We start from the raw sequence: 127,981 nt of genomic DNA, 5'->3' as shown, positions 1-127,981 counted from the left end.
AAATTTTAATGATGGTTACGGGAGGAATGTGTCACAACAAACAGTGCATTGCACCCTGCTATGTATGGGGCTACGTAGCCACAGTCCAGTCAGAGTGCCCATGATCACCCCCTTCCAACATCGAAAGTGCCTACAATGGGCACACGAGCGTCAGAACTGGACCTTGGAGCAGTGGAAGAAGGTCGCCTGCTCCGATGAGTCCCGTTTTCTTTTAGATCACGTGGATGGCCGTGCACGTGTGCGCCGTTTACCTGGGGAACTGATGGCACCAGGATGCACTGTGGGAAGACGACAAGCCGGTGGAGGGATTTTGATGCTCTGGGCGATGTTCTGCTGGGAAACTCTGGGTCCGGCCATTCATGTGGACGTCAGTCTGACACGTGCCACCTACCTAAACATTGTTGCAGACCAGGTACACCCCTTCATGGCAATGGTATTCCCTGATGGCAGTGGCCTACCTTTCAGCAGGATAATGTGCCCTGTCACACTGCACACATTGTACGGGAATGGTTTGAGGAACATGATGAAGTGTTCAAGGTGTTGCCCTGGCCCTGGCATCTGTAGGATGTGCTGGACTGACAAGTCCGATCCACAGCAGCTCCACCTTGCAGCTTACAGGATTTGAAGGATCTGTTGCTAATGTTTTGGTGCCAGATACCACAGGACACCTTCAGTGGGTCCAGAGTCCATGCCTCGGGGGGTCGGTGCTGTTCTGGCAGCACATGGAGGACCAACAGAATATTAGACACTTGGTCATAATGTTTTGGCTCATTGGTGTGTGTATATACATATATATCCATGTGAATAAGTGAATAAGTTTTTGAAAGTGAAGCATATTTGGTATGAATAGGATAAATTTGTGAGGTAAACTTTCAATATTTTGTCAGAGATCGGTTCTTAGCCCTAAAATAATACATTGGGTTGCGGGGGACCATGAGCAATGAAGCTCAAAAAGTCATTAAAATGGCAATAATTCAACATAATACATTGTGTCCGTTTCACATTAGTTGCAGTTTATTTTAAAACGCAGTTCGGGTTCATTAAATCGATGTTTCCTGTTTTTTTTTTTTTTTTTTTTTTGCAAGCGTGGTAGGTACCATAATTACGTTGAATGCTTGAATTTACAGACGGAGCGAAAGGCTGTGGTTTACTAGATCTCACAACACACTCTGTGGAACGAGCCGGAAAAACGATGATGCACAAGTGCGCCAGTTCCCCAAATTTTGAGCATCACACTACGCCCTCCCGGTCTTCTTATTCTGTTACTTTTATGAAACAGTCGTGTATGAATCTACCTTTTTTATTATTCTAGCTAATCTCAATGGAGCATTGAAATTACAGGGCATTATTCATAGCGTGACCTCATCTTCAAAGCAGACAGCAGCGCCCACCCCGAGCTTTCAACAGACCGCGGAGACAGTAGAGGCTGGTTGAGAAGCAGGTAAGCATTTCTGGGTAATCTGCATACAACTCGAGGGTGGGTGTCGCCAACGAACGACACGTGAGGAAGTGTGCATCTTCTAACGGAGGATACGCACAGTGAATTTCTCTGTTTAAAAACCAGATCGTTTTATGTGGCTAGGATGACACATTGACATTTCCAGCCATACGCCTCTTCCCAGTTGTGCATGAATACACAGTGGTACAATAAGAAAAAAAACGGCGGTTAGAAATAAATTGGATGTAGCCTACCCTGTCTTTTGGCAAAAGTGCATTTGGAACGGCCATCAGCGCGAGCTCGGGAACGTCCGTTTTAAACAGTTCACTTCCTTTACATTTAGCTGGCTTACTGACTTTTCACAGGGAAATCCTCACGTTAATCCCAAGTTATAACCATATACACATGTTAAAGCGCAATTGAGAGGTATGCTATCACCTTTATGACCTCTTGAATTCCACAATTTTTTTCTGTCATTCTAGACGGCAAAATTCTATGATTTCAGTTCATTGGAATTCTTTCTCACCCCTTCTTCTGGTTCGATTGTAAACTAAATACATTTTAATTTGGAGCGCCATGCTCAGATGCCTTTGTATTTCAAAGTCTTTAGCTTCAGGGTGCATATTAAGTCCCTTCCGACGGAAATTGAGGGCAGCCAACATGGCAGCATGCCCCACAGCGAGGTAATCACTATGTTTTTAACACAGCTCTGCGCTCTCTACTCTCTACTCTCTAACACGCTCTGTAGTCTCCACTACAGACACGGGGTTCCATTGTATTGTTAGGGTGTATTCTCGGACCCTCACTCCGGTATATAAATAAATTAAATAAGACAGCGCATTTCCCATCCCTCTCTGGACTCTACAACAAATGCAAACCAAACCATAGTAACAGAAAAAAGTGGACAGAAATTGTACCATCTGGAAGACTCTCTTATCCAAGGCCACAATGGCAAGGTAACATTTAAATATGTTGCATGTCATATTACCTTTATGCCTGATGCAATGGAACAAAACTACTCTTTAAAACAATTAAGTGAGTGAGTGAGTGGATGCACAGGTGAATGAACGAATAAACAAATGCCTGGCCAAATGCCTTTATTTAAATGAATGAAAAAAATGAATGGATGAAAGAAAGGATGCTTCTGTAAACAAGTGAATGAAAGAATGAATGAAGGAAGGAGGGGATAAAGGGGGAGGGGATGAATGAAGTGAGGAAGCAGGCAATGAATGAAGCGATACTGCGGGGAGGGGGGGGGGCTTGAATTCAAGCAGCCCTCCCCATCACAAAGCCTGTGTGAAAAAAGCAGTCCTTCTCTGGCTGTCTTATCTCACAGACAGTCTTATTAGCATAGAAATGACTTCAGAGGCAGAGAAGTAGGCCACTTTCACCCATGCACAGGTAACTCTTACAGCCACATTAGCATAGAGAAAGAATGGGAGAGAAAGAAACAAGAGAGACAGTGAGAGGGAATGAAGAACAAAAATACTGCCTGTTATAGTTTTGCGCTTTGTCACTCATAAAGTGTGCATACTCTTCCTGTGTTTGCATGTATTCATAAGCAAGAGCTTTGTCTGCCATTTTGGCCCCCTGGTGGTCAAGCATCGCTACTGCATGAGCTAGTTAGTCAGTGGGTCAGTGAAACAGTCATGGAGTGAGGGAAGGAAACTCTCTGTGGGTCTTGGTGACTCCCTCCTCTGGTAGCATTGGGAAACAGTGAGCAAAGTTCAATGAACTACAAGGGCTACATGATCCCAAACATGACCTATCTAAAGGTTACGCTCCACATAGTCCTCACTGTGCCACACACAGTCTTCACCAGGCCACACCAAGTCTTCATGAGGCCACATCCAAGCAAAGCATCCAGATCACAGGAGTGGGTGAAACTTTCCATGGAGTACAGGTAAATTAAAGGTTTGTGTAGGCAGACATATGAAAGTCCTGATCTGAAATCAACATCTGAGGGGTCTTGTAGTGTCGTTTTTCATCCTGTCAAGAGTAAAAAAAATTATGTGATATACCTGTATGGTGCACCATAACGCAGGGATATTTTTCTTCCTCGTTAGCATAAATTTATCACATCTCATTCACTCTGTCGCTTGTGCTCCAGGCGACTCCTTTTCTGCTACGACAGCATCGTTGCTTTTATGCCAGCTTTGACTTTAGTTGCTTTACTGTAAATGAAACGCGTTCTGTGAAGCGAATTGTCTCAATTCCTTAACAAAGAGCGCTATGTCAAGAAAAGTTAACTGATAGTGAAGGGACTTGACTGGACCAACTGGGACACTGGATTTTTGGTAAATAATTGTTGCAGGTCCGGGGAGAAAGTGAGCTACAACGAGGAGCTGCACACTGTTAAGAACTCTTAAGAGGAACAGAAGGCAACGTTTACACTTTGAAGGCTGGGTCCCTGCTGTGAGAAACTCAATAAATAGCAATTAGACCCCAAAACGGACCCGGTAATTAACATAAACAGACCAGTTTAGGAGTATCATTAGCCTCCATCCATACTGTAGCATGATAATTACTAAGAAAGGCAAAATATAAAAAAATAAATAATTAAAATATCTCGGTAATTATTTCTCAGAGCCCAGAGGGAAGGGTGCTTGTGTCAGAATCCTTTATGTGCAGTATACTGAATCTTGTTTTCCGTTTTATCCAGTTATCACTGTAAACCGAGATCTACTCCCAAGCGACCGCGTCTCCCCCGCGGCACGGATCCTCAGCGATTAAAATGCCGGAATCGTCGGGAGTTCGCTTTGTATTAGCGCCCCAGTGCGAGACATGACGCAAAACCGTACGTGGCAGTCGTGTCGTCGACTTGCCGTATATATTCTCCCAGGGTTCTCAACGCAGGGTTTCCGCCTGATTCGTGGAGAAACAAGCTACAACACGTTTGACCCCTTCTAAACAATCTCCGTAACGCTGGCTAGAGAACGTCAGCCTGTTGAAACATTCTAGGGAGATCGGGGCATCAGTGCGCTTGTAGTAGCTACCTGCCGTTGTAGTAATCATAAATACGCGTTAAAGTTATTTCAGCAAAATTGGTGGTCAATAGAATTTCGATTTAAAAACCCGCCTTGTTTGCAGTACAAATCGAGATTCCAGCGCGTAACCATACACACAGCAAGTAGAAGAGCTGTGCTTCCCTTATTATAAATGAGCCGTCTAAATATAAGCTGAATAGCAATAGCATGTTGAACTTGCTCTCTCATTTGCTCATTACAGGCAATTATGAGCCGCTCTCTGTAATTGTGGACCATCAGTACCACAGTTTGTGATAATTACAGGAGAATAATAAAGAAAACTTCCACACATACCGCACAATACTTTTTTTTCTGACAGGCAGCTTTACATCATCTCATTTCCCCGCCATTCCAACAAATCTGTCAGAACCGGGGCAGCTGGCCATACTTGCTAAAGCAGACACATCCTCTGGGTGTATTAAGTGTGGCCAAGGCCGAACAGAGATGTTTCCTGTCTGGTATGTCGTTGGAAGTATTTTCCTCAAGTGCACTGTCATTTGGAGGCAGGGACAGAACGCCACTAGAATGCTGACACAATAGTTACCGGATTCACCCTCAGCAGGGGAGACAAGACACTGAGGACACACAAAAAAGTCTAAAAAATAATACACATATCATCTGGAATTTCGCTTTGGTTACCAAACGAGTCACAACGGGTTGTGTTATTATTATTTTTTTCAGCATGAGATAAGAAACACTGTTCAAGCTGTCATTCTGGATTTGTGTAGAAGTGCGAGCGTTAAAGAAATTATACCTTCTCTGGTTTGTTCATCTGTAGAACTTTGTTCATGGAGAAAATAAGGATTCAGATGACACACTCTGTAGGCTATCTTACAACGTTGTAGCATATTTAAATAATATAATGGAACCATCCTTACGCTCAAAGACAACATGTCAAATGAGTATTATATTTTTGGGGGATGGAAAACCTGAATCACAGGAAGATATCACCATTTGACATTTTGGTCAGGCGTAACAATGGAAAACTACATATTGTGCCATATTATTATAACTCTATTAGCATATCATTATGATGCCATAATCAAGGGTATTTACACCACGAGTAATAGCAGCATCTCTCTGTTTCTGTAATGTGAGTGCATTCATTTGGTATGTTCAGTGTGTGTACATGTGACAGGCCACAGGGGTGTGAAACTGTGGATGGCTGGATCAGGGTCAGAGAGCCAGGAGGTTAAAAACATGATTGATGCTTGAGGGTGATCAATGCTCTGTCCTGTAAATGTCACGTCACAGAGATAGAAATCGATTAAGGAGCTTGGGACAGACCCCCGAGGACCTGACCCTCTACCTTCCTTGTGTTATGGATTATCTTCAGTGCTGTAAACACCACAACATTACAATCTGTTCCCATCCTCAATGACAGAATAGTGGCAAGCATCACATTAAGAGCAACTCCATATGAGTTTAATAAAGTTTATATTAAAGCCTTTATCAGTGACTGCAGTTATCCAGAAGGACCCAGTGATGTAGCACATTTTGTAAAATAAAAATTCAAGCACTTGAATGTATGTATGTTAGTGTGTATACATATCATTCTGTCAGCTATTATAAACTAAAATGGGAGAAATATTTTATAAAGTTGTACTAATATGATCATGAAGATGTTATGTATGCTTTACAAAGGCCTTTTGAAGATACACACTTAATTGAAACTGTGAACCAGAACACAAATTGTGTCTGTGAATGATTTTATAATTGATGATTAGCAATATATATGTGTATGTGGTATATACTGTGCATACTGCCTCTACTTTTAACGTCCAGACATATGAGATTTGCTCCCTCAATGTGATGTACACAGTTTTGCTAACTTTGTGAAAACGGGCAGTTGAAGGCACAAAAGCCCCCCCCCCCCCCGGCTTGAATTTGACTCCCGTGGCATTAACATATGACTCAATTTGGCAGACAGCACACTCCTGGTGAGGGGAATTAGCCAATGAGATTGCAGGGATAGGTTGTGAAGGAAAGTTGCCATTCACAAATTCTTGGTACGTCCAGCCAAGCACTTTCACCGGGTTTTATCTCCCATCCTGGGTGCATTTTTAAATGGCAATACCAGAACCCAAGGGATGCAGTGGCATTCATGAAAGAGCAGAAGGTGTGGAAAGAGAGGCAGGTGACAAAGGATTTTAAACCCAGTGCACTAACCCCTGCACAATATGGCTGACCAATCAGAGATGACCCCATGGGCAGAGGAGGTTGGTAACCATGGTAACATCAAGAAAGAGGGAACATAGCTAAACCGGCAGCAGTTTGGTAAATTCTTGTTAGGGCACTGCAGTTGTACCCTTGAGCAAGATGCTTGAAAATATTAGATAGTTGGCCTGTGTCAGTAAAATGTCGAGTTATATAAGTTGTTGATATGCAATGTGTAGGTGAATCACCTGGTGAAAGGACAGCTAGTAAGACAAACATTATTGAATGGCTGGAAGCAGGAGTACTGGTTGAAAACTAGGGAGTGAAAGTGAACCTCTCATTCACGTCTGGGTTTTTGGTCACATAAAGTGGGGATTCGACATTTGTGCTGTATTTAGAATTAAAGTAGTTGGAACAGGCCCTGCTGGGGGGTGTGGTAGTAAGCGAGAATAGGAACTGGGAAAGCTCAGTGTGAGGACATTAGTTCTCCAGCCTGAAAAAGGACATGTCTGAAATGACAGCACAACCGGTGATGACATTGTCTGGTATTTTCAGAGTATTAAATTTCATGGAAACCCTCAAAGCTAATTAGCCTACTGTTAACTGCCAGATCTATAAAAAAGGCCCTAAGCTCCTCTAAGCTCAGAGCTTATATCAGAGAAACATCAGTAAAACAAATAAGCTTTATACTTTATATATGTATAGGTAGATTGAAAAATAAAAATAGATTTTTATTCTAGCTTATCAATTTTTAATATATTAATGAGCACAGTATACATCTGCTAAGTATTGCCTCTTTCAATTATGCCATTTTGCATATCCATTTGCTGCAGAATAATTTTTACTATATATGTAATATTTTAAATAAATATATAATATATAATAAATATATAGATAAGAAATACATTGGTGTATAAGAAAGTAGCAAAAGTGATACAGGTTGTAGTAGATGTAGTAAATTATAATGTAGATTTTTTTCTTTTTTCTAACCATTTTACTCCTTTCTGTTAGTACAGAAAAATGCAGGGCTGTTCGTAGAATCTGCAGAGCTGTCCAGGGTCCTGACCACCCAGTTCTGGAATGTGCTGTCCAGGGTCCTGAAACGTCTACTAGCTGTCTGGTTTGCAGAGGTTTAATGAGTTGTGTGCTGTCAAGCCCTTTCTATTCACATCGTTACAGGAACACTGACTGGTCTCAAACTTTGATGCACACCTTTTCCATTGTAACTTCCAATTAAGCTGGTTGGCAGACAGAAATGGCACGATCTTAGTTTGGCATTGCAGAGGATGTTAGTACCGTTTCATGGATCCTCGTCTTGGGCTGACTGGGTGCAGTCCAGCCCAGCTGTGTTTGTTTCATGTGTGTGTGTCACAGTGGCGATGGCAGCAAGATTGATGGCAGGCTTGTCAATGTGAAAGGGGTTTGGTCAGGGTGGGGCCCTGGGGCGTTGCCGGGGGGTCGGGGCACGAGAATAATCAACCACAACCACAGTTCTTTTTGGGTAAATGTGTTCAAGTCATGTGTTTAAGCCTCACTATCATTCTCTAATCTCCTCTCACTGTACACACAGGCACACGAGAGTGTGTTGTTCGGGAGCAGTAAGAATAATCAAACACCTTATGGGTAGACATGTTCAAGTCTTGTGTTTACAATCACACCCCCCCCCGTACAAACACAGCTTGTGATCTGTCTGAGAGATCCCACCCCCCCTTACCCCAATCCCCCAGGTGTAACTGAAGCTGTCTGCATCCCCTCCTCCCCCTTCCCGGTTGCCAGTTCCAGCCTCCGGAGTCATAACTCTCCTGGTTTCATTACCTCTCGTCCGGGGTCTTGTGCTTGTTTCCATTAAAAGCGGAGATTGCTTTTTAAATTGTGTTGGCTCCGTGTAAGCCGGTATGAGCGAGGCACTTATCACAATTAAACAAAAGACAGAAAAGAATTTTATGAGAAGAGGGGGTTAGGTGGGGGGGTTTAATAAATCCCATAATTCCTTTTTGCACTCCCCCTCTCCCCCAACCCAATTGTTTTGAAAAATGCAGCGAATTGAATAATTCGCAGTGTCCCTTGGTTTGGTTTTTTGTGCTCCACTCTTCTGAATGGGCGCGGAGGTGGAGCTTGTCTCCTGTGCCCAGTGCTGCTCTGTTTGTGGTGTGTGTATGTGAGCAAATTGTTTTGCAGATAGCCGGGGATCTCTTTTAAAGGAAGAAGAACAGACCGTACAAGGGGAGTACATTAATTGAAGGGAGAAAAAAATGAACTCAAATCAATAGCTCCCTCCCTATTTGTTTGCTGACTGCACAAGGACACTATGGCAGGGTAATTGTTAATGACTTAAGCTGGCTTAAACACATATTAAAAGCCACCTAGGGTGTGAATGAACCCCACTGAAAATATAAAACCAGGGGAAAGTGCCTAGTTGGACGCACCAAGGATTTATAAATAACTCCTGTGAGGGCTTTGGGCTTGGGCTCTGCTTGGCATCAGTGTCTCTGCAATCACAATGACCGGCTTTGCTTTGCCACTGTAAATTGGGGGCAAGCTGGTGACCATGGTGACGCCCCGCGCTGCAGACCGCCGCTGGCGGCCGGTGACGCAGCGCAATCTCGCGCTGATCGAGGCCAACCCCCCCCCCCCCCCCCCCCCCAAAAAAAAAAACCTGAGGGCAGAAAAGGACAAATGCCTGTGATGCAAAAAGCCGCGGACTGGCACGATGAAATAAACAACGGGTCAAGTATCCCTTTCGAGGGACGAACATAATATGTTTAATTTTCAATTCATGGTCATTAACATTCTAGCTGGAAGACTTCTAGATACATCCAAATTATCTTTGAGTACATACATGTGCAAAAAGAAAGAAAAAAAACCTTACCACATGTTGGCTGATATAACATTTGTTATACAATGCTAACATTTAATTATAAGAGTTGGAACCAAACAGGCATGCATACAACAGCATAAGAACCTTAATAAAGACAGAGACCTTTTTCCCCTTTCGCATAGAGAATAAGAAAGAAATGAAATGAGACCAAAACAAACCTAATTCCGAATCCAGTCTCTAGTGAATATCTGAGATATTGTGCTCACAAGATCATCAGCACACGAAGCAAGGCTTTTGTCTAATCTGTGCCCTTACACAGTACCTGGCTGTATTAGATATAAAGCACAAATGCTAATGTGACAATTTCCTTTTAGGTTTTGTCAGTGCTTGGCATCATATGCCAAGTGTTTGCTTGTGCGATATTTTATGAGGCGCCGACCCAGCGGTGTTGCATGAGGACTGTCCAGGTTGGTGCCAACGGATGTGCATCTCTTCCCCTTAGGAGGGGACAGCAAGACTGCTGTGCTAGAGAATAGACCTTTATTCACAAGGGGACTGTGGATGATTGGGTGGGTAAAGGGGAGGGGTTTGGCACCTTATTCAAACTGCATTCAAGCATAAATGTGATTTCCAGGGCATCTAGACCACTTCTCATGCCCAGACTCAGCCTTTTGGTTCTCAGTCAAGGAAAAGAGAACAGCTAGAGTTATAGGAATTATTTAGAACCAATGTGTTCTTTTGAACTTTTTTCAGAATCAATTAGCTTCTTTAGTGTTTATTTAGAATGTGTTCTTCCTTTTTGTTTTGGAGCAAAAGTGTTCTTTAATCTTTAATTAGAATCAACGTGTGTCACCACAAATGGTACAGAGTTGTAGTAACTCTTTGTATTTCCCAAAACCCAGAAGGAAGTATGAATTATGCAGCAACCTCTCTGATACACTGACAATAACTATACCTCTAAAGATATGAATATATTTAATGTTTACATGTATACAGTATTATACATATATAGATATGTCATACACATATGAATGTGATCTTACAATTGTATGTAAAAAAAGTTCTGAATCAACATGTAAATTAAAATGATATCACATACTATGGAATTAATCAATTATGTCTAACACCAGACATTAAAACGTAAACATTGTGTTGACATGCTTTTTGGTCTTGGCACAGGCATTGGAGTGCTTGAGTGTAGTCTAGGTGCCCCTGAAACCCTGAATTGACTAAACAGACAGGAAATTATTCTTGGTGGCTTCTCATTGTGGATTTGAACTAATAGGCATGATTCCATTAAATAAACATTAGCTCAAAGCACAGCTCGCTGGAAATCCAACCAATTGTAAAAGCAAACAAACCACAAATAAATAATTGAGGGCAGAATTTTTTTTCCCAAATTGCTCACTTGGGGTCGTTCGTGCTTGTTGCATTTCTTTTTTTTTTTTTTTTGGCATTGTGGCATAATTTGCTGCACGATTAACGCCAGTGAGATGGCAGTCTAGTGAGAAGTGTTATTACAGATATTTTAGAAATATAGAAAAACATAATAGAAACCACAACAGAAAAAAATGACATATATGGAGGCTAGGATATCACTCGTCCTCTGTCCCCTCCTACCCATCGGACGCCGTCTGAGATGTTGACCGTCCCAACCTGGTCAGACCAGCTTCAACCAGGCCCAGCGAATCCTGGCAGCGATGGCTTGATATGAGGGCAGCGCTGACTGAAAGCTGAAGTGATGAATGGACCAAGCTGATCTAAGCGCACTGCATTACGCTACGGCAGAAGGAATCCCTTGAGCCCTTTGGTGAGTTCCTGCCTATCCAGGATGTTCCCCAGTGAGGTCACAGCCCCCCATCACACAGTACACATGCCCATGCACACACACATGCACACACACATGCTTGTGCACACATGTGCACACACACTCACACATGTGTGTGCACACACACACACACACACACACGTGCGTTCACACACACACGCGCACACACACACACACACACACACACACATGCACGCACACGCACACACACACAGTAGCCTTCTGCAGGGGAACACAATGGACATCCACCACCAGGCTACACCTGAATGACAAACTCTGGGTTGGTGTAGGAGAAGCCCAGGAACTCGTCCTGGTCCAGGTTCATGATGAACAGCTTGTCAGTGGGGGTCAGATCGGTGGGCATCTTGGTGAACTCCCTGTCGAAGTTGCACGTGTCCCTCCTGTTTTTCTGTTCAGTCAAGAAAGAAGAAGGAGAGAAAGGAATTCAGTTCATTCCAAAATGGCTTTGACACCTCTATGGTAGTGTCTTTTTTCGAAGAACTACCATACAGGTAACTACCCATGGACACTAATGCCACGATTCTGTGGTGGAACAAGCTCAGGAAAAGCATTTAGTTTGGCAGTTGTAATTGAGGCACCTTATTGATGTGTGGACTACACAGCCAGCCAAACCCTTTCTGGGGTTTCAATTCCTAATACTCTTACAGCTGTTCCAGAGAACAGCAGAATTGTTTAAACTTCATACGATTCATATCTGTAAATGAAAACTATAATTAGTCAGCTGAACTTGGGATAAGTGTTCAGAGAAATAAGCTAGGTTCACTTTAATGCTTGCTGTCATTTGGTCAGCTCAAGTAGAGCATGTTTAATAGTGAGCTGCAAAAAAACGGCCCCTTTGGGTTGAACCATCTCCTGGGTAACTGAGGGAGAGACACAGTGCAGCGAGTTCTCACTCTCTTCTCTCTCTCCTCTCCTGCTCTTCTCTGTCAAACCCCTTCTGTCTCATTCTGTCTCTTTCCCCCTCACTCCTTACTTTTTCTCTCTGCTCTCCTTCACTCACTCCCCCTTTTCTCCTCTCTCTCTCTCTCTCTCTCTCTTTCTGTATAACCTTTGGCTCCCCCTCTTTCTCAGCCTCTCTGTCTACCCAGTGTCTCTTTAGCTGTCTCTCTTTCTGCTTGTCTCTCCCACCTCCCTCTCCCCTCCCTCTCTAGATGTGGAGCAGGGAGAGCAGAGCCTGACTGCAAGCGACTGCCGTGCCTGATCTGAGAATCCCTCTCCTGGGATGTCACCGGCATGTGATGTCACAACGCCCTGGGGGTCCTGTTGCAAGAGATAGAGCTGACCTGTGGGAAACTTGGGGCTTTGGAGAGGGGACGACAGGCGTCATATCAACCAGGCCTGGACTGTGATAACAATTTATGCACGTTCGTGTGCATGGCGTGTTCCTGTCTCATGGAGAGCAACAGTACTAACACTTTTGGCTCATTAACTTGAAATAGAGGAGGCTAAAAACTTCTGTGTAAACTGCCAAATGATTTCTTTGTGCCAGTTCTAAATAAGGATCACCCATGTGTTACTAATTCCTCCTTATTTAGTAATATCCGATACAGAGGCATTAACCTTTGTGCATTTCACAATTAAACAATTACAGGTCTCCAGTCTGCCCCATTTAATCAGAGTTACATGATGAAAATTTGTAGCTGTTGTGACAAAAATATTTAAGAAGTACAAAACGATGTTTCTTCTACAAAATATTGTTTTAAAAAAGGAATAATCTACTCATGAACACCCCTCATTTAACATACATTACATTAGTAGTATTTAGCAGACACTCTTATGCAGAGCAACTTACACAGGTTACTGTTTTAATTTTTTTTCTTTTACAATGCTATTAATTTATACAGCTGGATATTTATTGAGGCAATTATGGGTTAAAAACCTTGCCCAAGGGTACAGCAGCAGTGCCCCAGTGGGGAAGAATTGAACCAGCAACCTTTTGGTTACAAGACCTGCTCTTTAACCACTATGCTATACTGCAGTTGCTTAACACTGTATGAAAGTGTTGAAATCACATAAAGTCATTTGAAATACGCAGTTTTTGACACAGTTGATAATTGACACACAATATATTAAAAACAGGACAATTAGCAGTCTTAAAGATTTCAGCCTCCCCTATTTTAAGTGCACAAGCCCCATTCTGCAAATGTTTCCTGGTTGTATGCACAAAGCTGTGTGGAATTCTGGGTACACTTCAATGAGGCACATTGAACCTTCTCTGAAGGACTGACTTACTAAGACAGACAAAGACGGAAAGAGCGCAGAGGCTTTTAATCTTGTAATGAAAAATGAGGCCAAACTCACGTAAAAGGAAAACTTTGTCTGAGGTCACATGGGCTTATTATTAGTATCAGAGAAAAAAAAAACAGCTAAACCTGTAGGGACCTATGAAAAAGAAACAGAAGAGGCTTTAAGCTTACCTTTAATTTACCTAATTTAAGTCAAGATGACTCATCAGCAATTGATTAGCTTTGTTGTTTAATGCTGTAGCATTACAACGGTATCTGTGTGCGCTTCAGATTACATAATTTTAATTTTAAACAAAGAGACTGGGGCACATTATGGAATTTTGGCCATAAGATACAGTACATTGGAGGTTTATTGGAATTCTGTTTTAACTTAAAACTGATCTCCATCATTTGCTACAAATAAAATGGTTTCATGTAAAGTGTACAAGGGTAACACTTGTGGATGCAATCAAGGAAATTAATTAAAAAAAAAACAATCAGTTGCTTATTAATCACTCAGAATCATTGAAGGCAAGTAAATCCTGCTCCCTGTATTTTTGACTGGCCAGCCACCTATCTCACTGAAACACACACACACACACACACACACACGCGTGCGCACACACACACACACACGCACGCACACACACACACACACACACACTGTCACAGAATTTCCTTAAAATCCAGCTCATGCATTTCTCCTCCGAAACTGCAATCCTGCATCTTTAATGAAACTCAACATATGGTTAGCTGGAGAATTTATCTCCAAATGCTTCATGCCAACCTGGGCTCTCTTCAATACAAGTCCATGCCGCCCCTTTTTTATGCACACATGCAATAGTGCAACAACAACCGCAGAGCCACCTCAAAACCCACTGCGTGCTCATCAAGGCAATGTGTCATTCTGTTTTCGTTTTGGAATGCGCACATATGCATTTCATAATGAGAAAATATAATTGTCCTTCAAAAACCATGCAAGATGTAGCTAAGGTTAATGCACCAAAGATAAAACAGCTAATGCTTGGTTACCTTTGATGCACAGCTAGATATGGTTTGAAAGCACAGGAGTTCAGTACTTTTTCTGTTGTGAACTTTAAAGAAGAAAATGTAGCTAACCCAATTTTTCAAGGGAAATTCAAGATTTAAATTGCACAATGCAAGCTTTAGTTATGAAAAATCAACATGCAATATGGGAAAAATGCATTTTTTTGACATTTTTGGCAGTCTTTCAGCAGGCCTATCATGCAAGATATGGTGATGAATTTCATTCGGAGTGCATCAGTTGCAGATATTAATTTTCAGATGGTAGGTTAATTCACGGGATGGGTGAGTGACAGTCAGTTTACCTGCAGCTGCATTAGCATTTCCGAGGTCAGGTAGAGGTTTAAAAAATACAATAAAATGCACAGACATTTATGATATCAAGATGGCTCGACATTGATCAGATATACCCATGCCTGCCCAACAGAAATATGGGGGTCCAGGGAATACAGGAAACATTTTAGAAACATTTCCAAAGGTTTTCTCTTGACATTTCCATGGCACAGAGATGATGTATTGTTTTCATTTGGGATTACCCAAAATTGTTTTATATCTGAATACAGACAGGTTTGAAGGTTTTTTCTGCCATTAACATCAAATGCCATGAAAGAAATGTCAAAGTGTATCACTGAACCGAACTACGAACTGAAAACAAAAAGTGAAAGGACATTTTGAGTAAGTATGACCAAGAATGATCACCATTTAGACCAAAACAAATGACCCAAATGCCAACGTAGAAAGAACCCAGGCCACAAACAGAAATATGAGCAACACAACAAAGGGCACTTATAGAAAAGCTTTCAGATTTAAAGATGTGACCAGACACAGAGAATAAAGTGGAGAGAAGTCTGCAGTGGACAGTATTAGAGAGAGAAAGTTGAAGACAAGTCCGAAACCATTGTACACTGCCTACCTTACGCTCCATCTCCCCTGTAGGCCGGCTCAGCCCCAGGGTAGAGTGCACACAAAGCCCACATCCAGCGCAGTGACCTGGGCATCAGGTCCACTGGAGTGCCTGGTCATTTCAAGCCTACACAGCTGCTTGGTGCAATATCAGCCATAGCAGCTGGATTTATTTAAATTCAAATGTAAATAATGTAAAAGTAATTGTTTAGTATGGTTATAGATCACATTGTTAAAAACATGTCTGTGCCTTAGAAAAGTCAGTACATTGCAAAATATTTTTGGTGAACCAGTCTGCTTCTTGTTTTATAAATTAATTTTACATATACAAATGGGCTTGGAGATGGAAGACACTTACAGTTTTTAAAACAGACAGATTATAACACCTGACTATATCACTGTTAATTTGTAGCGAGTTAGTTAAGTTTGGGCTAAATATTTTGCAAAAATATGGTAGTGTAGGGTGTACCTAGCGTGTACCTAATGTTGGATGTACTTTGAAGATTTGCTGGACGATCTGCTGCTACATTTGGCTGCTGGTGGATCATCTGGGCTGAGGAACAGACTACACATCAAGACAGCCAAGTTTTTGGCTAATTGCTAATTTAGTTTAACCATGTCATTACCTCTGGAGTATATGACATGTTAAAGAATTAGGGTACACCCCTACAGCAGTTCTGAAGCTTGGGCCATCCCCAAAGAGATCTTAAGAGCACAGAGCATGCGCTTCTCCTACGTTGAAACTGTGAGCCTTCATGCAGAGGCAGAAGACCCTTGGAATTTGTAAATTTTCCTTCGGCAGTTTTGAATATTCACATCAAAGGCACTCTCTGTATATGGCTCCACCTTTGGTTCCCTGACCATCGAATGCCATGCCATTACCCGCACTCTTACATTTATTTTACATGTTACACCTGTCTACTGCATTATTATAGAAATGTACACATTTATCACTTATTTATTGCATCATTAAATTACATTTGATGTGTTTTCCGTGTCACGAACAAATTCTCTCTGCACACACGTCTATTACTGGTACAGCACATTATTTGTGGGTTCCCCTGTTTGAAGGGGATCTCAAATGTAACCCTCACAAATGGGGATTTCCTCCAGTGTATGTGCTGACATGTCTTTCACTGGCTCAGAGAGTCTCCCCCAGTCTTTGTTGTTTTGGTTTTGCCCATGGGTCTGCCTACTAACCATGGGAGAATGGGGCCAGGCAGGTTTAAGGGGAACCATTGGCTGTTGTCCAAAAATGGACAACAGCTTGTTGTAATTGATTGCAGTTATATCTGCCCCATTTGGCATGTACTGATTATGTCTCGAAATCAAGTTCTTCGTGGGAAAAGTCAATAAGAATTTGAAAATAAGCCCCAGGAGTTTGTGATTAGTTGGTTGGACCAAACACCCAATGAAACACTGGGTCTAATTTTCCCCTAGAAACAGCCTAGGGACCTTGTTCAGTAGGAAGGAAAGTCACTAAAAATTATTAAAGTGCATCAAGTATATGGCTTTAAAACTCATTAAAATCAAGTCAACTCAAAAATCATCTAAGTTTATGGCATTCTTTTGTGAATTTCTTATGAATTGTTCCTCACAATATTATGTCAACGGTTCGGAATGTTCACTTCCTCAATTGCTTGAGAGGGAGTGAAGGGGCACATCAACCTTTGAGTCATGGACGTATGGGAAGGTCAAAAAAAGAGGAGAACTTGGAATTTTATGGAAACCACAAACGTCACGAGAGTTCGAAATAAGGAACCCCCTATAAAGCCCCTGACTGCAGTCAGAGCCGGAGGTATAAAACTGACAGTAATCTATGGCTCCTGGTTGTTTATTAGATGTGGAGCAGCGATGGGGCGGGAATCACACGCCTCACCAACATTGCTGGGGAAGAGTTCGCTTAAAGGCACGCGCTTTCTGCTGAATTGTAGGCGCTAATCTAACTCAGTGTTTAATTCTAACCGTGATTCTTTAATTTCTTCGTCTTTTGAGGCGCGGGGCTTTTCAGGAACCAGCGGATTACAGTTGAGCTGATGTCAGCTGCGCCGCAGAATAGCCGTATCAAACGGTGACCTGTTTTCGGCAGATAAGCCTGGCACAGTGCTAACCGACTCATTTTAATTTGAGGCTGTGAGATTCAGAATTAATTATCATCCACGTGCCAAACGCAGGCACCGCAGCGTTGCACATAAACCAAAGAAACAAAGTTTTACAGTAATATTTACCGAATAAAGATGGCAATACGTTCAACCACGTAGCATACACCGCATCGAAAATTAACAATCAAAATATCAACACTAATAGCTGTAATCGAGACTATAATTATAATCTTCATTGTTGTAATGGGAATTAACTCGTTGCATTTCGCTGTTCTTCATTTGCCATTGTACCTGCAGCAGAAAACAGAAGCCGAAAATCAAGTGCATCACGTACATTACAATACGATTTTCTTCTGGGAATACCGCCATGACACATAACGCAAACATATTCAGCCAAAACCATAAACATGACATATTAAGGCAAAGTCGATGACAGCCTCTCTCCTACATATCATAAGTGGTCGCTGCAGAGACCTTCAGGACGGACCCGAGAAATCGGTCGGCCTTATGTCTTGACCACTGCACAGAAGGAGCGTACATCCCATTCCCCTAAAGGAAGACTGCGTTTCACTCGCAGGCCCGCATTAGGCTAAACACACGAGCAACACTGAAAGCCGTGAATTCGAGTAGGGGATGTGACACTGCTGCACTAACGCACTGGACGCGTTTCGATTACTCCTATATTCGAATATTCTCTGATAACTTCTGAGTAATTCGCTCTGCATTCACTTATAAACCAGGTTATCTTATTTAGGGTTCCTATACTCTCCTTCATAAACGATATTGGCTTGGTTAAGTTGATTTTTCTTGGTCAGTTAAACAAAAATGCAAATACTGTTTCCAAGTAATCCTGCTGTGATTGCAGGGTCGCATATCCGAATACAGCAAAGGATTGTCTTTAGTGAGAAACGGTACCAAGAACAGAAAAAAAAATGCTTTATGTACCTGCTCTCTATCATTCAAAGGAAAGTTCGAAACTCCAGTCATGTCAAAGTTTTATTCATACAGCTTTCTTCATGAAAAATACTTTGGCACATGAAAAGTATTTTAGATATAGTGTACGAAGCCCACACAGTAGCCTGAAGCATTCACTGAAGCATTAATGGTCAAACATAACATGATAAGTCTGAAGTTAACATTTCATGCACAAAGCTTTCCCCCTTATGTCAAAGCACGACCTGGATTGCTTCACCAGTTTAGAAAACAAAAAACACTCACAAATAATGTATTAGCATCTCATTTTTTACAATACTGAGCACATTGTTTGCAGGTGTAAATTTGCTAACACATTTTGACACTTTTTTTTAAAGACATTTACAAAAATGTTAAGCCCTGTAATAAAATATGCACCAGTTTTGGCAGAAATTAGAAACAATTGCTTTTGTAATTTAGATAACACTTACAGTTACACATCGTAATAGGGTTCAATTACATAAACCTATCTGTCAGTGTTAAAGTTATCTGTCAGTGGATCCTTAAAAGAGATTTTCAGTTTGTGGGTTGTCGCTTCCTTGAAATCCTATGACAGGGGTTGTATGTATGTCATTTTTTTTTGTTCCGAGCTACCATGTTAATGGTTAATTGGTCCAACCAATTACTTATAGATTAATTGGTTTTATCGATTAGCACTGTAGATTTAGGCTATCTTTATTTTCCGAGTACACTGGGATAAAATATTCCGGGATGCTCAAGCACAGTCTTTGGCTCCGATTTACTATTCATACGACTGTGAAAAATAGGTTAAGATGAGTCAATTATTAGGCTAATTGGGCAATTAGGCAATTAAGAGCTGAAGCAGGAGCAAAAACAAACAAACAAAAAAAGCGTACACGTGGACTTCCAGGAACTGTTCGCCCCCCTTTGTCCAACACAGTAACAGAGATGTGAATTGCTAGTTCGCGGGGATTACTGACATCCGCTACTGAGCGGTTCTCAGACAGAAGCCATTCCTGCAGTTTTTAAAGACGCGCAGAGATTTCCAGTCATACCCCGAGAAATCCGTTTCTTGAAGGGTGGTGACTGCTGTTCCACTGCCTGCAAGGTAACTCAAGAAGCTACAGGTCTGAACCGTCATCTGCACCACAAAGCCATTCCCACAGATTAGCCACGGCCACGGAAAAAAAGAAAGAAAAAAAACGGAATGGCATTTTGGACGAGGAGAGCAGTCCTACATACCAACCGCGCCGCGCCGTAGTGGAGAGCAGCGCTTGTTTATTTATTTGTTTGTTTCCCATTCGTGACTGGTATTCTAAATTATGCATAACCTTTTCCCGGCGATTTTTAAGATGGATTCCTGCCCCTTGTGGTTTTTGACATGAAGGAGGGACACGCAGAACATCACGTGGGTTCAATTTGCCACAGTAAATTATTATAATTAACTGACAATATTTGCGTAACCATTCTTTAAAAAAATGCATTATGAGTAATTTTCCTCATGATTGGTGTACGCACTTTCGGTCAAACATGCTAATGCAAACTTTTTTTTTTTAAACCATACCTCTGCATTCTGATGCAGACAGCATTGTTACAGGGGAGGGCTAATCCCTTCCTATTGCAGGTGAGAGCAGCAAACTCTTCAAGCACTGATAGCTAGCTATCACTAGCACCTGGTGCCTTTCAGAGGAGGGGGAACTAAAGCATTTCCTGATTTTGCACTGCCACTGCACAGGGTGAAGACTGAAGGGACTCTCTGTCTCTCACATGCATCCCCTCTCTGCTTCTCTCTTCTTCCCCCACTCTCTTTCAGACCTTGCCTTGCTTTCCTCATTTCACACACCCAATCTCTCTCCCCTACTTGCTCTGACCCTCTCATATGGCACCCTTCTCCCTTCCCCCCGACCCCTGAGCCCTGACCCCACCGGCCACTGGACTTCACCCCGGCTCGTCTGTTTCCCACTACTACAGGAATACTGGAATTAATATGAGCCACACCCAGAAGCTGGCTGATCTGGTGCAGAATGATTTGACTGGAATGGCTTTATTCTACATGACCCACAACCAGAGCTGCAGTAACCATTGCCAACATGAATGCTGGCGCCTGCCCACATTGAGTTGGCTGGTTGGAATTCATCTGTGCTCCAGAACTGAGGGGGGGTAGGGGAACTATACTCCATATTACTTCCATCTGCCTCTGGTTGCTTGCTATGATCAGCAGTGGTACCATGTGGTCTCCTTTCCTCCCTCCCTCTTTATCTCCCTTATTTCTGAACTGATGCCAGCGGAAGCAACACAGTTATGCAGTCTGCATGACTCCACCCACAGCTCACTTGGAAGTAAGCCAGCAACCAATCAGGACTAATAATGCCGCAGGGCTGAGTGGACATGATCGAAAAACACAACAAAAACAGGGCAAAACAACCAAGTCCCTACACTAAACAAGCCAGCCTGGCTCCAGCTTTACAGTGGGGAATTGGTGTAGTGGGTTAGAATAGCTCCAGATCTACAATGGAAAAGAAATATAATGAGTCAGCCTGGTTAAAGCTCTACAGTGATCCAGTCTTGCTCCAAAACCACAGCAGAAAAAGGATATAATTGGTCAGCCTAGTTCCAGCTCTACAGTGGAAAAGGGATATGATAAGCCAGCCTCGTTCCAACTCTACAGTGGAAAAGGGGTATAACGAGCCAGTCTAAATCCAGCCATACAATGGGAAAGGGATATATCACAGGAACACAACACTATTCCCTTCACCAGGATACTGTGCTGACAGTGAAACACAAATCGGACCAGAGGATAGCCAAAAAACCATGGTCTCTTTTCATGCTTTTTAGGAAAGGGGAGCACTACATTTGACGTCTTATTTGTGCGTGTGGTCCTGCCTCTTTCAGGGGAGAGGGCAGAGCTACCGAGCCAGCATGTGTATGGTTAAACCGGGGTAGCAATACAGAGGAACACTTGGACAGAAGCACAGCTGCTGGACTGAACACAAACTGCTGGACTGGAGCCATCTTGTAAACATATCTTTTTCATGCTTGAACAGAACGAACAAAAACATGTAAACTAGTTTCTCATCACTTGTGTGTATATATATATATAATCAGCAAAAAAAGGATCAGCAATACTAAAGTTAATTAGTACAATCTAACTGTGTAACTGTGCTGGTTAGGAGAGAGAAAAAATAAGCTCATGCAAAACAACTTCAAGTTCTTTTTATCTATTTTGTTACGTATCTGGTTTGTTTCTGGAACAATCTTCTGTTAATACAACGAAGAAAAATTAAATTCAAACATATAGCAAAAGAATAGCAATCAACTGAGTCGTTAATTCAGCCATGACTCAGTCACTGGGCCACATGGTCTGGGATAGCCATGGGATTGGATGGCTGGCTTTGCTAAGATGGGAATCTGAGAAAAAAGAACGGCAATGCAATAACCATTGCATAGGCTAGAATTGTGAGCTGATGAGGCGAGGAATGTGTTTTGTACCCCCATAAAAAGATCAGGACGGTGTCAAAGAACCCCTAAGACCATTCCCCAGGAGGGTAACGTACATTCAGGAATCATAACATTACTCCTTCTGCTTCACATTTCTGATTGTAACTTTCTGCGATGGAATGCTGTTAAGTTCAAATTGGAGTCACAATATCTGGGACATTGTTGAGAGGGATTGTCACTGATACATTCAGACCTGGAGGTGAAAAAAGTTATCTTTTTTGCTTACTTTTTTTGTCTTTTTTTGGTATATACATGTCCATTTGCAGTGTGGTACATATATAAATGGGTATGATGATCATTCAAATTCTACTGAAAGCTCATGCTTGTTTTTTTGTTGTTGCTTTTGTAACGTCCTTAACTCTTGACTTCCATTGCGGGGTATTCAGGGTTAATAAAGGAAAAGCCCTCAAATTCGTCTTGGTCGAGGTTCATGATGACCTCCTGGTCGGGCGGGGTGAGCACCGGGGGGTGGCGCGTGAAAAAGCGGTCAAAGTTCTCGGCGTCCCGGCCACACTGCAGGGAGGGAGAAGAGAACAAGAGAGGGATGTGATGGGTTGAGGTGGATAAAATGGAGGGAAAAGAGAGAGAGAAAGAGAGAGATAGAGAGAGAAAGAGAAAGAAAGGAAAAAAAACACAGTCCAGGAGAAAATAAATATGAAAAGATGAATCCAGACGACGACTGCAGATGGCTTATGGGACTATATCTACAAGCCCTTGTTGTGGATACAAACAATTTTGTTTACTGACTGGTGAGCAAGGCTTCACGAACCCCAATGGGTGTGGCTATCATATGTGGATGTGTGACTCACTGGTTTGAACCAATCAGCTTTGCTGTGGAAAGCAAAGTCTTTTGATTGCTTCAGATGAGTCAGTGATTGATAGCACATTACAGCGTTCGTGATACCTCACTCTTCCATTGCTAAAATGAAGACTGAAAGCTTGAGTTTTTGGAGGTTGGCTGACGGTCATTGTAATTCCCATGTAGTTGTATTAAATTAGGACTTCTCACTCTTTCGCTTGAAAAAGGCACCTATGGCGGCTCTACAAGGAACTGAAACCCAGGGAAAGTGATTGCACAGATGTATCAAGTATTAATAAATCCACTGGGTGAAGGCCTAACGCTGTATATCCAACTGATGCTCTAGGTAGGGATCATATTCAATATTTCTGTACATCCAGAAAATGTCAAATTAAATTCAATCCCATATTAGATTTACATGTTAAATGATAATTGCAAAGTAAACCCCTGTTCATCTTTCAGAGAGCAGCCATAGGTGCCTCTGAAATCCACAATATCTGAGGCTCAAATCTGTGACCAGCAAAAAGAACCTTAAGCCCTGGTCACACAAAGAACAATTAAGACAATGACTATAATGACAAAAATATGAAAACTGCATAAACCATTTTGAATGGGGTTGATCCCACCACAGCTATAAAAATTAACTTAAAGAGAGCTATTGCTGGGATCACTTTTAGAGCTATTGTGCAGTGTTCCTGTGATAAAACATATTGAACCAATTAGTGCCATTTAAAAACAATTATGAGATAGGGCACTTGAATGAAACTGATTGACAGGTGTTTTAAAATTCTGTGTTTAAAAAACTGGTGAGACCCCTGGCATATAATACACTTATTATGGTTTAAAATTGTCATTATCATTCTTAGACTCTTTAGTTTAGATAATTACTTTGGCATGGGCATCGGATAACATGCCCCAGGCAGAATGCATCAGCAGTCCATTGGTGGAAAGCACAACAGTTTCACAGCCGCTCAGCCAATGGGAGCCAAGGCCTCCTGTTCCCCCATGTGTGCATCCTCAACTAACAAAGCCAGGTCCAAGAGAACAGCATGAGGAAGGGCATGTTTTACAGTTTTTGTCACACTTTCAAAGGCTCCTGATTGGACATCTTTTAAATGGGCCAGAGCATATGCACCATGAATCTGAGAGCTTCCAGCAAAGACCAGGACACATTCCCTCTAATTAGCATTCTGCATTATCCACTGAGAGGAAATACAATCCAATATTACTTCCTGTTTCATATAATGTATAAATGCAGCATTATGAAATCTGCTGAAAAGATCTGGTCAGTTATACACATAGGGTGGTTGTTATGAAAAGATGATGGTTTCATACAGTGAGATCATACAATGCAGGTTTACACAACCGGGACAAAGAAATGCGACCTTAGACATTAGAGGTGGCAAAACGGGCATCACGTCGTCCCTTTCCCACACGGAGGTAGGCCTGTAGTTTCAGTGCGATCTCTCCAAAAATGCAAAACATCTCTCACACAGCAGTGCTGCAAAGAGGCAGCATGCTGGCGAAACTTCTTGGATATATTTAATTGTGACGACAAGTCTAGGCTCGCTTCTTTCAGTATTTTGGAAGAATCACATGTTTTGCCCCCCCACCCCCCCAATGTCAGTGTAACAATTACAAAATTTTACTGATGTTTTCACTGTCATTTTGGGAATGTGAAATATAATATACTTTTAGTTACATGCATTTTCAAATAGGTTATTTAAGAATGCATACAAGAAGGTGACAATCATGAATATATTCAGTAACATAACCCATGTATTATGATGTATAATAATACCTCTTCTGCGCATTTTGGATGTCATATTTTATTAGGTGTTAACATGTATTGCGTGAGGAAGTGTGCTGCCCATGAAAGAAACAATGGTTTCGAGGATCATTCATCATTCATCATTAGCATTTTCCGTTGATGATCGAGGCAGCGCTAGCATGTGGGATCCTAAACGCTCGCGATTTGTGCGAAATTTGCAGCAACCGCCGCTCCATAAAGCAATACATGCAAACTGCATGTTGTCACATATACTGTCAGAGGCAGAAATCAACTGTCATAGGCGAAGAGGGTAAAACAAATTTATCAGCACAAACCCCTGGCATTTGGGGTGGTGTACGTGGCCGTGTTCCTGTTTCAGCGTTACCAGTTCAGACACGATTGGGGTCAGCCTTTCGCAGTGGTGCGGGCATGCCTTGTTTAATTTAATTGAAGCACAATGACCGGCAGCCGCAACGAACAGGGTCTCCCGGACGGGACGCTCCTGAACCCTACGAATCGGCCAGCGGTGTCTCCTGCGTTCCATCAAGGCCTGAAATTAAGGCAAGAGCTTTTCGGTGTCCTTCCAGAGCTGCCTGTCACCGGCGATTAGCGTCAGGGGCTTGGCGCGTTGCCGGGAAACAGGCCATCGCGGCTTATCGTGTGACAGCCGCCTGTCCAAGAATAAGGGCAGGCCACTTTTCCGTCCTGTGCTGACCGCCATGCTACTCCCCCTAAAACCCCCCCTTCCGCTCTTTAAACTGCCTCTTGCACTGTTTTCAGAATGTCATCATGATCACTAATTTATCCTTCAACCATCAATGACGTGAGTTCATCGGGAACAAAATAACTGATATGCTTGATGGAGAAAATAATAAAGTAGCAGAAAATAAACCTCAGAGAGTATGTAGGTGGATGCATCAAACACAGCAGTCCTTAGCAGGTTAATCTATGGCACACCCAGCCAAGTACTTTGTCCACCCCAGGGATCTGTTACACCAGATCTTCACCATCTTCAGATTCACCTATGCTTCAACACGGCCTTTGCAATGATATATAAATTGAGAGAAGAGAAGTTCAACTCTGTTGGAAAGTAACAGGTACAGACACAGGGGTAGTGATCTCTCTGATTGGCCGCTGCAGAGGGCAGGAGGGCCCCTCCAGTGCAGTGTGATTGGTTGCATTCCCCAGTGTGAGCTGGAAGGGCAGCTCTGGCCTTCTGTAGCTGCAACAGACAGCTGCCATTTCCCTACTCAACCAAATCCCTCTTCCACCCTTGGAGACATAATCAAGGTTGATTTTCTCTCTGACCCACCTCCCCCACCTCAGGGGCTCACGTTTCACTAAGACAGCCAATGAAAAGTAAGTACTGTGGAGATATCTGCAGCCTTCTTGATTTTGAAAGGTACGTTCACACTGAGGCTAGCTACTGGTCTGGAACTAATCCTGAAGTGACCGAAATCTGTCGGTCTGGTTTCCGTTGCTTTCACACTGATTTCTCACAATAGGGGGTGGCACTTCATTCAGAGATGAAAAGATGAAGTGATAGGAGCTATTGTTAGTGAGTGTGGGATTGTGCCTTTAGCTGCTTCAAACCGGCCTGCTAATTCCCAGACTGCCTCAGGAGGAGGCCTGGCTCTAGGCCACATCAGTGCGGTTTAATACCTGGGGAGCGTACTTTTCTTAGTCAAAATTTTGTGACAAACACGAAGAAATTCCACTTTAGAAGTTTAATTCAGTGGGACAATGACAAGTGATTGTTTCAGCTCTAGACCTAGACTGCTAACTTCAATTAATCTAATAACTTCCTAGAAAGTTGAAAGATGGCCCGTTTTGTTTGAACAGTACAAGAAATTTGTCACAAGCAAAAAGGCTGTTCAGCCAGATATCACTCCATTTGTAGCTAGCAAGGATAAAATTAAGCATTAAATCTTGTCAAACTCATGACACCAAACAGAAGTAAAAACATTAACTAGACACTAAAGCTACAGTAGCATACTAATGCCTAACTAGGTAAATAGATGGCATAGTTTGTGTATGGGTGACTTGTGCAAGGGCAAGTAGCTGGAAAAAAGGGTCTTAAGCACTCTCAACCAGTGGCGTCGTTAGGTCCACTCATTTGGGGCTATAGCCCCAAATATTTTAAGCCTAGCCCTGAATATTTTTGCCCTGAAAAAGGAGGTGATTGTAGCAAAACAACAGACAGACTTTGTAACAGAGTGGAACTTGCAGCGTCCGAAGGCGTGATAATATTTATTTATTATAAAAGTAAACATAACCTCCCCAACCTACCGATGCCAATCTCCTTTCAAAAAAAAAAGAGACAAGCCCCAGGCAAACTTGACTTAGCCCAGCTAGAAACGCCCCTGCTCTCAACTACGAGATAATAAGGTGTTATAAGGCATTTTTCTATTGTGTATTCTATGTTGCAAACACATTAAACTACCTAGCTTGTTAACCTCCTCTGTGGATTTCAAATGGAACTGAATTGTTGTGGAAGTTGGTGTTCAGCTAACAGTGCAGTACGTAAGCAGTGTTTGTGTAGCTATGGCCTGCTGATATGGATTGGGAGTGTATAATCTAGCTATTACAGTTCATGAGAGGTTGATCGTCAATACAGTTTTCCTTTGCGCAGATTAGAGAATTTCAATTTGTAAACGTAGCCAATTGATGATATAAGACAAAGGAGGAACCTGCACAGTACATTATGAGATATCACGTTAAGTGCATCACTTTGTTTTATTTTATTAAATACCTCACTGCTTGTTTCTTTAACCAGGGGTGAGGGCTGCCTAACCCTCCAGCACAGAGCTGTGGGGCTGCCTACTGTAATACACTTTCTGCCTTCCTTCAATAATGAGGGCCAGACTTGGCCTTTGTTTGACAGGAAAACACACAAAGAGTCCAGGGTTGTTCTTTTTTTTAATGGGCGAGCAGCCACTCAAAACGATCGGATCAATTAAACACCCCCGGAGGAGCGCAGAGGCCGAGCGGACTTTTTCCGGACGAGTCGAGGTGGTGCGGGCAGTGTAGCCTGACGCCCCTGACAGTTTGCCGCAGTTCACGGAGGACTCCTCTGCCAGTGAATGCGGCTGTAAACCGCACCACCCCCCCACCCCCCGCCCCCCACTCCTACATCTCCCACACGTACCCTCCTAACAAGGACGCTCTGCAACCGCCCACCCCCCTCCACATCCCGACGCGGCTGAACGTCAACCCAAATGCCAGTCAGTGCTGGCCGGCGAGCTGCAAAGAGGCGAGGTGAAAAGAAAAAAAAAAAGACTTGCCTCATGTTGACTCACATTATGGCTACAGTAATGCTTCTTATCTGTACAGCATTTGAGTTGAGAGTGCTTTACATGGGGAAAAAAATGAAAAGATTAAAAATAATATTACAGCAATTCAAGCTGAAACATCTACACAGGAAACTGGCAAACAAAACAAGCATAAACCACAGAGTGGGCACTTAATATCATGTAATTGTAACACTGTAACAATTGTAACAATTGTTGACATCAGAGGTCATATGTCACTTGCGAACTTAAAAGATTTTTTTCTTTCCTGCGGAAAAGATTTCATATTAAGTGCTCAAAGGCAGCAAGGGCAGATTAAGGAGAAAGGAGTTAGGTTCCAATGGAGGATCGTTATATGAACTGCCATATTAGTCCTGCAAAACAACCAACATGACCAACGTGGTTATTATATACATATATATAATATATACACACATACTTCAGTAGCTCCTCAGTTGCCTCTGTCACTGGTAGCCTCTGGCTCTAATATTTCCTGTTCCAGCTATTCCTCCTTCCTATCTCAGTGTTATTGAGTGTGAAGTGTGTTGGGGGTGGGGGAGAAAAGGAGAAACTGATGATAGGAGACAGGGGGAGAATGTCACCTCACACCCCCTGCCGAGGGCCCCGCTTCCCTGGTCACACTGGAGGGATGCTTCCTGCGAGTCTGGTCACCACGTTCGCCTCCTCCACAGTCAAGAGAGCATCCGCTACCATGATCACGGCCGCAGTGTCCCTCGCCACCCTCCATCACCTCCTGAAAAATCACCTCGTCCCACCGCACCTGGGCTCGCCAGCCACAGGTGCACACTAATCCGCGTCTCTGGACTGACACCTGAGGCGCATCTTATTGCTTCTTTCTTTAGTTCCACTAACAGCCACCAAAAAGTCATTATGTCTTATACTGCAGTTGTCACACTTTCATGTTACGCATTCTTAGTCTAATTATGCACGATGGCTCTGTGCTGCGCTTTTGGTAGCTGTGTGCTCTGAGCTGTATTGCACCTGCAGTGAAAATTCATGTGACAAGACAAACCAGCCCTCTCTGAATGAAAGCTTTCTGCTTGCTGTATTATCCCCTCTCATTACAACCTTTTGCCAGGTCCTTTTAATGCCAGTGACCATTACATTATATACATTACATTATATACATTACAATTATCAGATGCTCTTATCCAAAGAGACTTCCAGCACAGTAGAACATAAGTGTACCCATTCAGTTAAACAAGAACCAGTGCCAGATCAGGCTAACAATACTCCCAGACCAGTGAGCGTGAGCATCACACTATTCAAACCCTACCACAAGTTAACTTGTGCAACCTGACTAGGCAGCGGAAGCCAAGTACACTATGACCAAACTCTCCCCTTCCCATTGCACTCCATGGGAAGACCGACCAGCAGAGCTTTGACGATCCAGGATCCAGGCAGAACGCTTTTCATCCAGATGAATGTGAAAACGCAGGCCCTACTACCCTGGGTGAACAGAGCCGTGACAGAAGCTCGGGTGCAGTGGCATTCCGCGGCCCCCCCGCCTCCTATGTACCTACCTGTGATCATACAGGGGCGAGGTTTTTAAGCAGACGGGGTTAGGGCGGGGCCGAAGGGTTTGCACTTACTGCTTTTGGTTTGAACGGCGGCTGCACCTCCTTGTTCTCCAGCTTCTCCCAGTCCATGTAGCGGAAGAAGCCGTGCTCCTTGATGTCGCGCTCCCCCTCGGGGCCACAGCCCAGCCGTTTGGCGGGATGTTTAGTCATCAGCTGGAGCAGAGGGGCAGAGAGGTCAGAAGTCGGTGTGGGGCCAATCATTCCAGAAGCCCTTTCAAAGAGGCAGCTCATCCAAAAATCAGTCGGTAACATACACAATGCCAATTAGTCAACCGAAGAAAGGCTAGAAAGCTTGAAGCAATATTTGCACACACAGCAACAATCTAATGGGCTAATTAGCATCCCTTGTTTATGTGTTAATTGGGTTTAATTGAGAGAGCATAAGGCACTTTAAAAGTGAAGTGCATAATTGTGTCAATGAAGGCACAGTGGTGGCTAGATGCAGGGTTTTGGGAATAAAACAATTTTTTGGAGCTGAGTATGCATCCCATCTCCTTGTGCAAATGTGGTTGCATTCCTCTGGCTGGAGGAATATTTATTGATTACTATTACTTTTGTTTATGGGATTGATATGTGGGATATTTTGTGATCAAATAATTCTATTTTATATTATGAATATACATTATCAAGTATATATAATTCTTCTGGGTCTCATATATATTAATACATTGACGTGTGTCACTTTTTCATAAATGTGACTATCCTACTAATCTCCTCATCTCCAACTCCACCTATTTGATGCATAAAAAAGTCCCATGGGGCCACACGCACGTGCCCATTGGTCAAAAGTCAGTGAATCACATGCAGGTACATTCAGTTTCACACTCAATGAAATGGTGCTAAAAGGACAATTGAGACAATAAGGATTTACGGAAAAAAAGATTCAGATTAGGAGCCTTCTTTTAATTACTTCACAATAATAACCCCGCTGACAACCCCCCCCCCCCCAAGAAAAGGCATTTTTTATGGTTACAAAATGGATGAGTGCTTTATTCCACTGAGTGAATTCTTTGCATGCTCTGTGAGATTAGAGACAGGCAGAGCTGAACAATTTGCTGCTTCTTGGTGGGCGCCTCAGTGAACATTAAAATTTGATGTCAGAAGTTGTCTTTGGAGGCTTTCATGTTTTTGAGGGGCCAGACGAGATAGAGGTCTTAGACTTTAACCCTTTCATACCATTGCATTAAGCCACAGGACAACTAGAGCTATTAGTCTGCCTATTATCATTTAGCATATATACCTATTTGGATATGGAATGTATTTTGAAGGTCTCTGTTAAGAGACAAGCATTTGTCAGGAGAAGAAGTTGCAGTCCTTTTTTGTGGGTCTTTTCACTGTATTGGTTAAGTTGACAGGGCACCTGTTACTTCTCTAAAAATCATAAACCTGGATCAGGTATTCAGATAGACTCACAGATATGGCTTTAATGAAGTTATTTGATGGATGTTTACTACATCCATCTACAGAAGTTCTTTAAGAAAAGGAAACAGGGAAAGTGTTTGGGTGGAATTACCAAACATTAGTGAATTGTTTTGTATGGGCCACTGAACCAGTGTTCACTATGGCCTATTTTAACTAGGTATTGAAAATAAATTTTAATTTAGGTTTGGTTAACAATGGATGTGGCTAGATCAGAAAAAAGTAGGTGGCTACATTCATAGAAGGCTTGCACTCAAAGAAAATACCTCCTGCATCAAATAAATTGAATCTCTTTTGTCTGAGCAACAATCAATGTTTTGGTCAAAGGGAATCTAGTGAATATTCACACAAAGATGGGGTTTAAAGATTTTGCTTTTCCATTGGCAGTCTTTATATTCCCATCTCTAAAATGTTACTAGTGCCACTCTGAAACCCTACTTCCCTGAAGAAGATGGGGGAGAAAGTTTGAATTTATCGGCCCCATCCTTTGCAGGGACGTGCTGAGTCTGGATCTTTTACAAACACAGCTGCACAAATAAGTATCGACTTCGCCCAGGAAAGGAAAACTTCAGAGTGATATTGAGTTCCACGTAGGTAAGCATGCTGATCGGTCGTTGTAAGGTTAAGCTACCAATCTGTTTTTCAAAGAGTGGTCTTATGTGAAGTTTGAGACATGGTGGTAGGGGTTGGCTTGGCGCATGCCTGCTCCGAAATAGATTTGGACAACAAACACAGTTTCTTTCTCCTCCACCGTAACCATTCACAACTTCCTGGTTAGTAGCAGCCGTTGACACGATGGTTGAGCTTTGTAGATTTGATGCCTGTTGTTAAGGCGATCTCAGGGCTCCCTTTGTAATTTCACCTCCAAAGTCCTTATTGTGAAGTTTCCTCCCTGGCATCAGCTCTACACCAGCTGTCACTATGGGTACCATCCCCTGGAGCTTTACCACTCCATTGCAGATTGAAACCTGCAACCTTCCATCTGCCATGAGGAAGCTCCGCCCACTTCATCCTGCTGCTACTGATGAATACACTCATCTGTGTTCAAACACCCTTCTGTTTTATTCTGTTTTGCCTTACAGGAAAGCCTAACCTGTCTAAGTCTTCTGCATCGTTCTCCTATTCATAACCAGTAAAAAAATCAGTTTTTATTTTGAATGCCAGCATGCATAGAAACTTGCATTGATCGATCGCCCTGAGTTTCATCCTGACTAGTGCTACACCTCGATTAGGGTGTATGTGCCAGGCCGTCTGTTTCATTAGAGAGGCTGGTGCAATCAAGCGGCACGTCTTGTCTGACATCAGTGCACTCTCTGCCCATGGCTGAGAAGCAAGGGTGGGCCACACTATTCCAGAGTACATATTGATTGTTGGGATTCTCTGGCCAATTACGCTCCCATACATACGCTCACAAAGCTAAGCAGACAGATACACACACCCACATACGCAGACATGGGGATAGACGTGTATACACACACACTCACACACAGATCTTGTGTCAAGGCTCAGGCGAGGACTCAGGAGCGGACCACGTAAGTTACAGGTTCCGTGCGACTTTATAAGGAAGACGACAGCGTAGCAAAAACGAAAACAGGCAGGGTCAAAAACCAGGCAGACAGTCCGTGGGCAATTCCGGGGAAGGTGATCGTGGAGTCAGGCAGAGTCAGGAACCAGGCAAGCAGGCAATCACGCAAACAGGGCAAAAACGGCAGGCAGAAAACCAAGGTCGGGTGCAGACAGAATCGAGAACCAGAAAAACGAACAGGCAGGAAAAAACGGCGGGGACGAAACAGGAAAGATACGCTGTAACGAACTAGCAACGAGACATTAAACAAACGGGGAATATATAGGGCTGGGGTGACGAGGAGATGGGAAGCAGGTGTGCAGGCAATCAGGCGGGCGGAGACCGGGCGGGGAGCGGGGCAGGACTAAAACACAAGGAAAACAAAAGCACATGGGCAAGGAAAAACAAAAACACAACAGCTAAGGAGGCGGAGCACTGACATCCTGGGGGGCTGCAGTGTCTGCAAGGCTACTCTACCCTGGTCCTACAGGGTCACAGTGTCTGCAGGGCAACTCTACCTTGGTCCTGGAGGGCCACAGTGTCTGCAGGGCTACTCTACCCTGGTCCTGGAGGGCCACAGTGCATGCAGGGCTACTGTACCCTGATTCTGGGGGTGTTTGTAGTTTCGCTCAGTTTCCATCTGAGGCAGCAATTAATTACCTGATTCAGCTCATCATTGTCTTGATTGGTCCAGCTCTAAGCGAGTTTGTGGTTTACAGGAAAATACCCATTTTATATTCTGCAGTTCTGCCATTCTTCTAGAGCATTACAATAGAGAGCTTTCCCCACTACTTCAAAATCTACACCTTCTAAGTCTTATAAACAGCAAGCACACACTGAGCGTTCAAGGAGTGTTCTGGGAATTTAATTGGGACAAGCCATCTGAATTCTGCTACAGTTTAAACTCAGGGCGGAGCTTTTGAGTGTTTGGGAGTATCTCGCCTGCCTAAAGGAATGCTACTTCTAAACCAGAATTCGAACACTACCGAGACATGAGCAAGCCAGGAGCAAAACATGACCAAGCCAGGGGTGAAACAGAGCTTCTCTTGCCTGCTGGAATTTATACATCATCACCTTTTCATCAAGGTAGTCCGAGTTTGAAAAAAAAGCATTAGAATTCAGAGCACCAGAAAGTTGATTCATTATTTAATGCTTACATTAGCATGAATCCATTAGAACGCGGGGTCCCCATGGAAACCCAGCTACCGTTCTCGCTTCGCTCGCCTATTATGGCTCCCGAAGGTGCTGAGGACTCGCGTTTCCCCTCGGTAAGGGGGAGGTCCTTTGTCCTGGGGTCAGACAGAGCGAGCGAATCGAGGACACGGAAGGCCAAATTTAATCAAGGCTTCAGAGGCGCTAATAATCCCACACAGCTGGCGCGTGAAGGGACCCTGCCTCCGATGAAGTGTGAGTTCGCCCTTGTGAGGAAAACAGCATGTTGACTCATACGTGTGTGTGCGACACATTGAAAAACTGCACACATGAACATGTCACACTGAGTGCATTTTAAAATAAATACATTTTTACATATGTTCACATGACGATATGAGCCATACTGGTGATTTTTTTTTTGCGGTTTATAAGGAAATTTTAATTTTTTATTTAATATTTCAAACCTTGTAACTGGTTTAGTTAGTTTAGTTTGATTGTCATAGGATTCTCAGATAAAGCGATAAAGTGCCTTTTCATAATTTTTTAAAAACTCTTCTCTTTGACAAGGGGGAGTCACCTTATGTTCAGGGCCACTTTACATGCGGTATTTCTGGTTTTATAAGTTCAAAACCATGCCTCTGTTTATATCTGTCCCCCACTATAGTTTCTCAGCTACTGCACCCAACAGGACAAAAAAGAGGGAAAATGAAAGAGAAAGGACAAGATTAGTGGCGGTGATGGCATTAAACTCTGGGGGGGGGGGGACGCGCTGGGACGCCCTTCGCATTTGCAGGGTGGGGGTGCGGGGGGAGGGCAGAATTTCCCCAGAACAAGCCGTCTCATTTCAAGCCTGACTGAGGACGCCTCACCAAAGTGCCTCTTCCGCCTGGCGCTCGGGAAAGTTATTACTCTGACAACCATGCGAATGTTTTAATTATGATCCCGCGGCCCTTGTCCCTCTGAGAGCCCCTGCCCACTGACATGTGGAGGGTACCAAAAGGGGTGGATCCATACCCCCTTAAGAAAGAGCTCTATGTGTTAGACAATGAGTCAAGATGCTCAACATACGCTTCAGTTTGCATATATTGAAGCTTGAAATGCCGTAGGTGATATAGTTTGTAGTGTGCCGTACACTTAGATTTTGAATTTTCTTAAATATATTAATTTATTGCCAAGGCCACTCTCTGTCTTCCCTCTCATATTCCTTTTCTTCCTTCTCACTCAGTCTCCCTTCATTCCTCCTCATTGCATTTCCAATTTACCTTCACTCTTCTCTGTTTCCTGCCACTCCCCCTTCAGGGAATGGTCACCTGGAGCAGGGCATATATTTGTGAACGCCTCACTCAGTGGGCATTGGGAGATTTTGTGAATAAGCGGTGACGAATGCACCCTCATGTCATCATGCGCACGGGTTCACAATGAAAATCACACGCTGCACAGAGCAACTGTAACAAGAAGGCCACAGCCTGGGCGAGAAGAGGAGGGTGTGTTTACAAGGCGGACACTGCCCAACCACGCACATCACACGTGGTGGCTTAGGGAAAACGATTACCCTACTGCTGAGTCTACAGATTATCAATGTTCTTTTTCCCCACTAAGAACATACAATAAAATAAAACACGGATGAATTTATTCTCTCTCTTTCTGTTCATACACATATAATTTATATATAAAATGGCTTACCTGCCCTCGGCCCTGACGGCATTCCAAGGGAAAAGGGGGCTTGTTTTTTAGCCCACGCCCCATGTAATTACCTCAGTAATGCTATGTCTGATGTTTCTTCATTCAGTATATGACAGCAGTGATCCAGGAAACAGTGATCCCACTTGAGTAGTTGGATCTGTGGATGTGGGACAGAATTGTTTAGACCGCTTACCCCTTTGCAGATGGCCACCGCCTCCTTGGACATGGACTTGGGGTAGGACACGTGGTGCTCCATGATGGACTGGAACAGCTCGTCCTCGTCCTCCCCGTCAAATGGGGGCTGAAAGGTGGACAAGGACACAAAGTTTCCCTCAGCAATGCACACGTACAAACATATACACACACCGCTATGGGTCTGCTCTACCCATCACACAATAGACAACCAGTAAGTTGCCACAGAGTGATGAATATCCTCATCTTTTATGCCTTCTATGCTGTCCTGTATCATGAATCTATACTGGAGGGCAGCTTTGCATACAGGGCTACTCTAACCTGGTCCTGGAAGGCCACAGTGCCTACAAGGCTACTTAACCTTGTTCCTGAGAGACCGCAGTGTCTCCTAGGCTACTCAGTTCTGGTCCTAGAGGGTTGCGGTTGATAAGGAGAGTTGAGAGTTGGAGCATAGCTGCACTGAACAGCGTCTCAGTAGCCAATACAACTTCCCACAAACTTTAGAGAAAAACACAGGGCCTTCTCATAACTAGGGCTGGAGAAAAAAAAAAAAAACTAAAAAAACAGGAACATCAACACCAAGGCTTTGCCGTTGAGTTTTCTGTTCAAAAACGCTCTTTTAAGGATCATAAACATTGCAGGCTGTTTGTTTTTTGAAAGATTTATGAACTTCTGAGATAAGGAGTTAATAACGCCCGATTCCCAACGGGTCCCCAATTCGCGAAGGTTCCGCCTGCGTTATTTACCGAGCCCAAAGCCTGCTCGCTCCAGAATAACTCATAAATTATACAATGCTGGAAAGCCATGAAACATTCCTGTCAGTCCCTGGAGAACTGGAGCTTTTAATTACTATAAACTGACCTTGAATGAGAAGTTATTCGTGCCCAGAGAACCATGGAACGTCAGGACATAAGCCGTCCGTGTAATCACAGCTCTTGCCCCTCCCAGCTCAGGTATCTGGCGACTGCACGACGTTGGGTGCGGTCACACATCGACCCTTACCTGTCCAGCCAGCATTTCGTAGAGAAGCACGCCAAAGGCCCACCAGTCCACTGACTTTCCATACGGCTGGTAAGCGATGATCTGGAAAATGGGGTGGGGGGGTCCAGTTCAACACACTGAGTCTACAGATGCCTCTCACAACCGAGTTCCTGATAAATGCTCATTACACAGTACATTCAGATCACAGAAAGTTTCCCTGATTTTATTCAGGGAGCTGCTCTCGGTGCACTTTAATATTCCAGTGGTTATATATGTAGGCCATAAAAAAGTGACTTCACCGCTTCTGCTCAGAACACAGCTCCTTTAAAAAGTTAATGAGCGCTGAGGCATCTGTGTCATATTCCTTTAACGCTGAAAATCTAGGAATGACATGATGTGTATACTCACACACACACACACACACACACACACACACACACACACGTACCTCTGGGGCGATGTAATCGGGTGTGCCGCAGAAGGTCTTGGTGGTCACCGCGTCCCACATGTTCTCCTTGCACATGCCGAAGTCGGCGATCTTGATGTGGCCCTCGCAGTCCAGCATCACATTATCCAGCTTCAGGTCCCTGTGCCGCGCACACGTGGAGAAAGACAAGCTTAACCTCTAACTCTTACCCTGTGAACCTTTCAGCCTATGAGCCTAACTGCTTTAAAGGAGCTGCAGGTAACGCAGACAGGTCCTGCTTGGCAACTTCAGGTGCAGGAGCAGAGGCTTGTGCAGGGACAGTGAAAGGGTCCTGCACTATTCATGAGCGCTGTCTGTATTCAGTGTAACTGTCAAAGGGCAGGATGTTGGAGCTACAGGGGCTGCAGGAGCGCCCGGTGCCACTACATCGCGCTTTGCCTCGGCTCAGCAGTTTACATAAAGCGCAGCCATGGTTTCACAGATCTAAAGAGAAAAGAAGGGCCTCCAAAACACACTGCACATAAAGTGACTATGTGCATTTATTTACGTTGTTGAATGTCTTTGAGCAATGACTTTATACAGATAAAAATATTAATGAGAAAATATTACTATTAAGAAGAGAGGTGCTGTGGTTCAGGAACTGGGCTTGCCTTCAGTGGGTTGCAGGTTTTTATCCTTGGTGGGGCACTGCTGTTGTAGTGAACTGTTCAACTGTCTCAGTGGGATGCTTAAGTGGGTAATGTGTGGAAACCTATGTAAGCCCTCACTCTACGCCCAGAGCTTGCAGGCACACTCACCGGTAAATGATGCCTTTCGTGTGCAGGAAGAAGAGGCCTATGGCAATCTCTGCAGAGTAGAACCTGCCAACAGAAACGCAACACAATCCAGCTTTAGAGTGCTCTCCTCCAATGAGCGTGCACCTCAGTGTGACATCACAATGTAGGCGGTACATGTAGGCTGTAGACTGTACAATATAGGTGACATCACAAAGGTAGGTTGTACTAAACTAAACCTACAGGCAGCATACACGGGGCATGTATCATGCTCTTCAGCTTATGGTATACTGCTCACAGGCCCCACCTCTGGACCTGACAGTCATGGTTTCAAAACCCTTTGCGTGGGTTGCTGTTGTTGCAGCCCAGAGCAAGATGTTCTTAACTACCTTGTTAATGGTTCATCTGGTATTATAATTTGCCTTGCATAAGATCATCTGCAAAGCACAAACTCAGCTCTGTAAAATGATTTAAATGAATACTAAATGTGATGATGATAACATCAACATAGGCTAAAGAAGATGGCAGACAGGTGGGCCGCAAAGCACAAATCACTGACTGGAGTAGGCTTGTCACCTGTAGGTTGCAAGTTTGATTCCCAGTCAGAGACACTGCCCTTATTTATCCTATAAATCTGATAAGTGCACACACACACACACACACACACACACACAGACACACACACACACACATTTAAATATCTAGTGGGTAATGGTGTTAAATGAGAGCTGTGTGAGTTGCCTTGGAAAAGGGCATCTGCTGAATACATGAATAATAGTAACTTCATGTCAGTACTCGCGGCTCAGATGAACACGCGCCCTGACTGCACCGGGGACGGAGGGTCTCCAGGGACAAAGAGGCATCGTGCAGAGGTCCCTCGGGCCAGCCAATCAGGGATCCCCATCCCATCACCCACCCCCCTCTCATGCCTCGGCCGTGCACCGCAATCAGCCGCCGTGGCCCGCCGGCGATCCCCTGCCAGCACACACCGCTCCGTCACCGTCTGAGAGGGGAGTGATCGGGGGACGGAGCGGGAGCGCGGCCACTAATCAAGGCTGAGAGGCAGAGAGAGAGAGGCTCTTTAAGGTGAAGGGGAGGCACGGGGGGTGAGGTTATTTTAACAGAGAGAGGCAGAGGTACCCAAGGCCGTGTAGAGATGCAAGGCGGTGCTTCAGTCCCTAGGGACCCCAACGCGCCCTTCCCCTCCAGGGCATCCCAGTCACTTCGGGCGTGAGCTCATGGGAGGCCTCTGTGGAAGAGGTAGGCCTAAGGAAGACCCCCCAGCACAGCCGAAGGACAGAGCCCACCTTTTCTCCTCATTTTCCTGCTCTGCCATTGGACGGTGGAAGTTTGATGTGCCATTGGCACTGGGTTTAGGAGAGAGCGAGAGAAAGAGATGTCCCAGGAAATAATGACGTGAAAGACTTTTTCCGCTTGGGGTGAGGTGTTATGATACCTCAGGCCCAGTGAAACCCCACCACTTTCTTTTTATAATGGGGGGAGTGGGGGGAGTTGGGTGAGATACACAGAAACCAGGGACGATGCTGAAGAGAGCCATCCTCCCCAGTCAAAGAAAATGACAATAATATCCTGATAGTAACCCCACGCTATCTCTGAAACAGACTGTCACACGTTTGTGAATTATCCCCAGATTTTTCCTCCCTTGCAAGCATGAACATGGTAGCATGTAAGCACACAGATCCTGGCATAGGCAGAGAGACGAGCATACAAACAAGCACCCAGACAGAGACACAGGCACAAAACACTAACACACACACATACACAGATACCGGTGCAGACAAAAAGAGACAAACACATAGAGACAATGACACACAAACATACACACACACACACACACAAAGAGACAAATGGACACAAATATCAACAGACAGAAACACACATACACATGCATATTGCATCTCTGTGAAGCTCTGACAAGACTAGATGCTTCACAAGCACAGAAGCGCACTTATTAGCACTAACATTATGCAGTGAAACTCAGGGGAATAACATTCTCTGTCCTTGCAAGTACAGCATACACGTATCGGTAAACCTCTCTGGTTTCTCAACTCATTTATAATATTTTCCTAGGAAGTCTTATGCCACAAAGATGGAGACTATAATAAGTGACAAAACATTTAAACTGATAAGGACATGCAAAGCTGATGTCTCTTTGGTGTTAGAGAAAAAGAAATAGCAGCAAGTTCCCTTTTCAAGGCATTGAAGTCTGTCTGCTGATAAGAACAGCAGGAAAAGCTCAATGTCACTTCCTGTTAGTCTTTCCACATTTCCCCTACACTCACAAACCACATTCACATTCTCTACTGCCTACTTTCCCAGCATGTATTCCACCAAAACGTGCCCACCTCCCCTTGCCATGTCTCCACAGCAACTCCTCCCAGAGGTTTTGGAGTAACCAAAGAGAGAAAGAAAAAGGAAAGGAAGCACTTTAATCTCGGCGACCTTTGCGTTGTGTCAGGGAAACTAATCTCGGATTTTAATTGAACACAAACACAAAGGAGCAGCGTCCAAAAGGAGGGCGACAGGTCCAGAGCAAACACAATCTTTTTTTTTCTCTCTCTTCACCCCTTCTGTTCTGTAAAAGTCAACCGTTCCCTGTTGGCGCATTCCCCGCTTAAAACCTGATGTTCTCAGAAACTCTGTGAGGATTGGTGCACCTCAGACAATACCGGACCGGCGAACAGTCCGAGCGTCTCCAAGCTCGACTGCAGCATAGTCCTGGGCCACGTGCTGCCAAGGAGATTGAGGAGCAGGCTATGTGACTCAAATCCTAGATGGGGGACACCTCCTGTGGCCCCCTTCGGTCAGGCGGCAAGGGTTATTAACCCAAACAGCTTCACTGAATGTCCAGCCGTAGACGCGAACAATGTGTAAAACTTCAGTTGTGCAAGTCGTGCTCAATTCGGCAACCATCTCAGCAAATGAATGAAAACTATCGTAACTCTACTTCCCTAACTGTAAACCAAGGAGGCAGAGAGGACTGAGAGAGCACAGAGCTAACAGTCTCCTGTTTAGCAGTCTCTGCACAAGACTGTTTCATGAATGATTGGCTAACTGCACCTCTGGGCTTTACTGTCCCATGCAACACCACCCCCCATACCTCCCTCTGGACCCAGGGTACTCACACGGCATGTGGCTCCTTGAATTTCCCGACCTGTTGGATCTGGTACATGAGGTCTCCACCGTTGATATACTCCATCACGAAGTAAAGGCGGTCCTGAAAGGGCAAAAGAGAGAAGCGTAGTCACAGTTCAGAACCAGGACTAGAGGACCAGAGTGCCTCTCTTGGGAGGGATAACATGAGGGCACTCCAACATGCCAGGAGGAAGTCGGGTGATCACGTGGGTACATGCTTTACAGATAAGGGGAAAGGCCAACTGTGCCACATCAAGGGCACATGAACTGTATTTCTGAAAGGGGTCAATTTGGGAAAAATGTTTGGTTTGAGGGCTGTCTGCTCAGCTTTTGCCTGGTATATCCAATCACAACCATCCCCTGAGTTCAATTTTTAAATTGTCATTGTCTTTCAATAAAGATCTTTACATTAAAGTTCATCCCCGATTAGATCAAATACGGTAGGTTTTTTTTTTCAAAAGCTGAATTCAAAGCACAGACTATTAAAATTTTGGTTGAGAATTGTAGCATTTTCACCTCCAAACAGGTAGTGTGGGTGTCGATGATGAATTCCAGTATGCATAATGTGTCAGTGTATTATGGATGAATTCCAGGATCACCAGTGCATCATGGGATTGCTGTATGCCTCCCACAGTACCAGCATGACTACCTGACTGCCCTATAACCAATCTCTGATGTGCTCACCCCTCTCCTGACTCCTGGCCAATCACAGGCCAGCAGGGGTGGATGGGCCCGTCACTCCACTTTCTGTCAACTCTCTGATTTTATTTGTTCACAGTTTCTAAAGCCATGGTAAAGTTGAGCAATTCTGTGATCCTAGAACTAATTCTGAATGTAAATTAGCCAAATGAACTGTTGCACACAGTATCAGCTGCAAAGCAATCATGTAACCTCCAACTCCTCAAAACCCCATGTTTTACTAACCTCATCCATAACAGTCAACCAGGATGTGCTGCATAACCTTGCACACTTCTACAGACATTACTTACAGAGACTTAAACATGATGTATTTTTCTTTAAGTTTCTTAATTGCCCACACACCACAGAAATAAGTCTTGTATTCTTCTTCTTCTAGGTTTGAGTCCTTCTATTTTCCGGGAGTGCTGGGCCGGGGAATTAGAGCGGGAGAGGGATTAGGGTTTTCGAAGAGCTCGCAGCGCTGAGAGGAAATTGACAGCTGCGGCCCATTTCTCAGGAAAGTCCCATCATCCTCTGCATTCAGCGGCTTGACATGATCAGCCTTCTGCACAGCCTTCCCAGAATCCTTCACTCCACTCCCTGCCCAGCGGGTCAGCCCTCATGTGAGAGCGGGTAGGCAGATACACAACCTCCGTGACCAACAAAATTCTTACCAGCAAATTAATATCAACAAATGAAAAAAATAATAATAAATACAAATAATTGTGTAAGGCCGTGGGTAGATGCTATTGGCTACTTTCTGTATGAAATACATAGGCAGTCGCCTTACTTGACTGCCCGTACGTGCCCGTTATGTTAATTAATGGTGCCAAAATATAAGCATACAACAGTAACTGTTTTAGTGCTCCCACGGTGCCTCAGTACTATCCTTAAGAGGAACTCATCTACATCAGGCTCTCTAGGCTCTCTTGCACACAGAGCAGAACAGTGATCGATTACAGAATCACATCCTTTTCATTGCTCTGTCCAAATGGTGCCAGATAATGACCCATAAGGGCAGTGTTACCTGTCATCATACTGCCACGGCCCCAATGCCTAAACAAGCCACAGCCACATTACACTGAATCACATTTTATTCAGGGTTTGGACTGATCAGGTGCTTGCCACTAGGCCAGCGTGCTGTATTTCTTTTATATGATGCATAAGCCATAAGGGTCCATTAGCTCTGGGTACAGCAAACACAGTCTACCAGTTACTATGAAGTTCAGCATTCAGGAGCCCGATGTTGGATGGAATGATGTTTTTTCATTAGGAAAACAGTGCTGCATGTCGGCCCACGCCCCACGGCGAGCTTTTGGATGGGACGGGCAGAGCAGGGAGGCAGGTGGGGATGTCGGCGAGCCCTCACCATGGTCTGGAAGCAGGAGTGCAGCTGGGTGAGGAAGGGCGGCTTGCCAGCCAGCGCCAGCACCCTCTTCTCCACCATGGTGCACTCCACATCGTCGTCCTGGATCACCACGTCCTTCTTCAGGATCTTTATGGCGTAGAGCTCCTCCGTGCCCTTACGCTCTGCCAACATCACCTGAGGGGGCGAGCCAGAGAGAGATAGATAGAGAGAGAGAGAGAGAGAGAGAGAGAGAGAGAGAGAGAGGGGCAGGTTTATAGCTGTTATTTATGTGCAATTTGTTTCTTTTTTTCTTTTTCTTCTTTTTGCATTATGTAACATGGTTTGGCACTAATTGCAAGTTGCGTTTCGTGCCAGCAAAGTAAATTTGAATTTGACAGAGTGTGTGTGAGAGAGAGAAGGTGAGAGGAAGAGACAGAGACACAGAGGGATAGAGTGTGTGTGTGTGTGTGTGTATGTAAGAGAGAGAGAGACAGAAGTTAGTTTGAAGGGACAGAAATGGGAGGGGGACTTTGTCATCAACCTTAAATAATTATCTTTTTTAATTAAAGTGTTTTTGGTTTCTTAGTTCTCTAAGGCTGCCGAACCCATGGTGACGATGACAAAGAAATGAACTGTTTGCTGGAACTCAAAGCTAAAAGCACCATTGCACCATGGTGGTTAGACTGCATTCCCCTTAGAGTGTAGTGCAGGGTTTGGGCCCTGAGGAGAACAGAGGCAACTGGGTCAGAGCTGAGACAGGAGGGAGGCAGAGGAAGGGTGTAGCTGGGCAAAAGGGGGTTACAGGGTCAAACAAGACAGATGGTCTTGGTGGAGGAAAAGTCACTGGAACGGAACACACAGAGACCACAGAGGCTGTTCAGAGCCACAGATGGGCTCAGGGTGACATAACTCAACTGCATACACACCCACACCCCACCCACACACACACATACCCATACATATATAAACAAATACATACCCACATGCATGCATACACGCACACACATACCCACACACATATCTGTACGCACACATGCAGACACACAAGCACATGCACACATATACATACATGCACACGCATCTGTGCACATACATGCACATTCATACATACACATGCACAAACATGCACATATGTACACGCAGATATGCACACAAATGCATACGCACACAATCTGACACATGTGTATGGATGCTCATACCCTAACATACATACAGACAGATACATGCAAACCTGTACACAAACAAATACACAGAATGTGAGGGAGAGTGTGACGGAGAGAGAAAATGAAAGAGAGAGGAGGTGAGGGAGAGAATGAAAGAGAGACAGTATGACAGAGAGAGAAAGAGAGAGGCTGAGAGAAAGTGTGACAGAGGCAGAGAGAGAAAAGGTGAAGGAGAGTGTGATGGAGGGAGACAGGGAGAAACAGACCAATGAGCAAGAGAGAGAGGGATGGAGAAAGAGACTGACAGCTGGCAGCCAAGCGACTAAAAAACACGTTTTTCCATAATCGAGAGAAATCTGTGAACACATCTGCCACTGCTGTCCTTCAGCTTCATCTCCCATAAAACTGAAATAAAATAAAATGAAAACAAAACACGAACAGAGAGTGCATTTAATTTTCAACACACAACGACATCATGGCCATATTCATACGAAAACTGTGCTGAAGCACTGTTTGGTTAACTGGGGCGTGAGGGACATTTTTCAATTTTTAACTTCAAGGTCTTTAACTTCAAAGACAAATTCTGAAACATTTAAGTCCAGCATTACTGTACATATAGAAACTTTGGCAGACTAAAGGACCTTTTCTAGCTCATTAATATGTATATATGTAAATGAGCAGGAAGAACTTGCTCTCTGGTTTTTTTTTAAAGGATGCCAAGAATGGAAGACTTCTGACTTCATTCGTAAATGCAAAAGGAGGCTCTTTCAGCTCGAGAGAGAGGACCATCTGCTGTTCGAAAGGAGAGGACGAGCGAGCTGGGTGTTGGGCGTTTCCAAATGCTTGCAGTTCCAGTGATGCTGGTGCAGAGCACACATTCGTGAGAGTTCAATATGTATGTGCTGTGGCGACACATCAACATGCATGCAAAACAGAGACGACAAAATGCCGATAATTGCAAGCTGCAAACAAATCTGAGTGTAGGCTTGAGCAATGCTCCAGAGCCACAGATACCTTTGAGGAATCATGACCATCTCAAAAATTACACGCCTCATACCTTTTTGCCAAATTCTGGTTTGTTGGAGTCCCATATAGCCCTATATTTTGTTATGGGACACAGTCATTAATAGCACCTCCCGTAGCCCAATACTCTGCTCTGCAATCATTAGCAGTACCTCCACATGTCCTGAATTGAGGAGCAACTTGTTTTTGAAAGATGTGATAGATCAACAGCTTGAGGTACAAGGGGATCCCAGAGCCTGGAAAGGGTTAAGAGTGTGGAACGTACAGCTTAGGAACTAAGTCACCATGGTCATTCTGAGTGGCTGGGATCAATCAACAATCAGCTGATCACTGACCTGGGATCAGCAAGCAGGGATGCGGATATATGACACCACCACAGGATGTGATGTCACTGTGATATCCCCAGATGGACTGAAAGGGGACGTCCTGCCACCCAGTAAAAAAAAAAAAAAAAAAAAAAACCACAAAACAAACCCAAAAAAACGCATGAGACCAAATGTGTTGGCTGTTGTCACGGCGACGGTGCCGAGCAGGACTTTCGGTTAATGGGCCTAACAAAGGTCTGCCGGTTCGCATCAACATGTCGGTGTTATTTTAAACTCCCCGTTGCTATGGAAACCACATTCGCCTGGATCCCTGCCTGTCGAAACCGGTACATAAATTTCCCTACCTCTTAGAAACCTTCGCCCACTGTCCTCCTCTGTCTATGCCTCTCCCCTCCTATGTCTCTCACGTACTCTCCCTCTCATTCAATCCCTTCCTTTCTCTTTCAGCCTTTTGTGCTCTCCTCCTTTCCCCCCCCACACACTCTCCATTTCTCCCTCCTTTTCACTTCATCACTCTATCCTTCTCTACTTCTCATTCTGTCTCCCTCTATATCTTTCCCTCTCTCCCTCTTACATTTGCCTTTTTCATCCCTTTCTCAACCCTCATCCTTTTTCCTTCCCTTCCTCCCTCTCTCTGAGTGTTCCAGTCATATGACACACTCAACTGTGACCTGCCAGATGAGCTTCTGGGTTTATCCCCACCCACACGCTGAACTTTGACCTTTCAGATGAGCTTCACTGGGTTTGTCCACACCCACACAATGCCTTCAGGTCATAAACACTCAACCCATGGTAAAAAAAAAAACACAAACAAAAAAAAAAAACAGGCTTGTAACCCAAATGTTGCTGTTCAATTCCCTGGTGGGCCACTGCTGTTGTACCCTTAGGCAAGGTAATAAACCCGATTTGTCTCCAGCTCCATCCAGCTGTATTAGAGGATAATATGTAAAAATCGTGCGCTGTGCAATATTCTCTGGATAAGAGTGTCTGTCACAACTGCAGTGTCAGTCATGGAATGGGGACCCTGCCGACGAGGACAGGGACGGGAGCTCGTTACCTTCCCAAAACTGCCCTTCCCCAGCACCATGAGGAAGTTGAAATCGGACAGTTTCATGCGATCCCGGTTGCCGTTGTTGTCGAACTTGGAGATGGCGTTGGAGGAGGAGCCGTCTGTTTTCTTTGTCCCCGGGCCAATTTTGGCTCTCTGTGTGGGACAAAGCAAGAAGATGCCAGTCAGGTAAACATACATGGCTTCATCCTCACAGACCAATGAGGTCCAGATATGGGTATCCCTGTTTAGAACAATGGATATCTCCCTCCTTTTATTTATATGTTTATATTTAACATAATGGGAATCTTCATTTAAACCAATGGGTGTTTTCATGATGAACCGAGAAGTATCGTCATTTATACAGGTATCATTTAAAGGGGTAGTTAATGTGCATCTTCATTTAAAGCATGGCATCCCTAATAAACGGGTAAGTAATCCCTACAGCAATGGGTATCCCTAATGATGGGTACCTTTAAAAAATGATGATATTCTTCTTTTTATAAATATTCATCTTTACATTTCAAGCAGAGGGTGAGTTTTCTATAATGGCTATCTTCATAGCCATCGGGATCTTTTTTAAAACCATGGGTTCATTTAACGGCACTGTGCGGCTATCCTCCTTTAAACCAATGGCAGAGTTGAGCCGGTGAGCCACGGCAGCCTGCCCATGTTTGTCCGTGTTGTCAAACCCGTTTTCGCGCTCTCCCTGGGGGCGCGATTACGGGCCTACGGGTGCCCAGCGGTCTGGTCTGCCTGGCTCAGAGACAGCAGACAGGCCCGCGTCGGGGGCCTATTAAGTGTTCGCTCGTTAGCACGTTTGGCCCTGCCGCCCAATAGGAGCTGGCTGTAGATGCATCAGGCAGGGCTGTTCAGGAAGGCAACCTCCTGCATGCTAAAGCTTCACCATGGTTATATGTCTCTGCAGTGTTTCTAAAGCCTTGTCTCCACTGGGCAGTTGGTGGCCTGACTTAACCTGACAGACACGTTCGATCAGATAGGTTAGGTAACTGTCTTCCTTGTAAATTGGAGTTCATCTGAAATGAGCAGGCTTTTAATCATGTCAAAGAGGTGGTTCTTTTGCATTTTCTCCCCACATGCTTACTGTTCAGTCTTCAAGATGGAAGACATTCAGTCTGTTATATTTTATTTATGTATTTATTTTTTTTATTAAAAAAGAGAAAAGTGGGAAATTGTACCACAGTGATTTGCTATGAAAAACATTGACGACTGGGTAATTTTTGGTGGTAATTTAAGTGTATGTGTTAAACACTGTCTGTTAAAATATAACTAAAGCACTCTTACATTATGTACGTAATAGGATATACATTAACAGGACATTTACTAAGGCAATTTGGGTTACGCCCTTTACGCAAGAGTATAACCACAGCGGCCTGTTAGGGAATCAAACCTGCAACCTTTTGCTTGTGAGCTGCTGAGGTTATGGGTAATCAAATTATGGTCTCATATTGTGAGCAAGTGAATTAAAAAAGAAATGACGGCAGGGACATTGGGGCAGAGAAAACTAAATCTCTGAAAGACAGAGCCGTTTAAAATATATCTTACAAAAAATGATGAGCCATACCCACACATTTTTGACTGTTTGTTCACTGCTCCCAAACACCATTAGAGGCTGTAATCAGACAGATGAAATGCCCCTGAAGGCCAATCTCATACACCTCCTCCACATGCATGAGCAAATTAATCAAGGTAAGTAACAATTTTCACTCCCCAGGTATTCGGAAATTATTAGGACTGCTTTTAGCTGAAGGTAGAGCCTACCTGCCTGTCCCAGCACAGGATTTAATGACTTCAAAAGTTTTTCAATCTTAAAGTTGAAAAGTTTTCAAGCCGTCTTTTTTTCTACTTTCTCGTTTTGGGTTGTCACAAAAGATTATGAATTAGATTGAGGTTGGGGTTATGGTTTAGGGTTTAGGGTTTCTGCGCATGTATGTTTTTCAATGCCTGTGTAATTCTGCATTAGGCTTAGGGTTATTGTTAGGGTTAAGGGTTATGTGTGTGATAGCATCGCTCTCTGTAATCCTGGACTACCTTCAGGTTTCATTTTGCAAAAAAAAACAGTGGCGTGTTGAGGTGCAAGCTCAGGGGTCCAGTTTAGAATGGGATTCCATTAACTCCGCCCACTGCAGCTCTGTTTTAATGTTCCACAGTGCGCCCATGGACACGAGCTCTGCAGACCAGACCGGTACCCAGCGGCTCGCAATTCAGATTTAAATGCCATTTCACATGGCATCATTCAAACACTTGCATTGCACATTCAAATAACTTCAACAGCTAACCAAAACTGACGCAGTCACGTGAAGCCGTGTTGTCTTATACATGTTGTTTATCTGATACATTGTGGTAATTCTGAGATGAGGGGCAAACCCAATGCTCCACGAATCCACTAACCCACAGCTATAGTTTTTATATTTCTGCTCTGGAACCCGAACAAGTGATATCTGTAAATCAATTTCAATGGAAGCAATGGAAAACATTATAAAGACGCATATAAAAATTATATAGGCTTTTATATGGCTTAGCTAAAGATAAACTGCAAATTAACTCAGTCTATCTTTCCCTGGGTTTTCTCTGTCTCAGCCAAAAAAGCCTGTATAACACACAAATATGTGGTTACAGGATATAAAAATGATATACCTAATATCAAGACAATATATAAAAGGCATGCTAACATCGATTCATTCACACTAACTATTTTGGCCTGCACAAAAGCAAGCTTTCTCAGCACGAGATATGTTTGGACAGCTCTCAACTAATATTAGATGACCAATAGTAGATGAACACTTTGCAGAAAACCAGCAGTCATGTATTTTATTCCCTTGGAAATACATTTACAGTCCTTTACTGTAAAGTAGGTTTGCGCAATGTATTCTGTATAGAATATGTACACTGCCTGGAGGGGATGCCTCTCTAGGGTAATCTAAAAGTGAAGGCTCCTGTATGTTATGGAAGATTATGTGAGGTGTTAGGATGAGAGCGGGTTATATTCTGACAGTTTGATAACAGGTATGTAAATGCATATGAGGAGAAAACAATTCTCCACTGCGACAGTGATTGTTATTGCTACTCAGAGGGGAAAAGATGTTAGCAGAGCTGTTGTATCTATGATATGGCTTTGGCAGATGCAGTGCAACACACACACACACCCACACACATACATGCCCACAGTGTGTGTGTGCATACCGTATAAACAGCGGCAGGTGGCAGTGGACTCACCTCAAACTTCTGCCTCAGTTCTTCATTGCCCTCCTCCCCCTCTGGTGGGACAGGGACATTGAAGTACTCCCCTTCCTCCTGACTGAGCAACTTGAACCTGGGAGGGGGTGAGAGATCAACGGGTGGGCATTGGGTTTGAACCCAAAAATTCTGACTAATAGGTTAAGATTAGATAGGCTTACTGTTGCACTTTGTCGACTGATTTTTTTTTTAGTTGGCGGCCCTTTTATAGCAAGGGGACATCAATAATCATACGCACATGTTATATTTAAGGCACCAAGTGGGGGATTGGTGCCATTGTAGCTCCCAACTCATTTTTTTATCATAAGACAAAGACAAAGTTTAGACCCAACTGGATCTTTTTGCAGTCTTTAAAACATGAAAAAGAAAAACATAGCGCGGATATTTTGAAATAGAATGATATATCACACAATAATCTATCAAATGTATTGAACTGGAATTGTGTATGAGTGCTGTGCCAGAGGCGTTGGTAGGATCTTGAAACATTGGGGGCTTAGCCTAGCCCAGAAATCTTTTTCTGAAAGATTTTCACCATTTAGATCTTTAGATAATTGCACCATTTTCAAGTTATTTCAGAGTAAAATGAATATAAGATGTGAGACACTGTGCTCTACCAAAAGGTTCCGGTCAGGTGCCTAGGCTGGCTTTCACAACATGAAATCAAAATAAACAAAATGAGTGCAATCTGAGTTCTCATTCAACTTTGTTATTATTTTTATTTTCAGCAGCAGGAGTAAAACCCTAAGAAAAAATAAGAGCCTTGACGTTGATGAAACAGTCATATGCTAACCGGTGCGCTCTCTCCTTCTCTCTTTCTCTCTCTCTCGTGCTCACACAAAATGCATGCGTGCCAAGTAGTGTAAAGCAGATCTGCTGTTTGAATGACACACAGAGGACCTAAAAACGTACTTGCGTTTTTGATCAACGATATCATATTATTTTCTAGGGCTTTAATGCATGATCGGAATGACAGATGAATAGATGCGGGCCTATTTTTTTAGTATTCTTATTTTTGGAAAAAAATAAATAAATAAATAGATTACAATTTCAGGGCTATTCATAAAACATTCGGGGCTGTAGCCTCGGACACCCAGGCCTAACGACGCCACTGTGCTGTGCTGCTTTCAATTTCCCCACTGTTTCCTCAATCAGTGATGCAGTTGCTGTTGAGACAGCTTCAGTTTCCATTCTTGCAAGCTGAACACTGACAGAGCATAATCTCTCCTACAAGGACTAATAGAGGGTGTTGCATTAGAAGTGATGATTTCCGGGGGGGTTGGGGGGGGCTCTGCAGATGTCTCCATTGTAACAGACGAGTGGGTGTGTGTATTTAGGGAGGAGCTCAGACAAAAAAAAAAAACCCACATAAACCGCAGAGTAATTTGCCCAAGACTCAATGTCATCACAACACGCTGTGGCCTTAACTTAGAGGAAAGTGCTACTTTTTAATATTTTTTAATCTTTATAGAAGTTTTTATTTCAGCAGTCGAGAAATTAATGTAAGGAGTTTCACAAGAACCAAAAAAAACCAAGCTCTTGCTCAAAGTCCTTGCTCAAGGTTGAGAACACCTCAGTAACCTTAATTCCAGCAATATGCTGAGGCATAAGAAAGAGCTTGGATGGGCTGTGGCATTTTACATTCACAGGGCAGGAGTGAGTGGTCCCCCTGTCCTGCTTAGCTGGTGGTGATAATCCCATCTCTCTGGGAGGGACAGAAGGAGACTGCGGGAGATGCAGGGACAAACCATGCAGCAGCCAGGAAGGTAAATTTCTGCAGGACGCCCCCTGTCTCCACCTTCAGGTGTCTCTTGAAAGTCCCATCCCCGGATAGCTCTACATAAGAAATTGACCCCAAAAGGGCTTTTGAGTTGCACATCTGGTCTGTGTTGACCATCCAACCAAACTAATTAAATTCAGGTTCTAAGTAGGCATAGAATCTAAATGATAACCACAAAAAAAATTTGAAAAGCTCCTAGGCATGACTCTGTTGCAATAATAGTGTATTTAGTGGAGCACAGATGGCGACCTGAGCTGACCTGCAGACTGGCCGCATGCTGTCTTTCTTTCCCTTAGATCTCAGCTGTGACCGGAAGTGGCCACACCCACCGACTGCCTCACGAGCTCACTGAGCAAGCAGCTCCAGCAGTAACAGTGTTCTGCCTCTAGGGGGGGTGAAAAAGGCTGCCACAGCCATTGATCCGGTGCCATTGATGCCTGTTGCCTGGTGCCGGTGCCCATTCAGCCCTTGTTTTTTGTTTGTTTTGTGGTGCTTCTTTTTTTAAAAAGTGCATCATCAGACACAGCAGCAGGCACAGAGCTTATGGTACTCTCTCCCGCTACCCCCTCAAAGGCACATTTCCCATTATGATCTGCAGACACAGAGCTGTCTGCACAGGGGGGGGGGGAGAGGGAGAGGGAGAGAGAGTGGGAGGGAGAAAGAGAGAGATAGAGAGAGAGGGAGAAAGAGAGAGGGAGAGAGAGAGAGAGAGAGCGAGAGAGAGAGAGAAAGGACAGAGGTGGAACAGAGATAGAGGGAGAGAGAGAGAAAGAGAGAGAAAGAGGTGGAACGGAGATAGAGGGAGAAAGAGATAGAGGGGTAGAGAGAGAGAGAGGGAGTGAGAGCACGTACTTGTGCTGAGTGCCAAAATTGAACACAATAAATAAGTGTTTCTTGAATAAAGGAATTAGGAAAAAACGTCAAAGAGGAAAAAATAATTATATGGAGGCGCCACAGCTGTCTGTGGATTGGAGAGGAAAAAAAAATCATCACAATTTCAGAATCCATCTCACACATTCACAAGAGGTGAAGCAGAATCCTACATTCTTATTATGAATATTACGATCATTACCATTTTCTGCTTATTAGATGCCATTATGGAGGTTGACACACATGGCTTACTTTCTATGCGCCATCCATTCACACAGGTGGATATTTACTGAGGTAATAGAGGTTAGGTACCTTGTTCAAACCTGCAAAAATGAGAATTAAGCCTGCAGCCTTCAGGGAAACACCTTCTTTAATCACTATGCCACACCACCAGGCACCCCTTTCACAAAACTAAAGGTGGAATAACAGCAAGATCAGCCATAACCATCACACCAAATACGACACCATTGGATGTAGAACCTGACAATAAGGCTCAACGTCACAAAAACCACACCAAGAGGAAATTAAAAGCATGAATCAACACCAAGGTTTCTGAAAATAAACTCTGAGAAAGACTTTATGAGGACATAACAAGCATTTTTGAATGGGCCTTGTAGCGACTGACATGATAGAAGATATCTGTGTCCAGTTGAACACTTTCCCTGGGTTTTTTAGATTTAAAGTGCCAAATTGATATTGTTTTTAAAAGATAATGGTAAGGTACTGTTTGAAGGTCACTAGGTGCACTCCAGTCCATAAACTATAAATATTAATATGCCATCAAGCAGAACAGAGCCCTCATCATCCAGACTGATCAGACAGTAATATATTTCCTTGATAAAGGAAAAATAAAAGATGAATAAAAAATGAGAAAACATAAAAATCCTTTGTCCTGTGCTCTATGAAACTCTTGAGCCCATAAGGGGTAACAAAAGTCCTCACTCCTTTTTACGAAGTTTCAATCATATGTACACAACTGTTTACTGTGCAACTACCTACTCCTTGCCAAATTCTAAACATATTACTGTTTAAATTATGCCACATCTATACTATAGACACTGAACAAGCACACTCAGAGAAGCTATTTTTTCACTATGTTATGTGTATGTATGCACATGGTGAAGCTGTACTTTTGTGACTATGACTGTATGGCTGTAACCAGTGGTGCAGTTCCCAGATGGGGCATAATTACCATGCCCTTGAACGAGGTGCTTAACCTGAACAGCTCCAGTAAATATCCAGCTGTATCAATGAATATTGTGTGAAAACACAGTTCAGGGTGCCTGCCAGGTGAATGGATAATGTAATGGCCTTATGCAGGTCTGGGAAACTAAGAGAGGCTATTTGCGGTGAAACATTACGCTGGACCAAGTACCAAAAGTCTTTCCCATGATTCATTTTATGGGACATGACCGAGGTAGAGACATGCTCGGCCTTGTCTGCTTCGGAGGCAGCCTCTTTCATACTCTCTTTTCAGGGACGGGTGGTTGGCACTCCGCCTTTTGCTAATTTCTTTTCATTTATCTTCTCCCCTTACTCTTTTTTTTACCTCATATCCTTTCATTTAATGATAAAACTTTGGATTAGCCATCTTGGACACCTTTCACCCATTGAAGTGCATTGTCTCTGTATATACAATACTAAGTGTTTGAGACTCTTTTTATTACAAGTGTTTTAGCTAAATCAGGTCCCCAAATCAATGTTGTACACCGCAATCACAATTTACACTGCCAGCATTTGCTTAGTATACTGAAAATTTTAGAAAACATTTTCTTCCACAGAACAACTGGGCACCAGAACAAGACATTTTAAAATGAGTTTGGCAAGCTTTGTGTTTCTGTCTGCTCTGATAAAATATCAACTGGCCTAGTCCACATGCGTGTTTTTCATTCATTTTGGTGACTAGCTGAACTGGCAATGATTTGCAATTTTTAAAAAATAACCATTACTTTTGAGGACATAGCATGCTAGTGGTTAGAATGAACACCCTCCTAACTACTCATAACACCTGTGGATTAAATGAGTCCCAGGAAAGAGATCTCGAAAAGAGCGATGAATGAAGAACGTTAAATGGAAGCCTTGCTGGGCAAAGTTCCTGGAATATGAGGTGGTGTATCACCTTGATGAGTGTGCACAAACAAGTCAACACTAAGACTGTGGGACTGTTGCATCTCTCATCACATTCAGAAAACACTCTCCTCCGATTGGCCCAGATGTTCCACAGCTCCAGCTGTTCCAAGCTTCCAGCCAACCACAGTAGAGCACATGTTGAGGGTGAAACTAAAAGCAACACACCCCTGTTGTGTGGAGCAGCAGGAGAGGCAATTAATGGGTCTCACAAATCCCCACCAATCAGAGGGCTGGACAGCATTCTGTCCCTGTCTGAATTGTACTGGGATCAGGAGGAAACCCCCCCTGCCCTCCACTCACCCCTCAAACTCAACTCACCAGCCATCCACTCCTAACTTCTGCAGCTCCGAGATCCCGAAGGACAGCGAGCCCATGAAGTCATTCCGGCTGGTCAGATCCCAGTCCCAGATCTCTACAGAGAGCCTTCGGTCCTTGTCTGATTCCTTCAGATTGCTGGAGTGGGGGCAGGAGAAGGGGGGACAGTTAAATGAGTTAAAATCATCCAAAGTGTTCACCCATTTATTCACTCATCCAATCATTACTGTTTGCTTTCTCACTTTTCCAGTCCCTCAAACCATTGCTCCTTCTATTCATTCATTCATACATACTCATTTAGTTATTTAGTAAGTGATTAGCCCATTTATTGATTTATTCAATGATTCATCGATTTGTTTGCTCATTCATTCAACAACTAATTGATAGAATAACACAGCTTAGTGAGTCCTTTTCCCAATCCGTGTAGCCTGCATTACACACACAATTGAGCAAGTAAAGATGCTGAACTCCAGGCAAACCAGTCTAGAGAGGAATCCCTCACACTGTTAACCCCTGGCTTCAGCAGAGAATGTTCACTCACAATTTAAAGGACTCGTTCCACACTGGATTCAGGTTACATTTGATGGTTTTGGTCTTCTGTTTACTCTCGCTCTTAGGGTCAGGAATGAGTTTCAGCTTGACGTAAGGGTCCGACAAGCCATTGGGGTCCATAGGCACCAGGTTCTTTGCCTCTTTGACTGGTCAGAGGAGGGAAGCAGAGAGAGAAGGAAAGAGAGGGAGAAAGACAGAGAGAGTGGGAGGGAGGGAAAGACAGAGAAAGAGGCATCAGGGAAAATCACAGTTGCTCAGGAGACAAGCCCCGTGGACCTGAGTGGATAATGTAGCTATCATTATCTGTGGGGCTTCCGCCCCGGCAAGCAATTTTGGCTGGGTTTATAGAAGAAGTCATGCTCTGTTGCAGTCACCAGCGCTTTCACAGCACCCTCGCTTGCCGCCCACGCTCGTCTGGATTGCTTTGATTCCTGTCGCATCATTTGGCAGATTTCTGCCCTTGCTTTCATCGGTGCTCATCGACTGGCCTACACTCCCTCCCTGAAAGCGGTAGCATCGCAAGCTTCTGGTGTGGACACACAGCAGGAAAACAGTGGCTACCATAGATGCTGCAGACCAGCTTTGATTCGCCATCATCTGACTGTCGATCTTAGCCCAAGCCTCTCTTTCAACTGCTGTTCCATTAATGGTGACCATTCCATTCAAGCAGCTATAATGTTCAAACAGAGACTATGTCATTCACACATGACTATTCTAAATCCTAAAGGTTACCATTCTATTCATGCTCTGACCATTCTATTCATAGAGCTACCATTCCATTCTAATATCCACCATTCCATTCATACTGGGATCATTCTATTCATAGAACGATCACTCCATTCATACCGTGACCATTCTTTTCATAGAAGCACTGTTCTATTCATAAAGCTGCCAAATTCCACTTATACTGTCACCTTTCTTTTCAAAGAGCTACCATTTCATTCTTCCAGCTACCATTCCATTCATACACTGACCGTTCTGCTCAGAGGCGTGAATCCCACTCCATTCACAGCCCACTCCCACAAGTCACCCATTCACATCCCACTCTCTGAAAAATATTATCAGTAGTGCCTTCTAATTACCGTTCCATGTGTACTCCGCTCCGCATTCAGCCGGAGCTTGAAATTATTTTCATTTCAATTAATTTATCCAGTCTCTAAGAAAAAGAAATACTGTGACTGCTTGGAAACAGGCAGCGAAAAAAAAGAGTTTAGATAATGCGCTTACTAAAAAAGTGGATTTAGAGATGGCTCGTGAGTCTTAAACAAATGCTTTTCTCTGGTTTTACTTTCTGCCGGAGCCACCCCGGATGGTTTCTGGACGAGCGCTGTCATAACATGCGGCCGCTCGGTAATGGGTTCCGAACCCCCCCCAGTTCTTGACAGACACAACAATTTGCATGCGATAATGCATTCAATTAATCCCGCAAGAGCAGCTGCGGCCAGAGGATTTGCCTGTCATTTGATTTAAGGGACAGGCACCTGAGCAGCCGCGGAGACGCATGGCGTAAATGACACCGCGCGGCGCTGATTAAAAAGGCACCTGTGGTCCCGCGACGACCCGCGCCCGCCGCAAACGCATTCAAGCGTTTCTGCCCCTCGCTCACCGCATCAGAGCCGCTGAACTGGCCTGCATGCTGGAAAACAGTGCGGCCAACTAAACACTTTCCCTAGGGTTTGCAGGAACTTGTTGATTCATGTCAGGCTGTGATTCCAAAAGGATGTCGAATGATAACTGGGACTGGTAATCATTAAATGGCGGTTTGGTTTGATATTAATGATATCGTAATTGGACAAAAAAAAATTTTTGTCTTATGTGTTTCCTTTAGGGGAAGGAAGTTTCCCCAAAACAATCGCAAACACTTTCGCAACTGAGTCCAAGATGACAGTGAGCCTATCAAACAGGGCAGGGGGTCACCGCCATGTGTGAGACCTTGCAGAACAGAATGGCAAGATCATAAATGAAAAGAAAGAGCTTTGAAAGTCTTAAAAGCAGAGAGGGATACAGAGAGAGAGAGAGAGAGAGAGAGAGAGAGAAAGAGCGAGAGAAAGGAGAAAAGACCTTCTTAGCAGGGAATGACAGTGGCACTTGCGCTCTAGTAGTGAAGCAGTGATTAGGTTTAAGTGACAGGTCCTCGCGGCGAACGGCGGGAAATGCCTTCATTAATCTTGCTGTACACTCAGCAGATCCGCACTGCCTCCGCGTGACATTAAATTATAAAGGACAGCGTGATGGATTCAGAATGCCTTCACTCCGAGGGCGTGTGCTGAATGCAGCGACGGCGCTCTCCCCCTCCATCTGTACAGCACAGGGACTCTCACTTTATCCATTCCAGGGCTTCACAGACCGTGGTCAAGATGTACAGGGAAACACACAAGCCGGACACGCACACGCACTGTTGCTCTGTATCAACCTCACATAGTCACGTACATACAGATACACACAGTGCTATAGCCCAATGTCTGTCACTCTCAAATATCCACATACATACACATTCACTCACACACACACACACACACACACACACACACACACACACACAGCAAATGCACTGAATTTTGGCTGTACGATTTTTGGCAATATGACTGAATAAGTGAATACACTTCAATATCAGGTTAGGCGACAAAATGGTGGCAAAACCATGCCCATGAGAAATCCCCTGTGAAGAGACTGCACACTATCATTTTCCTTCTCTCTATGAATATTCCTGAGCAGGCAGAGCATACTTAGATCCTGAGCGACTGGCTTTGCAGTGATTTAATGCAAATCCATAGCGAAACAACCTTTCTGTTAATAGATATTCATGAACACCTGCCTTCACACTCTGTTTCAACAATGCCAAAACAGACCCTCCTGTATGAGTAGAGAGAGTCCAAAGTCTGGATTACTATTGATTGGCTGTATTTGAAACCGCATACAATACTACCAGAGTATACTGATTTTGACCAAATATAGAATGCAGTATACAGTATGAGAACAAAGTGAAATTCCCAGTATGCCAATGATACCCAGATGACATACTGATTTGGAGAAATATCGCAATTATCACAGTTAATTTTGAGGCTAAAAAGCTGAAAAACATGACAGACGAGAAGGCTGTAACACTGGAGGACCGTATATAAGCGCTTATATATTTATATAAGCATATATTTATAATATATTCATAATTTATGTATTCACTTATAATTGATTGACTTGATTATGATCCTTTGTAATTCCATTACATGTAAATGACTGAAATCTAAAACTGTATGACATCTGTAATTAAACTATGTGTTGTTTCTCACAGAAAATCTTTTTATTCATAAAAAAAACATTTTTATTCATAATTATTTGTGAATTTTCATATACATTTTTAGCTTATTACTTATCTGATGACATATAGCCTAACAGGTGTAACACCATAAAAAGTTAAGTTAAAGTTAAAATGCTAGTTGCAAGCTAGCATTGTAGGCTACTTACATTGTTTTTCATACTCAAATATCACGACCAATTTTATCACATTACGTGCCCGTACCACCGAAAGGAAAAGAAAAAACCTGAAAATACTTCAACTCGCGAATACTTTTCGTGAACTCGTCATTACTTTTCACTCGTGAGAATGAAAGTGGCGTCTAACTGGAAAATACCACAAGGAAATCTGGACTTTTCTAAACTCGTAATGATTTCACGTGACAATAACGACAATAACGTACTACAAATGTATATTAATGGTCGCATACTGGGTACTACACTGAAAAATAGCATGCAGTATACAGTATATACTTGTGTAGTAGGCAGTACACAGTATGCAGTAGGCAAATTCGGACACAGCCATTGATTTCTGGGCTCATTACATCATTGTGACATCACTTCCTTTCACTTGACACCACTTCCTGTTGTTGAACAACATCATGTTGCTCTGGGGCATTAGCTTTAGCTCTTTTGTGTCCTGAGAGTTCACCAAGACACCAGATATTCTCAGCTCCGTTTTGGTATTGCCCTCACGCAAGGTCCACATTTTGACCAAGCCAACAGCCTATTCCGAAAAGACACCAAAAGAATTTGTCAGTTCACTTTTCAGCCGGTCAGCTGCATCCTTAGAGGACTTTCCAGCTATTCTCCTCTTCAGCCGAGCTGTACTGTGAATCAATAGAGGGGAAGCCCTGTCATAAATTTCCCTGCACTGATTAAAATTTTAAATGCTACACTTTCCCCTCAAGGACCCTGGTGCAGTGCAAACAGTGGCCAAAAAATCAATACAGAACATAAACTCGTCACTCCAACTGAATCCACCTAAATGAGGCGCGGGAGAGGGGGAGGGGCTTATTGCAGAGCCAATCAACTGGCAGTGCTCTTTGGCTCAGTGGCCTTTAGTTTCAAGGAGTGGGAGGGAAGAGAGGGGAAACTCAAGCAAATGAGTACAAAATGCCGAAATGGACATTACTTTGGGTTAACTGCTTTACACATATGAGGTATGCCCGGTGTCAATCAAAAGCATTGTTTTGTGTGCACCTTTATGGGTATTTATTCATTCCTTTTCATGTATTCACCATCCTTCGTATAACCTGATTAAGCCCTGCCCCTAGCACCCAGTACTGGATCCCTGGCTCTTACCAGTGACTGTCTGTCACCATGGGACCCCAGCCAAGCCATGTTTTATTTCAGTCACATGGCAGAGAACATTTACCCTGAATTATGCAATCATTACAATTAAGTCAAGGCCTTTTACATTAAAGCACAGCAAATTTATATAAAAATATTAAATATACATCTAAAAACAAGTTAAAAGTGATACTATCTCCATGATGTAAGAAACATATATGTCCGTATATTATGGTAGATGACCATGCTATATGGTAATGTTGCTCTGTGTGTATGTAAGTATGATGTAAGTATGAGTTTCTTGAATAGTTTTAAGGCACTATGAAAAGGCTTAGCCAGTTGCTATCACTAGCATAGCCTTTAGCTCTGTTTTAGATTCAGCTTTCAGATGCTCTCTTATTGTGCTACTGGCTTCTCTGCTTCTGTGTTCAAGTTATTCATTATGTTCCTTATGATATGTCATGCCTGTTCTGATCTGGACAGGACATCTTCAGACTGGTATCCTTCATTACAGCTTTGTGAATACACTGAGATGCTGGTGACAAACAACTTAACATCATGGCATGTGTGCATTTGAGAAACATCAGATTCCTCAATACTTCCATCAAAGATAATCTATGTTACATAGATACTGACCTCCACACCCTACACATTGAAGATTTTGCTCCCTGCCATTGACTAATGTGTTAGTTTCATCACCACAGCTCTGTACCACCGGAAATGAACTCCTCAGCGGCTTAAAAAAAACATAACTCCTTAGCCAAACAGAAGGGTATCCAGAGCCCAGATTCGCTGTAATTACTGGTCTGTGCTTCCAACTTAGCCCACGCCAGAGTAACTGCGCTAAAGTGCTTTGAGCTGGTGACAATGCTGAAGAACAGATGGTCTTAAGGGTAAAAAGCTCATGGACCTGCAATATGCCAAGAGCCATCTCCAGCAATGTGAAATGGAGGGGGGGCCTTGCATGCACAATTCAGGGCCGAATGCCTTGGCCACCCTGCCCCCTGGTGGCAACTATATGTCACAGCGGGTCTGCTGGAATTCGCTTTCCCCAAGCTGCAATCTTTCATCGCCACTGGACTCATCACTCATGCGCCTCATCGGCGGAAAGGAGTGTCACCTTAAGGTAGCATATCTAAGCAAAACAGTGTGCCACAACTCTTTTATGAAGCATGAGCCTTCCTGGTGCACAATCAATCTGCCCTTCCTATTGGTGAAGCAGAACAGGGATTTATCAGAGAGCAGGAGGGAAGGCTATGTGACTGTCACCGCCACCTAGTGTCAAAGAGGGGTACTGCAACATCAGGAAAAACGGCAATACCCCCCTACACCCCCTTAAAAGGAGAAGTCCTCTACTTCTAAAATTTCAACCCTCAAAATGTCACTTTCCCCCAAAAAATGCAAAAATAATTTCGGGTTCTGCTCAATCAGCTAAAATACTTGATAAAGCATGTTCAGAATACATGCTCTGGCCTAAAAGCAAATGTAATGTACTGCAAGGCAATCTGCGATTCATAATGACAAATCATTGTGAAAATCTGCCAGCACAGCTTTTCGACCAACACAGATTATGTGTTTGACCATACAGTAATATTTCACCTTGTAAAATGGGAAAGTTCATTTTAAGCACTACCTACTTGTATTGTGTGAATGTTATCGAATGCAAGAACATGAACATGTATTTCCTATAAAGCATAATATTACCTTTTATCACTCTGCATTACCCTGCATCAGTCTGAGCCTGAATATTCACTGGAGGAGGAAAGGAGACAGTCGCTGATGAAGTGGAGGCTGACACTAATGATGTCACTGATACTCAGTGGTTCAGTACCCCCCACTGTGATACTGGCTGGCTCAGAATTAGAATTCTGCGTTTGCAGTGTGCCCTGTGACAATTTGACTGTAAAGGACACAAAATCAAAGAGAAATTACTTGATTTATTAATTGATTGGTTGGTGGATTGACTGATTAAACGACTAAAATGATCGAATGAGGGATCGATCAACTGGCTGGAGATGGACTCATTTGAAATTTTCTTTACCCCTGTTTTGTCAAAATATTGGAACCGGGTTTATTTCAAACTGGTCTGCAGGTTTCCACTGATACATTTGCACCTTACAGGACCAGAAAACGTCTGATTCAAGATATGAGCCTTTGTGAATTTGATGCCAGAAATCAAAGCATCCATCAAACATTTCATTATTCCTTATTTAAGGTGGACATTCCAAGGAAGTCATGGCAGTCGAGAGAGAGTCCAGTGCTGTAGTTCAGTTGTGATGTACAGGATTATGTCCTACCCAATCCACCTTTACTGAGTACAGTGACTGTGTATATCAACAATGAATTCAACCACATTTGGCCAAGCTGGAATCCTCTGAGAATGCGGTATGTTTGTGTGCACCGAAGAACCCCTATTGGCAGAAACCTAGGTGCTTCAGAGTGGTGCAAGCTGCTCCTGGCTTTCAATGTACATGATAAAAATTCGACAGACTTGTCAGCCGTGCTGACACCCAAGTTTCTCATTCAAAGAAAGTGAAACAAATACATGGCCTTGATTTATGGGACAAAGTTCTATAACCACGTAGTGATATAAAGACAGTTACCTCACCATAATGCCATTTTGAATGCAACCCAAAGGGGGGGGTGCCCTCACCTTAAGGGGTGGACTTTTCTAACCTTTGAGAAGAAAATCAATGCCACACTGCATTTGTGATGTCAGTTGTCTACAAACTTTCAATTCAGCTGCCTCATGAGATCTACAAATCACCACCTTTATATATTTTCTCAAAATAAAGGAATACTAATCACTAACATATATGTGCATGAGCACACCAAATCTACCTGACATCATGTGAGAACAAATGACATGATTTTCACTCAAGTCTGTCTTTAAATGAATAGCATTCCATTTTAGTTTCTGGGGAAACAAAATCAGTTGAATCAGCATTTCAGCATCTGGACTAAGTGACATTGGTACGACATTAAACTGCTTATCCAATCAATAAACCAGTTTATCTGTCTCAAATGGGCCAGTTACTGCTTCTCAAGATATAAACAATGAGATAAAGAATGTCATTACTGAAGTTAAAGAATGTTAGCATCTGACATGTAGCAAAGCTATGAGTTTTGAAAGTGATCATCACTTCCTCAAGGACAAATGCTTCTTGCTGATCATCTGCAATGCTCTGCTTTTTCCACAAGGGGGAGGCAGAAACCCGGCAATGACCTCTACGTGTTCTGAAAGTCAAGCAATGTTGCGCTACAGCACTTCAGTGGTGTCAAAGAAGCAGTGAATGGCCTCGGGATTTCAGTATAATAGATAGCCATATTCTCATTTCTCTGAAAAGTAGAGTCTTCTGCCAGATAAATAATATTAGTAACCGTATGGCTAGTTCGAAATGTGCTGCAAATCAGCTGTGGCAACAAATTCTGTGTGTAGAGCTATGCATGTGAATGCCCTGAGATTGTATGTGCGCATGTGCGGGACAGACCCAAGGCTGCAGCAGAGTCTGCTGTGTGTGCAGCTGCTGTGTGTGTGTGTGTGTGTGTGTGCGTGTGTGTGCGTGTGTGTGTATGCGCATATGTATGTGTTTATGCAGGAGCAGTGTATGTGAGTATTTGTGTGTGTATACGCAGGAGCACTGTGTGATTGAGTGTGTGTGTGTGTGTGTGTGTGTGTGTGTGTGTGTGTGTGTGCGTGTGCGTGTGTGTGCACGCAGGGGCAGTGTGTGTGTGTGCAGGGGCAATGTGTGTGTTTGAGTGTGCGTACTGTACTGTGTGTGGGTATGAAAGCAGCAGTGTGGGTGTTGGTGACTCACTGCACACGCTCAGTTGGTTGTTCTTGATCTCGGCGGTGATGTAGATGCGGCCCCTCCTCTCTGTGTGGTCAGTCCCACACAGGCTGGGCACGTTGGCCACACAGCGCTTGTGAATGTTCATCATGCAGTCTGTAACCAGGGAGAGAGAGTTGTTACACACACACATATCCACTTATACATACACACAAATACAACCACACTCACTCACTCACACACACACACACACACACACACACACAGAGCACTTGTGTCTGTTTATGATGCAGTCTATAACCATGGAGAGAAAGAATCATTACACAGACACACACGTACACACACACACACACACACACACACACACAGAGCACTTGTGTCTGTTTATGATGCAGTCTATAACCATGGAGAGAAAGAATCATTACACAGACACACACACGTACACACACACACACACACACACATACATCCACTTACACATATGCACAAACACAGACACAAATGCACAGAGCACTTGCAGTGTATAACCAGGGAGAGAGAAAAACATTACACACGTGTGCACGCACACATACACACAGGCCCTCCCTTCACTTGAACTACTCAGCCCTGAATAGGAAGCAGGTGACTTGAACCACTTATTAGTCTGAGTTCTGTGCAAACATACAGACGTGAAATTCCATCCAGGTAATTATAGCTCTCCATGGGGCGATTACAGCCAAAACACAATGGTGTCAGTTTACAGAGAAAGGGCCGACAATGAAACAGAATACAATGACTAGTGACTTTCTGGTGTGACAGTTAGCAATACAGGATTTGAAATGTTAACAGAGAGTTGTGGACTTTTATTTATGTTATTATTGTAAACAGAGAGTTGTGGATTTTTGAAGAAAAATTACCAGTAGTTTATGCTACATCCCATGCACTAAAAAACTGAACCTTAATTTTAAGATAAATGGAGACTAGAAATTAGGGAACTGGAAACTAACTCATGGGAAAGTGTTTAGTTGGACTAAGTACACATCGAGTCAGTGTTAGTTGTTAACCCTGGTACTGTATATCCGACCTGTATATCCTGGGTTTGGTTTTCATATGGTACACTTTAAAACTATTCTAGTTTTTATGTTAACCAGCCAACATTTTGATATTATTATTTGTATTGAATTATGCAGTTCAAGACCCTATATCACCTTTAAAAACTGTCTGTATTACTGAGGGGCTGTACACGTGTGTCCTTTAAAATGTAGGACAACCAGGAAAACTCAGATGTAGGCATATCAAGGCCTTATGTAAGTGTAGCTCAGAGTCAAAAGTATACAGCCACTAGACTACACTACTCTGAGGAAGAAACTTATTCAGTGTGGTACCATGCACTGGCCATTAGAGGTCACTGTTAGATAATGGAACACTTTTTAACATTTAATTGCACCAACCCTCAGTAATTCAGGAAAATAAACTGAAATATCATTATCAATATCATCAGTGTGACAATAGATGCAGATTTTCTGCTTAACTAAGAACAGTACTTGGTAACTCCAGTGCATGTAAGCTGGCTCTGGCCTTGGTGCTCAATGAAGGTAATTTGAACATGATGTTTAAACAAGCCCTGTGAAAAACAGGCAGCGCTGCAATGGAGAGGTGAGAGGTCAGCAGCCATACTTACGGTCGCATCTCATCCCCTGGTGAATGAGGCCGTACAGCAACGAGCCGCAGTGATCGCAGAAGGTCGGGCTGGAGTAGGTGTGCACCTTGAACTTGTGCTTACTCCGCGGGTCCTGCAAGCCACACAGACCAGAGTCACCTGATTATCAATCATGTGTTGAGCAAAGAGACTGAGAGTGTTTGCAAATCTTCCATTTGTACAGGCTGACATTCACTGGAGCTATGAGAGTGCCTTGCTCCAGGGTACAACATCAGCGGCTCCACCTGGGACTCCAGGAACTTTTGGGTTACAGCATCTCCTCCTTACTCCAATGGCATGTCACTGTGGTGCCCACACCACCCAAAATGAAGTACAACAGCGAGATACAGAGGCAGTGTGAAACTGAAGGAGCTGCAGGTGAAAGCCTTGATCCCCATTAAAGTGCAGGATTGGCCTGATGCCATCAGTGGAAACCGAGCCGAAACAGAGAGTGGTGACGGCTCTCTCTTGGGTGCCAGAACAGGGCAGCCGTGACACGGCTCGCATGCGCCACAGGGTATAACCAGGGACAACAGTTCAAAGGAGGGGACACTCTTCGTCCCCACTGAGAGAGAACAGGTCACCGTCCTGCTCCACTGGAATTTACTCACAGGTCGTAGAAGTGAGAAGCATTTTCCCCTGAAACACACTGGGGCTTTTTTTAAGGACCGACACTGCACAGGTTCTGTGCAGTTTCAGCAAACTTTTAAATATGTGGATTGGCTGAAATAGTAGGCACACATAGTAAGTACACAGGATGAGCCGTCCAGATCAGTGAATTGAAATCACGTGCATGCAACATTGATCCAAAAAAATACAAAAAGGCAAGCTCATAAAATTCTGCAGAAGCTGATTCCAAATGGCACTCGTTCAAACTTCAAACTCCCATTCAGCACTGTCAGCTTCATCACGGGAGTTTGAACGCATGCCATTTCGAATCCGTTGCTACAAGCACCACACAGACAAAGCTGGTCTCGGACGGCAATCGATCCAGGCTCTGTCCTTTGGTTCTCCCTTATAAAAGTTTAACTGAAGAAGTCCTAAAATGATAAGCTCCTCCAGAATGATAAGCTCCTCCACCAAGACACCAGGCCTCCCCATTCCTGAAAGAAAGACCTAAGACCAGAAATGGAAAAGACTCAAAAACAAGGTTCTCGCAGAACCTTAGCTGGTTCTAATCCAGTCCTCACATATGCAAGTCCTGCATGGAGAGTACTACCACCTGCCAACGGGGAGGGGGGGATGTTGTTACAGGGGCCATAACAGATTCTCTCCATGCTTTTGGCAATGACAATCTTTTGTATTAATTTCATAGAAGACCATAAATTATTCATGATTGGAGTCGGTCTTTTCCTCGAAAGGCACACGGGTGCTATGGAATACACTTTGTTAGGAGTGATGACAGTGCCACATTGAGGAGGGACATAAAAGGCCACAGAGATGGGGCTAGGCTGCTCGAGGCAGGACACCGTGGGGCACGCAGTGAGCCACAAAGGACAGAGCTCTAAAAATAAAAACACAATGAAACCGCAGATAAGGCATGTTCAATACAGACTCACACGCATGTATGACATGGTCGTCCTACAACAAGTGCTTAATTATAGGCAGGGTGAAAAGGACAACCAGCAAAGGGGCCAGTCCAGCGTAACCATTAGGACCTGGATGTGGAGGAACCCCCCCTAGAAAAACACAACCATGCCCAAAGCTTCCTGTCCATGGCTGTGATGTCATTCTCTCTCACCCCTGCGCTGGTGTATGCTTAACTGTCATTAAGAGGGAAATATTAATATATTCCATTATGACTTCCGCTAATTGTCAGACACTAGCAGACACATGTAAAATACAGTACATATTGTTAATATACAGCAAAACAAATTCAGAGTTAGGTTACAAGTAGGATCAGTATGTAAGGTTCAATATGTAAATGTAGGGAGAATTTTAAGTTTAGGAGTAATTACTTGAAGTTTTTCAGACAAAAAATATCATTAAGTGTGTGAAAAGTACCTGGCAAAAGTATTTTGCCTGGGGGCTGGCACACACCATATTATGGCTCCTATATGGCTTATGTTCAAAAGCTTTCACACAGATCCATGAAAACACTTCCCCTGGGTCTGGCCTGTCAGAGTGTAACAGCCCTTTAATACACCCTTTAATAAACACATGCAGAGTAATCTGGGCCACCCCAGCCAGGCGATCACAGATCTCTATCAATAAGATGAACTGGAAGTGTAATGCTATTGGTAAGGCTGGCTGTGGGGCCTCACACAACCTCACTGTTGTTAATGCAAAAGGAGGTCACAGGAGGTCACTGCAGGTCAAGCGTGCGTATATAAGTAAACTCTAAATATCGCTTGGGCATCTCAGTGCGGTCCCATCAGATGCGACAGCTGTCGAGCACCGGCTCGTTTGAATAAAAGCGACATTTTTAGCCCCAAAGACCAGCTCTCCACCCTTGGTGAGAGGCACAGGAAGGGTGCGAGGAGCCGCGGTTCTGATTCAGTGACACTTCCCCTTTTCCGCTGCCTTGTGACGCTTATTTTCGGGGGGCCCCGTTTGATAAAATCTCCCGAAATATGGGTGAAAAGCGTGATTGCTGGGCATCGACACCGGCAGCTGTGCGAGCCAGCCCCCGCACCACAGAAAGTGTTTGTTTTTAGCTACTGCCTTCGTTACCACCTCTATGAATGACCCACCACGGCGAGGAATCCAATTCCTAGACTGTCCCTTCGCATATTTAAGTGCCAGACCGGTCCTCTAAAAATAAACGCTTAATAAACACGCAAAATATTGTGCCTTGTAATTACCAGAGAACACGCTGGCACGGAAAATTTCACGAGGGCGACCGGTGGCATCTTCCACAAAGGTCAAATTAAGGATTCAGCCAGAACATTATATCACAAGACGTTCTGCGCCGCCTTCTGAGTTTGAGATCCATTATTTATAGAACATCATTTTCCTCTTCATTAAGGCTGGTCTTTGTGAAGACATACGCCAGGTCCCAAAGCCGATTTTAAATATATAACAAGCTAATGAATATGGAGATGGAAAGGTCTTAAGTTCTCGGTGTCACTCAAGGAGAAGTTGACTCATGAAAAAAAAAATCTAAATTTAAACCTCAGATATCAAAATGGCAATTGATATTAACAAGGACAGACAGTATCAGAACACAGAATGTGAAAAAGAAAACTCAGACCGCTTATTCTGATGACCTTTTTTTGGTCAGCACAAGTACAAAGCACGCACACACACACACACACACACACACACACACACACACACAAACCCACACACACACACACACACACACAAACCCACACACACACACACACACACACACACACACGCATACACACGCACACAGCAGAACATGTTCAGCCCCCAGGATCTCCTCCTTCACACAGACTGGGATGGCCAGCTGATATACATGGAGCGCCAGGCTCACATGCGCTTGGAACCATTCAGCCCACGCAGCCACCGTCACCTGTCTTTTAATGCAGCCAGACCGCAAACATCAGCAGGTTTGGAGATGCCGGTTGCCTTTGTGGAAGTGAGCCCCTTAACGATGGCACAGGGGCTGCAACGGCCAATTAGAGCGGAGTTGGGAAATGGAGAGAGAGGGGGAAGTTTAGCGTCATTCTAAACGCCATTTTAGAAAAGATGTGCGTTTCCGTATAAATATGTATGTACTGTACGTGTGTGTGTGTGAAACGCGTGGTCACATCCCTTCCCATTATGACAGCATTGGATGCGTTTCGACATCGGCCTCCGTGTCGGGCGAGCTGCTTGAATTGCGAAGGAGCCGGTGCTGGCAGAATAGATGCATTTATGTTAATGGCTGCCTGTCCTTATTAAATCAACCCCTCCCCTCCTCCCCGCCGGGACACCGGAACCAATGTAATAAGGATATTTATAGAATCGCCCACTTATAGGATATCGTGTGGGTGCATTGATAATCATCCCTATGGCAATTATGACGAGCGGGGAGGGGGGAGGGGGCCTCACGCAGACGTGACAGAGAGGCTGTACGCGACCCGGAAGAGAGCTGAGGCTCGCTCACCTTCCCCCTTTCACCACTCACACTGTCACAGCTGTCCAGGCTTTCAGTGTGCATCTGTGAGTGTATATGTGAGTGCGTGCCTTTGTTCATGTGCATGCGTGTGTATGTCTGTGTGTCCATGCTTGTGTGTATGTATGTGTGTGCATATGTGTGTGTTTAAGTGTGTGCATGCTTGTGCATTTGTGTGTGCATTTGCATATGTGCACAGGTGTGCCTGCGTTTGCGTGTGTGTGTGTGTGTGTGAGTGTGTATAAAGTATGCATGCCTGTATGCTTGTGTATGTGTTTGTTATTCATTAAGAAATCTCCCATGTAACTGTAGTGTGCAGACCTGGGCTTGTTGTCAGGGGTTACCTGCAGAGATCCATGGGGACTAAATTTGTGAGAGGCGTCCCCTGCCCCTCTGCCCTCTCCCTGCACCCTTCTGTCCCCCACTATGTTCCTTTCTCTTCCCCGCTCCCATTTCCCTGTTCCCTCTAGCCTATTATCAGCTCCCTCTTCAAAGGTCCTTACCCCCTCCATGATCCCTGCTCCACTCTCCCTGCCCCTCTCAGACCCTGAAAGCAAGGCTCCCCAAAATTTACCCCTGATGCATTTGCAGCTATGACACTCATACATTATCTAACAGAGAGGGAAAGGAGATCAGTACAGCAAAGAAACAACAGGTGATAGGAGATGGAGATGGAAAGAGAGAGACTGTGTGTGTGTGTGTGTGTGTGCGTAAGAGAGAGAGAGGGAGACAACATTGTCACTCAAATCCACGCATACAATTCCACTGCCCATACACACAGGGTCACCAGCTGTTTCCTCAGCCCCCACAGTAACGCATGAGATGCAGTGAAAAATGCGTGCCCTCAGGTGCATGCCAGCTGCTACACCAGGACTACAGTCCAGCACCCCCTGCACACCCCCTAACTTTTATTCAGGGGAGTGGCTGGGCACGTGGGCGTCCGGGGTGGGGTGGGGACACCAGAATCGCTAATCGCAGCCTGAAGGGAGAGGTCCTTTGGGGTGAGAATTGTTCCGATCGCGGCTGCAGCATTATGAGCAGCAGGAGAGGTGCGGCAATCAGCTGAGGTAGAACACAGCAAGGCAGGGACACATGAAGAGCAGCAGAGACAGAGAGTGGGAGAAAAATGAAGAAATGGGGAGAGAGAAAAAGTGAGAGAACAAGGGAGCTAGAAAGTGAGAACGAGACGCTGAAGGCGAGAGAAAGATGCTTGTTTATCCCTCCCTGTGAATTTTGTCTTAAGTTGTGACTAGCACATTTTGTTACATAGGCTTTATGAACTGGGCAGTTGCAGACATGTTGTGTAAATAAGCAGAGACAGATGGTTATTTGTCAGCCAAAGACAAGAACAAACTACAATACAGCAAAAGAGTCCCCAGAGAGGGACAGCCTGAAACAGAGAAAGAGAGAGAGAAACTGGAGGAGGAAGAGAAAGGAGGGGCACCCTCTCGAAGCATTGTCTCAGCTACTTGGAACAGATAGTTCCAAATCAGAGAAACAATTCACCATCATTTTCTGTTATGTCATTATTTTCGTTTGAAAGCAAACCCGGCCAGCAGGAGGCACATCGCACAGGCTGCACCTGCACCGGGCACTGACCATAGTTCCGGGACTAGCCTTTAGCCCGACGGCATCCCCTTCGTCACCTGTAACGATTAGGGTAAATCGAGCGCGTTAACGGCAGGAGAGCGCGGTAAAGCTAAATGTAGGTTTTCCATCAGAAAACCGCGCAGCGGCAATCCCGTGGCGACCGTCTAATTAACCCAGTTCCGTAATAGTCTCTAAACGATTCCCTTTGAAGTCGATTATGAGAACGGCAGCGCCGCTGCCTGTGACATTGACTATATTTATACCGGTGGGTCCTCGTGTGGTGCGGCGCGTACCCCCCCCCTGCAGCGCGTCCTCTGACACGCACCCGCCCGATAACACGCGAGCAGCAACTCGCTAGCATGTCAGAAGCCGCCGTTTAATTTCAGGCAAGACATTGTTAACTGCCTTATTAAAACCTTCATCCTCTTGGGGGGTATCATTTATGGGTGAGTGGAAATAGCCAGAAAGAGACAGAATTACACACGGTGAAAAGGCCATCTAGGAAAAAAACCCACACACACAGAAAGGTTAAACACGGGTGGGGGGAGGGGTATCTCCAAAAGGTTTTTAACAGAAGTGTTTTTAACAGAAGTGTTTTTTAAAATAACTGTTATTACAGCCTTTTCAACAGAAAGTTCGACACCCAGCTAGGCTCCCCAGAACACAGAATGTGTGTTAGAATGATTCAAAGGAAAAGGAATAAAAAATATTACTCCATTTAAGGCTAGTGTGATGTGAATAGCCATGGGTTTAGGTTTATACTCCGCTGAAGCTGCAAAACTGAGAATCGATAAGTGTTTCATCTGAAAATATGTCAGTGGAGCTGAGCTCTGTGAGACAATTTACCCACGGAAAGTTGGAAAGTTTGGCTAACAGTACTATGCATTTGAGCTGTAAACAAACAAAGTCAGGGCCATGGACTTGCTCTGAGCTTGGTGCGTCCAAATGAACACTTTCCCTGGGGTTCATTTTAATACGTGTTTGCAGACAGCCTAATCCGGGGCAAAGTGCAAAGGTCAGCGCTACAGCAGAGGTTCCCTGTTTGGGAATAAACCTACATCCTTCAGGGTACTGGCCACTGCACCACAGTGCCACCCATTTACTTTTAACAGATGACTCTATAGAAGGTTCCCGTCAAGCTCCTCTTAGATATTCATGCCATTCATGCTATTCAAGTTAAATAATCATTTTAAAGGTAAACTGCTGATGGATTGCTGGGACAGCAGTTGTAGGTGGCCTTTTAAGAGACAACTGTGTTTGTGTGGGAAAGACGCCCCTGCGATCTTTACTTGTCTTCATCAGAGGGGGAACAAAGAAAAAAAACATTGACGGATCTGAGGGAATAGAAATCTGAATGCCAATCATCAGTCACCAAGGCATTTGCAAAATACGCAGTCAATAACATCACTTCCTGCCCTGACCTGATCTTCACCCCACCCACTCGTCACCTGGGAATGAGGGGACGGCTGTCCTGGACACCCTGCCTGTCAGAACAGTGAGAGGTTTCTGCAAACACAAGACGATCCGGTCGAGCTGCCCAAGCACAGTCCTTCAAGAACCCGCCAACACGGTTCTTTTCAGTGCCTTGCGCTCATTCACTGCATTAGCCTGTCAGTCAAGCAAGCTGGAGTATTGCTACGGGAGAGTGGTGCATTGAAAATGGAAGTGCGTCAATGACTCATTAGATCAGGGCTGTCAACCCGACTTTCTGTAAGCCGCGCATACACCGGGTTCTGTTCCAGCCTAGGCATCTAACTGCATACTTAGCCAAATCATCACTTGGGTTCCTTTCTTGTTGTATTTTTTGTAAATGGTACAGCACATTTTAGGATTATGTTCATGCCACATTCAGAAATATTTTACTGCAACATATTTTGGGAAACGCACAGCCGTGAATGCGCTATGGCTAATTACCGGACCATTTTGGTCGGGGGAATTGGCTGGAACAGAAATCGGCACACATGACGGCCCTCCAGGAATTGAGCTTGACATCCCCATTCTGCATTACTCGCTTACTTGCCGGGCTCGCTTATCCAGGTCGACCACAGCTAACATTCTACACATTATGCATTCATACTGGAGGATATTTTTTGGATCAATTCGGTCTAAGTACCTCATTCAAGGGTACAGCTGCAGTGCCCCACTCTAGGGATTCAAACTGGTAACTCTCTCCTCCACCTCCCTAACTGGTATGCCACATTGAGGTCTTTTAGGTTTCATTTCACAGACATGTGGGAAAAGCGTCTGATTGGTCAATACTTAACAATGGTGAGATGGAGAGGCAGGGGCTTCCGATGCACCTGTGGCACTCTCCTTGGGGTGTCTAAAACAGCACGCTAAGATGGCCTGGCCATGTCATGTGAGGATTTGAGGGGTTGAAGGGTGGGTGTGTTGTTGTGTGTCAGCTGAGGAAAGTTTGGAGGGAGGGTGCGTGTGCTGAGGAGGAGGTGGCGGTGCTCCGCGGGCTGGGTTTGTGTCCTGCCGCGGTGGCCGCTGCGGGGCTGACCGGGTTTCATTTTGCCTCCCCGGCGCCAGCCGCTAAATTATGCAGAGTGTACATATGTGCAAGCGAGTGGCGGGGCCAAGCCGAGAGCCAGACGGAGAGCAGCTCAGGGACAGCAAGGAGGCCTATTTCCAGCCTCCCTCTTCCCTCTCGTTTTTTAATTTCTTTCTTTCTTTCATCACATGAGCTTGCAGGATGGGGGTTATCATCTTTAACATGCCAGACCTTCCAAAATCTATTCGGCCCCCTGCCAGGCGGCAGACACTTGGCTGGCGCTCCTCCACTGCCACCCAAATGCCCGGGTACATCCCTCTGTGAGTGCACTGTGGTCCCCAGCACGGGGACAGCAGAGCCCACGGCTCGATGGGAGCGACAGGGACGGTGTCCTGTTGTCTCAGGTTTTCTGACAGGAGACAACCCCACGACCAAAGTTACAGTCTCCACATGGCCAACCCACTGGACAGAGCAGGGCAGAGGTGGCACAGAGACTGGGGGGGGGGGGGGGGGACTCCTGTTCTTTTGTCACTCAAGTTGTTGCTGGCACAGAGCTCAATATGCACAGCCAACCTGTTTAGAACATAAACACTTAAGGCATCTAAGGCAGCTCTTCAAAGAATGACCACCAGTTTACCTTATAGTGGCCTTTTAACTGCATTTTCTAGAAAATGTCAATAGTATTTCCAAATGAAAATCTCTGGGGAAAGTATTTAGCTGGATGTAACAACTGGACTGAGTGGATGGACTTCACACAGCTCTAAATGCTCCAATAAAACACCTTTCCTGCTTTTGACTTCCTTTTACAATAAGCCACAGCGTCTTCAACCTTAGAAGACACATTCATGATCAGAATGATCCACATGCCACGTGCAGTCCCACCGTCTACGTAAAAGAATCAAAGAAACACTTTTCATCCTGGCTGGAATCTGCAGTGTTGGACAGAAAAAAAAGCCTTGCTTCATGCACACACCAACACATATACATGCATGTGCACACATGTGCACACACACACACACATACATGCGCACACACACACACGCACACATGTGCATACACATACATGAGAATGTGCATACAGTAATATGCACACACATCTACACATATGTATACAGGATACACACATACACACACAGACACACACACACACAAACGTGCGCACACACACGTGCACACACACACACACACACACACACACACACACGCGCACGCATGTACATACACATACATGAGAATGTGCATACAGTAATATGCACACACATATGTATACAGGATACACATACACACACACACACACACACACACGTGCGCACGCGCACACACACACACTCGCTCTCTCTCTGTTGCAGCGGAGATTTACTCACATCTGATGCAGGTCCCTTGTCCGCCCCGGGACAGGAGAAGGTGACAAACTCATGGCAGCGCTTGTGAACCACGAAGCAGCAGACTGCAAACAAAGGAGACGACAGGTTTGGGGTCAGTCACCGCACACCACCCGGATCAGGCCATGCCCCAGGGTAAGAGGGCTCCCACAGGCACACCCCACCCCCCCACCAGGCAGAGACCAGCTCCACAAGGCTGCTGCTACCATAAATATACCCATTCAGGCCCCGCAATGCCTCAGATCCAGTCAATTGTTTGCACAACCTGTTTTTAGCATCTTATATCACCACAATCTAATAACATTTAATGAAGTGTTATGCTAGATTTAGCTTACTTTTGCATTCTAATAATTTCATGATCTGTACCGATGCCTTGTATGGTGGCATCTAGTTATAATTACAGTTATGACAATAATAACACCAATTACTGTAATAGGTATTACAGTAATTATAGCTTTTTTTGCATATATCACATGTTCCAGCATTGTTACAGTCAGATATGATAAGTCAGACAGACCACAAGACACACCTGTTAAAAAGACATCCACATGTGGTACAGACAGCTATGCAAATACCCTTGGTGGCAGAATAACAGCAGACTCCTCTGAGACCAATCGCAGACCGGCGTGAGAATAAACGTACCAGAAGGAGAGCACTCGATGGAATCGAAGGTGCTTTCACACTGAGACTTCCTGTCTGTCTGGAACTAATCCAGCAGAGGCCGGAATCTAAAAAAAGACTTCCACACCAATGAAAAAAATAAAGCTGCTTGCCACCGCAGATAATTGAGTCTTTCACACCACCCCTGCTGCAGCTACACTGTTGCCGGATTGCCGAGCTTGTTTTGATTTCCGTCACCATGGTTTTTACATTTTCTACCTCACAAGAAATCTGTCGGTAACCCCCTGCCCAAACCTGCTTGCAAAGTTTCAGGTATTGATGCCCAGCACCTCAGCTGATACCACCACAAATGCTCAGCATGGTGGGTGAACTTTGGTTTGGGAGCTGAAAGTCTCTAACCTGTAAAGCGATGTTGTTGACCAAAGTCTGGTCTCTGTTGCTTTCACTGGAACTTGTTCCAACAGGGGACAATGCTGCAGAGAGCATGAAGAGATGCAATGGGGACCTATTGTTAGTGAGTGTGTGTTGAGGCCTTTGACTGCTCCAAACTGGATTGCTAACTCCCAGACTCCCTCAGAGGGAGGCCAAATGTATACAACACTTCCAAAAGAGGGCATCATAAAGGGTAAAAAAAAGTGTTTTTAAGAAGGCAAAATGCATTAACAGTGTGCTGGAAGAGACTGGAATAATCTCCCTTCTCAACAGAACTGACGCACAGACGATATTCCCCACACAATTACAAGAGGATTCTATGGGGGTCTCTTTGTCACATTTAGCACAAAAAGCATACGTCCCTGCCCACTAGCGCCTTCTCAATACCCACCTACACACTTCAATCACACTACAGCACTGCAGCAGAGTTTCAGAGGGAGAGAGAAAGAAAGAGCGAGAGAGAGGAAAAACAGAGGACAAAGTACAGACTGAGGGAAAATGGATGTCAGTTTGGTGGTTTTGAGAATTTCGTACATGAATGTGCAGACACACAGTTCGCCACAACTACAGCGACCTGGAGACTAGGATTAGAGACGTCGGTTATCTGGAGATGGCCAGTAGGTCTTTCAGAATGCATACCTGGTAAAGTTAGCATACCATCAACTGCTTATTATTTCAAGGCTCATCGACAAACGCTCGGTTTCATCCAGCCAAAAACTTTCCCTGGGTTTCACCACACTGGCTGCGCCTTTAGACACGACAGCCGAGGACCGTGAGCTGTCGTTTCAGCCCGCGGGTTCACCCTCTTTGAGTCATCCAGCCTGCATCTCGTGTTTCACGCGGCGGCGTGACGACGATCGGGGCATGTGTTCGCAGCACGCACGTTTCCTTTCGAACAAAGTCACGGCGCTTGATCCTTCAGCCCACTCTTTCAGGCCAAAATGTGCATCTGAGCATCGCCCACACGTTCACGAAACGCCATCCATGTTTCTGCCGCTGGTGCCTCGGCCGCGCTCTCAGGCCTGCAACGTATCATCCTCGCGGTGTGACTTTAAGGGCACCGACGGCTCCTATCTGAATGGTGATGAGGAATCCACCTCATGGTTATCACTGAACACATACTGCATACCTACAAGGACACTGAAGCCAGTATGCTTTTTATGATGAGCCCCTGGAAAAGTGCCTGACACTAGTGAGGGGGGAGTAAGGCTTCACATGTGTCCCCCATCATAGAGACTGACGGGTCTAGGTAGGCTGAATGGCCTGTTTTCATCATTAGACTTTTAATGTTTTATCAATGACTCACTGTTTAAACCATTCATAGCCTTTGGCTATAGAGAATAAAGTTTTTTGATTGGTTTCCACAAGTCAGGGATTGACAGTAAATGGTGTAGCTCCACCATCTACGGAGTTTATGAAGCCTCACTTTCCCACCACTGCCCAATGGCATCTCAATGGTCTTTACAAGGTTGCTCGCTATAATTGCTTGTAACATCCGACCAGACACTGGCTCTGGGTTCCTCATCTCACAGAACCAACCTGGGCACCTTATACCTTTTAAAGATTACTTAGGAGGAATAATGGTAAGGTAGATTTAAACAGATATTCCAGAAAAACAAATTAGTGGGAGTGTAGAATTAGACCTGAGCGGCCAATCACAGCTGTGCTTGCGAGCGACCTCTTCCTGTTGCATTTGGAGTGGCCACAGCGGTCAGTGCAAGGCCGGTATAAAAGGTCACTGCGAGGGACAGCACTGCCCTTTCATTATTAAGCAGAGCGTTAAATATGTATGTGGCCAACGGCTCGACGGCCTAGCTGCAGGGGTGATCGGGGGAGAGGGAGGGAGAGACGGAGGTAGAGTCGACGGTGGTGACTCATCCAGACACCGTATCACAAACTCAATTAGTGCCAAAAAAATAAATAAATCTCCAGTTTCTGACAGCAGTATGAATAGCCTTTGTAAGTCTCTGTCTCAAATGAGGAGTCAGACAGCCAGTCACATGGATACAAACATTAAAACATGTGAGCACGCATGTACACTTATATGCAGTACACACACACACACACACACACAGACAGTCACAAATATCATACACTTTGACAGCCTAAAGCTGGGGATTTTAAGCACATATGAGGTATCACATACGCTATCACATAGGCATATTCAGCTGAATCCATTTTGGGGAGACACGGTACAGCTGCACTGTCTAAGTAGTGTTCGGTTAAAAACTCTCCTTACCCGTTCCTTAAAGAGTCAATCTGTTTCCTAGCTACAAAAAGTATTTGTACAGTACAAAAAAAAAAATCAGCCAGGAACAGAAATCAATTTTGGGTGCAACAATAGGTCGCATTGTTTATGTAACCAGCTCCCAGAACAGAAAAGAGAGGGTGAGGCGGAGCAGGATGTGACTGTTAGTGCTTAAAGGCAGGCACCTGCATCTGCCAGCTCCCACCAAAGACCAATGCTTAACGATGCCAATTAAAGAAAGACTGTTTCTCCTGCGTAACATTGTGGATCTAACACCCCATGGACAACTGGTACTAAAATCCATCCTGCTTAATGACAATAGCGCAATGAGGTCACAGCTGCTGACAAATATGTTCAAAGGTGTGCCTCCTCACATGCTAACTCACATACACACATGCTAACTCTCATGCTAATCTTAAATATTGAACGCTAAGACAATATTCGCCAACCACTCCTGGTCATTATCCCATGGCCATATAGCCCTGTGGTCTGTGGCAACATGAAGCGTAGCTTTGATGGTCATCGTTGCAAACATCACAAGTCTTTTGTCTCCATTGTCATCCATGTCCGAGACGACTCTTCCTGTGATTTATGCATGCTGCATATTAGGAGAAGTACCAAAATCTCTCATTTATCAAAGGTTGCCATCTTGTGGGACTGCCACCTTTTTAGCATACAGTGAGGGAAAGTGCAGTCGCAGTGTGGATACAGCGGAGAGATATGGTACACATTAGTACCAGGAGTAGATACACATGGTTGTGATCAAATAACAAATCAAATAGCCCAATTGGACCTAAAAAACTGCAGTAAAATGCCAGGTGTAGGTATGCCTAAAGGCATGCTCAGAAAACCCCAGAGCTTCTCAACTCAGAGGGGTAGAGAATCACATGGAGCAAATTGCAGGGGAAAATTTCGTGAGCGAATCAACAGGTGAAACGCAGTCCTATTTTCAGAAGCACTGATGGGTAATGAAGTCCAGGGCTGGTGTAAAAATAACTTTCCAAACTCCAACAATGGACTTCACTTCCCATCAGCATCTTTGCACAACAGCGCTCGCTATTCACCAGGAAAGGGCTTCTGACTCTACCTTAGCACCTGCTTGACAACCACCCTGCTGTGAATCTACTGGCCTTCATTTTACCTGTGGGGCTATGTTATTGTTAAGATGCAAAAAAGCTGCAAAATATTGTGATGGGGGAAAAGAATTTGGACAATGCTGATATTTGAGGGGATATAGATGTCTTTATGATACTCAGTAAGAAACAACAAGTTTGTGAAGACACACTGTCCTACCATATTGATCTCAGCCCAGGTCGCTGACTTAGAGCAATACCTCTGGAGCCACACACTGATGCAAACAACATGTGTTTAGCTATGTTTTATTGATGTTTGAAATACAGTGGATCGGGATCATGCTTTATAACAGCCAAACCAGAGAAAATGGCAGAGAGTGGGGGAAGGGAAGCAGGGGGTGGGGTTACAGTATACACAGAAAAGCACATACAAAAACTCAGATACACAGAGACATGCACACATACACCTACACACACACACATACACCTACACACACACACACCCACACACATGCATGAGCATACACACTGTGGACAGAGCTTGCAGCAGAACCAGCCTTTGACACATCTCCTTTTTTGCTCTGTGCCCCTGTGTCACCATCCCTGCATCAAGGCAACAATTTGCACCAAAATTATTTCAAAGAGAAGCCAGTTTTTTGGCTAAAAAGAAGCCTCCTATGGGTCTTTATCAAGACTGCTTTAAAGAGAAGGCTTTTTTTTCATTTTTCCATTAACCACAATGCCTTCTGTTGATGTTGATCTGTTGCTCTTCCTGTGACATTTCATTTTTATTGCATTTTCCCCCAGGGACACCTTCTGCTCTGATTGTTGTTGGTTTTAGCACTGCAATCGATTAATAAGCAGCTAAGGCCTCAGGTCCGCAACTGTTAGTCGCCACCAGCTTATGTCCCTCTGAGTGATATGCATTTGTAATCTGAATACACGGAGCCCCGATTGCAAACAATCTGCCTGTGTTGTTATTTTATTTTCCTACAACATATCTGCTCCAATGGACGTATGAATGATGCTTAGGCTTCCAGGGTTTCAGCAGAAATGCTTTGTGATGCTACCAGACCACGGACATTATCAATTCCTCCACTTAATCTGACACTTAAATCAATTAGCTGTCATTAGCTTTGTCATCGTGCTGTGTTCTTTTACTGATGATTTACCCTGCCGCAGTGACCTTTCTGCAGATCGAAATGCATCATTATTAAAATTTTTGTGTGAATTAAAGGTGGGACCATTATTGATATCACATTGGTTGGGGAGGATAATTCAGCGTTAATGAACTCGACACTTCACCAAGATGCAACTTCCCGCAGTAACTAACAGTATGCTGTGGAAAAACAACGAAACTAACGCAGCAATAAAGATACATACGCTGGGCGTCCCACGATTGGTTTAAGTACTAATACTAGAATTAAATTATTAGCACCTAGAGCTAGTTAATAGCAGCAGAGAGATATACTGAAATTGGGGAGCTCTAATAATGCTCTGTCATTTAACAGTTTAACGCAGTTGTCTTGACTAGACCTAATTATTGGATAGTTAGTTTCCATTTCTGACTATTCACTGTAATACCAGCCTGACAGTTATACATTTAATTTCAACACGCTATATACATATCATGAATTTACAGAAGTTTACAGAAACTGATGATATTAAGCTCGATCTGTCCATTTTGATCTGTTACCTGTCTGAGCAGCTCTTGTCAATGAAAATGTATTCACTGTGCAGTTAAAGGTATACATTCAAAGAGCATTCATGGTGTTTTAATCAAAATTTACTTTAATCAACATGCTGCAGTGATTTCATTGTATACTGATAGCAACTGAAGCTGAAATTAATGTGTTGTATCCTTTTTATGCAGGGCATTGCCAGCACATTCACAACCATAAAAATCGCAAATAATAAAAAAATGAACAGGATAAAAAAACCCTGAAAATAAAGCTTTAGTTCAAATTGTTTCATTTAGGTGAATAGTTTCTTTATTCCTATATCCCTGCAAAAGTGGTACAGTACAACATTTAATTGAAATTCAAACACACTGAAGTTTCCAGGAGACAGATAGACATATCAAATACAGTTCATAAGAATGATATTTTGACATTAAATACAAGCTGAAGTCAAGAAAATGTTGTAACATGCCCCTCTCCCCAATTTCAAAAACTGTTTTTGTTTTTGTTTTTAATTTGATTAAATTAATTCAATTCAATACTTGGATAAAGAAGAATATGGCCCTCCCGAGACACAAATACACACACACACACACACACACACACACACATGCATAAACATCCTTACTCTCTAACACAACTACCAGGAATAGCTCAGGGCTCAGGTTTCACTCCAAAATCAATGGGACAATTAAATTAATTGCCTAAAAGCCATAGAAACATCTCCATTTTGTTAAAAGCATATTGCTCTCTCCTAGAAAAGCACATATGTTTTTCATTCAGACAGTTTTTTTCAATACTGATTAACTGAGGGATTTATCCAGCTCAGCTCAAAACCTGGAGCTGGAGTCTGTCAGTAGGCTCTTGGTTTTATTGCAACAGTGTGGATGGTACTGCTGAGAAGTGGTTAGCGACCTGGAGGCAGAAACAGGGGGTTGCAGGTTCAAGACTCCACCAGGGCATTACTCTTGCACCCCTGAGCAAAGCATTTAGCCTTACTTAATCAGCTGTATGAGCAGAGAATGTCACCAATTTCCCTTTACCGTGGGTGAGAAACTGAGGCCAATGTGTTGTAATGTAGTCCTACAACTGGTCAGTATGAATGGACAAAAATGACAGAACATGCCTTCCCTCTTCAGCTTGACTGAAATGCTGGTTTAGCACTGGTAAATAAATCTACTAGGGCCAGAGCTGAGTTCAGTTCCACCCGAGTTCAGTCAATTCAGGAAACAAACTGAAGTTCATTAATGAAAAACCTTCAAAGGTAATGATGGGCAATATTCAACTGATGAATTGAATTTCACTTCATTCATTCATATTGGCTGAATGGAAATAGAACGGACCCCAGCTCTGAATGGTACTACCTGTGGCTAATCCTGACAACCCCCCCCCCCCACAATCCACATCTGCCCACCCCTCCCCCCAAAACAACATCACCGCGGCGCCCTTGCTTTAACATGCTTCAGAAGAGCATATTTTTATCAGTATTGTCAGGATGGTATTGCCAGTTAGCTGCAGATGGGTGATTCTTGTAAAAAATGTACAAATTTGTTAATCAAGCAAAACAATCCGAAGCATTTGGTGAATGATGAGCAGTTTAAAAGTAAAATATTGCCCCCCCTTTCATTCCCATGAGCCTCCACTGGTTTTGATCCAGTCCTTGTAGTAATCTTATCCAAATGATACTTTTAAGAGGATAAATGCTGTCTATGAAAACATCACATTTATACCTCCTTTCCTCCTGCCCCTTTTAATCTACCTCCTCTCCCTTTTGATATAATAATAAGTAACTTAATTTATATATCACATATCATGCACACAATTCAAAGTGTTTAACAATCTAGATAAAAACAAGACAAACAAATAAGAAAGATGAAATAAAACAACAAATCAATAAAAAGCAACACAATCTAAGGATCAGTTAAAAGTTCATTTGTAAAAAAGAGTTTTCAGGTGTAATTTCAAAGTACACACAGCTTTTATATTGTCAGACAGGCTGTTCCAGTCTAGGGGCCTTGACTGAAAAAGCAAGGTCTCCCGTTGGTAGTACTTGCACCCAGAAGGTTGTGGGTTCAGAATCATTATTCCTTTCAGCAGGAATCTTAACCATTTTTTTTTCTCAGTAAGATCCCAACACCCCAGATGGGTAATATGTAAGTCATTCAAGCTACACAGATCACACAGAGACTGACCACTGCCCAAAAGGCACTCCTGAATGTTCTAAGTGACTGCAAAACCCAGGAAAAGCATCTGGTTGGACACATCAAGGATAAACCTCAATCTGTAAAAGCCAAAAAAAATGCTTTATACGGATGCTCAGCTGCCACCTAACCACAATGTCCTTAGGGTAACCAGCTTAAGCAGGTGTGGGGATTTTTTTTCTTCTGTTTTTATCTTTTATGTCAAAAACAGCTGCTTTAATAATACTGCACATATAACTCCAACTTCCAAGATCATATTACTGAATTACCAACAAAGCTCACTGAAGCTAGACTGAATCTGGGTCTTAGTATAAGTATGTGGCACATCACACTAAACATATATTCAGGTTTTATTTCAAACCTTTCAGCTTCAGTCAGATTTAATGCATTTGAAAATTATTATAGCAGCAGCTAAGGAAAAACACAGCATAAGGTGGAAGTCAAGGAGCACCAGCAGTTGCATTAAAGAAATCATGTATTATTGCATAGATTTATACGTGTGGTATGATAAAGATTATTATTCTCACCCCACAGGGCCTTAAGGAAATCCCCTATCCCGGCAGCTACAGAAAGTGTGTCTTGCATGCATACAAAAACAGACACACATATATGCACACACACACACACACACACCAGAAAGAACCTTCAGCACAATCCATTTTAGATAATTTTTCACTTCAAAATCAATGAGATAATTAAAGTAATTGCCTAAAAGCTATAAAAATGTTCCCATTTCATTAAACACGTATTTCTTCTTCCTAAAAGGAGCACACATTTTTTTCTTTTCGGTACTGATGTAAGTTCAATCACGTGTCTCAGCTGCACAGCACTTGTACCCTAAAGCAAGGTACTTAACATTACTTGATGGCATCAGAAGCCAATGCATGGAAATTTTGTTTAAGTATCAGTGTTTTGATTTTCTGGAGATGCCTATATATTATAACTTAGGCCAATATTCAATATAAATGTGATGCGAATAACAAATTCAAACAAGTGTTCTTTGATATTTACACCTTATTATGAGACTGGCAACTGCTTCTAAGTAAGAAATGCTGTGTACAGAAGAGCTCTTGCTCAAATTTCTTCCACCAAAAGATTAAAAAAAAAATCAGTTATCAAAGTGTGGCTGACTACAAAACTGAACTGAAAGGGCATGCCATATTTTATGCAGATTTTTCAATTAACAAACTGAATTCCATTTCTTTTCTTGAATTGACTGAACTGAAATGGAATTGACTGCAGCTCTGTCAGTTATCACTTATGACTTATGATCACGGAGGATTGTCAGGGTGGGGTGACAGTGTGGGGGCTGGATTTGTAACCTGAAGATTTGGAGTGGGAGAGTTGGGCTGCTTGCTCTCCTTACAGCAAAGCTACTTCAACATCAACCTGTTTCCTCATTCATAACCTATAAAAGACAGGGAATGTGTGCCATTCCACTGGCATTCCACTGGAACTGCTGTCTATGGCCTGTTCACACCGCCACAGCTCCACCACCACTATCACCATCTGCTTCACCATCATCACTATCGTACCCATTCTAGTGCAAAGGCGTTTTGTTTATTTAATTATTTTTATTATAATATAATATAATAATATAATATATAATATAATATATAATATTAATATTTTTAATTACTTTGCAGATTTAGTGTATTAGTACTGAAATTTATTTGTCATCCCTTGGTTACAGCATTACTAAACATGGGTGTTTTTTTAATGGGGTGGGGGAAACAAATCCCCATTTCATTATTGCAACAGTACTGTTGATGGATTTCCCCAAGTTGAGAAGATCTCTAGAACATATCCTCCCTGTGGATAGCAAGCATTCACTACACCGACACTTCACCACACTTACACTGCGCAGGCATTCCTCTGCTCTGGCTGTGTCACGAGGTGACCAACGCAGACAGAAAATGTGACACTGGGAACTGTGTTCGAAGCCCAAATGCTGCGGGTTCAATCCCACTGTGGGTCACCAGTATTTCACCATTCTCCATTTCAAATCAATAAAAAACTGTAAGTCACTCTGAATGAGAGTGTCTGCCAAGTAAATGAAATGTAATGTTACATAATGCAGTGTAAAATATGCTCTCCTGAATTAGAGCACCTTCTAATCATATAAATAATGTAATGCAGTCCGGCTGGACTCGGTCTATTGAAAACAGGCCTCACCTACCCCTGCCAAATGAGCCACAAGGGGATTAAAATAACCAGGCAAGTAAATGCATCTGTCTGTTAGTGGGTGGATTATCCCCTTAAAGACCTAAAGTGGAGAGGGCTGTGAAACCAGAGATGGTCTGGCTTGCTCAAGAGACACGACAGGCAGGGCTCAGGCCCGTTCCGACTGAGTCCTGGAGCTAAGCCTGCCACAACCAGAAAGCGGGTCACAAAGTGGATTCGGTTCTGGTAGGTACATGGTCACGCTCTCTAGAAAGCCAGCCAATCGGAGCAGGTCCTTTTGGACAATTTGTGGACGCTAAGTAACCCCCCACCGCCCCACCCTCTGACACAGCCTGCTCAAGACCTGTTGAATATTAATGCCTCTCTTTAGAGTAAACTGTCAGCTCTCAGGGATTAATGGGAGTCAACAGGGAGAGGAGCAAGACAGTAAGAGGAGTGAGTGAGAGAGAGAGAGAAAGAGAGAGGGAGAGAGAGAGGCAGTGACCACTGAAGCACACCTTTTTCATAGATAATAAATGTTCTAATGCTTTGTTAATGTATTATGTGACTCACTGTATTTTGTGCCTATGAAGAGTTTTTTGAATTTTGACAGAGCAAGAGAGAGAGACAGAATATGTATAACCACCTACCCCAAGCAAGGGACAATGACTACTTGCTCATAGGTACTCACTAATGTTACCTTCAAATCCATATTTGTGTGTTATATCTGAAAATGTAAATGTATCTGTGTGTGTGCCTTAAACTTCATTAGTGTGTTTCACTGTCATTATATGCTTCAGCAATATGAGACTCACCCTGCCATGCCAATGAAGAAGTTTGAGTTTGAATTTGAATTTGAATTTGATAGAATGAAAAAGGAAACAAATGCGAGATAGAGAGAGAGAAAGAGAGAGGGGGAGATTTGAATTTCAGTTTGAGAGGGGCAGATGATGCATTTAGTCCAAGCCAGAGCCTGTGGCGGGCAGCACTGCGGCAGAGACAGTCAACACACTCCAGGATACACTTGTATATTTCTGTCTGTCAATGCCCTGTGGTGTGCCATCAGAAGCTGAACTTGTTTTTATCCGCCGAAACTGGGATCACTCGCTCCGTCTCCCTCTGCGGCCCGCGAGTGAGGTCTGGGATTCCAACCTTTGAAGCAGAGTGGCGCCCCCATAGCCTACAGCAAGGATGGGAAACTGAATCCAAAGAGGTTTTGAACTAAAAACTTTATCTGTATGGTTTTATTCAGACATTTAAATGGGTATGATATAGGTATGCACAGCATATTTAGGTAAAAAATCATCATGATTACTTGTTCATATAAAAAGGTACAAAACAATTTGAACAAACAGCATATGTCGCTGTGCTACCTACTAGAATATGAAATCGAAATTGTACTGAATGCACGTGTTAATATGTCAGATTATGTCAGTGCATGGTGCATAAATTACCAGCAGAGATGCTGTGATTGCCAGCGCTGTTATTAGTGCTGAGGTGGCCTCTTCCTGTCTGTCACTGGGGATGCGTGAACACCCTGTAACCAGATGGCACAGGATGTGGCTCAGAGAACTGAGTGCGAAACAGAGACCCTCAACGAAGGGCGAGGGCGAGGGTGACGGTGTGTGTCTGTGTGTGCGTGCGTGCGTGTTTGTGTGTGTGTGACAGCCTCCGGCTCGCTCCCTGGCTCGGTTAGGGTGTCACATTCGCGATTCGCGTAAGTGGCGAGCCCTTCCATCCCTCATCGCCAGAGGGGAGTTATGTTTTGGTCAGAGGGCGCCTCAAACTCCAGCAACGATAACAACAACAACAACAGAAAAAAACACTCGGCAGTTCGCCGTGCCGCTGTCATTAAACCTGCGCAGCACACCTACTCTGATACTGAGCTGGATTCATTTCCAGCTCCAATTAGGCACGTCGAGCTGAAAGCAGAGAGCTCGGCTGGACGTGACCCCCGCGCGCACTGAGCGAGCCGCCCTCCACCGGGCCGGTTTATGAATGCTCGGCACGTCCCCACCGAAACACTTTCCACCGGCCGCCTTTTAAAGTACTCTTTCCTGACAATATAGATCTTTCCAAAACAGAGAAAAAAACGTGGCTCTTCAAACAGACGCCGCTTCCACCGTTGGATAACAAACGTTTGGAGATGCGTTCCGCTCTGAAAGTTCATTTGCATCTTTACGTAATGGCCCGTTTGCAGCATGCACACACACACACACACACACGTGCGCAAACACACAAACACATACATACGAGCACACACACACACACGCGTACACACATGCATGCACACACACACACACACACACACACATACAAACACACACACACATATATGAACATACTTTTTAAAAATGTATTTTATATAAATAATATAAATGTAATAATGTAATAATAGATGGTAGATATTTCCGGAAGTCTTCTGGGGCAAGCGCCTCAGCCAAGGGGGGCCAGCATCGTGCCCTGGCATGGCATGAAATGGGCGCAGGGGTGTGGTGTTGGGAACGTGTGCAGGGAGCCTCCCGACGGATCGGGCAGCACTCCAACACGTCTGAGCCTCACCTTTGGCACCCCCCCCCTCCCTGCTCTCACCGCCAGAGTTACGTAAGCCGGGGCATGCCGCCCACTCGGGCGAGTAAAAATACTGCCGTGCCAGTGCTGGGGTCTCACTGGCTCCCAGGGAAGAGGGAGAGAGAGAGGGGGTCGGTGAGTCACCCTCCCATCCGAAGCCGTCCTCGCCAGCGTTCTCCTCGCAGCTCCTCTTTTAACTTTCCCTCACGCTCTTAGAAGTCAGGCGCAAGCAAACATGCTTTGACATGGCGAAAAACTTCCTCAGCCATATATTATATATGTATATATGTGTGCATCTAAACAAAATTTCAAAATATATTAAAAAATATATAAAATAAATATATAACTTCATATATAAATAATATTTTTTACCCACAGAATGGGTTTGGCAGTTCCTAAAATTTCTTTATGAAATTTTATTATGACAACTGCTGTGTTTTAATTGTGAGGTCTGCGGTTGTGCATACATACAGATACAATGTACCTGTATCAGCTCCTTTTTTTCAGCTGATATACAGTGACTCACACACACTCACATGAAAATCACTAGATTTATAAATAGACATTTATAGATTTAAGAGCCTATTCAACACTTAGATTTAATACAGATATAGATTTAACTCTGAAGTCTGACAGCCAAAACCAGTTCATCTCATTTTACCACACAGACAAAGCTGTCTAATTACAAAATCAATCCATAGTTACAGAGAGAGAAATGAAAAGTTTAATTTGTGACAGTCACATAGTAATGCGTGTGCAATGTTCCTGCTGGCAGCTTTGCCCTCTGGGGCAGAGACATGCTTGTATCAATGGCTGGCCTCCGCCTGTCCAGTCACCGTGACGATGGCTCTTACAGGCCTCTTTTGGTTGCCAGAGAGAGCCCATCTCTCCTCCTCAACACCTCCTCACAGGCTTGACACTAAGGATGCACGTTCCCCCACACACCCCTCACCTGTAACCCCTTAACCTCCACACAGAGCCTACTGCACTGCTAGAGAGGGGATGAGAGAGGGAGACATGAAGGGAGAGAGAGAGGGAGTGGAATGAGAGAGTGGGAAGAAGAGTCTCTTGGAGAGAGAGAGAGAGAGAGAGAGAGAGAGAGAGAGAGGGAGAGAGGGGACTGGGAGACAGGGAAGAAACAAAGAATGAAAGAATGAAAGAGAAAGTGAGAAGGAGAGAGGGAGACAGGGAGGGAAACAGTGACGGGGAAAGAGGGAAGGAGAAAGGGGGACAGGGAGAGAGAGAGAGACAAGGAAAGAGAAAAGGAGAGAGGGAGATGGAGGGAGAGAGAGCAGGAAGGAGAGTCTCTTGGAGAGAGCGATAGGGAGAGAGGAATGGACAGAGCGAGAAAGGGCGTGACATACTGTAAGGAGTGGGAGGGGGCAACACAGACAGAGAGCAAGAATGAGAGCGAGAGAGAAATAATGACAGAACAGGAAAACAGGAACCCACAAGAAGAAGGTAGAGATGTAGGCAAAAAGTGCCCCAAATGCCAAATCTAAAACCAGATACACACACACACACGCGCGCACGCACGCACACACACGCACGCACACACACACACGCGCGCACGCACGCACACACACGCACGCACACACACACACTCTCTCTCACAGCCCATTCCATTCCCGAGCTATGCTTTGCTGCTCTAGGAGTGCAGAGCTGGTTAAGAGTTTTACAGACTCTAATCAGGGCAAGTTGCTCAAGTGCAAATCTGTCACTGACTCGTGTCTAGCAATTACCCACAGTGCAGTGCGGGAGCGAGGGTGTTGGGTGAAAAGGAGAAGTGGATACGATATTAATCCTCCACACGCCTGCTCGATGCACAGCACTCATCCAAAACATTTAGGTACACAGAAGCCCACATGATTCAACATAACCATTCTCAATACACAAAGTATTATCAAGCCCATTGTGCCAACAGGAACACGTATCCCAACCACTAACCAGATCTATGCCTTGGCCTCAATTCGGGTAACACTGATGGTTCACCTCCTCAGCTAAGCAGTCTCAGTACTTTTACATTCACATTTTTGTCATCGGCAGACACCTAGAGCACGTTAGAAAGAGTGAGTAAAACCACACTCCAGGAAAGAAGGGCTGGACAGCGGAAACATACATGACAATATCAACAGCTATCCAGTCTCGCTCTAAAGTCTAGTTCAATGCTTCCAGCCCAGGTATAGCTTTTCATTTGCTGCTGCAATTAAAAGTGCCTTTTCATGCATTATGTTCACACTATACTCTATGGCTGAAAAATAATAATAAATAATAATAATAAGATCAAATGTTGATCTGATATGTAACATCTGATTGAAATGCTAGTCTGATGACGATTGAAGGGATGCACATATTTTTTGCTTAAAACACTTGATTTATACATATAATGTTAATGCTCCTAACACTGAAAAAAGGAAAATTACCGTACGACCACACTGGTCAGCTTGGACTGTAAAACTATGCTGTGAGTCTCACTTTTTTAAGTCAGCAAACCACACTGCAGATAAAAGTTTAAACACATTAGCAGCACTGATAACAGCAACACCCACGCATGGCTATCTGATGAGGGCTGTGATCTACTTTCCCTGATTGGTTCAAGTGTACTTAGGAAATGAATTTCCTGCATTAGATTATAAAGGACAAGACTCAGCTGGCAGGTTCAGCACACTTTTATAATGGATAAACTTCTATATAGATATCTGCACAATTTTAGCAAGATGTTGATTCACAGTGCCATCATGCTACATGACACAAAAACCTGACACTATGTGTCATTGATGATTTATTTGCTATTTTGCATTGGCTTAGTAGACACCCTTATCCTGAGCAACTTAAATAACCAGCATTCCACATATTACCTGTCTGTACTGCTGGATATTTCACTGAAGCTACTCAGCTCGCTATATAGTGCTTTGACCATGAGAGCAATGGCAGTGCCCCTCTAGGGATGTGAACCTGCAACATTGCTCATCATATTTGGGTTTGGTTTATATCTGCAGCTGGTCACGGTTGCGAGCGCACCGTGATATGATTAGCAGTGCGGAGCAACACTTCTGCTCTTGGTAGCAGTACACACACACTGCTTTGGGTTCCCCTCTCAGGAGAGATGCAAATCTCTCAACTGAATTTGCATTTTGGATCCGCAGGCCCATGTTTGTACACATTTGTACCTCTCACAACAAAGCTAAATCTAAAACACATAGAGAATCTATATAAGGACGAGCGTGGGATAATTAAAAAGCATGCATGTAAATGAGGCTGTATTGATCCCACGCTCCGCCATATATAGATTAACCATTGTGTTACAGATTTAGCTTTATTGGCAGGAATGATAAATGTGATGCAAGTGGTTAATCTCTGTACGGCCGATATGAAAAGCTCATCAGTACATGACATTCATAAGTGTACAGTATGAAAATCTGTCCTGAATACACATCAAGCATGAATTGGAAACAAACTGGAATGCCTTGAAAAAAGGAGTGCACCCACAAACCTATACAACTGGCTTCCAAAAAGTGTTGAATAAGCATATCTGTTAGAGGGAAAATGGCTTACGCCAGAAAACCTTAACCAGGATGGATACGGGATGTAGCAAGTGTACAAGCATAAGCAATCTGCCATTGCATTGTAACCAAATGTGAGTATATAAAGGTTCAGACTACATTTTCCACGTAGCAGTGAGGCTGATGTCAGACATCAAGATGTTATTCTTATAATATTTGTTTCTAACTATTGTTATTTTTAACTATTGCCAGCCAGTGTAAGATAAAATGGGCATTTTTTCAGGGATTCTGCTTCAGTGCTTACCCCCAGCAGGTCTGAGCTTAGGTTTTCTAGATAAGAGTCTCGAAAGCAATAGGAAGAAAACATGCCAAGAAAATAACAAGGCGATGATTTGCAGAAAATTAAGCTAACCACAGACTATATTTTTATATGTCAGAGGGCTGACATTTCAATTGAGGCTCAAATCAACTTGAAGCAGTGTTGTTCCAAAAAGGTTTGGAAATCTAGAGGCTTTGCATTGTATGACAGAGGTGTTCATGGGATATGAAGTCCAACGTACTGCAAAAGTGCTGAACAGTCTCTCTGGGCTTACTATTGACACTGTTGTGAAAGACAGGTCAAACTGTATGAACTGAACTGCCACACATATCTAGTACATCATCGATATGGTAGCAATACCAGTGCTTACTTTCGAGATTGGAAAGGGTTGCCCTGATTTGGTTTGGCCTACTTAGTCCTAAATTAGATATTAATGGTTCAGCTTAGGGTCACTGCTTACATTAGACAGGATAAGGATTCCTACCCATAGCCCAATCACAATGGCTAAATCTGACTGTATTTCTGCCCAACCCAGCCCCTGCCTAGAGGTCTGTGTGACAGACGTATTCAAACATCTTACCATAAGTACGGAATGGGGAAGGCCAAATGTTAACAGCGCTACCCTCTCCAGACAGAGGTGTCTTGACACATGATGTCAGTGGACCAGGCTAACCATGTGCCTGTCTGTGTTCATCAAACCCAAGCCTACTACTTTACAGTAGCTAACAGCAGCCAACTGACTGCGAAATTAAACAGATTTTTGACAGTGGGGGTGGGAGGGCTTTGGAGCAGGACAACCAATGACAAATAAGACAGTAGGCTCGAGACTCATTGTCCTGTTGCTTAGCAACAAGGCAGAGCCCTAAAGAGTTAAAAATCATTTTGAGAGCACTGCGAACACAATTATCTAAGCCTTTGCAGAATTCCCACACCAACCCGAGGGCTTTTACACATCAAATCACAATTAACACTTTAAACGGAAACAGTGAGAGCCCCCAAAATTCCCATGTCAAGCCTTTCCTCTGGGGAAATGATGTAGTCCTTACACCTTTGGTGACATACAAAAAAAAAACATTCACAACTGATTTATTCTGCCTGCGGACAGCAGTTGAATGAAACAAACATACACACTCACTGTAGTTATACACACAGTATCCCTCACTTTTCAGACCCTTCTGCACATACTTATGAGGGACCCAGGGTGCTTCAGTGAGCCCATAGCACCCAGCAGATGTGCCACACCACGTGTTTGTTAAGAAGCTTTGTAAGGGTCATTGACTGGGTGAGTGGTACGGTGAACTGTGAAGAGAAGTACTGAGAGTATGCACGAAATATGTAAGTAGAGACTAACAAAGGAGAGAGCGATTTAGCGACAACAGCCCCACAGGCAGAAGCATACATGCACACACACACATATGTACACACACACACACACCAGGGCATGCACGCACATACGCACAAACCCACACACATGCATGTACATACATGTGTGTGGGTTTGTACATACGCACAAACCCACACACATGCATGTACATACATACACTCACACATTCACCTGTGCGTGCGCGCACACACACACACACACACACACACACACACACACACACACATACACACACACACACACACACGCACACACACACACACAAAAGCTTTCAGGGTGAATAAATATGACTCCAGTTCAGAGATGTGTGTTAAATTAAGCTGATGGCTTGGGGCTGTACACCGCATTAGCATTGATTAAGCTGATGCAATTGGATCTATATCCTGTAGGGGGCGATATTTATTGCCTGTCAGCTCCAGTTCAGGTGGGGTCCCTCCAATGCAGCTAGCTTGTGCACACTTGGAGACGAGGCCCAAGGACAGACCATAGTCAGACTTTCACAGCACCAGCAAGGATCACCGGAGAGGGAACCAGGCTCACAACCAGGAGGTTGTACCATCCAATCCCAGATGAAACACTACTGCTTTGATCAAGGTTTCACCTGAAGTACAACAGTAATTATCAGGCTGTTCGTGAGTACAGTGCAAGCTCCGTTAGATGCCACAGACAAACATGCCCGATAAAAAAGGACAACGGAAAAAAAACAAAAAACGAATCATTAAAAAAATGTTCTGATTAGGTTTCAGTGCCTCTGCCAAGGCAACCAGATTGGGTGTCAACGGCTAAATCCGTATTTCCACCAGAAATGGAACTTGCTACAGCGGAGTGTTGGTGAGGTGGGGGGTGGGGGTGGGGGTGGGGGGGGGGGGGGGGAGACGGACAAAAGCTGTTGCACATAGCATCTGCTACAAGAGAAGTGAAGTGCCTTCCAGGCTGGCAGCTGATGCAGTTCCCTGCTTTACCCAAAGATGAAATTAATAACACTGATATGTTTATCTCTTCCAGCACCTGTGGGAGTTTTTTGCATCGCCCAGCCAATGGGGCAATAAAAAAAGTTTCAGGCTCTGATGCTGAGTGCTAATGCACGGGCGCCATTTACAAAACGTGAGGACATCGATGTCGTGCGTGCGCACGCCCAACGGGGGTTGTATCAGCGGTCGCCATGACAGCCCTCAGAGGTTCATGCTCGGCAACCGATCTGAAGATTTGTCAATCTAAAACAAATCCGGCAGGCATTGGCGCAACATGCCTGTCACCACTGCTTGTCCCTCTGGGTGGTGATATCACATCAAGACAACGTTAACCAGGGTTCAAATTACGGGGGGATTGGGGGGGGGGGGTCTGACCCCCCTAATTAAGACTTAAGACTTGACCCCCCCAAAAGAGGTAAAAACAACAGTTCGGGGGGTCGAAACACTTATATTTCTTCTTACCTGTAATTGTAAATATTACAAAGTATGGGCCACTTTAGAAGTGTCTGAAATTGTATTAGTCCTGGAAAGGTATTTTACAAAGGCAATACCTTGTCATTAATACATCATCAAATGTGCTTCATAATAGAACAGTCCTAAATGGCTTATGGTCTCTCTGTCATTAAATATGTGCTTATGTTCTTATGGTCTCTGTGGTCAGTAGGCACGTGGTCAAATTTGCTGAGTTTCTCCCTGGCACATTTTTAAAATATTTAATGAATGTTTCTTGAATTTGCCAAGGATATACTGATAATCCTTTATGTATGATGCGTCTTTCCACAGACCCTTACAAGCATATTAAAATAGATGTAAAAGCATGCTTGCATGCTTTCAGTGTAGGCTACAGCACATATATGAAAACATGCAAGAAGGTTACTGCCATTTCCACAAAGTACATGCAATTGCATAGATTTTGTCAAAACATATTGCAAAATATATTCAACTATTTATGCAGAAAAATGTCAAGAGGACAATTTTGAGTTATACACTCTGTTGAACAATACATATAAAACTACTTCATATCTTGACTCATTTTAAAACATTTTTTAAATTGAGATGTATTACTTTTTCAGTAAGACCACACACAGTAACATACTGTAATGTTCCAGTGTCTAGCTTCACGATAACAGTCAGAGGTGGATTGTGTTTAGCCCCTGGTCTGGCATTCCTAGGTCAGGAGATTTGCTTGACCTTCACTGGGGCAATACCTCTGACATTCTGGAACTGCCACTCAGCCAGGGACACCTGCACACCCAGGCTCCGATCCTTTGAGCAACTGGGACAGCGCTCTGTAATATTGGCATTTCAATTAAAAAGCAGCCTAAAAGCCCAGTGAGGCTTTTAACCCGGCCAAACCTCTCCACTGGGTGAAACCAGTCAAGTCGTTTCCCAGATGGAGAGCCAGGAATCGCTTTGTTAAAACTACACCTGCGGAGTTTGAAACCAAATCAGCTCTCACCATCAAATGTTTGCTGATATGTGGCAAAATATGGAATCCAAGAATACAAGGGACATAGGTTTAAAGCACATCAAAACTAATCCTAACCTTAACCCTAAATCGGTCAAGATATTTCCCAGATGGAGAGCCAAGAATTGCTTTGTCAAAACTATACCTGTGGGGTTTGAAACCAGATTAGCTATCACCATTTTAATATGCCCAGAATCTTATGAAAAATGTTTGTCGATGTATGGCAAAAAACAGAATCCAAGAATACAGCAGACATGGATTTAAAGCATGTCAAACGCATGACACACATTGTGAAGACTAGAGCTGCCCATTAGAGCTGCACTTCTGCAATTCCAATTTGCATGTACTGAAAAATGCATTTCACAACATGTGTAATTTTAATATACATTCTGTAAAATATTCATAAATGTTCACATATGAAAGTGAAAACAGCAGCAACCAGTCATGGGGTTGAGTTGTACGTGAGTTACGTAAAGCGACACCCATGTTGTGTCAGGTTTACCAGCACTGCCTCTACCAACAGCGGTGGAATTATAATCTCTGTAATGTAATCATCTGCATGCAGGATTACAGACCTCTGTCACGTCTCTCATAGATTGTCCAGACTGAACTGAGGTCAGATGAGTGCAGTGGATGGGGGAGTGGGTGGTTCTTCATGAGCAGCAGTGGAATGTAAGTTGTTAAAAACACTGAGTTGTATGTAACTATAGAGGGGTGAGAGGTTCAAGGGGAGTGTGTTCACAAACGAGGTAAACTAGTAAGTAAAGATTTGAGTGAGAATAGCTGCCCTGAGAAAGGCTGGTCCAAGCATAATTATAGAGTAATGATCATTTCCGCTGCGGCTGTGAACCTCTGCAGGTTCGAAACGTACAGGGAGCAGGAACGAGGCGGCCGCTGATTGCAACTCTCTTCTGTCTGACAGGAGACAGGGGCATCCTCCGGGGACGAGGTGACAGCCATTTACACCTCTGTACCTGCGAATGCTGTCCTGGCCCCCCTCCGGGAACGGGGGGGGCGATTGCATCATCGAGGCTGACGGCATTCTGACGCAACTCCGACGCAAAATGGGAGAGCCCTCCGTGGGCCGAGGCGAACTGCACGCCGCCCGCTCATCTTTCGTGCGCTGAAAGCGCCTCTCGAAGCGCCCCAGGGGCACGACCTGACAAATTATCCCTGTTTCACCCACATGCTACTATTTTACATTCATACACATGGGTGGGAGCCTGAATTTTTTTCCTAGTTCCCTGGAGTCACCAGGTACATAAGGAGACCCACAGGGAACGTGTTTGGTCAGTCACGCTGAGTGTAGGGCCCCAGGTGGGGCTGGTTTGCCGATGCTTGGTCTGTCCAACCAAAAGCTTTCCCTGGGATTGCTGTTTTTCTGAGAGGAACCATAGTCTACCTGAGTTGCCTGGTGTTTGCTGCATGACTCATGCTCCCCCCCCCCCACAAGAACATAATGGCTCGCTGCAGACTGACAAACGCCGAGGCTCCACGCCGCACAAGAGATGGGCCTGCCGCTTTGTTCCGGCTCCATTACCCACAATGCTCCCCGCCTTGCACACGTTGAACAACAATTAGCAGATGACAGGCTAACACAAATAAAGGAAGAGAGAGTGAGTAAAAAACAGGGAGAGAGAGGTACACAAAGAGAGATGGTGTAAAAGAGCTGCAGAGACAGAGAGAGACAGATGGGAGGAGAGAGAAAGAGAGAGAGAGAGAGAGAGGGAGAGAGAGAGAGAGAGGGGGGGGGAGAGAGGGAGAGAGATGCACCTCCACTCACACTGCCTCCTTTGAGGAATAGCCAGCAGTAGTGACACTTGACACAAACAGCAGGTCCATATTCAGGCTGGCCATGGAACATCTCTTGAAACTTTACATTTCTTACAGCCATTTCACTTTCTAAGAGTGAGGCAGGAAAGACAGGAACAACTGGAGCAGACATGATGAAATGAAAGGTATTGTAATTCTTTAAGAGGGACTGCATATTCTGTGATACAACACAGCAGACATTGTGTTTCCAAGGGGGCAGGGAGATATTGATGGGCATGTATGTAAGGCATTGCTCAGTTTCAATATGCCGCTAAGAACTGAGCACAATTGATGTTATGCAACTGGAGCAGAGAGCCGTATTGTTAGCTGAAGCACAGAGCTCTGGACTATCTCATGGAGGGTTCAAATCCTGATGGGACACTACGCCACAAACCCTTGAGTAAAATGCACCACCTCCATTTTGTTACCTAAAATTATGAAATGTATAAACTATAGAAATACATATAAACCACGTCAGGCATAGGCCAAGCAAATCAATGACAACAGTCAATAACACGCGTCTCTATGGCAACAGAGATTGGAAACTGCATGCATGACAGAGTCGCTGTCCCCACCTGACAGTAAAAATATATGTGGCTCAACGATACATCACATTTACATTTTCCACCCCAGTGGGAACATTCTGCTTGTGACCCTGCCCCTTGTGACCCTGAGTGGTGGTTGAGAATCTTGTGACCTCCCCCCATCCCCCTCCCAAAGAAAATGCGTCTCTCTGGCAGGAGCGAGTCTGACAGCTATGCGGTACTGGATTCAACTGCTGCAACTGTCTTTGTGAAAATAATAATGACAGCTACATATACTTATATAGTGCCTTTTGTGGTTCTCCCAAGTTTGTGGTTGGGGTGTGAGGCAGTCTGCACCGTCACAGAGGTGAAGCCAGATGGCATACAGAGAGAAGGGTGTGTTTAGACAATCAAACTGGGAACGGCGGATTGGGCCAGGGATTTTTACCAGAACGTCGGGTATCTTCTGACGTCTTTAACGTATGTAATACTAAAAGTCTTAGGGGCTACACCGAGTCAGGATCTCCAGCTTTAACAAATCACGTGAGAGACTTGAGAAAAATATCCAGTGACAACCGTGCACTTAGCTTAGATAATATAAGCCCAAAGGCTGAGTAATCAAAAAGGTAAGTACGCAAGAAGCAGGCCTAACACAAGGCTGGTACTTGAGGCTGTCTGCATTTTTTGTGTTTTGTGCTGCTGTATAATGCAGAGCAGAAACAAATGGGACGGTCAGAGTCTCATGCACAGAGATCTCATTGGTTCAGTCTCGAACTGTCTCAGCCAACGAACACGTTACGCATCACAAAGCATGGCGAACAGGAGGCTCTCAAGCTGTCGTGAGTGCGCCAGGCTAATCCCAACCATAGCTCTGCCGTTTCATGCTACTCTTGCGATCTAACTCAATCAGATCACGAGAACAAATCAGATCTGACTGAATCAAATCACGAAAATGAACCAGATCCAACTGAATGAGATCACGGGCGACTCGCGACTCGGGCTGTTGCACCCTGTATGCCCTGTGGCCAGACTGCGAGTGATGAGAGGCCACCTCTTTCACTCACAAAGAAACAGACTCCAAGGACAGTGACACACTGTTCAAGAAATGAACCAATCAAAACAGCATCTGAAATCAGATTCCCTTCGGCTGCAATGAACCTGCCTTTTGCAGAACTTGGTTTGTACATGCGTGTTTGACTGGTCGATGGCGCAACTAATCTTTATGAGCTGTGTTTTCTTTTGGCGTGAATTTAGATGTTATAATGTTGACCTACAATTTTGTGCAATTTGCCTTAATGGGAAAGTACCTTACACACACAGAAAAATGTCAGCCAGTTGACTTCACAAAAATGGCAGACCTTAACATTGTTACTACGATGCAGAATAAATAGTTTGATGCAAGAGAATGAATCAGATCTAACATCAGCGTGGTGTAGCGGTAAGGACCAGGGCTCACAACCAAGAGGTTGCTGGTTCAGTTTCCTGCTGGGGTGCTGCTGCTGTACCCTTGGGCAAGGTACTTATCCCACAATTGCCTCAGTAAATATCCAGCCAGAAAAAGGATACAACTGTAAATTGTAAATGTAGTCACTGGATAAGAGCATCAGCTAAATAACAGTAATGTAAAGTATGTAAGGTATTCACATAAAGGGTACTGTATAAGACAGTGATTCTCTTCCCCATGTGTCTGGACTATGTAAAATAAAAAAATGAACAATTCTCCTAATTTGAGCCCCCCCCCCACATGGTTCCACCCCCCCAGACAGACAAAGCTGCATTCAGCAGAAACATCTGTCTCTGCCGAGGCTGATGCTTCTAGCCCTCGGAGGTGAATTCGCTTCGCTGTCCTGACGGGAGCGTAGCTCCGGCTTCAAAAAGGGGTAGCCCCTAAACGACGACAGACTACAGCACAAAGCGGGACAAAAGCTGCCTGTGATGAATCACGGTGTGGAGAGCGCCGCGGCGCCGCTGGAGGCGTGGGAGGCGCGAGTCATCCTGGAGCTCGGGTCGCTGCCGCCGGCCGCGTGGGCGTCCGTGCGCTACGGGGGGCCTGTGAGCTTTCACCCAGGTGGGCTCCTTCCCAAACGCGCACCTCCCGTTAATCCCGTTACCCCTCGAGGGGCCGTCCCTGCACCCTCATCCCGATCCTCATCTCGGTCCTCGTCCCCAAGTGACGGAGGCCTCAGACCTCGAAGCAGAACGAACGCTCACTCACACCCATTAAAGGGTTCTGGCAGGGGGAATGGCTGTGGAATGGATACGACAGAAATGACCCCGAGCCGCTGTTACTTGTTTCTGACCCACTAGTCAGGTAATTTTAGAGCACTGCCGGGTGACACCGGGTGCAGGACAGTGGCCCAGCAGAGAGGGGCAGAGATGACTGAGCAGCAGGAGAGCTCAACACCGCTGTCAGCCATCATCCTTCCGGTAGACCCAGAGATGAAGCACATGCCGTGGCATCCCACCCCTCGCAACTCCCCCCCCCCCCCCCCCCCCCACATCACAATCTTTCAAGCCCTTCTGGCGTTGGAATGACATCACTAGACATTCACATCCTTCCCAGCAGCCCCGCAGATTACAGCTTTGTTCCGGAACCTTCCATCTCTTTCATCTTTCAAAGACCAGCACAAGCAACGAGGCCTAGTTCGGGTTCCCACGCCAATCCGCTGGTATTTTTCCACGGTTTTTCAAAATGGAAAATGTGCGATTTTTCTCCAGGGCCATCTCCTTTGTCAAGGTATTTGCTGTAAATGCTGAACACAGGAATCAATAATTATATGACTCAAGATGTGAAAAAAGATATTTTGTAGGAAAAAAAGTCTATGTAATAACCATTACATAAAAGATAACTACAGAATAATTTCGACACTTGCCAAAATTGACAAAAGGTATCGCCCCCGATAAAGTCTAAGCCGACCACATCGACCCACCCCAATAAAAACAAAAACATCTAAGAATGCATTTAATTTCACTGACTTTTGAAGCATTCAGAAAGAATATCTTAATTTTAATCTTAACATCTAGGTCTTTTAGGTCCTTTCCATTACATTGCCATATGGACTGGCACCAGCAGGATCAATTCTCACCAGTGTCAGCAGACACCATGGCCGAGCACTGAGGTCAGTGCACTAGAGAGAGAGAGTGACAGTGCTCCTCCACAAATCTTCCAGCCAGCACACGGCGGGTAGGAAAGACCAACACACTGGCCAGCATCAGTCGTGGAAGTGACACAAGAATGATACACAGCTTTATTCTCATGTTAATCCATGACAATGATGTTTTGCATGTAAAGGGTGGTATGACCATGTGAACATGTCCAGGGAATTTCCATTCTGAGTGAATCTGGAGGATTACAGGAAGTTGTCACAGATGTCACTACTCAGCTGCTGTTTATGGGAAATACTGGACCAAAAAATGACCTTCAATAACTTCAATTCACACATAACTTAAAAAAACGAAAATTCCAAACATAACTTCCTATCAAGTTAATCACATAAGGTAGAGGAACATTCACCTCAGGCCTCAGCATCGTGCCCAAGAGCCGAAACTGGTGAAACCATGGTCGACTGCACTTTGGAAAAGACCACTTCTGCCCTGAGAAGTGAAAGGAGGGCCCTGACTGGGACACTCACAGTAGGAAACACTCCAGCCAGATGTATGCAATGTTGGAACATAAACCTTCACATTCTGAATGGTCTCCTGGCAACAGGAAGACATCTTTCCATGTGAGCTCTTTCTCAACTGTAGTGCTTTCAGCTGCCACAGCCTGAGATCTGCCTGAAAAATCTGGGCCATCTCAGGGAGGGAAAGCGCTAAGGGGAGAGGGGTGGGGTCTGGTGATGCACCTACTGGCCAATCATTTGAGGGGCTGGTGAGTCCCTCAGGAAAAAATAAAAGAATTTCTCTGATTTTTCTTCAGAGACATTTTTGCTTGAAATGGATCTCAATGCATGCTTGTAATATACAAATTCATCTGGAACTGTTTCATTGTGATTCTGGAAAAAAATCTGTTGTATGTTAAGAAAATTGTTCAGTTATTGATTTTTCCACATATGTAATTGGATGTATTTATTGCAGAATTATAAAATATATTTAGCTTTTCTATGTATTACATTAATCCAAATCATGGCAGCAAAAATCGATCTGTTTTAAAAAAAAACAGGCTTATATGGCTTATAATGGAATAACGTAGCTGATTTTTTTTAATGTACCTTGTATTGGTGACATACATTACCTACACAAATGGAACTGTGCTTGTGAGCCCTTTTTATCGGCATGAGTCATTTTCTTATGAAATGTGTCATTCTTCTCCACATCTCCAGTACTACACATCTCTCCTTACGCCCACACCCCCCCCCCCCAAAGCACCCCCACCACCCCTTGTACCGTCTTTCAAAGGAGCACATTTGCTATTTATAGAACCTTCAAAAAGCCCACGACCTTCAAAAAAAAAAAGAAAAAAATCAGCATACGCACACGGCACCAGAGAGAAGCGAAGGCTATCCAATCAGATGGCGATCTAGCACGGCTCAGTTTATCTTTCGTTATTCTTTACGTAAAAAAAAATTTAAAAAATGAAAAAACCAGAAGGAGGAGAAATGAAGAATCAGAGAGGCCTTAATTTTTCTGCTTTGCTGACAGTTAGCAGGCTCTGTGAGCTGTGCTGGCATGCCATGGGGAACCCGCTCTTGAGGATAATTGTCAGCCACTGTGTGTACACTAAAGTAATTACTGTTGTGTGTTTATATTCTAGCGCTGTTTTTTTTAATGGTGTTTTTTTTGTTTTGGTTTGTTTTTCAAACCACGCTCATTCACTGTGTTCCTGCCCCCTCTATGCCTAAGCACTTGTTCTTGCTGTACTTATTGTCCATATGCATTTTAATGCATTGTGTCACAATGGCCTTGTAATTCCCTGCAGAAAAGAATGCCTGCACAACAGACAAATAACAATAAATAAATAGAAATCTCTCTCCTCAGATGTCGGGGTCTCCATGGTTCTGTTTGACTGGCGGGGGCGGGGCGTGGGGCCCGGGGAACTGCATGTCCTTGGTTTTAACATTGAAAAATTGGGCTATTTTGAGATATTAATGGACCTGAGATATTAGGCCACCGCAACTCTCTCTCTCTCTCTCACACACACACACACACACAGACACACACACCCAAACTCCATCTATAGTCTTGACAGGATTCTTCCAAGACTGTTCTCTGAGGATCAGTTATCATTTTGCACATGCATTGCACATGCATTTCACACTGGGGCTGACCAGTGTTCCTGATATTTACAGGAAACTGTACAAAAACTGTACAAACAGTTTTTATGTATATATGTGCTCTGTCATTACCAGCTTGACAGTGACTACCCGTATGTAGCCTGTATTGCATTGATCAGACTTATTAGCTTATAGGTTAATACTTAAGAATGCAAGTCAGAGATTTCTATGAGATTTCTACAAGATTTTTTCCAATAATGAACCATCACTGGTTTACAGTAATTCACTGCATGCCACCTTGCCATAGAACAGAAGGTGAGCCAGGCTAACAAGGATCTGGACAACTGAGGAACGGCGTTGGGCAAAACAAACGAACAAATGAAAAATACTGTCTCCCTTTGTCTCGCTCCTCTGGTCTGGTTATTACTGTCTTTATCTCTCTCTTTTTCAGCGGGGCCTTCAAAGCGTGTTCTCACCATGAACTGTGGATTCAGATGGGTGTTTAGTTCCTGCTGTTCTCATTCAGTGTCTGAATGGCTTCTTCAGAGCAGAACCCACAGAGCCGTTCGCTTATGTGTGCGTGTGCAGACATACATAAACACACGCACACTTGCTCAAAAACACACGCATGAAAACACACGAACACCAACACATACATACTTGTGGTGTATATACATCCACACACACACACACATGCACCCATAAAAACACAAAATCCAAAGCACACACACACACTCACAACGCTGGATCCTCCTGAATCACCCACTCGTGCATAAATAAACCTCCTACTCTTGGCTCAATCCTCCCACACACTTATCCCCCCCGTCCAATCCACCCTGTCGCCAGTGCACTCACAGACACGCTGTTCATTTCAGTTTCCGTTTCTCCCTCTCTGTCTCTCTCCCTCTTTCCATCCCTCTCCTTCTCTCTCCCTGTCTCTCTCGCTCTCCCTCCCCTTCCCCCTCTCTCTTTCCCTCCTCCTCTTTCTCCCTCCATCTCCAGTCATATAGGTGCTTTCAGGCAGGAGGTTTACACTGGGGCAAAGCTCTTTCTTCAAAAAGGGGAGAGCTGGACCCACAACCACCAGGTGGGGTAGCTGCTACACCACCCTGCTGCCCAAACATCACGTAAAAAAGAACCGGCTCTTATTGATGGTGTGCGACTGCACTCTTTTCGTACAGGCAGAAATGTGGTCACCTCACATAGTACATGGAAAGCCACACTGAAAATGTTGTTGTGGGCTGTTGCTAGGTGACCACAAATTCCAGAGAGCAGCCCTCGGTTGCCCTCAACATTAAATCAATGGCCGAACACAGAGCTTGGAGGTGAAGTGAAACCCTGTGCCAGCTACCCTGCGAGCCACTCCGGGTAGTGCCAGTGGGGGCTAGCAAGCTACTGCACAAACCACCCAAGGCAGAAAACTTCCCTTTCTTTGATATTTTTGGGGGGTTGCACTATTAATAAGCATGCCAGTTTAAATAGCATTAATCTGTTAGCGATTGTTACTGCTAAGGACAATGGTCTCATCATCCAAAGACAGAATAGCTACCATGTAAACCCTCTTCCTATTCACAGTCTTTACTGGAGAGCGGTACACTCAGTTCGAATATACATTGCATCTGCAGAGAATGCAAGTGAGTATTTTGTTGTTTTTTTGGGGGGGTGGGGGGGGGGCTCTGTAATCAGCAATCAATTCAACCTCACGCAAAGCCAGCCATGTACTGGCGCGCCTGGAGCTCCACGCTCTCAGGTTTTCGCAGGTTCCTCCGACCGACTGCGCCTCTCCGAACCGAGTCCTCATCCGCGAGAGGGAGTCATCGTTGACCCGTCGCGACCACTAATTACGGCGCCCTTTAGGAAGAAGGAGACGACCCCCCATTTATCCTCCTGAAAAAGCATCTGGAGAGCCATCCACTGCCGCTCGAGCTCCGCAAGTGCAATAATCTGATTTCTGAGCGATTTCCCTCCCCGGCCGCTACGGTGCTATTATCATGATTACTACACCAGCGCTTTGTCCCAGTCCATTAGCAGACGGCTCAGATGGTAGCCAGCGCAACGTGACGAGAGAGCGATTCCTACCCCTGGATATGGTGAGTGATTAAGAGCGAAAAAAATGCCAGCGCCAATAGAAGCACCAATATAATTACCTTCTCCGCTCTCTACATGCAGTCCTTTTTATAGATTGGTGCGTGTGTAGATGTAAAGAAAGGTTCAGGGGCAGGTCAGCAGGGTGACAGTACAAAAAGAGCCAGAACAGTGTGTAAGACTCCTTAGGGATTCATTTTATTCTGAGCTATGAGCACAAGATGACATGGGGCGGAGTTTTTTTTTTTTTTTTTGCAACTATAAGCAACCCTCGTGACCTAGGAGTCAAGGTGAGGAGAAGGGGTCAGGAGAAGGGGTCAGGATGGGAGTCTGTGCTGGTGTAAGGCTGGGGTTCCCAATGTGGGTCTGGATACTTGGGTGGGTGGGTTGTGAGAATAAAATTTTGTATTAAAATTCCAATACAGACATTTCACACTTACCAGATGTTATCCACTGCCCCAAAGAGTGGATAAGCAAATGCAATATGTGCAATATAAAGATGAAATGGGGAAAAAAAACTCACATCCAACCATAGTGACCACATTTTCTAGCAGGTCACAAAAAGTGTGTTCACTCAGTCACTCACTCAAGCATTCCTGAGCTTGGCAAGTTTGGGAAATCTCCAGGCAATCTGGCTGTGTAATGGTCCTGCATAATTAGCCACACACACAAGCACAAACCTTCCTTCCCCACCCTGCAGAGTTGTTACTTTTGTCAAAATGACCCTATCAGGTAAAGAATGCTCCAGGTGGATGGCTGGTGACAGTGGCAGCAATACAACATCAACCACAGAGTCACCATTCCATGTAAAACAAATGCATATTTTTAGTGAGAAAAAAAAAGAAATTTAGATCAATGACCAGCTTTGCTTGTACATTTAAATAGGTTTGCAGTGTATAAAATATTTGGTACAAATTAATTTGTTTGTATTATAATGTTGGCAGTGGTGCTTCCAAACCTGTCCTCAATCATGAAGTGTTTATGTCATTTGAGGCCCAGCTCTCTAGCTAAATTTCCTCTCAATTAGCATGTACTTATCAAAATAATCAAGCACTTTACAGTACAATTAGTAGAGTTTTGCAAAAACTCATCAGAAGCCTTGGCCTGTTTACGTGTTTAAAAAGTTAATATGAAGTGGAAGAAAGCCACTTGGCCTTCTCAATGGATGAACAGTAGGCAACAGTTCAAATCCCAGACTGTCTAAACCCAATTTGCAGGGTGGATATTAAACAGGCTATGTATATTTGTTAATCACAATATCAACTTACCATCGCATCATTATAATAAGTCAGTGTTCATCAAACGCTGCCGATATATTACGCAGTAATCTAGAAAAAAAAATCTGTAATTTGTGCAGTCCTGGTGATGAACTACAAGATCATATTTCAAGGCGACACACCGACACCTCTTCTCCGCCTGCGTACCATGTGTACCTGGCACTGTGAAGGTGCATATAAAAGGTAAGAAGCCTCCCTGTTTGGTAATACGTATATCCGCACTAGAACTCAGGATCGAGGACCCGGATTCTTAAATACTGTTTTTAAAAAGCCAAAAATACTCACACTGATGCGTGTGCATAACCGTGTGTATCACCAGAAAGCCAGAAAGCCGGCGAAATAAATGTACGTTCACCTTTCGGCCAAAAAAACGGAGGTTGCTCCTGCGTATAAGCCGAAAGTTAACGGTTTATTCCGCTCTTTAGTGGAGATTTCAACATATTGTACGTTAGTGGGGAAAGGACATGAGCATTCTGTTGGTACATTACGTTCTCTCAGGCACATCAGATGCAACAGTGGTTCGCCCCTATGTGTTGAGTACAAAAGGTTATTTTACTCCAGGTAGCTCTTACACCCATAACAATAAATTTTACCACCGTGTTTTTGTTTTCATTTTTAATAATTAAAAATAAATTCCTCGAATGAATTACTTTCTTAATTTACCCAACTGTTTAGTAATTGTTTACAGTGGGAATGGCGGCTCCTTTGCAGGGCTAGCAATAGTATTATTTGGTGTGAACGGTGTAAACTCGTAGCGGTTCAAACCACTGGTTGGGTCATTTCGATTCAAAACCATGTCTCTACAGAATCAAGGTTATAGGTCAACGGCATATCTGTATCAATGTCAACTCATCAAATCAACTGTAGCAAACATCAATACACGTAGATTCTTGATGCAATTGCCACGGTTGAAATTACTCCACCTTAACTGTATTTGATCCATTCTTTTCTAATCACATGACGGCAAACTGTATGTTTGCAACCTTCTTCCATTTTGCATTACAGTTGTGATTCAACCTGCAGCATAAATTCTAATTTAATATATCTGAAATTAATCTTCAAACACAAAACCATGTAGCTGTTTTTGCAGGTTAAAATTAGTTTCAGTACACGTTTTCGTGTAAAGGAGTCTTCTAAGGCCTAAAACGACCAGAGGGGAGGGTTAATGCAGTCTTACTCATAAAAATCAAGTTAGCAAATTAGCCTTCGTTTTGTAAATTTCCGCAAGGACCAGTTCCGTCACTTGTAAATCTGTTTGTTCACCCCGCCGAAAACAGGCAGAGAGTAATCTCAATGTCCCTCGAATAAACACAGTAACCTCTGTCCAGAGGACCTCTGGCGGTGTATTGATTTTCTGTTCTGAAGTGCTGGCAGAAACGATTGGAAAGGCCATCTTCACCACCATTGATTTCAATATTTATTGTCTGGTGCGTCACGCTTGTACTCATCCTGCGCAAATGTAATTGCGCATCTTTTTTTCTTAAACCACTCGTTACGTCCTTTCGAATAAATTAAATATCCCCTAGACACTACATACATGGAGAAGTAGGCAGGCAAACACGAGAAACTGCATTAGCGTTTTGGATGATATTTTACACCCGTCTACTGAAACGCATTGTTGATAATGCACCAGCTTATTATTTCCCCAGTTGTCAAATGTCATGCCCCGTGTATGTGCGTTAGTCACTGTGAATCGGATTCACTGAATCCACTGATTCCGTTTCATAAACGATTTAGTCAGATCTAAGAATAAGACAAACTTATTTGTTTCTCACGACACCGACGGTTTAAAGTTCATCAGCACAGTTGACTCAGCCAAGGAGTGTTACTGGCATCTATGACCTCTTATGACTCAACCATACTACCACCTAACGAAGACGGCTTGTTATCCAGCTAACCTCCCAGTGAAAGGTTTTATATGAGTGTTTTTTTGTTTTCATGTCTATCTTGGTCATTTTCTATGCCTCCTTAAACCTGTTCAGTTACAGGTTAGCTCGAGAACATCTGGAATCTCACAAGAAAAAGACAGGCGAACTGGCACGCTTTGCGACTGGAATAGCAGTGAAATTCTATTCAGTGTATACATGAAAACAGAATTGATGTTTTCTGTGACAGTGATCAACATCACAGTTTTGCATATTTTAGGCCTGACGGGCACTATTTTAAGCGTAAAAACCTCAAGCTTCCAAATGTGCGTAACGCTTTGATTCCATGTTTCTGGCTAAGATCCTTCTTCCAAAAGCGATTTCTTAAAGGCTTAATATTCGTAAACAAGTGAATCAAAAACACTCGCATCGCGCTTGAATTTAAAACATTGCAGCCATATTATCAGGCCACAGCCTGACGCAATCAATCAAATGATGAAGGAACAGCTCATATTTCTTTCAAGTGGATGTTTTACGTCACAGAGCAAACGAAATGTCACATGTCACTTTGAAAGAAAAAAACGGTTCCCACGGCTTCTTGGAAGGCTACCCTATAGTGTGGAGATAGAGCTCCAACGTTCTGACCCTGGAACGACGCCAGGTGCTAGTACAAGTGGTTGGGGTTCAGATTTTGGTTGGGCAAGCAGATCCTAAATCAGTACAAGTCCCTATCTATGCAACGGTAGTTGTGCTTGCCCGTCATAAAGTGGGTTCACGGACGCGCATTAAGACGTGGATTCGCAGGGCGAATTCTTGAAAACACACAAAATTAAACGCTCTCAGTATGAATGAGATCGATGTAAATGTAGACCATTGGAGGTCCAGCTATTTCCTTTAAGTGAGCACCATTATGACACAAAATTATAACACGTATGAAGACTTTACATCGTAAATATAACTTGCTAAATTCTATCGCAATCTCCTCTTTACGTAAACAACATTTTTTTGATTATTTCCAACGAGCTGAGACAGGACAAAGGGGAAGGAGTGAACGTGGTCCACGATTTAAGTGGCTTTGCTAGGACGCAATATTTGCTCGTGTCTAAGATTACGCCACATGTAAGGAAAATGTCAAAAAAAAATTATGTGCGCATCTCATTACAACGGTGATGTAATGAGCGTTGCTGCTTGTTGAACATTATTTTTTGCATTTACTATCAACACTTGTAGATCTCTAAAAATACGATACATATAAGTGAAATAAGTCAATAATGAATGTGCGCATATCATTATAACGGCGATGTCTTGAGCGTTGCTACTTGTTGAACATGTATTTTTGCATTTACTGTTTTAATTCACCGGATTGATACATCATGTACCCGCGACCACATTAAAGATTTCAGAAAGTAGACTGAGGCATTATGTTACCTGACATTTTTGTCACAAGCAAGACATCGTTCAGAGCAGCAACCTGAAAACTGCGTCGCGCGCAGCCCGTGTTCTGTATTATGGGCGCGCGATAAGTGGTGAACCAGATAATCGTTAATATGTGTATGCTTGCAACACCTGTATATCACACTAACAACTATACTGGCATCAACGGTGCTGTTACTTAATACTAAAAAGTAGACATTATTATGGACACAGTGAAGAGGCGCACCGGTCATTGTCACAACTATCTATGGCTGGTCCTCCATAGATTTGGATTCATGGATTGTGTAATTATATTTTATTTATGTATTTCATGGATATTTGCAAGCAGCAGAATAAGTCGTTTAGACATAAATCGCTAAAGTCATAGAGCGTTAGATATTGCCTACCTTGACACTGAAATCCCTGCTTACCGAATCCCCTGAAATAAACAACAAATAATTATGCATCATCAGTTATTATACATAACAATGCGCATGGGAGTAATTGTTCATATAGAGATGCGGCTAATCATGCATGACAGTTTGCGACTATCCAAGCTGTTGCTCCCCCTGAAGTAGCGCACAAGTAGACCTATTGAGGACAGTTTTCATATACATATGATTTGTATGCATATGGTTGTGACTATCCAATTCACTGTGCATAAAGCTGAAATTACAAATGGTCACAAGTGGTGTAAACGTCCTAAGCATCAAGTGCCACCTGTACCTTCTTACACTCTCTAGTCAGCCTCAGTACCAGTCCGCTCCTCTTTCAGTTCCTATGACAATCGCGCATCTATGAAGTTAATGTTAAGTCAGAATGTTCCTTACCAGATGAAGTCCGTGCAGTGGCTGCAGAAAGTTGGCTGCTTGAAGAAGCGCGCGATGAACTTATGGTTTTTCACCTCGTGCACGTTCTTCTGCCTGAGGGCGCCTTGCCTAGCGAACCCTCTCGTGCGCTGGCCCCCTTCTCCGTCGCTACTCACTTGCACGGGGTCAGCCATTTTGAAACACGGAAGCTTTAAAAGTCGAAGTGTTTGCGATGTCTGTACGCGATAAGAGTCTACCTGCAGAGCTTGACTATAGTTGCGGCACTGAGCGGCGTCTCCCCGCGTCCCTCCTCACGCGCTTCCCTGCTGCTCCGCTTCCACCGGTACAGTGAACAGTAGGCTGGAAGCTCACCACTATCCTACTCGATCTGACATGTGATGTTACGAAACTCCGCCTCTCACCTTTTTTTTTTTTATTATAACTCTATTCTACAAGCAACGTTGTGAATGTTCTCACCAAATGAAGAACCGAGCAACATCGGGAGTGAAATTCTTTGCCAACATGCGAAAAATTAAACTATGATTTGCCATGCGTAGGTTTTACAGAGACGGAATCTACTGGGTGAGAAAAAATGTGTACCACACATATAAAAGACTATAACAACCCCTGTGCAAAGGCAACATACTGGTGTGATTAGATTTTCCATGGCATATTACATAACATAGATTGTTACAACTGACCAAGCTGCACAGGTTTTATTGAGGAAACTGTTACTCTACCAGCTGGTTACCTAAACCGACAACATTCTGACCTCAGGTTGAATTCCCACACCACTACTCTACACCAGTGCTGCAGCTATTCTTGTTCTTAGAGTGTCTGAAGAGGTCACAGTTAACTGGAGCAAGCTGATAAAAGGTTATTTAAAATCAGTCTCCAAAGTCTGCAACAGGTACGCATTCTCAATTGGCACAGTTTATATTTGTGACATCTAACATTGGTTACCACTTGTATGCCTATGCACAAACAGCATTTCCATACAAGTAAGTGTCGTATGCACCTTAATTATGGCACAAGTCATGAAGGACATGGGTGTGAATGCAGTTCTTTGGCACTCTGACTCCCTGTCATTGCCAGCCTTTTGAAGAACAAGCTTTCCCGACAGCGTTTGGCTCAACACCAGTCACGCAGGCCGACGTGCCATCATTTTAGGCACAAGGTTTAGTGACCAATCAGATCCTTGGCTGCAGATAGGAAACGCACTTCACACGGGATTGTACCAAATGCACCATGCTGCCCTGATTCACTCCCCAGGGCATTCTCTGACAACAGATAGCATTGACTGCGCCAAGCACTGGCTCCCAGCCAGCTCAGGACTTCGCCCTTTCACTCAGGTGGCTATCAAGTGAAGGCGGAGACAACAGTGAGCCAAAGCGTGGCTGACACATGACCTCATTCTGAGGTCAAAGAAATACTGCATTCCTTGCCATCACTATTACAGTGAAACCATTATTACTTAGGTTGAATAAATAACTTGTGATGCTTGGCAGGCATCCTTGTTTAAGGCAAAACAGTATTTGCCCATAGCAGGTTTGGATGGTCAGTGAAGAGACTCCAGGTAAGAATCTTGCCCAGGGATATAATGACAGAGCACTGCCTGGTCATTGAACCTGCAACCTTCTAGTGAAAGGGGCATCAAGGTAGCTTAGTGGTTAAGGAGCCGGACTCGTACCCTAAAGGTTGCTGGTTTGATTCCCCGCTGGGACACTACTGTTGTAGCCTTAGGCAAGGTACTTAGCCCACAATTGCCTCAGTAAATATCCAGCTGTATAAATGGATAACATTGTAAAAACACTGTAACTGATGTAAGTTTGTACATTGCTCTGGATAAGAGTGTCTGCTAAATGCCAGTAATGTAATGAAAGGACCGCCTCCTAACTCTGCCACAGAGCAACCTCTTAACAACACACCCTTTACAAACGAAGCTTCTTCAGCAATATTTCAGAGGCATTTGATGTTGTCAGGAGAACCATGTAGAGCAAAGGAGGCTGTATTCATTCAGACAGCTTTTACAGGTGTATCAGTGGTTTGTGAAGGGTTCTTGGGTGAGAAAAATCTTTTTTTTCTACTCTTTTGTTCATTTACAACACACACTCTCACGTTGGCTGTTGCAAATGTTCAATGTGCAGAATGATTATACACATAAAACAGTACCACATTAAAATGAACATATTATTTATACTTAGGAAGCATAATGTTCCAAAACCTCACTAATGAACTAATCTTTATAGCTGGCTGAAGCACCAGGTACTTCAATTTGAAACTTTGTTCTTAACGCAATATTAATGTTGGACTCAGTGAAGGCCACCATGCTGTCTTAATTGGAAATGCAATTGAATTAAAAAAAAAAAACCTCCCAGAGGAATTCAGCAAAGTATGGCAATAAGTTGACACCTGACCCTTCAGTCACTGTATTATAATTTGCCATGGGATTATTCTGTGAAGGTCTGGCTTTTTTGCGGAAACATTTTAAAGACTCTCTAAACGCATGTTCAGCACTATTCTCTAAGGGAGTTAAATTTAGGGAACCAAATCTCTCCAAGTTAAGGAGCGATGCCCTTTTTCATACAGCTGGTCAAAGCACTGTTTTTACACATCAAATCTTGAGTCATGCTCACAAAGCCAGCCGAACATCAATAGCCATCAGTAACACTGGAATAGTGCATCCCTGGCGGTACTTTCGAAAGTTGACCCTGACTGAGATGTTCTGAGCCTCAAAAATGGAACACGAACATTTGATTTAACTAAGTTTATATTTATTCTAGTAAGGCATTGACTGCTTTGAATTGAATGGATTTTTGGCATAGTTATGATAAACTCGCTAACCAGTGTTTAGCTGATGACATTACTGGAGTATAACATCTGACTGATTTTGGCAGTCCATGGTTCTTTTACAGATTAGTGCGGTATTATTATGAACTTTACACCTATAATTAGCAAAAAGCTATTATTAGCTACTAAAAATTTGGACAATAAATAGGTAATACTAAGCCAGGGAAGCAGCAATTCCAAAGACTACAGTGACCAGCAGTGTTAATACTACTTATTTTCAGATTTCTGCATTTTTATGTAAGCACATTACATTTATTTACCTTTATTCATTTGGCAGATGCTTTAATCCAGAGCGAATTGCAAGTGAGGTAGAGTCCAGCACAAGCAAAAAACCATAAGGACTCATCAGTATTAGAAACACTGCAAGACCAGTTTCCTCAATAGTGACGAGAAAGCTGCTCTATTCCCGTGTGCCTACGAGTGGGATGGAGAGAAGCTAGGCAGAAACATACCTGTTGTGTTGTTGTGCATCCCTCCCTGTCCTCTCATATTGGATAAAGTAAGAAAACAGCTATGGTATACGGGGCTCACCATTTCTGTTCAGCCAAAGACATCACAAATACATATTTCAGCCTCAGGACATCACTTACATTGTATTCCAGTATGGCTTGTTTCAGTATTTAAGCATGCATTCTCCTGTCATCTAACACACAAAAGGACCTTCACCTGAGATCTTATTAGCTGATGTGCGTAGCTGCACTCAGTGTGTGCACCCTTCCCCCAGGTGATCAGGAGTAACACCCCACTAATAACTCAAGATACAGAAAGACAGACATAAACCCCAAATAAATTGGCTCCTATTTTGCTCTATTTCAACCTCACGATATTGCTTACTTATGATAGGATGATGTTTCTGAGCCATGGCCCAATCAAAATGCATAAATGTCATACTTTTGTGCTTTTCCCAACCTTTGCATGGAGATGTGTATGACTAACACAACATTAACCAATCAAAATGGCAAAATGTTAACAGCATGATCCATGTGTATGTGTCTTAATATGTGCCTTTAGTGGGGAGGAAAAATTATCCTCCCCATGGTTTTCAAACCTTTTTGGAATTTTTAGCCCCTTGTGACCCATGGGAAACCATGATGGACCACATAAGCCAATTTAATTTTAAAAAATCTTCTGTAACACGCCTTATGTTGTGTAAACATGAAATAAATTCATCATGCCAGGACAAGGTGCGCTGTGATTAAACGGAAGTGAGGCCCAACTTTGAAGTGTGTCAGAATCCACATGTCCCATTCGCGTATTTGCAGGGACTCCGACATGTTCGTCGACGCGCGAGCACTTGCGGTCTCCCCTAGTTTCATCGATCGCGTAATTACGCAACCTGCATGGGCTCTCGCGTATCCTTACATAGCGTTATGCCCGAGTATACACAATCACCGCACGGTATTAATGCAGAAATGGTGCTTGAGGTGGACTGCTTGAGTTGTGGAGATGTTTGGCCTTACGTCACCTCTTGTGTGGGCCAGGTAGTGTGTGAGAGAGAGAACAGGGTAAGGTAGTGGGTGGTTATACTTTCCCACCCCAAAAACAGGCGTACAGGGATGGTTATGTAATTCTGAAGTCTTCAGCCACAGCACTTGTGCGTTCCACTCAGCTAAAGGTACAGATGGATATATCCATCGGTATGAACCAGCGCTCCACTTACGCAAGTTATCTTCCAGCTATTTCAGTGCATTACCCCGGTTGTTTATGTAACTTTTCCCTCTCCGATTTGCTGTTGAAAATTGCTCTCTTTGTGAGTGTGGCTTTCTCCCTCTATTTTAAAAAAGGCTTTAATCCGCAGTAGTTCTACAAAACGAGAGTTACCCATTTTGTAGTGCTTTTTTCTAAAAATGGCTGTCCGAGAACCTCAAACAAAAGGTATAAATGGCTTTCAGAAATCATTTCGGGCATTTGTAATAATGGCAGAGCTACATTTCCGATTTTCCTCACTTTCCACAACTGCGTAATTTCACTTCTCACTTACAGTAAGCACAGACAATGTCAATGGCTCTTACAGCTTTGATTGTTTTATGTTTGATATGTCCATCGAACACATTTCCTGTATTTTATGTTCGCGTAGAACCACCTTGGACACCTTTTGAATAAGCGCTGCTGCCTGAAGGAAGTCAGAATAGCTCTGCAGTCAAACACCATTACTCCAATCTGGCAGAGGAAAGCTGAGCTCTCCTTATAACCGAGTATTTTAAATATCCCCACCCACACTTTTCATGCAGCGAAACACCAATCCAGCATAGCCAATTATGCAATTCGGTTTTGAACGGTGAGTTACGCCTTTGGCTGGAATGACTGTCCTGACACACATTCAGGGACGCTCTGCTGTAATTCGCCAGTGACACCACTGGGGGGAAATCAACCTTAGCGAAAGTGGGTTAAGCCTAGAAAAGAGTAGCGCGTTCCCTGGCTCTTTGGCAAAAAATAATAAGAGATGGTATTTTAGGAAACGGGCTTAAATAATGTTTATCTCACTAAAACGCTAATGACCTTGAAGAAGACGGTTTAAACCAAATCAAAGAGGAAATCAGAGTCAAGAGATCAAATCCCTGGACTGTCAGCGTGATTAAAATAACCGCTCTTAATGTATCAGGTGGCAAAGTTCTCGTCGCGCGTTAAATTGTTTCTAAATGTAAAAGGCTTCAAATTTCATTTCACAACCGTGTCCAGAGAATGAACTGGGAAATGAGGTTAGATCAATTGCACGAATCGATACGTGCAGATCGCAAACAGTGTAGCGCATCGAGCAGACGTTCAACAAATCATTACAGAATCGGAGATAAATTCAGTTACAAAACAACACGCTAGATGTTCGAGTGCACAAAATGCCGATGTTGTTCGAATACACAAAAGGAAACTAGAGGACGATTTTCATCAATGCTGTGTCGTTCGGGGAAGGAATTCGTTTAGATTACTGGTAGAAAGAGGCCATTCAAGTTCTCAGCGGAGAGGAAGTTTAGTGGGCCCGAAAAAGACATAAGCCCCGCGGTGCCGGGTCTGTGCCAAGGAAAACTAACAACGCTCGGTTAGGAAGGAGATAAGAGCTCCGCTGCCTCTTCATACACAGATAATCTTACATTTCTCTCAGGGCGAAATGGTCCGTGCTGCGCAGCTGCGGCAGGAGAGAAGAGGATGAGAGCGCGGTGTGGGCTGCTTTGCCCAACAGCTCCCAACCTCTGACTGCCGGTGTACCTGCGCAACACCCCCGGGCCCAGCGCGCTCTCATCCTCCAACCCCCGCACGCTCGCACACAACGGACACAAACGCACACATGCACACTCACACCTAACGCGCAGCATTATACAGCAAATGCATACACACGCTTACGCGCGCAAATGTGCAGACCGATAAGCACCCACAATCAGCGTAACAAAGCATGTAGATGCACACAAAGATCCACACACGGTCACAAACACAGAAGTACACACGCGCATAAAGACAGTGTGTATTCACGCAATCACCTGCTGAATAATGCCCTCCACTTAGAGTACCAGTGGATAAATCCTTCATCTAAGGCTCTCTACTGCATCTCTACTGCAGCTAAATGTGGCCTCTCCTCACCAACGGAAAAGCATATGGATACTAATGCTGTACGATACATTGTGATACACATATATAATACATTGAGTATTTGACATATGATCAGCCAAATGCCTTTTCAAGGTAAAATAAGATATTTAGAATACATCCAAACGTGTCACATATTCAAAACATCATCTACGGCCGTTTTTTCAACAGTATATGTAATTTATTTCCATGCATTGTATATATATATTATCATGCAATGCTATAATGTAATAATCACTTGGGAAATATTTCTAAAATGACACGTGTAAGATGATATTATGTATTTTTGTAAATGTAGCACATTCCACTATCATAGAAACATTCATGTTTTGTACTTTATGCTATACCATGTGCTGCATTTTCTTTGTAAAGACCGAGGTCATGATGTAGGAGTGAGGGGTTTTTTTGTGCTTTGAGCATGGCTCGTCGGGTGGGCCGCACTGGTGGAGTGATTTTGGGCAGCGGCCGGCAGCCGCAAGACTCTCTAGCTCTCCAGCTGGCGCCGTGCCGCGGAAATCGGTAGTCGCGGGCGCTTTGATGGAGCGGGCTCTCCCCACGTCCCCTCCGCCGCGTTGGCTGGCTTCCTCTCCCCTCTCCTCTGTAAGGCTGTTGAGGGCTGCTGCTGTTGCCTGGATCCGGTCAGCCTCTCGTAGAATGGGGTCACCTTTCTTTGTGGCTGGGGGTTCGGTCTGGGCGGGCGCTCGAGTTCGTACGTTCCCCGCTCTTCCTGGTGGATCCAGGATCCTCCCCTCGATCTTATGTATCGTATGCGGGTGTCTCACTGCATGAATTACAGGGCCCTGCAGATCGAAAAGATTAGGAAGACAACCTCCGTAGAAGGACAACATTAAAAATGCTACTAAATGAAGCTGTCAATATCAGCTAGTTAATGCTGCCGTTTTTACTGCTTAAAAATCATTCAGTTGTCAGATTCAGTCTAACTGCAATGTCCATTGTGCTTAATATTCAGTGACGAATCTTTTCTCCATCACAGCTACTGCTGAACTCACAGTGTTGAGAAAGTATTGGGGAAAAAAGCAACATTTGTTGCTAGAGCGTTATGTTAAAATTGAGAAAAAATGGCATTTTGGGTACATTTACTTTGGGTGTAGAGTGACAGTGAGCATGCATGTGGCAGTGTCTGGCAAAACTGCCTTTTATCCGTTTTCTCCACATGTGGAGTACCTGCTCCACAGCATGAAACACTGCCCTCCTCTGGCAATGTTCATATGGCAGGCAGCCCCATTGCACTTAGACATTTATGCTTGGAAATGCTGCCGCTTGAATCGTGGACCTTCATCTGGCGAATGTTACAATAAACCATACTTTTCCACCTACCTCCACTACCTGGAAATGCCATACCTGGCCACAGGACAGTTGCAGGTCTAACATGTAGCCCTCGGCTGGCATCATAAGACACTAAGTGTGTTATCTCTGTGTTAAATTTAGGAGAAGTAGTGCATCGCTGTAAAATATTGAAGAAAAATAGGATCCTACACTACTGATGGAGAATGTTGGCTGTGGATGTTTTTACCACTGAGAATGATGGTAATGGTAATATCAATGAACAAACCTTTTACCATTTATAGCACAGCTAGTATGCCCATGTGGCTGTTTACCTCTAAACACTGTGTATGTTTCAATGAGTGCTTGCTTTTCTAAATGTTGCTGCCTGGTAGTTTTTGTGCTAGTTTGCATTTCTGTCACATTTATGCTTTGTGTCCTTATTCTGAATGATACCGAGCAGATGCTGTTTTTAAGGTTCTAACCCACATTTGAAATTTAGTGGTTTCAGGATGAGTTTCGGACTCTGCATGAAAGCTAGCTCTTGGTTTAACTGGGGCAGGAGACTTGATGTAACATATCATGGATGGTTCTACTTATAATCTACTAATGATAAGTGAATGAATAAAGGAATAAAACGATGAGGGTGAATTACCTGAAGGCCTCAGGCTATTACAGGCCACTCAGGCCCCACAGTTTTTCACTGTTGGTCTGTCTCTCTCTCTGTGATGTGAATAGTCTTTAACCTTCCTCCACTGATAATATTTCATATTTGTTTTATAATCTGACCTTTATGAAATAATTCATTGTAGTATATGAGTATATGAGCAATATGTTCTAGGTGTACTATTTTGTGCCTACACCTTTACCTTTTGTCTGCATACTGTAGTAACTCACCCTAAAGGATGTAATAAATGACTTAATAAATATTACTTATAATAATAATAGTAATGACAATACCTTTACCAAACAGCTTTGAATGCTCTGTTTGAACTAGCTATCTGTCAGTGTAGCTTCTCCATGCTGAACAGTTTATTTAAAACCAAAAAAGCGGAGACTCAAGCACTGCATTGAATGGGGGCCCCCGATGCTCTCATGAACAGACTGGCCTGTAAAGAGATGAATGCTACCCAACAGGACGGTGGGCGGCGACTCATGACCTTAAAACACCGTGCTCGTCTTACCCCACAACCCCACCCCCCCGCTCACGGCAGCTATGAAGGTTATTATAAGACCCTGTAAGAGAGGAACAGCTTCCACGGGTTGCCATGGAAACGCCCTTCCGAGAAAGTAAAAGTTAAAAGCATCCATAGTTTTCCCTTATCCCCTGGTACTGAATATGCCGCACACTCCGGAGATAATTGACTGCAAGCACACACACTCACTCCCTCTCTCTCTCTCTCTCTCTCTGTTTCACTCTCTCTCTTACATACACACACTCATAAGCACTTAGACTGTGCTTAATGGTATATCAAATGAATACAATCAAATGTAACAAACCAGTAGCTTAGTCTCAGAAGTGGCAGAACCTGTTAAAAAGCTGAAATTAGTTCTTGCCAGATTATTACATTTTCAGACACACTCCACGTACTCAGCAGATCTGGAACATGTCAGAGACACCTTTATATATATGAAACTCACCCTATATTCACAGTCAAAATCACAGATGCTAATGTTAAGTGGCTAAGGGCAATGACATGAACCAATGCCAAGCAAGTGGAGAGAGTGAGCATTTAGCAGTTGCAGTGCTAGGATTGCATAGCAGTAGGAAAAGGCCTGCCTGCAGCTGACCTTGATGAAAAAGTGGATCAAAAGCTGGGCAAGCATCCATGGTTCTAGGAGTAGGAGGTATGGGGCCAGTTGAGGAGAATTCCACAGCAACAGCAGTGTTGTAAACATATGCGTTTTGCCTTGCCTCTACTACAATAGGAATCCACAGCAAAAAGACATTCATGTTTTTTAAACAAACAACCCCCCCCCCCAGCCCCAGGGTCAGGCTAAGACGTAATTCTCCAAGGCCATGTGGGCCTGGAGCCATCATTTGGTCAATATAAGTTAGATGGGAACACGGGGGGAGGTCAAGGAATAAAGGGACTCCTCTGGGGTCAGCACTTTAGACTTGTGGTTCACACCACTACAGGCCACGCATGCTCATTTCCATACGCATATGATGTAAACTATTGATTGTTGACTGAAGTCTGTCTCTGGCTGGGTTCCTGGCCCTCCTCATTCACCGAAGCTCCTGCAGTGGAGTTGTTCCCTATCATTTGGTGTCATAAACAGGATGGAGAAAGTGCAGCGGATACCTTGACTGATCCAACCTGAGAGCGGTGAGTCTGTTTTGATAACCACACTTTAAGGGTCAGCAAGGTTTTGGATCAGAGAAGTGTGTTCTGTAATTTCCGCTTCCCGAAAAAAGAATCAGTATGCTTGGAGTGTGACTGTTGAGAGAAAGCTTAAGGAGCAAAGCCATCAGCTGTAGTCACACGCGTGGGTGGAGTGACCGGAGTTTAGATCCTCCAGGACACCTACTAAGGTGTACGAGATTGTCACAGGTTGTCTGAGAAAACAGACTTACATGCAAGGCCTGTGTGCACAGATTGCTATACGTGTAGGCTTCCTGAGAACACCTTGGTATACAAGACTTGTTGTATGGAACAGATTAGCAGTACTTAATTGCCCCGATGACTGTATTTGATATATGTACCCCTATATCAGATTAGCTCTGTCTCACTACACTGACCTTGTGCTCAGGCTCAGCACTATCTGCTTTGTATGACATGTACACATCTTGCCCTTGTGCCTGTGCCTGTTTGCCCACTATATGCACTTTTGTATGTCGCTTTGGATAAAAGTGTCTGCTAAATGAATAAATGTAAATGTAAATATAATTGTAATTATACATTTGTTAGGGACTGCAACTCGACCAAGTCACGTCTTTTACAGTTTTTCTGAATTGCTAAAACACTAAACCCCATTCTCTGAACCTGATGCTCAGTGGCCTGAACCAATTTATTAAAATGGTCGATCACTCTTTTGGCAAAACCATAAACAATTTTCACCTAGTTAGACACAATTTGCAGATCTCATTTACTCTTTTTGCAAAACTCTAAACACATTCTCACTCACTAAAACACATTTTGCACTGTGATGCACTTGTGATGCATATTGGTAACCACAGGCGGCAGAAGTTAAACAGAATTACAACACAGATGTCATAGGTTACACACGACTCAAAATTGTTCACACTTTTTTCACACTTGTTGGCTCATTGTGTCAAAACTCTACACACAAGCAAAATAAGACACAACACTTGATGACAAACACCTCACAGCTATGTAAAAATGAAACTCTGCAATCAAAACCTAACAATCCTTTCTAAAAATGTCATTCTTGCAAAAAAATGATACACACATGCACCATTTGAATCACTCTTTCAAAACAACAGCAACGCACTGATGTGCTGTATACAAAACCCTGCAGTCTTTACTTTAGTATTTTTATTGTCATTTTCTCAGACAGTCCTCTGTGAAACTCAAAAGTAGAACTTCTGCAGTAATCAGCTGAAAGTTTTTTTCCAAGGAAACAAAAATTCTTACAACAAATAAGAAAAATAGAATTACGGTTATCAATATACAATCCAATTACAGTACATTTGTTGTGTTGTAAACAAAACAAAAATGAAACCAAAAATAATTACTGGAAAATGTAAAAAATGGATTTTTTTGTTTGAGGGGAGGATGGTTATGGATCCCGCCTTCTATTTGGATCTGGCCACAAGACCTCATCTACATCACAGGCAATGTCCTCTCGGGATAAACAACGGGGAAAATATCGCCTTGTATGCCGAATCCACCCTTGAATTGACCCCACCTCAATATCTCCGCATGCCTCCATTGCTTGCAGAAGAGGCATGCGGACATGTGGTTGGCGGTCATACACTTTCCATCTCCATGCTGAAAAGAATTCTTCAATCAGGTTCAGAAATGGGTAGTAAGGCGACAAGTATAAAATTGTGAAATTGTTGTGGTTAGTGAACCAGTCCCGGACCTGAGCAGCCCGGTGGAAAGTAACATTATCCCAGATGACAACAAACCTGGCTGCTCAGGTCCGTCCTGTACAACTATGTGATGTAATTCATCCAGAAATGTCATGATCTGTGGAGTGTTGTAGGGGCCTAAGGTGGCATGGTGATGGACAACTCCTTGAAGACTAATGGCGGCACACAAGGTGATATTTCCCCCGCTCTGCCCAGGGACATTTACAATTGCCCTGTGACCAATAACATTACGGCTCCGACGCCTTGTTTTAGCCAAATTGAATCCAGCTTCATCTACGTAGATGTATTCATGAGCCTGTGCAGCTGCATCAAGTTCCAGGACTCGCTGAAACAGAAGATGTATATTGTGAATAGTGTTACACAAAACTCACAACTACAATATCTATATTTTCATACAAGTAGGGACTGGGTTGGGTCAGCTGGGTTACATTTACATGTAAAAAAACTACAAGCTACAGGCAGGGCAGGTGCCAACCTAAACCCCCACCCACACACACACACCCGTACCTGTATATCTTTTTGAATGTATCTATACAGTACTGATACAATCAACAGACATTACTGGATCACATCACAATATCAATATGTAAAGTACAGTGACACTTACTTGGACATAATCATAGCAAAGATCCTTGACCCTAATGCTGTTTTTCTCAAATGGAAGTGTCAGCCTTTCCACCATCGACCATGTCCTCCAACGCAACAGGGTGTGCATGAAGCAAGTGTACTTTGAGTGCAACTCAGAAAGGGTCAAAGATTTCAACGATTTCAGTATGTGCAAGTAAGTGTACTGTGACGGAGTGCCGTCACTACGGTTGAGTATGCGCTCTGACTGCCATACCAACGAGCCTGGCTCTTTGCCGTCATGGTCAACGTCGCATAGTTGGTACCCCGTAGACCCAGGTTCGAGGCCAGGTGGGGTGACTGCTCTCGTCCTTCGCTACAAATGGTGTCAGCAGTGGGATGGCTTGCCATGAGGCCATCGGAGGCATGCTCAGTGTGTGAGCCGTATGAGGGACCCCCAGGTTCAGTTGACCCCGGTATATGAGGGACCCCAGAGATGGGTGAAGCACGGTGTGAGGGACCCCAGAGATGGGTGAAGCACTGGTGAGTGGGGCACCCTGGGATGGGAGAAGTACGGCAAGAGAATGCGTGAGAGACGCCATGGTGCGTGAAGCGCATGGGCGTGCTTCCTGAAGGGGAGGGCAGTGTGACGGAGTGCTGTCACTATGGTTGAGTATGCGCTCTGACTGCCATACCAACAAGCCTTGCTCTTTGGCGTTGTGGTCAAAGTCGCATGGTTGGTACCCCGTAGACCCGGGTTTGAGGCCGGGTGGGGTGACTGCTCTCGCCCTTTGCTACAGTACATTCAAACAGACACATTCAGTGCTGATTGTTTACAGTACAATACTATACTACATGTCAAGCTGCACTATATTGTAATGTATGTAAATCAGAAGTGCATACACTCAGGTCTGTCTTTCTGTAGCACTTACAAATCTATATCTATTTTTATGTATAGAGAGTGTTTGAATTGGATTCCATGGAAAGACCCCATGAATACATTTTTGTGGGTGAAGCTGGGTTCAATCTGAGGTAGAGGAAAAGGAGAGGCCGGAACATAATTGGCCAACGGGCCATTGTCGAAGTCCCTGGCCAGCGTGGTGGCAATGTGACACTTTGTGCAGCTGTAAGTAATCGTGGGGTTCTCCACCGTCATGCCACCTTGGAGCCATGTAACACCCAACATCTTCTTACATTTCTGGGTGGTCTTCGGGATGTCTTGTTTGGGCGTGAGCAGCAGGATCATGAGCAGGCAGAGCATCCTGTCTATGTCGTAGTGTGGGACAACGTCAGTTTTCACCGCGCTGTCCTGATACAAGACTGGTTCAACATCAACCAGCGATTCACAAATGTTTGCCTTCCAGCATACTCCCCTTTCCTCAACCCAATAGAAGAGTTTTTCTCTGCATGGAAGTGGAAGGTATATGACTGAAAACCCTATACCATGGAATATCTCCTACAGGCCATAGAATTGGCCTGTGGTGACATAGGTGTGGAGTCTTGCCAAGGCTGGATCTGGCACGCCAGAGGGTTTTTCCCCAGTTGCCTAGGGAGAACGTTGCCTGTGATGTAGATGAAGTCCTCTGGCCTGACCCAGCACAAAGACGTGATGCTGAGGCCGAATGAATCACTCGTTGACTTTGATTTTGCAGTTACATTTACAGCATACTGTAATGTGCTTTTCATTTACATTGTGTCTTTGTCCTTTTGCAGTACTGTATTTTTACTATATGCAAGTGCTGAAACCACAGACATTCAATACTGTATTGTTTGCAGTACTTACAGTATGCAATATCTAAACTGTGTTACTGAGTTGTGAACTTTTTTTGGAAAACGCAAAATGCATTTACTGTATTATAAACAGGGGTGGAAAGTAACGAAGTACATTTACTTGAGTACTGTACTTTAGTACATTTTTCGAGTATCTGTACTTTACTTGAGTATAATTTTTTTTGGAAACTTATGACTTTTACTCCACTACATTTGAAAGACAAATATTGTACTTTTGACTCCACTACATTTCTATGAAGGTTCCCGTAACTTGTTACTTTGAAGCCAGCGGATGGATTTTCTTTTCTTTTCTAAAATGCGATAGACCATACGCTGTGTTCGTCTCAGGAGATAAACCAATCACAGTAAACTACTCCTACGCTGTCAGTCAAGTTCAAAGTGCTTGCATTTTTTCTGAACAGTTGCAGTGGTAATGATGGCTACGGCAGATAAAGATTACGATTCCTCACCAGAGCACCCATGGCCATATCTTAAGTCCATGTTTGATATTTCTGAAATAAAGAAAGATTCATATCATTTTAAATGTTCGCTCTGTTTACCGAGCAAAAACGTCATCACTGCCTACAAAATTCCCCGTCCAACCTGAGAAGGCATGTCGAGGTATGTAAACATTTGTTTAATTCCAGGTAAACATTTTAAATGAAGTTGTCTGTGCTTGTAGTAGTTGCCGTTTTTATGCTATGGTTAGTGAAATGACTTTTATGGATTTTTATGGATTTGCCCACCAAGTTGTCGTATTGGCAACGGGTCCTGTGTGAATCCACTGCAGTGTTAATTTTAACACCTATTTTAGTTTTAGTCTTAGTTAAATGACTAAAATGCATGTTAGTCATAGCTTGTGCAATTATTTTAGTCAAAATATAAATGACTAAAATTCAGTGTTAATTTCGTCGGCAAAAAAAAATTGGCGAAAATATGCCCTGAGTATATTATTCAATATATAATTCAATTTTTTTTGGTAGGAGAATCATTACTGGTGGGCTACATCATTAATGCTAGCTAGCTGTGGAAGAAATAGCTTGATGACTGTCTAGTTGCCAAACTTTTCTAACTGAGCTATCCAGCTACAACAAAACATTTCGCCCTACAATGTTTAGCAGAATTTGGCAGGTTTAGCCTACTACTTAGCTAGCTAGCTATCTATGCACCAAACAAATCAGACGTGCCACAGAACACTGTGCACGTGAGCTAGCATACTATTTGCATCATCTGGTCGTCGTTTTCAGATGGTTTACAGCCTGTTAATTTATATTACGGCTTAATTGTCTATTTACAGGTCGTTAATTTCTATTATTATTGTTTTTGTTTCTATTGGGGAAAACTGTACATTCCCCGTATCCCGCCATAGCTATATGTACAATCCTGATATTTTATACGGGCAAACCGTATAGGTTGACACCTATGTGTTAGCTAGCCAGTTCGCTTTTATGACTGGCTTGAAATTAACACCCTAGGTATGTGTATGGCTTATTTGAGAAAGAGTATAATTCAAGTCATAAAAATATTACCAACAAACAAATGGTTAAGACATGTTTTAACTTTTATAAACTAACTCTTATGCCTCTCCGCTTCGGCTGTGTGCCATGTTTTTGTTTTAATTTTCATGGAATTTTTCAACAATGCCGTTGACATTAAAAAGAAAATATACTTTTGAATACTTAAGTATTTTTAAAAGTAAGTACTCCAGTACTTTAACTCAAGTAAAAAAATTGACTGAACAACTTTCACTTGTACTGGAGTAATATTTGACCAGGATTATCTATACTTTGACTCAAGTAATGGAGTTGTGTACTTTGTCCACCTCTGATTATAAACAATAAAAAAAAATTCTTGAGTTACATGCCATGAATACTGTGTTTTCCATTTTTGATGTAGTGTGTAACTCAGTAGTGTTTTTATTTTGACTGGCTTTGTGTATGACCTGAAAAAAAAATGTTTGATTTTGCAAGAAGAGTCAGAGGTTTTGTGAATGTAGTTTGAAAATTGGATTTTGTGTTTACATTTTTTTGAGAAAAGGGTGGAAGGTTTCAAGAAATGTGTCTTAGCAATTGTGGGAAAAACTCTAAAATGGATGCGGGAAAGCGTTAGTTTTGGTTGGCCAGCCGGCCGGCTAAATTTGTAACCAGTCGGCGAGATGGGAGTAGCTGCTGCGATCTGTTGATTTTAAACTGGTTTTATGTCCCTTCGCTGCTGAGTAACACGTTGCTGCATGAAAGTGGCGGGCCAGAGTTTTTTTTTAAACATATATATATATATATATATATATATATATATATATAACTGGCTGCATTGCTTCCCCCAAGTGTTCTTCCCCGCTATGCGCGGGCTGGTAAAGTATTTTAACATTCTGTGTGTTTAAGGATTAACGGCACTAAATTGCAGGTCTGTCGACCGCTGTATTAGTGATATCTGCTTTTCTATGCACTGGCATGGTGATTCCTGACGTTGTCTCAACTCTGTTGGGCGAGAGCACATAATTTGCTTTTGCACACGTGTGTTTTGCGTGTTTTTTTTCCCTTGTATGCATTTTGTATGCATTACTCTAACGATTTCGGTGGTGTGGCTGGTAACCGGTGGTTGGAAAAGTGTTGTACCACAGGATTTGGATTTCTTTTTAAATTTATGTCCTTTGTGCTCGTGACGCCTGGTGTTCAGTGGCTGCCTCCAAAGCATTGTGTACTACATAGCTGCACTGTAGTATTACAGGCTAACCCAATAAACTTATTTCTGCCAGTCGGCTCCCCTGATTGAGAGATTCGTACAACTTTCCGGATGCTGCCATATTCCCACACAGAAAAATCGAACCTGGAACATAAAGGTCGCTCCCCCCAACAGAGGGTGGCGCAGTCTGGATACACTTTTTCTCTGCCATCACACATTCACTGGTGACAATGTGGAGAAGCTGGCCGTCACTTTTCCCATAAATAAGCAGACAAGAACAAAGGCTAAAAACAATTTATTTCAAACCGGAACAAACAAAGACGAAGAAACCAACCGCAGGAACAAAATGAACCTCCCTCCTGCTCTCCAGCCACACCTGTATTTAATCAGCCTTCAATTAGTCAGGTGTGGCTTGTTAGCCAATAGGCTGGTTCCCAGAGAAATTACAATATGTGCACACAATTAACATTTAGTTTCTAGGGAGAGGTGGTGAGGGCTCCCCTTCACAGACAATAAATTAAAATAGTTGACAAAATACAAAATACCCCCCAAATTGTAACAGCTACAAAATACTCGTGCAAAAATTGGTAACCCTCACATCAGGAACTTTGATTCCGAGCTCTTATTAGAGACCCTAACTAACTGTAAGCATCATTATGGGTGCATGAGGAGTGACGTTACAGTCTA

At 43.8% G+C, this 127,981-nt stretch overlaps 1 protein-coding gene across 2 annotated transcripts; it reads right to left on the bottom strand.

Annotated features, from left to right (window-relative positions):
• Positions 1-11,477: 11,477 nt before the first annotated feature.
• On the bottom strand, positions 11,478-110,871 carry LOC118793927 (protein kinase C beta type). Of its 2 annotated transcripts, none has more exons than XM_036552012.1 (17): positions 110,530-110,871; positions 110,107-110,138; positions 74,860-74,942; positions 65,325-65,436; positions 63,692-63,820; positions 55,279-55,435; positions 54,741-54,875; positions 49,625-49,721; positions 46,397-46,543; positions 42,849-43,022; positions 40,792-40,883; positions 37,670-37,732; positions 36,894-37,032; positions 36,467-36,547; positions 35,466-35,573; positions 29,467-29,607; positions 11,478-11,676 (listed from the first exon to the last, which is right to left on the bottom strand). In XM_036552012.1, exons 1-17 carry the CDS (start codon positions 110,700-110,702, stop codon positions 11,524-11,526), a joined length of 2,016 nt encoding a protein of 671 aa, XP_036407905.1. In that variant the 5' UTR covers positions 110,703-110,871; the 3' UTR covers positions 11,478-11,523. The 2 variants fall into 2 exon arrangements, with proteins under 2 accessions (XP_036407905.1, XP_036407904.1); XM_036552011.1 differs by lacking the exon at positions 11,478-11,676 and adding an exon at positions 18,225-22,506.
• Positions 110,872-127,981: the final 17,110 nt, after the last annotated feature.

Source organism: Megalops cyprinoides, chromosome 19 (assembly GCF_013368585.1).
Source record: "Megalops cyprinoides isolate fMegCyp1 chromosome 19, fMegCyp1.pri, whole genome shotgun sequence".
Taxonomy (NCBI): Eukaryota; Metazoa; Chordata; class Actinopteri; order Elopiformes; family Megalopidae; genus Megalops; species Megalops cyprinoides.
This window is presented reverse-complemented; position numbering and strand designations above follow the sequence as displayed.

Excerpts from the sequence above, each read along its gene's own strand:
- LOC118793927 (XM_036552011.1), bottom strand. The coding sequence starts at position 110,702 with ATGGCTGACCCCGTGCAAGTGAGTAGCGACGGAGAAGGGGGCCAGCGC. Across the intron at positions 110,139-110,529 it reads CACTGCACGGACTTCATCTG|GGGATTCGGTAAGCAGGGAT; the intron begins GTAAGGAACATT and ends TGTTTATTTCAG. Across the intron at positions 37,033-37,669 it reads ACGAAAGGCATCATTTACCG|GGACCTGAAGCTGGATAATG; the intron begins GTGAGTGTGCCT and ends TGCGCGGCACAG.